This window comes from Dama dama, unplaced genomic scaffold (assembly GCF_033118175.1).
Source record: "Dama dama isolate Ldn47 unplaced genomic scaffold, ASM3311817v1 ptg000064l, whole genome shotgun sequence".
NCBI lineage: Eukaryota > Metazoa > Chordata > Mammalia > Artiodactyla > Cervidae > Dama > Dama dama.
In genome coordinates this window covers 742542-878177 of record NW_026870889.1, presented here as the reverse complement: position 1 = coordinate 878177, position 135636 = coordinate 742542, and positions in this window count along the sequence as shown.

The following is a 135636-nucleotide window of genomic DNA, read 5'->3' as shown; positions in this document are numbered from 1 at the left end:
GAGGGAAGGGACCAGCAAAGGGCTGGATGCCCAAGACCTCTTTGACCCAGCAGCCTCAGGGCAGCAGGGAGAGCAAGAGGCCCAACTTGCCCCTAGGTCGGCTCTGCACCGTCCCACACAGGCAGCCAGCCCAGCAGCAGCCTGGCAGTCTCTGGCTCCCCCGAGCTCTCTGCCGGTGTAGGGGGCAGGAACAGACGTGTGCATGTCGTTCTGCCTTGGCCTGGGAGTGTGTTCCCCCTGCCTGGCCCCCAGGCTCAGGGGCAAGGGCCCGGAGAGAGCACCAGCCCGAAGCGCTTTTCTCCCGGGCCTGGGAGCATTGTGCGGGCCTGGCGGGAACAGCGGGCTGGAGTGCTTGCAACCCGGCCTTTGGAGGCAGACGGGGAGGTCTTCCAGCGGGAGAGTGCCGGTTGTGCTCAGAGGCCCCACAGGCCAGGGGCAGGACCCAGCAGTGTCCCTGCCCCTGGCAGCCTTGCCCAGACCTTCCTGGCCTCCGGGGGTACAGCCCCACCAAGGGGCAGGCTGCGGGGACTGGGTCCAGACATGGCCGGGCGCCTCCCCAGGCTCATCCCCGCTGGTGCCTTTCCCCTGGGCCTAGGCCTCGGTTGAGGCCTCCTTAGAGAGGAGGTTGCTGGAAGGGGCTGTCTCCACACGGCAAGGTGCTGGAGCTCAGAGGGCCTCGTCAGCGGGAAGGGACCAGCAAGGGGCTGGATGCCCAAGACCTCTTTGGCCCAGCAGCCTCAGGGAAGCAGGGAGAGCAAGAGGCCCAACTTGCCCCTAGGTCGGCTCTGCCCCTTCCCACACAGGCGGCCAGCCCAGCAGCTGCCTGACAGACTCTGTCTCCCCTGAGCTCTCTGCCGGTGGAGGGGGCAGGAACAGACGTGTGCATGTGGTTCTGCCTTGGCCTGGGAGTGTGTTCCCCCTGCATTGGCCCCAGGCTCAGGGGCAAGGGCCCGGTGAGAGCACCACCCCGAAGCGCTTTTCTCCCGGGCTTGGGAGCATTGTGCATGCCTGGTGGGAACAGTGGGCGAGAATGTTGGCAAACCGGCCTTTGGAGGCAGCCGGGGAGGTCTTCCAGCGGGAGAGGGCCGGATGTGCTCAGAGGCCCCACAGGCCAGGGGCAGGACCCAGCAGGTCCCTTGCCCCTGGCCAGCCTTTCCCAGACCTTCCTGGACTCCGGGGGTACTGCCCCACCAAGGGGCAGGCTGCGGGGACTGGGTACAGACATGCCCGGACGCCTCCCCAGGCTCATCCCCGCTGGTGCCTTTCCCCTGGGCCTAGGCCTTGGTTTAGGCCTCCTTGGAGAGGAGGTTGCTGGCAGGGGCTGTCTCCACACTGCAAGGTGCTGGAGCTCAGAGGGCCTCGTCAGAGGGAAGGGACCAGCAAAGGGCTGGATGCCCAAGACCTCTTTGACCCAGCAGCCTCAGGGCAGCAGGGAGAGCAAGAGGCCCAACTTGCCCCTAGGTCGGCTCTGACCCGTCCCACACAGGCAGCCAGCCCAGCAGCAGCCTGGCAGTCTCTGGCTCCCCCGAGCTTTCTGCCGGTGTAGGGGGCAGGAACAGACGTGTGCATGTCGTTCTGCCTTGGCCTGGGTGTGTGTTCCCCCTGCCTGGCCCCCAGGCTCAGGGGCAAGGGCCCGGAGAGAGCACCACCCCGAAGCGCTTTTCTCCCGGGCTTGGGAGCATTTTGCGTGCTTGGTGGGAACAGTGGGCGGGAGTGCTTGCAAACCGGCCTTTGGAGGGAGCCGGGGAGGTCTTCCAGTGGGAGAGGGCCGGTTGTGCTCAGAGGCCCCACAGGCCAGGGGCAGGACCCAGCAGGGCCCCTGCCCCTGGCCAGCCTTGCCCAGAACTTTCTGCCTCCGGGGTTACAGCCCCACCAAGGGGCAGGCTGCGGGGACTGGGTCCAGACATGCCCGGGCACCTCCCCAGTCTCATCCCCGCTGGTGCCTTTCCCCTGGGCCTAGGCCTCGGTTGAGGCCTCCTTGGAGAGGAGGTTGCTGGCAGGGGCTGTCTCCACACTGCAAGGTGCTGGAGCTCAGAGGGCCTCGTCAGCGGGAAGGGACCAGCAAGGGGCTGGATGCCCAAGACCTCTTTGGCCCAGCAGCCTCAGGGCAGCAGGGAGAGCAAGAGGCCCAACTTGCCCCTAGGTCGGCTCTGCCCCTTCCCACACAGGCGGCCAGCCCAGCAGCTGCCTGACAGACTCTGGCTCTGCCGAGCTCTCTGCCGGTGCAGGGGGCAGATCAGACGTGTGCATGTGGTTCTGCCTTGGCCTGGGAGTGTGTTCCCCCTGCCTTGCCCCCAGGCTCAGGGGCAAGGGCCCGGAGAGAGCACCACCCTGAAGCGCTTTTCTCCCAGTCTTGGGAGCATTGTGCACGCCTGCTGGGAACAGTGGGAGGGAGCGCTGGCAAACCGGCCTTTGGAGGCAGCCGGGGAGGTCTTCCAGTGGGAGAGGGCCAGTTGTGCTCAGAGGACCCACAGGCCAGGGGCAGGACGCAGCAGGGCCCGTGCCCCTGGCCAGCCTTGCACAGACCTTCCTGGCCTCCGGGGGTACTACCCCACCAAGGGGCAGACTGCGGGGACTGGGTCCAGACATGCTCGGCGCCTCCCCTGGCTCATCCCCGCTGGTGCCTTTCCCCTGGGCCTAGGCCTCGGTTGAGGCCTCCTTGGAGAGGAGGTTGCTGGCAGGAACTGTCTCCACACTGCAAGGTGCTGGAGCTCAGAGGGCCTCGTCAGAGGGAAGGGACCAGTAAGGGGCTGGATGCCCAAGACGTCTTTGGCCCAGCAGCCTCAGGGCAGCAGGGAGAGCAAGAGGCCCAACTTTCCCCTAGGGCGGCTCTGCCCCTTCCCACACAGGCGGCCAACCCAGCAGCTGCCTGACAGACTCTGGCTCCCTCAAGCTCTCTGGCAGTGCAGGGGACAGGAACAGACGTGGGCATGTGGTTCTGCCGTGGCCTGGGAGTGTGTTCCCCCTGCCTTGCCCCCAGGCTCAGGGGCAAGGGCCCGGAGAGAGCACCACCCCGAAGCGCTTTTCTCCCGGGCTTGGGAGCATTGTGCGAGCCTGGCGTGAACAGCGGGCGGGAGTGTTTGCAAACAGGACTTTGGAGGCAGCCAGGGAGGTCTTCCAGTGGGAGAGGGCCAGTTGTGCTCAGAGGCCCCACAGGCCAGGGGCAGGACCCAGCAGGGCCCCTGCCCCTGGCCAGCATTGCCCAGACCTTCCTGGCCTCCGGGGGTACTGCCCCACCAAGGGGCAGGCTGCGGGGACTGGGTCCAGACATGTCCGTGCGCCTCCCCAGGATCATCCCCGCTGGTGCCTTTCCCCTGGGCGTAGGCCTCGGTTGAGGCCTCTTTGGAGAGGAGGTTGCTGGCAGGTGCTGTCTCCACACTGCAAGGTGCTGGAGCTCAGAGGGCTTCGTCAGAGGGAAGGGACCAGCAAAGGGCTGGATGCCCAAGACCTCTTTGACCCAGCAGCCTCAGGGCAGCAGGGAGAGCAAGAGGCCCAACTTGCCCCTAGGTCGGCTCTGCACCGTCCCACACAGGCAGCCAGCCCAGCAGCAGCCTGGCAGTCTCTGGCTCCCCCGAGCTCTCTGCCGGTGTAGGGGGCAGGAACAGACGTGTGCATGTCGTTCTGCCTTGGCCTGGGAGTGTGTTCCCCCTGCCTGGCCCCCAGGCTCAGGGGCAAGGGCCCGGAGAGAGCACCAGCCCGAAGCGCTTTTCTCCCGGGCCTGGGAGCATTGTGCGGGCCTGGCGGGAACAGCGGGCTGGAGTGCTTGCAACCCGGCCTTTGGAGGCAGACGGGGAGGTCTTCCAGCGGGAGAGTGCCGGTTGTGCTCAGAGGCCCCACAGGCCAGGGGCAGGACCCAGCAGTGTCCCTGCCCCTGGCAGCCTTGCCCAGACCTTCCTGGCCTCCGGGGGTACAGCCCCACCAAGGGGCAGGCTGCGGGGACTGGGTCCAGACATGGCCGGGCGCCTCCCCAGGCTCATCCCCGCTGGTGCCTTTCCCCTGGGCCTAGGCCTCGGTTGAGGCCTCCTTAGAGAGGAGGTTGCTGGAAGGGGCTGTCTCCACACGGCAAGGTGCTGGAGCTCAGAGGGCCTCGTCAGCGGGAAGGGACCAGCAAGGGGCTGGATGCCCAAGACCTCTTTGGCCCAGCAGCCTCAGGGAAGCAGGGAGAGCAAGAGGCCCAACTTGCCCCTAGGTCGGCTCTGCCCCTTCCCACACAGGCGGCCAGCCCAGCAGCTGCCTGACAGACTCTGTCTCCCCTGAGCTCTCTGCCGGTGGAGGGGGCAGGAACAGACGTGTGCATGTGGTTCTGCCTTGGCCTGGGAGTGTGTTCCCCCTGCATTGGCCCCAGGCTCAGGGGCAAGGGCCCGGTGAGAGCACCACCCCGAAGCGCTTTTCTCCCGGGCTTGGGAGCATTGTGCATGCCTGGTGGGAACAGTGGGCGAGAATGTTGGCAAACCGGCCTTTGGAGGCAGCCGGGGAGGTCTTCCAGCGGGAGAGGGCCGGATGTGCTCAGAGGCCCCACAGGCCAGGGGCAGGACCCAGCAGGTCCCTTGCCCCTGGCCAGCCTTTCCCAGACCTTCCTGGACTCCGGGGGTACTGCCCCACCAAGGGGCAGGCTGCGGGGACTGGGTACAGACATGCCCGGACGCCTCCCCAGGCTCATCCCCGCTGGTGCCTTTCCCCTGGGCCTAGGCCTTGGTTTAGGCCTCCTTGGAGAGGAGGTTGCTGGCAGGGGCTGTCTCCACACTGCAAGGTGCTGGAGCTCAGAGGGCCTCGTCAGAGGGAAGGGACCAGCAAAGGGCTGGATGCCCAAGACCTCTTTGACCCAGCAGCCTCAGGGCAGCAGGGAGAGCAAGAGGCCCAACTTGCCCCTAGGTCGGCTCTGACCCGTCCCACACAGGCAGCCAGCCCAGCAGCAGCCTGGCAGTCTCTGGCTCCCCCGAGCTTTCTGCCGGTGTAGGGGGCAGGAACAGACGTGTGCATGTCGTTCTGCCTTGGCCTGGGTGTGTGTTCCCCCTGCCTGGCCCCCAGGCTCAGGGGCAAGGGCCCGGAGAGAGCACCACCCCGAAGCGCTTTTCTCCCGGGCTTGGGAGCATTTTGCGTGCTTGGTGGGAACAGTGGGCGGGAGTGCTTGCAAACCGGCCTTTGGAGGGAGCCGGGGAGGTCTTCCAGTGGGAGAGGGCCGGTTGTGCTCAGAGGCCCCACAGGCCAGGGGCAGGACCCAGCAGGGCCCCTGCCCCTGGCCAGCCTTGCCCAGAACTTTCTGCCTCCGGGGTTACAGCCCCACCAAGGGGCAGGCTGCGGGGACTGGGTCCAGACATGCCCGGGCACCTCCCCAGTCTCATCCCCGCTGGTGCCTTTCCCCTGGGCCTAGGCCTCGGTTGAGGCCTCCTTGGAGAGGAGGTTGCTGGCAGGGGCTGTCTCCACACTGCAAGGTGCTGGAGCTCAGAGGGCCTCGTCAGCGGGAAGGGACCAGCAAGGGGCTGGATGCCCAAGACCTCTTTGGCCCAGCAGCCTCAGGGCAGCAGGGAGAGCAAGAGGCCCAACTTGCCCCTAGGGCGGCTCTGCCCCTTCCCACACAGGCGGCCAGCCCAGCAGCTGCCTGACAGATTCTGGCTCCCCCGAGCTCTCTGCCGGTGCAGGGGTCAGGAACAGACGTGTGCATGTGGTTCTGCCTTGGTCTGCGAGTGTGGACCCACTGCCTGGCCCCCAGGCTCAGGGGCAAGGGCCCGGAGAGAACACCACCCCGATGCGCTTTTCTCCCGGGATTGGGAGCAGTGTGCGCGGGTGGCGGGAACAGCAGGCAGGAGTGCTTGCAAACCGGCCTTTGGAGGCAGGCGCGGAGGTCTTCCAAGGGCAAGGAGTGAGCACCACCCCAAAATGCTTTTCTCCCGTGCTTGGGAGAATTGTACACGGCTGGTGGGAACAGCAGGCAGGAGTGCTTGCAAACCGGCCTTTGGAGGCAGCCGGGGAGGTCTTCCAAGGGCCCGGAGAGAACACCACCTCGAAGCGCTTTTCTCTCGGGTTTTGGAGCATTGTGTGCGGCTGGCGGGACAGCGGGAGGGAATTCTTGCAAACCGGCCTTTGGAGGCAGCCAGAGAAGTCTTCCAAGGGCCGGGAGAGAGCACCACCCCAAAGCGCTTCTCTCCCATGTTTTGGAGCATGTGCGTGGCTGGCGGGAACAGTGAGTGGGAGTGATTGCAAACCGGCCTTTGGGGGCAGCCGGGGAGGTCCTCCATGTGCACGGAGAGAACACCACCCCGAAGCGCATTTCTCCCGGTCTTGGGAGCATTGTGCGCGGCTGGCGGGAACAGCGGGCATGAGTTCTTGCAAACCGGACTTTGGAGGCAGCCGGGCAGGTCTTTCAAGGGCCCGGAGTGAGCACCACCCCAAAATGCTTTTCTCCCGGGCTAGGGAGCATTGTACGCGGCTGGCGGGAACAGCGGGCCTGAGTGCTTGCAAACCGGCCTTTTGAGGCAGCCGGGGTGGTCTTCCAAGGGCCCGGAGAGAGCACCACCCCAAAATGCTTTTCTCCCGGGCTTGGGAGCATTGTGCGCAGCTGGCGGGAACAGCGGGAATGAGTACTTGCAAACCCGCCTTTGGAGGTAGCCGGGGAGGTCTTCCAAGGGCCCGGAGAGAGCACCATCCCGAAGCACTTTTCTCCCGGGCTTGGGAGCATTGTGCGTGGCTGGCGGGAACAGCAGGAAGGAGTCCTTGCAAACCGGCCTTTGGAGGCAGCCGGGGAGGTCTTCCAAAGGCCCGGAGAGAGCACCACCCCGAAGCGCTTTTCTCCCGGGCTTGGGTGCATTGTGCACGTGTGGCGGGAACAGCAGGCAGGAGTGCTTGCAAACCGGCCTTTGGAGACAGCCGGGGAGGTCTTCCAAGGGCCCGGAGAGAACACCACCTCGAAGCGCTTTTCTCTCGGGTTTTGGAGCATTGTGTGCGGCTGGTGGAACAGCGGGAGGGAATTCTTGCAAACCGGCCTTTGGAGGCAGCCAGAGAAGTCTTCCAAGGGCCCGGAGAGAGCACCACCCCAAGCGCTTTTCTCCGGGGTTTTGGAACATTGTGTGTGGCTGGTGGGAACAGCGCGTGGGAGTGCTTGCAAACCGGCATTTGGGGGCAGCCCGGGACGTCCTCCATGGTCCCGGAGAGAACACCAACCCGAAGCGCTTTTCTCACGGTCTTGGGAGCATTGTGCGAGGCTGGCGGGAACAGCGGGCATGAGTGCTTGCAAACTGTCCTTTGGAGGCAGCCGGGGAGGTCTTCCAAGGGCCCGGACTGATCACCACCCCAAAATGCTTTTCTCCCGGGCTTGGGAGCATTGTGTGCGGCTGTCGGGAACAGCGGACATGAGTGCTCACAAACCGGCCTTTGGAGGCAGCCCGGGAGGTCTTCCAAGGGCCCAGAGAGAGCACCACCCCAAAATGCTTTTCTCCCGGGATTGGGAGCATTGTGCGTGGCTGGCGGAAGCAGCGGGAATGAGTACTTACAAACCGGCCTTTGGAGGCAGCCGGGGAGGTCTTGAAAGTGCCCGGAGAGAGCACCACCCCGAAGCGCTTTTCTCCCGGGCTTGGGAGCATTGTGCGCGGCTGGCGGGAACAGCAGGCAGGAGTGCTTGCAAACTGGCCTTTGGAGGCAGCCGGGGAGGTCTTCCAAGGGCCCGGAGTGAGCACCACCCCAAAATGCTTTTCTCCCGGGCTTGGGAGCATTGTGCGCGGCTGGTGGGAACAACGGGCATGAGTGCTTGCAAACCGGCCTTTGGAGGCAGCTGGGGAGGTCTTCCAAGGGCCCGGAGAGAGCACCACCCCGAAGCACTTTTCTCCCGGGCTTGGGAGCAGTGTGCGTGGCTGGCGGGAACAGCAGGAAGGAGTCCTTGCAAACCGGCCTTTGGAGGCAGCCGGGGAGGTCTTCCAAGGGCCTGTAGAGAGCACCACCCCGAAGCGCTTTTCTCCCGGGCATGGGAGCATTGTGTGCGGGTGGCGGGAACAGCAGGCAGGAGTGCTTGAAAACCGGCCTTTGGAGGCAGCCGGGGAGGTCTTCCAGGGCCCGGTGTGAGCACCACCCCAAAAAGCTTTTCTCCCGGGCTTGGGAGCATTGTGCGCGGCTGGTGGGAACAGCGGGCATGAGTGCTTGCAAACTGGCCATTGGAGGCAGACGGGGAGGTCTTCCAAGGGCCCGGAGAGAGCACCACCCCGAAGCGCTTTTCTCCCGTGATTGGGAGCATTGTGCGCGGCTGGCGGGAACAGCGGGCGGGAGTGCTTGCAAACCGGCCTTTGGAGGCAGCTGGGGAGGTCTTCCAAGGGCCAGGAGAGAGCACCACCCCGAAGCGCTTTTCTCCCGGGCTTGGAACATTTGCGCGGATGGCGGGAACAGCGAGTGGGAGTGCTTCCAAACCGGCCTCTGGGGGCAGCCGGGGAGGTCTTCCAAGGGCCCAGACTGATCACCACCCCAAAATGCTTTTCTCCCGGGCTTGGGAGCATTGTGCGTGGCTGGCGGAAGCAGCGGGAATGAGTACTTACAAACCTGCCTTTGGAGGCAGCCGGGGAGGTCTTGAAAGTGCCCGGAGAGAGCACCACCCTGAAGGGCTTTTCTCCCGGGCTTGGGAGCATTGTGCGCGGCTGGCGGGAACAGCAGGCAGGAGTGCTTGCAAACTGGCCTTTGGAGGCAGCCGGGGAGGTCTTCCAAGGGCCCGGAGTGAGCACCACCCCAAAATGCTTTTCTCCCGGGCTTGGGAGCACTGTGCGTGGCTGGCGGGAACAGCAGGAAGGAGTGCTTGAAAACCGTCCTTTGGAGGCAGCCGGGGAGGTCTTCCAGGGCGCGGTGTGAGCACCACCCCGAAGCGCTTTTCTCCCGGGCTTGGGAGCATTGTGCGCGGCGGGCGGGAACAGCGGGCATGAGTGCTTGCAAACCGGCCTTTGGAGGCAGCCGGGGAGGTCTTCCAAGGGCCGGGAGAGAGCACCACCCCGAAGCGCTTTTCTCCTGGGCTTGGAGCATTTGCACGGATGGCGGGAACAGCGAGTGGGAGTGCTTGCAAACCGGCCTTTGGGGGCAGCCCGGGAGGTCTTTCTTGGGCCCAGAGAGAACACCACCCCGAAGCGCTTTTCTCTCGGGTTTTGGAGCATTGTGTGCGGCTGGTGGAACAGCGGGAGGGAATTCTTGCAAACCGGCCTTTGGAGGCAGCCAGAGAAGTCTTCCAAGGGCCCGGAGAGAGCACCACCCCGAAGCGCTTTTCTCCTGGGCTTGGAGCATTTGCACGGATGGCGGGAAAAGCGAGTGGGAGTGCTTGCAAACCGGCCTTTGGAGGCAGCCGGGGAGGTCTTCCAAGGGCCCGGAGAGAACACCACCTCGAAGCGCTTTTCTCTCGGGTTTTGGAGCATTGTGTGCGGCTGGTGGAACAGCGGGAGGGAATTCTTGCAAACCGGCCTTTGGAGGCAGCCAGAGAAGTCTTCCAAGGGCCCGGAGAGAGCACCACCCCGAAGCGCTTTTCTCCGGGGTTTTGGAACATTGTGTGTGGCTGGCGGGAACAGCGAGTGGGAGTGCTTGCAAACCGGCCTTTGGGGGCAGCCGGGGACGTCCTCCATGGTCCCGGAGAGAACACCACCCCGAAGCGCTTTTCTGACGGTCTTGTGAGCATTGTGCGCGGCTGGCGGGAACAGCGGGCATGAGTGCTTGCAAACTGTCCTTTGGAGGCAGCCGGGGAGGTCTTCCAAGGGTCCGGACTGATCACCACCCCAAAATGCTTTTCTCCCGGGCTTGGGAGCATTGTGTGCGGCTGTCGGGAACAGCGGACATGAGTGCTTACAAACCGGCCTTTGGAGGCAGCCCGGGAGGTCTTCCAAGGGCCCGGAGAGAGCACCACCACAAAATGCTTTTCTCCCGGGCTTGGGAGCATTGTGCGTGCCTGGCGTGTACAGAGGGCGGGAGTGTTTGCAAACCGGCCTTTGGAGGCAGCCGGGGAGGTCTTCCAGTGGGAGAGGGCCGGTTGTGCTCAGAGGCCCCACAGGCCAGGGGCAGGACCCAGCAGGGCCCCTGCCCCTGGCCAGCCTTGCCCAGACCTTCCTGGCCTCCGGGGGTACTGCCCCACCAAGGGGCAGGCTGCGGGGACAGGGTCCAGACATGCCCGGGCGCCTCCCCTGGCTCATCCCCGCTGGTGCCTTTCCCCAGGGCCTAGGCCTCGGTTGAGGCCTCCTTGGAGAGGAGGTTGCTGGCAGGGGCTGTCTCCACACTGCAAGGTGCTGGAGCTCAGAGGGCCTCGTCAGCGGGAAGGGACCAGCAAGGGGCTGGATGCCCAAGACGTCTTTGGCCCAGCAGCCTCAGGGCAGCAGGGAGAGCAAGAGGCCCAACTTGCCCCTAGGTCGCCTCTGCCCCTTCCCACACAGGCGGCCAGCCCAGCAGCTCCCTGGCAGACTCTGGCTCCCCCGAGCTCTCTGCCGGTGCAGGGGGCAGGAACAGACGTGTGCATGTGGTTATGCCTTGGCCTGGGAGTGTGGACCCCCTGCCTGGGCCCCAGGCTCAGGGGCAAGGGCCCGGAGAGAGCACCACCCCGAAGCGCTTTTCTCCCGGGCTTGGGAGCATTGTGCGTGCTTGGTGGGAACAGTGGGCGGGAGTGCTTGCAAACCGGCCTTTGGAGGCAGCCGGGGAGGTCTTCCAGTGGGAGAGGGCCGGTTGTGCTCAGAGGCCCCACAGGACAGGGGCAGGACCTAGCAGGGCCCCGGCCCCTGGCCAGCCTTGCCCAGACTTTCCTGGCCTCCGGGGGTACTGCCCCACCAAGAGGCAGGCTGTGGAAACTGGGTCCAGATATGCCCGGGCGCCTCCCCAGGCTCATCCCCGCTGGTGCCTTTCCCCTGGGCCTAGGCCTCGGTTGAGGCCTCCTTGGAGAGGAGGTTGCTGGCAGGGGCTGTCTCCACACTGCGAGGTGCTGGAACTCAGAGGGACTCGTCAGAGGGAAGGGACCAGCAAGGGGCTGGATGCCCAAGACCTCTTTGGCCCAGCAGCCTCAGGGCAGCAGGGAGAGCAAGAGGCCCAACTTGCCCCTAGGTCGGCTCTGCCCCTTCCCACACAGGCCGCCAGCCCAGCAGCTGCCTGGCAGACTCTGGCTACCCCGAGCTCTCTGCCTGTGCAGGCGGCAGGAACAGACGTGTGCATGTGGTTCTGATTTGACCTGGGAGTGTGGAACCGCTGCCTGGCCACCAGGCTCAGGGGCAAGGGCCCGGAGAGAGCACCACCCCGAAGCGCTTTTCTCCCGGGCTTGGGAGCATTGTGCGTGCCTGGCTGGAACAGCGGGCGGGAGTGCTTGCAAACCGGCCTTTGGAGGCAGCCAGGGAGGTCTTCCAGCGGGAGAGGGCCGGTTGTGCTCAGAGGCCCCACAAGACAGGGGTAGGACCCAGCAGGGCCCCTGCCCCTGGCCAGCCTTTCCCAGACCTTCCTGGCCTCCGGGGGTACTGCCCCACCAAGGGGCAGGCTGCGGGGACTGTGTCCAGACATGCCCGGGCGCCTCCCCAGTCTCATCCCCGCTGGTGCCTTTCCCCTGGGCCTAGGCCTCGGTTAAGGCCTCCTTGGAGAGGAGGTTGCTGGCAGGGGCTGTCTCCACACTGCGAGGTGCTGGAGCTCAGAGGGACTCGTCAGAGGGAAGGGAAGAGCAAGGGGCTGGATGCCCAAGACCTCTTTGGCCCAGCAGCCTCAGGGCAGCAGGGAGAGCAAGAGGCCCAACTTGCCCCTAGGTCGGCTCTGCCCCTTCCCACACAGGCCGCCAGCCCAGCAGCTGCCTGACAGACTCTGGCTACCCCGAGCTCTCTGCCGGTGCAGGCGGTAGGAACAGACGTGTGCATGTGGTTCTGATTTCTCCTGGGAGTGTGGAACCGCTGCCTGGCCACCAGGCTCAGGGGCAAGGGCCCGGAGAGAGCACCACCCCGAAGCGCTTTTCTCCCGGGCTTGGGAGCATTGTGCATGCCTGGCGGGAACAGTGGGTGGGAGTGCTTGCAAACCGGCCTTTGGGGGCAGCCGGGGAGGTCTTCCAGCGGGAGAGGGCCGGATGTGCTCAGAGGCCCCACAGGACAGGGGCAGGACCCAGCAGGGCCCCTGCCCCTGGCCAGCCTTGCCCAGACCTTCCTGGCCTCCGGGGGTACTGCCCGACCAAGGGGCAGGCTGCGGGGACTGTGTCCAGACATGCCCGCGCGCCTCCCCAGTCTCATCCCCGCTGGTGCCTTTCCCCTGGGCCTAGGCCTCGGTTAAGGCCTCCTTGGAGAGGAGGTTGCTGGCAGGGGCTGTCTCTACACTGCAAGGTCCTGGAGCTCAGAGGGCCGCGTCAGAGGGAAGGGACCAGCAAGGGGCTGGATGCCCAAGACCTCTTTGGCCCAGCAGCCTCAGGGCAGCAGGGAGAGCAAGAGGCCCAACTTGCCCCTAGGTCCGCTCTGCCCCTTCCCACACAGGCGGCCAGCCCAGCAGCTGCCTGACAGACTCTGGCTCCCCCGAGCTCTCTGCCGGTGCTCGGGGCAGGTACAGACGTGTGCATGTGGTTCTGCCTTGGCCTGGGATTGTGTTCCCCCTGCCTGTCCCCCAGGCTCAGGGGCAAGGGCCCAGAGAGAGCACCACCCCGAAGCGCTTTTCTCCCGGGCTTGGGAGCATTGTGCGTGCCTGGCGGGAACAGCGGGCGGGAGTGCTTGCAAACCGGCCTTTGGAGGCAGCCGGGGAGGTCTTCCAGCGGGAGACGGCCGGTTGTGCTCAGAGGCCCCACAGGACAGGGGCAGGACCCAGCAGGGCCCCTGCCCCTGGCCAGCCTTGCTCAGACCTTCCTGGCCTCCGGGGATACTTCCCCACCAAGGGGCAGGCTGCGGGGACTGGGTCCAGACAGGCCCGGGTGCCTCCCCAGTCTCATCCCCGCTGGTGCCTTTGCCCTGGGCCTAGGCCTCAGTTAAGGCCTCCTTCGAGAGGAGGTGGCTGGCAGGGGCTGTCTCCACACTGCAAGGTGCTGGAGCTCAGAGGGCCTCGTCAGCGGGAAGGGACCAGCAAGGGGCTGGATGCCCAAGACCTCTTTTGCCCAGCAGCCTCAGGGCAGCAGGGAGAGGAAGAGGCCCAACTTGCCCCAAGGTCGGCTCTGCCCCTTCCCACACAGGCGGCCAGCCCAGCAGCTGCCTGACAGACTCTTGCTCCCCTGAGCTCTCTGCCGGTGCAGGGGGCAGGAACAGACGTGTGCATGTGGTTCTGCCTTGGTCTGGGAGTGTGGACCCACTGCCTGGACCCCAGGCTCAGGGGCAAGGGCCCGGAGAGAGCACCACCCCGAAGCGCTTTTCTCCCGGGCTTGGGAGCATTGTGCGTGCCTGGCGGGAACAGCGGGCGGGAGTATTGGCAAACCGGCCTTTGGAGGCAGCCGGGGAGGTCTTCCAGTGGGAGAGGGCCGGTTGTGCTCAGAGGACCCACAGGCCAGGGGCAGGACCCAGCAGGGCCCCTGCTCCTGGCCAGCCTTGCTCAGACCTTCCTGGCCTCCGGGGGTACTGCCCCACCAAGGGGCAGGCTGCGGGGACTGGGTCCAGACATGCCCGGGCGCCTCCACTGGCTCATCCCCACTGGTGCCTTTCCCCTGGGCCTAGGCCTCGGTTGAGGCCTCCTTGGAGAGGAGGTTGCTGGCAGGGGCTGTCTCCACACTGCAAGGTACTGGAGCTCAGAGGGCCTCGTCAGAGGGAAGGGACCAGCAAGGGGCTGGATGCACAAGACCTCTTTGGCCCAGCAGCCTCAGGGCCGCAGGGAGAGCAAGAGGCCCAACTTGCCCCTAGGTCGGCTCTGCCCCTTCCCACACAGGCGGCCAGCCCAGCAGCTGCCTGACAGACTCTGGCTCCCCCGAGCTCTCTGCCGGTGGAGGTGGCTGGAACAGACGTGTGCATGTGGCTCTGCCTTGACCTGGGAGTGTGGATCCCCTGCCTGGCCCCCAGGCTCAGGGGCAAGGGCCCGGAGAGAGCACCACCCCGAAGCGCTTTTCTCCCGGGCTTTGAGGCATTGTGCGCGCCTGGCGGGAACAGTGGGCGGGAGTGCTTGCAAACCGGCCTTTTGAGGCAGCCCGGGAGGTCTTCCAGTGGGAGAGGGCCGGTTGTGCTCAGAGGCCCCACAGGCCAGGGGCAGGACCCAGCAGGGCCCCTGCCCCTGGCCAGCCTTGCCCAGACCTTCCTGGCCTCCGGGGGTACTGCCCCACCAAGGGGCAGGCTGCGGAGACAGGGTCCAGACATGCCCGGGCGCCTCCCCTGGCTAATCCCCGCTGGTGCCTTTCCCCTGGGCGTAGGCCTCGGTTGAGGCCTCCTTGGAGAGGAGATTGCTGGCAGGTGCTGGCTCCACACTGCAAGGTGCTGGAGCTCAGAGGGCCTCGTCAGACGGAAGGGACCAGCAAGGGGCTGGATGCCCAAGACCTCTTTGGCCTAGCAGCCTCAGGGCAGCAGGGAGAGCAAGAGGCCCAACTTGCCCCTAGGTCGGCTCTGCCCCTTCCCACACAGGCCGCCAGCCCAGCAGCTGCCTGGCAGACTCTGGCTACCCCGAGCTCTCTGCCTGTGCAGGCGGCAGGAACAGACGTGTGCATGTGGTTCTGATTTGACCTGGGAGTGTGGAACCGCTGCCTGGCCACCAGGCTCAGGGGCAAGGGCCCGGAGAGAGCACCACCCCGAAGCGCTTTTCTCCCGGGCTTGGGAGCATTGTGCGTGCCTGGCTGGAACAGCGGGCGGGAGTGCTTGCAAACCGGCCTTTGGAGGCAGCCAGGGAGGTCTTCCAGCGGGAGAGGGCCGGTTGTGCTCAGAGGCCCCACAAGACAGGAGCAGGACCCAGCAGGGCCCCTGCCCCTGGCCAGCCTTTCCCAGACCTTCCTGGCCTCCGGGGGTACTGCCCCACCAAGGGGCAGGCTGCGGGGACTGTGTCCAGACATGCCCGGGCGCCTCCCCAGTCTCATCCCCGCTGGTGCCTTTCCCCTGGGCCTAGGCCTCGGTTAAGGCCTCCTTGGAGAGGAGGTTGCTGGCAGGGGCTGTCTCCACACTGCGAGGTGCTGGAGCTCAGAGGGACTCGTCAGAGGGAAGGGACCAGCAAGGGGCTGGATGCCCAAGACCTCTTTGGCCCAGCAGCCTCAGGGCAGCAGGGAGAGCAAGAGGCCCAACTTGCCCCTAGGTCGGCTCTGCCCCTTCCCACACAGGCCGCCAGCCCAGCAGCTGCCTGACAGACTCTGGCTACCCCGAGCTCTCTGCCGGTGCAGGCGGTAGGAACAGACGTGTGCATGTGGTTCTGATTTGGCCTAGGAGTGTGGAACCGCTGCCTGGCCACCAGGCTCAGGGGCAAGGGCCCGGAGAGAGCACCACCCCGAAGCGCTTTTCTCCCGGGATTGGGAGCATTGTGCATGCCTGGCGGGAACAGTGGGTGGGAGTGCTTGCAAACCGGCCTTTGGGGGCAGCCGGGGAGGTCTTCCAGCGGGAGAGGGCCGGATGTGCTCAGAGGCCCCACAGGACAGGGGCAGGACCCAGCAGGGCCCCTGCCCCTGGCCAGCCTTGCTCAGACCTTCCTGGCCTCCGGGGATACTTCCCCACCAAGGGGCAGGCTGCGGGGACTGGGTCCAGACAGGCCCGGGTGCCTCCCCAGTCTCATCCCCGCTGGTGCCTTTGCCCTGGGCCTAGGCCTCAGTTAAGGCCTCCTTTGAGAGGAGGTGGCTGGCAGGGGCTGTCTCCACACTGCAAGGTGCTGGAGCTCAGAGGGCCTCGTCAGCGGGAAGGGACCAGCAAGGGGCTGGATGCCCAAGACCTCTTTTGCCCAGCAGCCTCAGGGCAGCAGGGAGAGGAAGAGGCCCAACTTGCCCCAAGGTCGGCTCTGCCCCTTCCCACACAGGCGGCCAGCCCAGCAGCTGCCTGACAGACTCTTGCTCCCCTGAGCTCTCTGCCGGTGCAGGGGGCAGGAACAGACGTGTGCATGTGGTTCTGCCTTGGTCTGGGAGTGTGGACCCACTGCCTGGACCCCAGGCTCAGGGGCAAGGGCCCGGAGAGAGCACCACCCCGAAGCGCTTTTCTCCCGGGCTTGGGAGCATTGTGCGTGCCTGGCGGGAACAGCGGGCGGGAGTATTGGCAAACCGGCCTTTGGAGGCAGCCGGGGAGGTCTTCCAGTGGGAGAGGGCCGGTTGTGCTCAGAGGACCCACAGGCCAGGGGCAGGACCCAGCAGGGCCCCTGCTCCTGGCCAGCCTTGCTCAGACCTTCCTGGCCTCCGGGGGTACTGCCCCACCAAGGGGCAGGCTGCGGGGACTGGGTCCAGACATGCCCGGGCGCCTCCACTGGCTCATCCCCACTGGTGCCTTTCCCCTGGGCCTAGGCCTCGGTTGAGGCCTCCTTGGAGAGGAGGTTGCTGGCAGGGGCTGTCTCCACACTGCAAGGTACTGGAGCTCAGAGGGCCTCGTCAGAGGGAAGGGACCAGCAAGGGGCTGGATGCACAAGACCTCTTTGGCCCAGCAGCCTCAGGGCTGCAGGGAGAGCAAGAGGCCCAACTTGCCCCTAGGTCGGCTCTGCCCCTTCCCACACAGGCGGCCAGCCCAGCAGCTGCCTGACAGACTCTGGCTCCCCCGAGCTCTCTGCCGGTGGAGGTGGCTGGAACAGACGTGTGCATGTGGCTCTGCCTTGACCTGGGAGTGTGGATCCCCTGCCTGGCCCCCAGGCTCAGGGGCAAGGGCCCGGAGAGAGCACCACCCCGAAGCGCTTTTCTCCCGGGCTTTGAGGCATTGTGCGCGCCTGGCGGGAACAGTGGGCGGGAGTGCTTGCAAACCGGCCTTTTGAGGCAGCCCGGGAGGTCTTCCAGTGGGAGAGGGCCGGTTGTGCTCAGAGGCCCCACAGGCCAGGGGCAGGACCCAGCAGGGCCCCTGCCCCTGGCCAGCCTTGCCCAGACCTTCCTGGCCTTCGGGGGTACTGCCCCACCAAGGGGCAGGCTGCGGGGACAGGGTCCAGACATGCCCGGGCGCCTCCCCTGGCTAATCCCCGCTGGTGCCTTTCCCCTGGGCCTAGGCCTCGGTTGAGGCCTCCTTGGAGAGGAGATTGCTGGCAGGTGCTGGCTCCACACTGCAAGGTGCTGGAGCTCAGAGGGCCTCGTCAGAGGGAAGGGACCAGTAAGGGGCTGGATGCCCAAGACCTCTTTGGCCCAGCAGCCTCAGGGCAGCAGGGAGAGCAAGAGGCCCAACTTGCCCCTAGGTCGGCTCTGCCCCTTCCCACACAGGCCGCCAGCCCAGCAGCTGCCTGGCAGACTCTGGCTACCCCGAACTCTCTGCCTGTGCAGGCGGCAGGAACAGACGTGTGCATGCGGTTCTGATTTGACCTGGGAGTGTGGAACCGCTGCCTGGCCACCAGGCTCAGGGGCAAGGGCCCGGAGAGAGCACCACCCCGAAGCGCTTTTCTCCGGGGCTTGGGAGCATTGTGCGTGCCTGGCTGGAACAGCGGGCGGGAGTGCTTGCATACCGGCCTTTGGAGGCAGCCAGGGAGGTCTTCCAGCGGGAGAGGTCCGGTTGTGCTCAGAGGCCCCACAAGACAGGGGCAGGACCCAGCAGGGCCCCTGCCCCTGGCCAGCCTTGCCCAGACCTTCCTGGCCTCCGGGGGTACTGCTCGACCAAGGGGCAGGCTGCGGGGACTGTGTCCAGACATGCCCGCGCGCCTCCCCAGTCTCATCCCCGCTGGTGCCTTTCCCCTGGGCCTAGGCCTCGGTTAAGGCCTCCTTGGAGAGGAGGTTGCTGGCAGGGGCTGTCTCCACACTGCAAGGTCCTGGAGCTCAGAGGGCCTCGTCAGAGGGAAGGGACCAGCAAGGGGCTGGATGCCCAAGACCTCTTTGGCCCAGCAGCCTCAGGGCAGCAGGGAGAGCAAGAGGCCCAACTTGCCCCTAGGTCCGCTCTGCCCCTTCCCACACAGGTGGCCAGCCCAGCAGCTGCCTGACAGACTCTGGCTCCCCCGAGCTCTCTGCCGGTGCTCGGGGCAGGTACAGACGTGTGCATGTGGTTCTGCCTTGGCCTGGGATTGTGTTCCCCCTGCCTGTCCCCCAGGCTCAGGGGCAAGGGCCCAGAGAGAGCACCACCCCGAAGCGCTTTTCTCCCGGGCTTGGGAGCATTGTGCGTGCCTGGCGGGAACAGCGGGCGGGAGTGCTTGCAAACCGGCCTTTGGAGGCAGCCGGGGAGGTCTTCCAGCGGGAGACGGCCGGTTGTGCTCAGAGGCCCCACAGGACAGGGGCAGGACCCAGCAGGGCCCCTGCCCCTGGCCAGCCTTGCTCAGACCTTCCTGGCCTCCGGGGATACTTCCCCACCAAGGGGCAGGCTGCGGGGACTGGGTCCAGACAGGCCCGGGTGCCTCCCCAGTCTCATCCCCGCTGGTGCCTTTGCCCTGGGCCTAGGCCTCAGTTAAGGCCTCCTTCGAGAGGAGGTGGCTGGCAGGGGCTGTCTCCACACTGCAAGGTGCTGGAGCTCAGAGGGCCTCGTCAGCGGGAAGGGACCAGCAAGGGGCTGGATGCCCAAGACCTCTTTTGCCCAGCAGCCTCAGGGCAGCAGGGAGAGGAAGAGGCCCAACTTGCCCCAAGGTCGGCTCTGCCCCTTCCCACACAGGCGGCCAGCCCAGCAGCTGCCTGACAGACTCTTGCTCCCCTGAGCTCTCTGCCGGTGCAGGGGGCAGGAACAGACGTGTGCATGTGGTTCTGCCTTGGTCTGGGAGTGTGGACCCACTGCCTGGACCCCAGGCTCAGGGGCAAGGGCCCGGAGAGAGCACCACCCCGAAGCGCTTTTCTCCCGGGCTTGGGAGCATTGTGCGTGCCTGGCGGGAACAGCGGGCGGGAGTATTGGCAAACCGGCCTTTGGAGGCAGCCGGGGAGGTCTTCCAGTGGGAGAGGGCCGGTTGTGCTCAGAGGACCCACAGGCCAGGGGCAGGACCCAGCAGGGCCCCTGCTCCTGGCCAGCCTTGCTCAGACCTTCCTGGCCTCCGGGGGTACTGCCCCACCAAGGGGCAGGCTGCGGGGACTGGGTCCAGACATGCCCGGGCGCCTCCACTGGCTCATCCCCACTGGTGCCTTTCCCCTGGGCCTAGGCCTCGGTTGAGGCCTCCTTGGAGAGGAGGTTGCTGGCAGGGGCTGTCTCCACACTGCAAGGTACTGGAGCTCAGAGGGCCTCGTCAGAGGGAAGGGACCAGCAAGGGGCTGGATGCACAAGACCTCTTTGGCCCAGCAGCCTCAGGGCCGCAGGGAGAGCAAGAGGCCCAACTTGCCCCTAGGTCGGCTCTGCCCCTTCCCACACAGGCGGCCAGCCCAGCAGCTGCCTGACAGACTCTGGCTCCCCCGAGCTCTCTGCCGGTGGAGGTGGCTGGAACAGACGTGTGCATGTGGCTCTGCCTTGACCTGGGAGTGTGGATCCCCTGCCTGGCCCCCAGGCTCAGGGGCAAGGGCCCGGAGAGAGCACCACCCCGAAGCGCTTTTCTCCCGGGCTTTGAGGCATTGTGCGCGCCTGGCGGGAACAGTGGGCGGGAGTGCTTGCAAACCGGCCTTTTGAGGCAGCCCGGGAGGTCTTCCAGCGGGAGAGGGCCGGTTGTGCTCAGAGGCCCCACAGGCCAGGGGCAGGACCCAGCAGGGCCCCTGCCCCTGGCCAGCCTTGCCCAGACCTTCCTGGCCTCCGGGGGTACTGCCCCACCAAGGGGCAGGCTGCGGAGACAGGGTCCAGACATGCCCGGGCGCCTCCCCTGGCTAATCCCCGCTGGTGCCTTTCCCCTGGGAGTAGGCCTCGGTTGAGGCCTCCTTGGAGAGGAGATTGCTGGCAGGTGCTGGCTCCACACTGCAAGGTGCTGGAGCTCAGAGGGCCTCGTCAGACGGAAGGGACCAGCAAGGGGCTGGATGCCCAAGACCTCTTTGGCCCAGCAGCCTCAGGGCAGCAGGGAGAGCAAGAGGCCCAACTTGCCCCTAGGTCGGCTCTGCCCCTTCCCACACAGGCCGCCAGCCCAGCAGCTGCCTGGCAGACTCTGGCTACCCCGAGCTCTCTGCCTGTGCAGGCGGCAGGAACAGACGTGTGCATGTGGTTCTGATTTGACCTGGGAGTGTGGAACCGCTGCCTGGCCACCAGGCTCAGGGGCAAGGGCCCGGAGAGAGCACCACCCCGAAGCGCTTTTCTCCCGGGCTTGGGAGCATTGTGCGTGCCTGGCTGGAACAGCGGGCGGGAGTGCTTGCAAACCGGCCTTTGGAGGCAGCCAGGGAGGTCTTCCAGCGGGAGAGGGCCGGTTGTGCTCAGAGGCCCCACAAGACAGGGGCAGGACCCAGCAGGGCCCCTGCCCCTGGCCAGCCTTTCCCAGACTTTCCTGGCCTCCGGGGGTACTGCCCCACCAAGGGGCAGGCTGCGGGGACTGTGTCCAGACATGCCCGGGCGCCTCCCCAGTCTCATCCCCGCTGGTGCCTTTCCCCTGGGCCTAGGCCTCGGTTAAGGCCTCCTTGGAGAGGAGGTTGCTGGCAGGGGCTGTCTCCACACTGCGAGGTGCTGGAGCTCAGAGGGACTCGTCAGAGGGAAGGGACCAGCAAGGGGCTGGATGCCCAAGACCTCTTTGGCCCAGCAGCCTCAGGGCAGCAGGGAGAGCAAGAGGCCCAACTTGCCCCTAGGTCGGCTCTGCCCCTTCCCACACAGGCCGCCAGCCCAGCAGCTGCCTGACAGACTCTGGCTACCCCGAGCTCTCTGCCGGTGCAGGCGGTAGGAACAGACGTGTGCATGTGGTTCTGATTTGGCCTGGGAGTGTGGAACCGCTGCCTGGCCACCAGGCTCAGGGGCAAGGGCCCGGAGAGAGCACCACCCCGAAGCGCTTTTCTCCCGGGCTTGGGAGCATTGTGCATGCCTGGCGGGAACAGTGGGTGGGAGTGCTTGCAAACCGGCCTTTGGGGGCAGCCGGGGAGGTCTTCCAGCGGGAGAGGGCCGGATGTGCTCAGAGGCCCCACAGGACAGGGGCAGGACCCAGCAGGGCCTCTGCCCCTGGCCAGCCTTGCTCAGACCTTCCTGGCCTCCGGGGATACTTCCCCACCAAGGGGCAGGCTGCGGGGACTGGGTCCAGACAGGCCCGGGTGCCTCCCCAGTCTCATCCCCGCTGGTGCCTTTGCCCTGGGCCTAGGCCTCAGTTAAGGCCTCCTTCGAGAGGAGGTGGCTGGCAGGGGCTGTCTCCACACTGCAAGGTGCTGGAGCTCAGAGGGCCTCGTCAGCGGGAAGGGACCAGCAAGGGGCTGGATGCCCAAGACCTCTTTTGCCCAGCAGCCTCAGGGCAGCAGGGAGAGGAAGAGGCCCAACTTGCCCCAAGGTCGGCTCTGCCCCTTCCCACACAGGCGGCCAGCCCAGCAGCTGCCTGACAGACTCTTGCTCCCCTGAGCTCTCTGCCGGTGCAGGGGGCAGGAACAGACGTGTGCATGTGGTTCTGCCTTGGTCTGGGAGTGTGGACCCACTGCCTGGACCCCAGGCTCAGGGGCAAGGGCCCGGAGAGAGCACCACCCCGAAGCGCTTTTCTCCCGGGCTTGGGAGCATTGTGCGTGCCTGGCGGGAACAGCGGGCGGGAGTATTGGCAAACCGGCCTTTGGAGGCAGCCGGGGAGGTCTTCCAGTGGGAGAGGGCCGGTTGTGCTCAGAGGACCCACAGGCCAGGGGCAGGACCCAGCAGGGCCCCTGCTCCTGGCCAGCCTTGCTCAGACCTTCCTGGCCTCCGGGGGTACTGCCCCACCAAGGGGCAGGCTGCGGGGACTGGGTCCAGACATGCCCGGGCGCCTCCACTGGCTCATCCCCACTGGTGCCTTTCCCCTGGGCCTAGGCCTCGGTTGAGGCCTCCTTGGAGAGGAGGTTGCTGGCAGGGGCTGTCTCCACACTGCAAGGTACTGGAGCTCAGAGGGCCTCGTCAGAGGGAAGGGACCAGCAAGGGGCTGGATGCACAAGACCTCTTTGGCCCAGCAGCCTCAGGGCCGCAGGGAGAGCAAGAGGCCCAACTTGCCCCTAGGTCAGCTCTGCCCCTTCCCACACAGGCGGCCAGCCCAGCAGCTGCCTGACAGACTCTGGCTCCCCCGAGCTCTCTGCCGGTGGAGGTGGCTGGAACAGACGTGTGCATGTGGCTCTGCCTTGACCTGGGAGTGTGGATCCCCTGCCTGGCCCCCAGGCTCAGGGGCAAGGGCCCGGAGAGAGCACCACCCCGAAGCGCTTTTCTCCCGGGCTTTGAGGCATTGTGCGCGCCTGGCGGGAACAGTGGGCGGGAGTGCTTGCAAACCGGCCTTTTGAGGCAGCCCGGGAGGTCTTCCAGTGGGAGAGGGCCGGTTGTGCTCAGAGGCCCCACAGGCCAGGGGCAGGACCCAGCAGGGCCCCTGCCCCTGGCCAGCCTTGCCCAGACCTTCCTGGCCTTCGGGGGTACTGCCCCACCAAGGGGCAGGCTGCGGGGACAGGGTCCAGACATGCCCGGGCGCCTCCCCTGGCTAATCCCCGCTGGTGCCTTTCCCCTGGGCGTAGGCCTCGGTTGAGGCCTCCTTGGAGAGGAGATTGCTGGCAGGTGCTGGCTCCACACTGCAAGGTGCTGGAGCTCAGAGGGCCTCGTCAGAGGGAAGGGACCAGTAAGGGGCTGGATGCCCAAGACCTCTTTGGCCCAGCAGCCTCAGGGCAGCAGGGAGAGCAAGAGGCCCAACTTGCCCCTAGGTCGGCTCTGCCCCTTCCCACACAGGCCGCCAGCCCAGCAGCTGCCTGGCAGACTCTGGCTACCCCGAACTCTCTGCCTGTGCAGGCGGCAGGAACAGACGTGTGCATGCGGTTCTGATTTGACCTGGGAGTGTGGAACCGCTGCCTGGCCACCAGGCTCAGGGGCAAGGGCCCGGAGAGAGCACCACCCCGAAGCGCTTTTCTCCCGGGCTTGGGAGCATTGTGCGTGCCTGGCTGGAACAGCGGGCGGGAGTGCTTGCAAACCGGCCTTTGGAGGCAGCCAGGGAGGTCTTCCAGCGGGAGAGGTCCGGTTGTGCTCAGAGGCCCCACAAGACAGGGGCAGGACCCAGCAGGGCCCCTGCCCCTGGCCAGCCTTGCCCAGACCTTCCTGGCCTCCGGGGGTACTGCTCGACCAAGGGGCAGGCTGCGGGGACTGTGTCCAGACATGCCCGCGCGCCTCCCCAGTCTCATCCCCGCTGGTGCCTTTCCCCTGGGCCTAGGCCTCGGTTAAGGCCTCCTTGGAGAGGAGGTTGCTGGCAGGGGCTGTCTCCACACTGCAAGGTCCTGGAGCTCAGAGGGCCTCGTCAGAGGGAAGGGACCAGCAAGGGGCTGGATGCCCAAGACCTCTTTGGCCCAGCAGCCTCAGGGCAGCAGGGAGAGCAAGAGGCCCAACTTGCCCCTAGGTCCGCTCTGCCCCTTCCCACACAGGCGGCCAGCCCAGCAGCTGCCTGACAGACTCTGGCTCCCCCGAGCTCTCTGCCGGTGCTCGGGGCAGGTACAGACGTGTGCATGTGGTTCTGCCTTGGCCTGGGATTGTGTTCCCCCTGCCTGTCCCCCAGGCTCAGGGGCAAGGGCCCAGAGAGAGCACCACCCCGAAGCGCTTTTCTCCCGGGCTTGGGAGCATTGTGCGTGCCTGGCGGGAACAGCGGGCGGGAGTGCTTGCAAACCGGCCTTTGGAGGCAGCCGGGGAGGTCTTCCAGCGGGAGACGGCCGGTTGTGCTCAGAGGCCCCACAGGACAGGGGCAGGACCCAGCAGGGCCCCTGCCCCTGGCCAGCCTTGCTCAGACCTTCCTGGCCTCCGGGGATACTTCCCCACCAAGGGGCAGGCTGCGGGGACTGGGTCCAGACAGGCCCGGGTGCCTCCCCAGTCTCATCCCCGCTGGTGCCTTTGCCCTGGGCCTAGGCCTCAGTTAAGGCCTCCTTCGAGAGGAGGTGGCTGGCAGGGGCTGTCTCCACACTGCAAGGTGCTGGAGCTCAGAGGGCCTCGTCAGCGGGAAGGGACCAGCAAGGGGCTGGATGCCCAAGACCTCTTTTGCCCAGCAGCCTCAGGGCAGCAGGGAGAGGAAGAGGCCCAACTTGCCCCAAGGTCGGCTCTGCCCCTTCCCACACAGGCGGCCAGCCCAGCAGCTGCCTGACAGACTCTTGCTCCCCTGAGCTCTCTGCCGGTGCAGGGGGCAGGAACAGACGTGTGCATGTGGTTCTGCCTTGGTCTGGGAGTGTGGACCCACTGCCTGGACCCCAGGCTCAGGGGCAAGGGCCCGGAGAGAGCACCACCCCGAAGCGCTTTTCTCCCGGGCTTGGGAGCATTGTGCGTGCCTGGCGGGAACAGCGGGCGGGAGTATTGGCAAACCGGCCTTTGGAGGCAGCCGGGGAGGTCTTCCAGTGGGAGAGGGCCGGTTGTGCTCAGAGGACCCACAGGCCAGGGGCAGGACCCAGCAGGGCCCCTGCTCCTGGCCAGCCTTGCTCAGACCTTCCTGGCCTCCGGGGGTACTGCCCCACCAAGGGGCAGGCTGCGGGGACTGGGTCCAGACATGCCCGGGCGCCTCCACTGGCTCATCCCCACTGGTGCCTTTCCCCTGGGCCTAGGCCTCGGTTGAGGCCTCCTTGGAGAGGAGGTTGCTGGCAGGGGCTGTCTCCACACTGCAAGGTACTGGAGCTCAGAGGGCCTCGTCAGAGGGAAGGGACCAGCAAGGGGCTGGATGCACAAGACCTCTTTGGCCCAGCAGCCTCAGGGCCGCAGGGAGAGCAAGAGGCCCAACTTGCCCCTAGGTCGGCTCTGCCCCTTCCCACACAGGCGGCCAGCCCAGCAGCTGCCTGACAGACTCTGGCTCCCCCGAGCTCTCTGCCGGTGGAGGTGGCTGGAACAGACGTGTGCATGTGGCTCTGCCTTGACCTGGGAGTGTGGATCCCCTGCCTGGCCCCCAGGCTCAGGGGCAAGGGCCCGGAGAGAGCACCACCCCGAAGCGCTTTTCTCCCGGGCTTTGAGGCATTGTGCGCGCCTGGCGGGAACAGTGGGCGGGAGTGCTTGCAAACCGGCCTTTTGAGGCAGCCCGGGAGGTCTTCCAGTGGGAGAGGGCCGGTTGTGCTCAGAGGCCCCACAGGCCAGGGGCAGGACCCAGCAGGGCCCCTGCCCCTGGCCAGCCTTGCCCAGACCTTCCTGGCCTCCGGGGGTACTGCCCCACCAAGGGGCAGGCTGCGGAGACAGGGTCCAGACATGCCCGGGCGCCTCCCCTGGCTAATCCCCGCTGGTGCCTTTCCCCTGGGCGTAGGCCTCGGTTGAGGCCTCCTTGGAGAGGAGATTGCTGGCAGGTGCTGGCTCCACACTGCAAGGTGCTGGAGCTCAGAGGGCCTCGTCAGACGGAAGGGACCAGCAAGGGGCTGGATGCCCAAGACCTCTTTGGCCCAGCAGCCTCAGGGCAGCAGGGAGAGCAAGAGGCCCAACTTGCCCCTAGGTCGGCTCTGCCCCTTCCCACACAGGCCGCCAGCCCAGCAGCTGCCTGGCAGACTCTGGCTACCCCGAGCTCTCTGCCTGTGCAGGCGGCAGGAACAGACGTGTGCATGTGGTTCTGATTTGACCTGGGAGTGTGGAACCGCTGCCTGGCCACCAGGCTCAGGGGCAAGGGCCCGGAGAGAGCACCACCCCGAAGCGCTTTTCTCCCGGGCTTGGGAGCATTGTGCGTGCCTGGCTGGAACAGCGGGCGGGAGTGCTTGCAAACCGGCCTTTGGAGGCAGCCAGGGAGGTCTTCCAGCGGGAGAGGGCCGGTTGTGCTCAGAGGCCCCACAAGACAGGGGCAGGACCCAGCAGGGCCCCTGCCCCTGGCCAGCCTTTCCCAGACTTTCCTGGCCTCCGGGGGTACTGCCCCACCAAGGGGCAGGCTGCGGGGACTCTGTCCAGACATGCCCGGGCGCCTCCCCAGTCTCATCCCCGCTGGTGCCTTTCCCCTGGGCCTAGGCCTCGGTTAAGGCCTCCTTGGAGAGGAGGTTGCTGGCAGGGGCTGTCTCCACACTGCGAGGTGCTGGAGCTCAGAGGGACTCGTCAGAGGGAAGGGACCAGCAAGGGGCTGGATGCCCAAGACCTCTTTGGCCCAGCAGCCTCAGGGCAGCAGGGAGAGCAAGAGGCCCAACTTGCCCCTAGGTCGGCTCTGCCCCTTCCCACACAGGCCGCCAGCCCAGCAGCTGCCTGACAGACTCTGGCTACCCCGAGCTCTCTGCCGGTGCAGGCGGTAGGAACAGACGTGTGCATGTGGTTCTGATTTGGCCTGGGAGTGTGGAACCGCTGCCTGGCCACCAGGCTCAGTGGCAAGGGCCCGGAGAGAGCACCACCCCGAAGCGCTTTTCTCCCGGGCTTGGGAGCATTGTGCATGCCTGGCGGGAACAGTGGGTGGGAGTGCTTGCAAACCGGCCTTTGGGGGCAGCCGGGGAGGTCTTCCAGCGGGAGAGGGCCGGATGTGCTCAGAGGCCCCACAGGACAGGGGCAGGACCCAGCAGGGCCCCTGCCCCTGGCCAGCCTTGCTCAGACCTTCCTGGCCTCCGGGGATACTTCCCCACCAAGGGGCAGGCTGCGGGGACTGGGTCCAGACAGGCCCGGGTGCCTCCCCAGTCTCATCCCCGCTGGTGCCTTTGCCCTGGGCCTAGGCCTCAGTTAAGGCCTCCTTCGAGAGGAGGTGGCTGGCAGGGGCTGTCTCCACACTGCAAGGTGCTGGAGCTCAGAGGGCCTCGTCAGCGGGAAGGGACCAGCAAGGGGCTGGATGCCCAAGACCTCTTTTGCCCAGCAGCCTCAGGGCAGCAGGGAGAGGAAGAGGCCCAACTTGCCCCAAGGTCGGCTCTGCCCCTTCCCACACAGGCGGCCAGCCCAGCAGCTGCCTGACAGACTCTTGCTCCCCTGAGCTCTCTGCCGGTGCAGGGGGCAGGAACAGACGTGTGCATGTGGTTCTGCCTTGGTCTGGGAGTGTGGACCCACTGCCTGGACCCCAGGTTCAGGGGCAAGGGCCCGGAGAGAGCACCACCCCGAAGCGCTTTTCTCCCGGGCTTGGGAGCATTGTGCGTGCCTGGCGGGAACAGCGGGCGGGAGTATTGGCAAACCGGCCTTTGGAGGCAGCCGGGGAGGTCTTCCAGTGGGAGAGGGCCGGTTGTGCTCAGAGGACCCACAGGCCAGGGGCAGGACACAGCAGGGCCCCTGCTCCTGGCCAGCCTTGCTCAGACCTTCCTGGCCTCCGGGGGTACTGCCCCACCAAGGGGCAGGCTGCGGGGACTGGGTCCAGACATGCCCGGGCGCCTCCACTGGCTCATCCCCACTGGTGCCTTTCCCCTGGGCCTAGGCCTCGGTTGAGGCCTCCTTGGAGAGGAGGTTGCTGGCAGGGGCTGTCTCCACACTGCAAGGTACTGGAGCTCAGAGGGCCTCGTCAGAGGGAAGGGACCAGCAAGGGGCTGGATGCACAAGACCTCTTTGGCCCAGCAGCCTCAGGGCCGCAGGGAGAGCAAGAGGCCCAACTTGCCCCTAGGTCGGCTCTGCCCCTTCCCACACAGGCGGCCAGCCCAGCAGCTGCCTGACAGACTCTGGCTCCCCCGAGCTCTCTGCCGGTGGAGGTGGCTGGAACAGACGTGTGCATGTGGCTCTGCCTTGACCTGGGAGTGTGGATCCCCTGCCTGGCCCCCAGGCTCAGGGGCAAGGGCCCGGAGAGAGCACCACCCCGAAGCGCTTTTCTCCCGGGCTTTGAGGCATTGTGCGCGCCTGGCGGGAACAGTGGGCGGGAGTGCTTGCAAACCGGCCTTTTGAGGCAGCCCGGGAGGTCTTCCAGTGGGAGAGGGCCGGTTGTGCTCAGAGGCCCCACAGGCCAGGGGCAGGACCCAGCAGGGCCCCTGCCCCTGGCCAGCCTTGCCCAGACCTTCCTGGCCTTCGGGGGTACTGCCCCACCAAGGGGCAGGCTGCGGGGACAGGGTCCAGACATGCCCGGGCGCCTCCCCTGGCTAATCCCCGCTGGTGCCTTTCCCCTGGGCGTAGGCCTCGGTTGAGGCCTCCTTGGAGAGGAGATTGCTGGCAGGTGCTGGCTCCACACTGCAAGGTGCTGGAGCTCAGAGGGCCTCGTCAGAGGGAAGGGACCAGTAAGGGGCTGGATGCCCAAGACCTCTTTGGCCCAGCAGCCTCAGGGCAGCAGGGAGAGCAAGAGGCCCAACTTGCCCCTAGGTCGGCTCTGCCCCTTCCCACACAGGCCGCCAGCCCAGCAGCTGCCTGGCAGACTCTGGCTACCCCGAACTCTCTGCCTGTGCAGGCGGCAGGAACAGACGTGTGCATGCGGTTCTGATTTGACCTGGGAGTGTGGAACCGCTGCCTGGCCACCAGGCTCAGGGGCAAGGGCCCGGAGAGAGCACCACCCCGAAGCGCTTTTCTCCCGGGCTTGGGAGCATTGTGCGTGCCTGGCTGGAACAGCGGGCGGGAGTGCTTGCAAACCGGCCTTTGGAGGCAGCCAGGGAGGTCTTCCAGCGGGAGAGGTCCGGTTGTGCTCAGAGGCCCCACAAGACAGGGGCAGGACCCAGCAGGGCCCCTGCCCCTGGCCAGCCTTGCCCAGACCTTCCTGGCCTCCGGGGGTACTGCTCGACCAAGGGGCAGGCTGCGGGGACTGTGTCGAGACATGCCCGCGCGCCTCCCCAGTCTCATCCCCGCTGGTGCCTTTCCCCTGGGCCTAGGCCTCGGTTAAGGCCTCCTTGGAGAGGAGGTTGCTGGCAGGGGCTGTCTCCACACTGCAAGGTCCTGGAGCTCAGAGGGCCTCGTCAGAGGGAAGGGACCAGCAAGGGGCTGGATGCCCAAGACCTCTTTGGCCCAGCAGCCTCAGGGCAGCAGGGAGAGCAAGAGGCCCAACTTGCCCCTAGGTCCGCTCTGCCCCTTCCCACACAGGCGGCCAGCCCAGCAGCTGCCTGACAGACTCTGGCTCCCCCGAGCTCTCTGCCGGTGCTCGGGGCAGGTACAGACGTGTGCATGTGGTTCTGCCTTGGACTGGGATTGTGTTCCCCCTGCCTGTCCCCCAGGCTCAGGGGCAAGGGCCCAGAGAGAGCACCACCCCGAAGCGCTTTTCTCCCGGGCTTTGGAGCGTTGTGCGCGCCTGGCGGGAACAGTGGGCGGGAGTGCTTGCAAACCGGCCTTTGGAGGCAGCCAGGGAGGTCTTCCAGCGGGAGAGGGCCGGTTGTGCTCAGAGGCCCCACAAGACAGGGGCAGGACCCAGCAGGGCCCCTGCCCCTGGCCAGCCTTTCCCAGACCTTCCTGGCCTCCGGGGGTACTGCCCCACCAAGGGGCAGGCTGCGGGGACTGTGTCCAGACATGCCCGGGCGCCTCCCCAGTCTCATCCCCGCTGGTGCCTTTCCCCTGGGCCTAGGCCTCGGTTAAGGCCTCCTTGGAGAGGAGGTTGCTGGCAGGGGCTGTCTCCACACTGCGAGGTGCTGGAGCTCAGAGGGACTCGTCAGAGGGAAGGGACCAGCAAGGGGCTGGATGCCCAAGAACTCTTTGGCCCAGCAGCCTCAGGGCAGCAGGGAGAGCAAGAGGCCCAACTTGCCCCTAGGTCGGCTCTGCCCCTTCCCACACAGGCCGCCAGCCCAGCAGCTGCCTGACAGACTCTGGCTACCCCGAGCTCTCTGCCGGTGCAGGCGGTAGGAACAGACGTGTGCATGTGGTTCTGATTTGGCCTGGGAGTGTGGAACCGCTGCCTGGCCACCAGGCTCAGGGGCAAGGGCCCGGAGAGAGCACCACCCCGAAGCGCTTTTCTCCCGGGCTTGGGAGCATTGTGCATGCCTGGCGGGAACAGTGGGTGGGAGTGCTTGTAAACCGGCCTTTGGGGGCAGCCGGGGAGGTCCTCCAGCGGGAGAGGGCCGGATGTGCTCAGAGGCCCCACAGGACAGGGGCAGGACCCAGCAGGGCCCCTGCCCCTGGCCAGCCTTGCCCAGACCTTCCTGGCCTCCGGGGGTACTGCCCGACCAAGGGGCAGGCTGCGGGGACTGTGTCCAGACATGCCCGCGCGCCTCCCCAGTCTCATCCCCGCTGGTGCCTTTCCCCTGGGCCTAGGCCTCGGTTAAGGCCTCCTTGGAGAGGAGGTTGCTGGCAGGGGCTGTCTCTACACTGCAAGGTGCTGGAGCTCAGAGGGCCGCGTCAGAGGGAAGGGACCAGCAAGGGGCTGGATGCCCAAGACCTCTTTGGCCCAGCAGCCTCAGGGCAGCAGGGAGAGCAAGAGGCCCAACTTGCCCCTAGGTCCGCTCTGCCCCTTCCCACACAGGCGGCCAGCCCAGCAGCTGCCTGACAGACTCTGGCTCCCCCGAGCTCTCTGCCGGTGCTCGGGGCAGGTACAGACGTGTGCATGTGGTTCTGCCTTGGCCTGGGATTGTGTTCCCCCTGCCTGTCCCCCAGGCTCAGGGGCAAGGGCCCAGAGAGAGCACCACCCCGAAGCGCTTTTCTCCCGGGCTTGGGAGCATTGTGCGTGCCTGGCGGGAACAGCGGGCGGGAGTGCTTGCAAACCGGCCTTTGGAGGCAGCCGGGGAGGTCTTCCAGCGGGAGACGGCCGGTTGTGCTCAGAGGCCCCACAGGACAGGGGCAGGACCCAGCAGGGCCCCTGCCCCTGGCCAGCCTTGCTCAGACCTTCCTGGCCTCCGGGGATACTTCCCCACCAAGGGGCAGGCTGCGGGGACTGGGTCCAGACAGGCCCGGGTGCCTCCCCAGTCTCATCCCCGCTGGTGCCTTTGCCCTGGGCCTAGGCCTCAGTTAAGGCCTCCTTCGAGAGGAGGTGGCTGGCAGGGGCTGTCTCCACACTGCAAGGTGCTGGAGCTCAGAGGGCCTCGTCAGCGGGAAGGGACCAGCAAGGGGCTGGATGCCCAAGACCTCTTTTGCCCAGCAGCCTCAGGGCAGCAGGGAGAGGAAGAGGCCCAACTTGCCCCAAGGTCGGCTCTGCCCCTTCCCACACAGGCGGCCAGCCCAGCAGCTGCCTGACAGACTCTTGCTCCCCTGAGCTCTCTGCCGGTGCAGGGGGCAGGAACAGACGTGTGCATGTGGTTCTGCCTTGGTCTGGGAGTGTGGACCCACTGCCTGGACCCCAGGCTCAGGGGCAAGGGCCCGGAGAGAGCACCACCCCGAAGCGCTTTTCTCCCGGGCTTGGGAGCATTGTGCGTGCCTGGCGGGAACAGCGGGCGGGAGTATTGGCAAACCGGCCTTTGGAGGCAGCCGGGGAGGTCTTCCAGTGGGAGAGGGCCGGTTGTGCTCAGAGGACCCACAGGCCAGGGGCAGGACCCAGCAGGGCCCCTGCTCCTGGCCAGCCTTGCTCAGACCTTCCTGGCCTCCGGGGGTACTGCCCCACCAAGGGGCAGGCTGCGGGGACTGGGTCCAGACATGCCCGGGCGCCTCCACTGGCTCATCCCCACTGCTGCCTTTCCCCTGGGCCTAGGCCTCGGTTGAGGCCTCCTTGGAGAGGAGGTTGCTGGCAGGGGCTGTCTCCACACTGCAAGGTACTGGAGCTCAGAGGGCCTCGTCAGAGGGAAGGGACCAGCAAGGGGCTGGATGCACAAGACCTCTTTGGCCCAGCAGCCTCAGGGCCGCAGGGAGAGCAAGAGGCCCAACTTGCCCCTAGGTCGGCTCTGCCCCTTCCCACACAGGCGGCCAGCCCAGCAGCTGCCTGACAGACTCTGGCTCCCCCGAGCTCTCTGCCGGTGGAGGTGGCTGGAACAGACGTGTGCATGTGGCTCTGCCTTGACCTGGGAGTGTGGATCCCCTGCCTGGCCCCCAGGCTCAGGGGCAAGGGCCCGGAGAGAGCACCACCCCGAAGCGCTTTTCTCCCGGGCTTTGAGGCATTGTGCGCGCCTGGCGGGAACAGTGGGCGGGAGTGCTTGCAAACCGGCCTTTTGAGGCAGCCCGGGAGGTCTTCCAGCGGGAGAGGGCCGGTTGTGCTCAGAGGCCCCACAGGCCAGGGGCAGGACCCAGCAGGGCCCCTGCCCCTGGCCAGCCTTGCCCAGACCTTCCTGGCCTTCGGGGGTACTGCCCCACCAAGGGGCAGGCTGCGGGGACAGGGTCCAGACATGCCCGGGCGCCTCCCCTGGCTAATCCCCGCTGGTGCCTTTCCCCTGGGCGTAGGCCTCGGTTGAGGCCTCCTTGGAGAGGAGATTGCTGGCAGGTGCTGGCTCCACACTGCAAGGTGCTGGAGCTCAGAGGGCCTCGTCAGAGGGAAGGGACCAGTAAGGGGCTGGATGCCCAAGACCTCTTTGGCCCAGCAGCCTCAGGGCAGCAGGGAGAGCAAGAGGCCCAACTTGCCCCTAGGTCGGCTCTGCCCCTTCCCACACAGGCCGCCAGCCCAGCAGCTGCCTGGCAGACTCTGGCTACCCCGAACTCTCTGCCTGTGCAGGCGGCAGGAACAGACGTGTGCATGCGGTTCTGATTTGACCTGGGAGTGTGGAACCGCTGCCTGGCCACCAGGCTCAGGGGCAAGGGCCCGGAGAGAGCACCACCCCGAAGCGCTTTTCTCCCGGGCTTGGGAGCATTGTGCGTGCCTGGCTGGAACAGCGGGCGGGAGTGCTTGCAAACCGGCCTTTGGAGGCAGCCAGGGAGGTCTTCCAGCGGGAGAGGTCCGGTTGTGCTCAGAGGCCCCACAAGACAGGGGCAGGACCCAGCAGGGCCCCTGCCCCTGGCCAGCCTTGCCCAGACCTTCCTGGCCTCCGGGGGTACTGCTCGACCAAGGGGCAGGCTGCGGGGACTGTGTCCAGACATGCCCGCGCGCCTCCCCAGTCTCATCCCCGCTGGTGCCTTTCCCCTGGGCCTAGGCCTCGGTTAAGGCCTCCTTGGAGAGGAGGTTGCTGGCAGGGGCTGTCTCCACACTGCAAGGTCCTGGAGCTCAGAGGGCCTCGTCAGAGGGAAGGGACCAGCAAGGGGCTGGATGCCCAAGACCTCTTTGGCCCAGCAGCCTCAGGGCAGCAGGGAGAGCAAGAGGCCCAACTTGCCCCTAGGTCCGCTCTGCCCCTTCCCACACAGGCGGCCAGCCCAGCAGCTGCCTGACAGACTCTGGCTCCCCCGAGCTCTCTGCCGGTGCTCGGGGCAGGTACAGACGTGTGCATGTGGTTCTGCCTTGGACTGGGATTGTGTTCCCCCTGCCTGTCCCCCAGGCTCAGGGGCAAGGGCCCAGAGAGAGCACCACCCCGAAGCGCTTTTCTCCCGGGCTTTGGAGCATTGTGCGCGCCTGGCGGGAACAGTGGGCGGGAGTGCTTGCAAACCGGCCTTTGGAGGCAGCCGGGGAGGTCTTCCAGCGGGAGAGGGCCGGTTGTGCTCAGAGGCCCCACAGGCCAGGGGCAGGACCCAGCAGTGTCCCTGCCCCTGGCAGCCTTGCCCAGACCTTCCTGCCTCCGGGGGTACTGCGCCACCAAGGGGCAGACTGCCGGGACTGGGTCCAGACATGCCCGGGCGCATCGCCAGTCTCATCCCCGCTGGTGCCTTTCCCCTGGGCCTAGGCCTCGGTTGAGGCCTCCTTGGAGAGGAGGTTGCTGGCAGGGGTTGTCTCCACACTGCGAGGTGCTGGAACTCAGAGGGCCTCGTCAGAGGGAAGGGACCAGCAAAGGGCTGGATGCCCAAGACCTCTTTGACCCAGCAGCCTCAGGGCAGCAGGGAGAGCAAGAGGCCCAACTTGCCCCTAGGTCAGCTCTGCCCCTTCCCACACAGGCAGACAGCCCAGCAGCTGCCTGGCAGACTCTGGCTCCCCTGAGCTCTCTGCCGGTGCAGGGGGCAGCAACAGACGTGTGCATGTGGTTCTGACTTGGCCTGGGAGTGTGGAACCCCTGCCTGGCCCCCAGGCTCAGGGGCAAGGGCCCCGAGAGAGCACCACCCCGAAGCGGTTTTCTCCCGGGCTTGGGAGCATTGTGCGTGCCTGGCGGGAACAGCGGGCGGGAGTGCTTGCAAACCGGCCTTTGGAGGCAGCCGGGGAGGTCTTCCAGCGGGAGAGTGCCGGTTGTGCTCAGAGGCCCCACAGGACAGGGGCAGGACCCAGCAGGGCCCCTGCCCCTGGCCAGCCTTGCTCAGACCTTCCTGGCCTCCGGGGATACTGCCCCACCAAGGGGCAGGCTGCGCGGACTGGGTCCAGACAGGCCCGGGCGCCTCCCCAGTCTCATCCCCGCTGGTGCCTTTCCCCTGGGCCTAGGCCTCGGTAAAGGCCTCCTTGGAGAGGAGGTTGCTGGCAGGGGCTGTCTCCACACTGCAAGGTGCTGGAGCTCAGAGGGCCTCGTCAGAGGGAAGGGACCAGCAAGGGGCTGGATGCCCAAAACCTCTTTGGCCCAGCAGCCTCAGGGCAGCAGGGAGAGGAAGAGGCCCAACTTGCCCCTAGGTCGGCTCTGCCCCTTCCCACACAGGCGGCCAGCCCAGCAGCTGCCTGACAGACTCTTGCTCCCCTGAGCTCTCTGCCGGTGCAGGGGCAGGAACAGACGTTTGCATGTGGTTCTGCCTTCGCCTGGGAGTGTGTTCCCCCTGCATTGCCCCCAGGCTCAGGGGCAAGGGCCCGGTGAGAGCACCACCCCGAAGCGCTTTTCTCCCGGGCTTGGGAGCATTGTGCGTGCCTGGCGGGAACAGCGGGCGGGAGTATTGGCAAACCGGCCTTTGGAGGCAGCCGGGGAGGTCTTCCAGTGGGAGAGGGCCGGTTGTGCTCAGAGGACCCACAGGCCAGGGGCAGGACCCAGCAGGGCCCCTGCTCCTGGCCAGCCTTGCTCAGACCTTCCTGGCCTCCGGGGGTACTGCCCCACCAAGGGGCAGGCTGCGGGGACTGGGTCCAGACATGCCCGGGCGCCTCCACTGGCTCATCCCCACTGCTGCCTTTCCCCTGGGCCTAGGCCTCGGTTGAGGCCTCCTTGGAGAGGAGGTTGCTGGCAGGGGCTGTCTCCACACTGCAAGGTACTGGAGCTCAGAGGGCCTCGTCAGAGGGAAGGGACCAGCAAGGGGCTGGATGCACAAGACCTCTTTGGCCCAGCAGCCTCAGGGCCGCAGGGAGAGCAAGAGGCCCAACTTGCCCCTAGGTCGGCTCTGCCCCTTCCCACACAGGCGGCCAGCCCAGCAGCTGCCTGACAGACTCTGGCTCCCCCGAGCTCTCTGCCGGTGGAGGTGGCTGGAACAGACGTGTGCATGTGGCTCTGCCTTGACCTGGGAGTGTGGATCCCCTGCCTGGCCCCCAGGCTCAGGGGCAAGGGCCCGGAGAGAGCACCACCCCGAAGCGCTTTTCTCCCGGGCTTTGAGGCATTGTGCGCGCCTGGCGGGAACAGTGGGCGGGAGTGCTTGCAAACCGGCCTTTTGAGGCAGCCCGGGAGGTCTTCCAGCGGGAGAGGGCCGGTTGTGCTCAGAGGCCCCACAGGCCAGGGGCAGGACCCAGCAGGGCCCCTGCCCCTGGCCAGCCTTGCCCAGACCTTCCTGGCCTTCGGGGGTACTGCCCCACCAAGGGGCAGGCTGCGGGGACAGGGTCCAGACATGCCCGGGCGCCTCCCCTGGCTAATCCCCGCTGGTGCCTTTCCCCTGGGCGTAGGCCTCGGTTGAGGCCTCCTTGGAGAGGAGATTGCTGGCAGGTGCTGGCTCCACACTGCAAGGTGCTGGAGCTCAGAGGGCCTCGTCAGAGGGAAGGGACCAGTAAGGGGCTGGATGCCCAAGACCTCTTTGGCCCAGCAGCCTCAGGGCAGCAGGGAGAGCAAGAGGCCCAACTTCCCCCTAGGTCGGCTCTGCCCCTTCCCACACAGGCCGCCAGCCCAGCAGCTGCCTGGCAGACTCTGGCTACCCCGAACTCTCTGCCTGTGCAGGCGGCAGGAACAGACGTGTGCATGCGGTTCTGATTTGACCTGGGAGTGTGGAACCGCTGCCTGGCCACCAGGCTCAGGGGCAAGGGCCCGGAGAGAGCACCACCCCGAAGCGCTTTTCTCCCGGGCTTGGGAGCATTGTGCGTGCCTGGCTGGAACAGCGGGCGGGAGTGCTTGCAAACCGGCCTTTGGAGGCAGCCAGGGAGGTCTTCCAGCGGGAGAGGTCCGGTTGTGCTCAGAGGCCCCACAAGACAGGGGCAGGACCCAGCAGGGCCCCTGCCCCTGGCCAGCCTTGCCCAGACCTTCCTGGCCTCCGGGGGTACTGCTCGACCAAGGGGCAGGCTGCGGGGACTGTGTCCAGACATGCCCGCGCGCCTCCCCAGTCTCATCCCCGCTGGTGCCTTTCCCCTGGGCCTAGGCCTCGGTTAAGGCCTCCTTGGAGAGGAGGTTGCTGGCAGGGGCTGTCTCCACACTGCAAGGTCCTGGAGCTCAGAGGGCCTCGTCAGAGGGAAGGGACCAGCAAGGGGCTGGATGCCCAAGACCTCTTTGGCCCAGCAGCCTCAGGGCAGCAGGGAGAGCAAGAGGCCCAACTTGCCCCTAGGTCCGCTCTGCCCCTTCCCACACAGGCGGCCAGCCCAGCAGCTGCCTGACAGACTCTGGCTCCCCCGAGCTCTCTGCCGGTGCTCGGGGCAGGTACAGACGTGTGCATGTGGTTCTGCCTTGGACTGGGATTGTGTTCCCCCTGCCTGTCCCCCAGGCTCAGGGGCAAGGGCCCAGAGAGAGCACCACCCCGAAGCGCTTTTCTCCCGGGCTTTGGAGCATTGTGCGCGCCTGGCGGGAACAGTGGGCGGGAGTGCTTGCAAACCGGCCTTTGGAGGCAGCCGGGGAGGTCTTCCAGCGGGAGAGGGCCGGTTGTGCTCAGAGGCCCCACAGGCCAGGGGCAGGACCCAGCAGTGTCCCTGCCCCTGGCAGCCTTGCCCAGACATTCCTGCCTCCGGGGGTACTGCGCCACCAAGGGGCAGACTGCCGGGACTGGGTCCAGACATGCCCGGGCGCATCGCCAGTCTCATCCCCGCTGGTGCCTTTCCCCTGGGCCTAGGCCTCGGTTGAGGCCTCCTTGGAGAGGAGGTTGCTGGCAGGGGTTGTCTCCACACTGCGAGGTGCTGGAACTCAGAGGGCCTCGTCAGAGGGAAGGGACCAGCAAAGGGCTGGATGCCCAAGACCTCTTTGACCCAGCAGCCTCAGGGCAGCAGGGAGAGCAAGAGGCCCAACTTGCCCCTAGGTCAGCTCTGCCCCTTCCCACACAGGCAGACAGCCCAGCAGCTGCCTGGCAGACTCTGGCTCCCCTGAGCTCTCTGCCGGTGCAGGGGGCAGCAACAGACGTGTGCATGTGGTTCTGACTTGGCCTGGGAGTGTGGAACCCCTGCCTGGCCCCCAGGCTCAGGGGCAAGGGCCCCGAGAGAGCACCACCCCGAAGCGGTTTTCTCCCGGGCTTGGGAGCATTGTGCGTGCCTGGCGGGAACAGCGGGCGGGAGTGCTTGCAAACCGGCCTTTGGAGGCAGCCGGGGAGGTCTTCCAGCGGGAGAGTGCCGGTTGTGCTCAGAGGCCCCACAGGACAGGGGCAGGACCCAGCAGGGCCCCTGCCCCTGGCCAGCCTTGCTCAGACCTTCCTGGCCTCCGGGGATACTGCCCCACCAAGGGGCAGGCTGCGCGGACTGGGTCCAGACAGGCCCGGGCGCCTCCCCAGTCTCATCCCCGCTGGTGCCTTTCCCCTGGGCCTAGGCCTCGGTAAAGGCCTCCTTGGAGAGGAGGTTGCTGGCAGGGGCTGTCTCCACACTGCAAGGTGCTGGAGCTCAGAGGGCCTCGTCAGAGGGAAGGGACCAGCAAGGGGCTGGATGCCCAAAACCTCTTTGGCCCAGCAGCCTCAGGGCAGCAGGGAGAGGAAGAGGCCCAACTTGCCCCTAGGTCGGCTCTGCCCCTTCCCACACAGGCGGCCAGCCCAGCAGCTGCCTGACAGACTCTTGCTCCCCTGAGCTCTCTGCCGGTGCAGGGGCAGGAACAGACGTTTGCATGTGGTTCTGCCTTCGCCTGGGAGTGTGTTCCCCCTGCATTGCCCCCAGGCTCAGGGGCAAGGGCCCGGTGAGAGCACCACCCCGAAGCGCTTTTCTCCCGGGCTTGGGAGCATTGTGCGCGCATACTGGGAACAGTGGGCGGGAGCGCTTGCAAACCGGCCTTTGGAGGCAGCCGGGGAGGTCTTCCAGCGGGAGAGGGACGGTTGTGCTCAGAGGCCCCACAGGCCAGGGGCAGGACCCAGCAGGGCCCCTGCCCCAGGCCAGCCTTGCACAGACCTTCCTGGCCTCCGGGGGTACTGAACCACCAAGGGGCAGGCTGTCGAAACTGGGTCCAGATATGCCCGGGCGCCTCCCCAGGCTCTTCCCCGCTGGTGCCTTTCCACTGGGCCTAGGCCTCGGTTGAGGCCTCCTTGGAGAGGAGGTTGCTGGCAGGGGCTGTCTCCACACTGCGACGTGCTGGAACTCAGAGGGACTCGTCAGAGGGAAGGGACCAGCAAGCGGCTGGATGCCCAAGACCTCTTTGGCCCAGCAGCCTCAGGGCAGCAGGGAGAGCAAGAGGCCCAACTTGCCCCTAGGTCGGCTCTGCCCCTTCCCACACAGGCCGCCAGCCCAGCAGCTGCCTGACAGACTCTGGCTACCCCGAGCTCTCTGCCGGTGCAGGTGGCAGGAACAGACGTGTGCATGTGGTTCTGATTTGGCCTGGGAGTGTGGAACCGCTGCCTGGCCACCAGGCTCAGGGGCAAGGGCCCGGAGAGAGCACCACCCCGAAGCGCTTTTCTCCCGGGCTTGGGAGCATTGTGCGTGCCTGGCGGGAACAGCGGGCGGGAGTGCTTGCAAACCGGCCTTTGGAGGCAGCCGGGGAGGTCTTCCAGCGGGAGAGGGCCGGTTGTGCTCAGAGGCCCCACAGGCCAGGGGCAGGACCCAGCAGGGCCCCTGCCCCTGGCCAGCCTTGCCCAGACCTTCCTGTCCTCCGGGGGTACTGCCCCACCAAGGGGCAGGCTGCGGGGTCTGTGTCCAGACATGCCCGGGCGCCTCCCCAGTCTCATCCCCGCTGGTGCCTTTCCCCTGGTCCTAGGCCTCGGTTGAGGCCTCCTTGGAGAGGAGGTTGCTGGCAGGGGCTGTCTCCACACTGCGACGTGCTGGAACTCAGAGGGCCTCGTCAGAGGGAAGGGACCAGCAAGGGGCTGGATGCCCAAGACCTCTTTGGCCCAGCAGCCTCAGGGCAGCAGGGAGAGCAAGAGGCCCAACTTGCCCCTAGGTCGGCTCTGCCCCTTCCCACACAGGCGGCCAGCCCAGCAGCTGCCTGACAGACTCTGGCTCCCCCGAGCTCTCTGCCGGTGCTTGGGGCAGGAACAGACGTGTGCATGTGGTTCTGCCTTGGCCTGGGATTGTGTTCCCCCTGCCTGTCCCCCAGGCTCAGGGGCAAGGGCCCGGAGAGAGCACCACCCCGAACCGCTTTTTTCCCGGGCTTGGGAGCATTGTGCGTGCCTGGCGTGAACAGAGGGCGGGAGTGTTTGCAAACCGGCCTTTGGAGGCAGCCGGGGAGGTCTTCCAGTGGGAGAGGGCCGGTTGTGCTCAGAGGCCCCACAGGCCAGGGGCAGGACCCAGCAGGGCCCCTGGCCCTGGCCAGCCTTGCCCAGACCTTCCTGGCCTCCGGGGGTACTGCCCCACCAAGGGGCAGGCTGCGGGGACTGGGTCCAGACATGCCCGGGCGCCTCCCCAGGCTCATCCCCGCTGGTGCCTTTCCCCTGGGCCTAGGACTCGGTTGAAACCTCCTTGGAGAGGAGGTTGCTGGCAGGGGCTGTCTCCACACTGCAAGGTGCTGGAGCTCAGAGGGCCTCGTCAGCGGGAAGGGACCAGCAAGGGGCTGGATGCCCAAGACTTCTTTGGCCCAGCAGCATCAGGGCAGCAGGGAGAGCAAGAGGCCCAACTTGCCCCTAGGTCGGCTCTTCCCCTTCCCACACAAGCGGCCAGCCCAGCAGCTGCCTGACAGACTCTGGCTCCCCCGAGCTCTCTGCTGGTGCAAGGGGCAGGAACAGACGTGTTCATGTGGTTCTGCCTTGGCCTGGGAGTGTGGACCCCATGCCTGGCCCCCAGGCTCAGGGGCAAGGGCCGGGAGAGAGCACCACCCCGAAGCGCTTTTCTCCCGGGCTTGGGAGCATTGTGCGTGCCTGGCGGGAACAGCGGGTGGGAGTGCTTGCAAACCGGCCTTTGGAGGCAGCCGGGGAGGTCTTCCAGCGAGAGAGTGCCGGTTGTGCTCAGAGGCCCCACAGGCCAGGGGCAGGACCCAGCAGTGTCCCTGCCCCTGGCAGCCTTGCCCAGACCTTCCTGCCTCCGGGGGTACTGCCCACCAAGGGGCAGACTGCCGGGACTGGGTCCAGACATGCCCGGGCGCATCCCCAGGCTCATCCCCGCTGGTGCCTTTCCCCTGGGCCTAGGCCTCGGTTGAGGCCTCCTTGGAGAGTAGGTTGCTGGCAGGGGCTGTCTCCACACTGCAAGGTGCTGGAACTCAGAGGGCCTCGTCAGAGGGAAGGGACCAGCAAAGCGCTGGATGCCCAAGACCTCTTTGACCCAGCAGCCTCAGGGCAGCAGGGAGAGCAAGAGGCCCAACTTGCCCCTAGGTCGGCTCTGCCGCTTCCCACACAGGCAGACAGCCCAGCAGCTGCCTGGCAGACTCTGGCTCCCCCGAGTTCTCTGCCGGTGCAGGGGGCAGCAACAGACGTGTGCATGTGGTTCTGACTTGGCCTGGGAGTGTGGAACCCCTGCCTTGCCCCCAGGCTCAGGGGCAAGGGCCCCGAGAGAGCACCACCCCGAAGCGCTTTTCTCCCGGGCTTGGGAGCATTGTGCGTGCCTGGCGGGAACAGCGGGCGGGAGTGCTTGCAAACCGGCCTTTGGAGGCAGCCGGGGAGGTCTTCCAGCGGGAGACGGCCGGTTGTGCTCAGAGGCCCCACAGGACAGGGGCAGGACCCAGCAGGGCCCCTGCCCCTGGCCAGCCTTGCTCAGACCTTCCTGGCCTCCGGGGATACTGCCCCACCAAGGGGCAGGCTGCGGGGACTGGGTCCAGACAGGCCCGGGTACCTCCCCAGTCTCATCCCCGCTGGTGCCTTTCCCCTGGGCCTAGGCCTTGGTTGAGGCCTCCTTGGAGAGGAGGTTGCTGGCAGGGGCTGTCTCCACACTGCAAGGTGCTGGAGCTCAGAGGGCCTCGTCAGCGGGAAGGGAGCATCAAGGGGCTGGATGCCCAAGACATCTTTGGCCCAGCAGCCTCAGGGCAGCAGGGAGAGGAAGAGGCCCAACTTGCCCCTAGGTCGGCTCTGCCCCTTCCCACACAGGCGGCCAGCCCAGCAGCTGCCTGACAGACTCTGGCTCCCCCGAGCTCTCTGCCGGTGCAGGGGCCAGGAACAGCCGTGTGCATTGGTTCTGCCTTGGTCTTGGAGTGTGGACCCACTGCCTGGCCCCCAGGCTCAGGGGCAAGGGCCCGGAGAGAGCAACACCCCGAAGCGCTTTTCTCCCGGGCTTGGGAGCATTGTGCGTGCCTGGCGGGAACAGCGGGCGCGAGTGTTGGCAAACCGGCCTTTGGAGGTAGCCGGGGAGGTCTTCCAGTGGGAGAGGGCCGGTTGTGCTCAGAGGCCCCACAGGCCAGGGGCAGGACCCAGAAGGGCCCGTACCCCTGGCCAGCCTTTACCAGACCTTCCTGGCCTCCGGGGGTACTGCCCCACCAAGGGGCAGGCTGCGGGGACTGGGTCCAGACATGCTCGGGCGCCTCCCCTGGCTCATCCCCGCTGGTGCCTTTCCCCTGGGCCTAGGCCTCGGTTGAGGCCTCCTTGGAGAGGAGGTTGCTGGCAGAGGCCATCTCCACACTGCAAGGTGCTGGAGCTCAGAGGGCCTCGTCAGAGGGAAGGGACCAGTAAGGGGCTGGATGCCGAAGACATCTTTGGCCCAGCAGCCTCAGGGCAGCAGGGAGAGCAAGAGGCCCAACTTGCCCCTAGGGCGGCTCTGCCCCTTCCCACACAGGCGGCCAACCCAGCAGCTGCCTGACAGACTCTGGCTCCCCAAGCTCTCTGGCAGTGCAGGGGACAGGAACAGACGTGGGCATGTGGTTCCGCCTTGGCCTGGGAGTGTGTTCCCCCTGCCTGTCCCCCAGGCTCAGGGGCAAGGGCCCGGAGAGAGCACCACCCCGAAGCGCTTTTCTCCCGGGCTTGGGAGCATTGTGCGAGCCTGGCGTGACCAGCGGGCGGGAGTGCTTGCAAACCGGCCTTTGGAGGCAGACGTGGAGGTCTTCCAGCGGGAGAGTGCCGGTTGTGCTCAGAGGCCCCACAGGCCAGGGGCAGGACCCAGCAGTGTTCCTGCCCCTCGCAGCCTTGCCCAGACCTTCCTGGCCTCCGGGGGTACAGCCCCACCAAGGGGCAGGCTGCGGGGACTGGGTCCAGACATGGCCGGGCGCCTCCCCAGGCTCATCCCCGCTGGTGCCTTTCCCCTGGGCCTAGGCCTCGGTTGAGGCCTCCTTGGAGAGGAGGTTGCTGGCAGGGGCTGTCTCCACACTGCAAGGTGCTGGAGCTCAGAGGGCCTCGTCAGCGGGAAGGGACCAGCAAGGGGCTGGATGCCCAAGACCTCTTTGGCCCAGCAGCCTCAGGGCAGCAGGGAGAGCAAGAGGCCCAACTTGCCCCTAGGTCGGCTCTGCCCCTTCCCACACAGGCGGCCAGCCCAGCAGCTGCCTGACAGACTCTGGCTCCCCCGAGCTCTCTGCCGGTGCTCGGGGCAGGAACAGACGTGTGCATGTGGTTCTGCCTTGGCCTGGGATTGTGTTCCCCCTGCCTGTCCCCCAGGCTCAGGGGCAATGGCCCGGAGAGAGCACCACCCCGAAGCACTTTTCTCCCGGGCTTGGGAGCATTGTGCGTGCCTGGCGTGAACAGAGGGCGGGAGTGTTTGCAAACCGGCCTTTGGAGGCAGCCGGGGAGCTCCTCCAGTGGGAGAGGGCCGGTTGTGCTCAGAGGCCCCACAGGCCAGGGGCAGGACCCAGCAGGGCCCCTGCCCCTGGCCAGCCTTGCCCAGACCTTCCTGGCCTCCGGGGGTACTGCCCCACCAAGGGGCAGGCTGCGGGGCCTGGGTCCAGACATGTCCGTGTGCCTCCCCAGGATCATCCCCGCTGGTGCCTTTCCCCTGGGCGTAGGCCTCGGTTGAGGCTTCTTTGGAGAGGAGGTTGCTGGCAGGGGCTGTCTCCACACTGCAAGGTGCTGGAGCTCAGAGGGCCTCGTCAGAGGGAAGGGACCAGCAAAGGGCTGGATGCCCAAGACCTCTTTGGCCCAGCAGCCTCAGGGCAGAAGGGAGAGCAAGAGGCCCAACTTGCCCCTAGGTCGGCTCTGCCCCTTCCCACACAGGCGGCCAGCCCAGCAGCTGCCTGAGAGACTCTGGCTCCCCCCAGCTCTCTGCCGGTGCAGGGGGCAGGAACAGACGTGTGCATGTGGTTCTGCCTTGGCCTGGGTGTGTGGACCCCCTGCCTGGGCCCCAGGCTCAGGGGCAAGGGCCCGGAGAGAGCACCACCCCGAAGCGCTTTTCTCCCGGGCTTAGGAGCATTGTGCGTGCTTGGTGGGAACAGTGGGCGAGAGTGCTTGCAAACAGGCCTTTGGAAGCAGCCAGGGATGTCTTCCAGTGGGAGAGGGCCGGTTGTGCTCAGAGGCCCCACAGGCCAGGGGCAGGACCCAGCAGGGCCCCTGCCCCTGGCCAGCCTTGCCCAGACCTTCCTGCCTCCGGGGGTACAGCGCCACCAAGGGGCAGGCTGTGGGGACTGGGTCCAGACATGCCCGGGCGCCTCCCCAGTCTCATCCCCGTTGGTGCCTTTCCCCTGGGCCTAGGCCTCGGTTGAGGCCTCCTTGGAGAGGAGGTTGCTGGCAGGGGCTGTCTCCACACTGCAAGGTGCTGGAGCTCAGAGGGCCTCGTCAGAGGGAAGGGACCAGCAAGGGGCTGGATGCCCAAGACCTCTTTGGCCCAGCAGCCTCAGGGCAGCAGGGAGAGCAAGAGGCCCAACTTGCCCCTAGGTCGGCTCTGCCCCTTCCCACACAGGCGGCCAGCCCAGCAGCTGCCTGACAGACTCTGGCTCCCCTGAGCTCTCTGCCGGTGCAGGGGGCAGGAACAGACGTGTGCATGTCGTTCTGCCTTGGCCTGGGAGTGTGTTCCCCCTGCATTGCCCCCTGGCTCAGGGGCAAGGGCCCGGTGAGAGCACCACCCCGAAGCGCTTTTCTCCCGGGCTTGGGAGCATTGTGCGAGCCTGCTGGGAACAGTGGGCGGGAGCGCTTGCAAACCGGCCTTTGGAGGCAGCCGGGGAGGTCTTCCAGCGGGAGAGGGCCGGTTGTGCTCAGAGGCCCCACAGGCCAGGGGCAGGACCCAGCAGGGCCCCTGCCCCTGGCCAGCCTTGCCCAGACCTTCCTGGCCTATGGGGGTACTGAACCACCAAGGGGCAGGCTGTGGAAACTGGGTCCAGATATGCCCGGGCGCCTCCCCAGGCTCATCCCCGCTGGTGCCTTTCCCCTGGGCCTAGGCCTCGGTTGAGGCCTCCTTGGAGAGAAGGTTGCTGGCAGGGGCTGTCTCCACACTGCGAGGTGCTGGAACTCAGAGGGACTCGTCAGAGGGAAGGGACCAGCAAGGGCCTGGATGCCCAAGACCTCTTTGGCCCAGCAGCCTCAGGGCAGCAGGGAGAGCAAGAGGCCCAACTTGCCCCTAGGTCGGCTCTGCTCCTTCCCACACAGGCGGCCAGGCCAGCAGCTGCCTGACAGACTCTGGCTCCCCCGAGCTCTCTGCCGGTGCAGGGGTCAGGAACAGACGTGTGCATGTGGTTCTGCCTTGGTCTGGGAGTGTGGACCCACTGCCTGGCCCCCAGGCTCAGGGGCAAGGGCCCGGAGAGAGCAACACCCCGAAGCGCTTTTCTCCCGGGCTTGGGAGCATTGTGCGTGCCTGGCGGGAACAGCGGGCGAGAGTGTTGGCAAACCGGCCTTTGGAGGCAGCCGGGGAAGTCTTCCAGCGGGAGAGGGCCGGTTGTGCTCAGAGGCCCCACAGGCCAGGGGCAGGACCCAGCAGGGCCCCTGCCCCTGGCCAGCCTTGCCCAGACCTTCCTGGCCTCCGGGGGTACTGCCCCACCAAGGGGCAGGCTGCGGGGACTGGGTCCAGACATGCCCGGGCGCCTCCCCAGGCTCATCCCCGCTGGTGCCTTTCCCCTGGGCCTAGGCCTCGGTTGAGGCCTCCTTGGAGAGGAGGTTGCTGGCAGGGGCTGTCTCCACACTGCAAGGTGCTGGAGCTCAGAGGGCCTCGTCAGAGGGACGGGACCAGCAAGGGGCTGGATGCCCAAGACCTCTTTGGCCCAGCAGCCTCATGGCAGCAGGGAGAGCAAGAGGCCCAACTTGCCCCTAGGTCGGCTCTGCCCCTTCCCACACAGGCGGCCAGCCCAGCAGCTGCCTGACAGACTCTGGCTCCCCTGAGCTCTCTGCCGGTGCAGGGGGCAGGAACAGACGTGTGCATGTCGTTCTGCCTTGGCCTGGGAGTGTGTTCCCCCTGCATTGCCCCCTGGCTCAGGGGCAAGGGCCCGGTGAGAGCACCACCCCGAAGCGCTTTTCTCCCGGGCTTGGGAGCATTGTGCGCGCCTGCTGGGAACAGTGGGCGGGAGCGCTTGCAAACCGGCCTTTGGAGGCAGCCGGGGAGGTCTTCCAGCGGGAGAGGGCCGGTTGTGCTCAGAGGCCCCACAGGCCAGGGGCAGGACCCAGCAGGGCCCCTGCCCCTGGCCAGCCTTGCCCAGACCTTCCTGGCCTCCGGGGGTACTGAACCACCAAGGGGCAGGCTGTGGAAACTGGGTCAAGATATGCCCGGGCGCCTCCCCAGGCTCATCCCCGCTGGTGCCTTTCCCCTGGGCCTAGGCCTCGGTTGAGGCCTCCTGGGAGAGGAGGTTGCTGGCAGGGGCTGTCTCCACACTGCGAGGTGCTGGAACTCAGAGGGACTCGTCAGAGGGAAGGGACGATCAAGGGCCTGGATGCCCAAGACCTCTTTGGCCCAGCAGCCTCAGGGCAGCAGGGAGAGTAAGAGGCCCAACTTGCCCCTAGGTCGGCTCTGCCCCTTCCCACACAGGCCGACAGCCCAGCAGCTGCCTGACAGACTCTGGCTACCCCGAGCTCTCTGCCGGTGCAGGCGGCAGGAACAGACGTGTGCATGTGGTTCTGATTTGGCCTGGGAGTGTGGAACCCCTGCCTGGCCACCAGGCACAGGGGCAGGGCACGGAGAGAGCACCACCCCGAAGCCCTTTTCTCCCGGGCTTGGGAGCATTGTGCGTGCTTGGTGGGAACAGTGGGCGGGAGCGCTTGCAAACCGGCCTTTGGAGGCAGCCGGGGAGGTCTTCCAGTGGGAGAGGGCCGGTTGTGCTCAGAGGCCCCACAGGCCAGGGGCAGGACCCAGCAGGGCCCCTGCCCCTGGCCAGCCTTGCCCAGACCTTCCTGCCTCCGGGGGTACAGCGCCACCAAGGGGCAGGCTGCGGGGACTGGGTCCAGACATGCCCGGGCGCCTCCCGAGTCTCATCCCCGTTGGTGCCTTTCCCCTGGGCCTAGGCCTCGGTTGAGGCCTCCTTGGAGAGGAGGTTGCTGGCAGGGGCTGACTCCACACTGCAAGGTGCTGGAGCTCAGAGGGCCTCGTCAGAGGGAAGGGACCAGCAAGGGGCTGAATGCCCAAGACCTCTTTGGCCCAGCAGCCTCAGGGCAGCAGGGAGAGCAAGAGGCCCAACTTGCCCCTAGGTCGGCTCTGCCCCTTCCCACACAGGCGGCCAGCCCAGCAGCTGCCTGACAGACTCTGGCTCCCCTGAGCTCTCTGCCGGTGCAGGGGGCAGGAACAGACGTGTGCATGTCGTTCTGCCTTGGCCTGGGAGTGTGTTCCCCCTGCATTGCCCCCTGGCTCAGGGGCAAGGGCCCGGTGAGAGCACCACCCCGAAGCGCTTTTCTCCCGGGCTTGGGAGCATTGTGCGCGCCTGCTGGGAACAGTGGGCGGGAGCGCTTGCAAACCGGCCTTTGGAGGCAGCCGGGGAGGTCTTCCAGCGGGAGAGGGCCGGTTGTGCTCAGAGGCCCCACAGGCCAGGGGCAGGACCCAGCAGGGCCCCTGCCCCTGGCCAGCCTTGCCCAGACCTTCCTGGCCTCCGGGGGTACTGAACCACCAAGGGGCAGGCTGTGGAAACTGGGTCCAGATATGCCCGGGCGCCTCCCCAGGCTCATCCCCGCTGGTGCCTTTCCCCTGGGCCTAGGCCTCGGTTGAGGCCTCCTTGGAGAGGAGGTTGCTGGCAGGGGCTGTCTCCACACTGCAAGGTGCTGGAGCTCAGAGGGCCTCGTCAGAGGGAAGGGACCAGCAAGGGGCTGGATGCCCAAGACCTCTTTGGCCCAGCAGCCTCAGGGCAGCAGGGAGAGCAAGAGGCCCAACTTGCCCCTAGGTCAGCTCTGCCCCTTCCCACACAGGCGGCCAGCCCAGCAGCTGCCTGACAGACTCTGGCTCCCCCGAGCTCTCTGCCGGTGCAGGGGGCAGGAAAAGACGTGTGCATGTGGTTCTGCCTTGGCCTGGGTGTGTGGACCCCCTGCCTGGGCCCCAGGCTGAGGGGCAAGGGCCCGGAGAGAGCACCACCCCGAAGCGCTTTTCTCCCGGGCTTGGGCGCATTGTGCGTGCTTGGTGGGAACAGTGGGCGGGAGTGCTTGCAAACAGGCCTTTGGAAGCAGCCAGGGATGTCTTCCAGTGGGAGAGGGCCGGTTGTGCTCAGAGGCCCCACAGGCCAGGGGCAGGACCCAGCAGGGCCCCTGACCCTGGCCAGCCTTGCCCAGATCTTCCTGCCTCCGGGGGTACAGCCCCACCAAGGGGCAGGCTGCGGGGACTGGGTCCAGACATGCCCGGGCGCCTCCCCAGTCTCATCCCCGCTGGTGCCTTTCCCCTGGGCCTAGGCCTCGGTTGAGGCCTCCTTGGAGAGGAGGTTGCTGGCAGGGGTTGTCTCCACACTGCAAGGTGCTGGAGCTCAGAGGGCCTCGTCAGAGGGAAGGGACCAGCAAGGGGCTGGATGCCCAAGACCACTTTGGCCCAGCAGCCTCAGGGCAGCCGGGAGAGGAAGAGGCCCAACTTGCCCCTAGGTCGGCTCTGCTCCTTCCCACACAGGCGGCCAGCCCAGCAGCTGCCTGACAGACTCTGGCTCCCCCGAGCTCTCTGCCGGTGCAGGGGTCAGGAACAGACGTGTGCATGTGGTTCTGCCTTGGTCTGGGAGTGTGGACCCACTGCCTGGCCCCCAGGCTCAGGGGCAAGGGCCCGGAGAGAGCAACACCCCGAAGCGCTTTTCTCCCGGGCTTAGGATCATTGTGCGTGCCTGGCGGGAACAGCGGGCGGGAGTGTTGGCAAACCCGCCTTTGGAGGCAGCCGGGGAAGTCTTCCAGCGGGAGAGGGCCGGTTGTGCTCAGAGGCCCCACAGGCCAGGGGCAGGACCCAGCAGGGCCCCTGCCCCTGGCCAGCCTTGCCCAGACCTTCCTGGCCTCCGGGGGTACTGCCCCACCAAGGGGCAGGCTGCGGGGACTGGGTCCAGACATGATCGGGCGCCTCCCCTGGCTCATCCCCGCTTGTGCCTTTCCCCTGGGCCTAGGCCTCGGTTGAGGCCTCCTTGGAGAGGAGGTTGCTGGCAGGGGCTGTCTCCACACTGCAAGGTGCTGGAGCTCAGAGGGCCTCGTCAGAGGGAAGGGACCAGTAAGGGGCTGGATGCCCAAGACGTCTTTGGCCCAGCAGCCTCAGGGCAGCAGGGAGAGCAAGAGGCCCAACTTGCCCCTAGGTCGGTTCTGCCCCTTCCCACACAGGCGGCCAGCCCAGCAGCTGCCTGACAGACTCTGGCTCCCCCCAGGTCTCTGCCGGTGGAGGGGGCAGGAACAGGCGTGTGCATGTGGTTCTGCCTTGGCCTGGGATTGTGTTCCCCCTGCCTGTCCCCCAGGCTCAGGGGCAAGGGCCCGGAGAGAGCACCACCCCGAAGCGCTTTTCTCCCGGGCTTGGGAGCATTGTGCGTGCCTGGCGTGAACAGAGGGCGGGAGTGTTTGCAAACCGGCCTTTGGAGGCAGCCGGGGAGGTCTTCCAGTGGGAGAGGGCCGGTTGTGCTCAGAGGCCCCACAGGCCAGGGGCAGGACCCAGCAGGGACCCTGCCCCTGGCCAGCCTTGCCCAGACCTTCCTGGCCTCCGGGGGTACTGCCCCACCAAGGGGCAGGCTGCGGGGACTGGGTCCAGACATGTCCGTGTGCCTCCCCAGGATCATCCCCGCTGGTGCCTTTCCCCTGGGCCAAGGCCTCGGTTGAGGCCTCGTTGGAGAGGAGGTTGCTGGCAGGGGCTGTCTCCACACTGCAAGGTGCTGGAACTCAGAGGGCCTCGTCAGAGGGAAGGGACCAGCAAAGCGCTGGATGCCCAAGACCTCTTTGGCCCAGCAGCCTCAGGGCAGCAGGGAGAGCAAGAGGCCCAACTTGCCCCTAGGTCGGCTCTGCCCCTTCCCACACAGGCGGCCAGCCCAGCAGCTGCCTGGCAGACTCTGGCTCCCCCGAGTTCTCTGCCGGTGCAGGGGGCAGCAACAGACGTGTGCATGTGGTTCTGACTTGGCCTGGGAGTGTGGAACCCCTGCCTTGCCCCCAGGCTCAGGGGCAAGGGCCCCGAGAGAGCACCACCCCGAAGCGCTTTTCTCCCGGGCTTGGGAGCATTGTGCGTGCCTGGCGGGAACAGCGGGCGGGAGTGCTTGCAAACCGGCCTTTGGAGGCAGCCGGGGAGGTCTTCCAGCGGGAGACGGCCGGTTGTGCTCAGAGGCCCCACAGGACAGGGGCAGGACCCAGCAGGGCCCCTGCCCCTGGCCAGCCTTGCTCAGACCTTCCTGGCCTCCGGGGATACTGCCCCACCAAGGGGCAGGCTGCGGGGACTGGGTCCAGACAGGCCCGGGTACCTCCCCAGTCTCATCCCCGCTGGTGCCTTTCCCCTGGGCCTAGGCCTTGGTTGAGGCCTCCTTGGAGAGGAGGTTGCTGGCAGGGGCTGTCTCCACACTGCAAGGTGCTGGAGCTCAGAGGGCCTTGTCATCGGGAAGGGAGCATCAAGGGGCTGGATGCCCAAGACATCTTTGGCCCAGCAGCCTCAGGGCAGCAGGGAGAGGAAGAGGCCCAACTTGCCCCTAGGTCGGCTCTGCCCCTTCCCACACAGGCGGCCAGCCCAGCAGCTGCCTGACAGACTCTGGCTCCCCCGAGCTCTCTGCCGGTGCAGGGGCCAGGAACAGCCGTGTGCATTGGTTCTGCCTTGGTCTTGGAGTGTGGACCCACTGCCTGGCCCCCAGGCTCAGGGGCAAGGGCCCGGAGAGAGCAACACCCCGAAGCGCTTTTCTCCCGGGCTTGGGAGCATTGTGCGTGCCTGGCGGGAACAGCGGGCGCGAGTGTTGGCAAACCGGCCTTTGGAGGTAGCCGGGGAGGTCTTCCAGTGGGAGAGGGCCGGTTGTGCTCAGAGGCCCCACAGGCCAGGGGCAGGACCCAGAAGGGCCCGTACCCCTGGCCAGCCTTGCCCAGACCTTCCTGGCCTCCGGGGGTACTGCCCCACCAAGGGGCAGGCTGCGGGGACTGGGTCCAGACATGCTCGGGCGCCTCCCCTGGCTCATCCCCGCTGGTGCCTTTCCCCTGGGCCTAGGCCTCGGTTGAGGCCTCCTTGGAGAGGAGGTTGCTGGCAGAGGCCATCTCCACACTGCAAGGTGCTGGAGCTCAGAGGGCCTCGTCAGAGGGAAGGGACCAGTAAGGGGCTGGATGCCGAAGACATCTTTGGCCCAGCAGCCTCAGGGCAGCAGGGAGAGCAAGAGGCCCAACTTGCCCCTAGGGTGGCTCTGCCGCTTCCCACACAGGCGGCCAGCCCAGCAGCTGCCTGACAGACTCTGGCTCCCCCAAGCTCTCTGGCAGTGCAGGGGACAGGAACAGACGTGGGCATGTGGTTCCGCCTTGGCCTGGGAGTGTGTTCCCCCTGCCTTGCCCCCAGGCTCAGGGGCAAGGGCCCGGAGAGAGCACCACCCCGAAGCGCTTTTCTCCCGGGCTTGGGAGCATTGTGCGAGCCTGGCGTGACCAGCGGGCGGGAGTGCTTGCAAACCGGCCTTTGGAGGCAGACGTGGAGGTCTTCCAGCGGGAGAGTGCCGGTTGTGCTCAGAGGCCCCACAGGCCAGGGGCAGGACCCAGCAGTGTTCCTGCCCCTGGCAGCCTTGCCCAGACCTTCCTGGCCTCCGGGGGTACAGCCCCACCAAGGGGCAGGCTGCGGGGACTGGGTCCAGACATGGCCGGGCGCCTCCCCAGGCTCATCCCCGCTGGTGCCTTTCCCCTGGGCCTAGGCCTCGGTTGAGGCCTCCTTGGAGAGGAGGTTGCTGGCAGGGGCTGTCTCCACACTGCAAGGTGCTGGAGCTCAGAGGGCCTCGTCAGCGGGAAGGGACCAGCAAGGGGCTGGATGCCCAAGACCTCTTTGGCCCAGCAGCCTCAGGGCAGCAGGGAGAGCAAGAGGCCCAACTTGCCCCTAGGTCGGCTCTGCCCCTTCCCACACAGGCGGCCAGCCCAGCAGCTGCCTGACAGACTCTGGCTCCCCCGAGCTCTCTGCCGGTGCTCGGGGCAGGAACAGACGTGTGCATGTGGTTCTGCCTTGGCCTGGGATTGTGTTCCCCCTGCCTGTCCCCCAGGCTCAGGGGCAAGGGCCCGGAAAGAGCACCACCCCGAAGCGCTTTTCTCCCGGGCTTGGGAGCATTGTGCGTGCCTGGCGTGAACAGAGGGCGGGAGTGTTTGCAAACCGGCCTTTAGAGGCAGCCGGGGAGCTCCTCCAGTGGGAGAGGGCCGGTTGTGCTCAGAGGCCCCACAGGCCAGGGGCAGGACCCAGCAGGGCCCCTGCCACTGGCCAGCCTTGCCCAGACCTTCCTGGCCTCCGGGGGTACTGCCCCACCAAGGGGCAGGCTGCGGGGCCTGGGTCCAGACATGTCCGTGTGCCTCCCCAGGATCATCCCCGCTGGTGCCTTTCCCCTGGGCGTAGGCCTCGGTTGAGGCCTCCTTGGAGAGGAGGTTGCTGGCAGGGGCTGTCTCCACACTGCAAGGTGCTGGAGCTCAGAGGGCCTCGTCAGAGGGAAGGGACCAGCAAGGGGCTGGATTCCCAAGACCTCTTTGGCCCAGCAGCCTCAGGGCAGCAGGGAGAGCAAGAGGCCCAACTTGCCCCTAGGTCGGCTCTGCCCCTTCCCACACAGGCGGCCAGCCCAGCAGCTGCCTGACAGACTCTGGCTCCCCTGAGCTCTCTGCCGGTGCAGGGGGCAGGAACAGACGTGTGCATGTCGTTCTGCCTTGGCCTGGGAGTGTGTTCCCCGTGCATTGCCCCCTGGCTCAGGGGCAAGGGCCCGGTGAGAGCACCACCCCGAAGCGCTTTTCTCCCGGGCTTGGGAGCATTGTGCGAGCCTGCTGGGAACAGTGGGCGGGAGCGCTTGCAAACCGGCCTTTGGAGGCAGCCGGGGAGGTCTGCCAGCGGGAGAGGGCCGGTTGTGCTCAGAGGCCCCACAGGCCAGGGGCAGGACCCAGCAGGGCCCCTGCCCCTGGCCAGCCTTGCCCAGACCTTCCTGGCCTATGGGGGTACTGAACCACCAAGGGGCAGGCTGTGGAACCTGGGTCCAGATATGCCCGGGCGCCTCCCCAGGCTCATCCCCGCTGGTGCCTTTCCCCTGGGCCTAGGCCTCGGTTGAGGCCTCCTTGGAGAGAAGGTTGCTGGCAGGGGCTGTCTCCACACTGCGAGGTGCTGGAACTCAGAGGGACTCGTCAGAGGGAAGGGACGAGCAAGGGCCTGGATGCCCAAGACCTCTTTGGCCCAGCAGCCTCAGGGCAGCAGGGAGAGCAAGAGGCCCAACTTGCCCCTAGGTCGGCTCTGCTCCTTCCCACACAGGCGGCCAGGCCAGCAGCTGCCTGACAGACTCTGGCTCCCCCGAGCTCTCTGCCGGTGCAGGGGTCAGGAACAGACGTGTGCATGTGGTTCTGCCTTGGTCTGGGAGTGTGGACCCACTGCCTGGCCCCCAGGCTCAGGGGCAAGGGCCCGGAGAGAGCAACACCCCGAAGCGCTTTTCTCCCGGGCTTGGGAGCATTGTGCGTGCCTTGCGGGAACAGCGGGCGAGAGTGTTGGCAAACCGGCCTTTGGAGGCAGCCGGGGAAGTCTTCCAGCGGGAGAGGGCCGGTTGTGCTCAGAGGCCCCACAGGCCAGGGGCAGGACCCAGCAGGGCCCCTGCCCCTGGCCAGCCTTGCCCAGACCTTCCTGGCCTCCGGGGGTACTGCCCCACCAAGGGGCAGGCTGCGGGGACTGGGTCCAGACATGCCCGGGCGCCTCCCCAGGCTCATCCCCGCTGGTGCCTTTCCCCTGGGCCTAGGCCTCGGTTGAGGCCTCCTTGGAGAGGAGGTTGCTGGCAGGGGCTGTCTCCACACTGCAAGGTGCTGGAGCTCAGAGGGCCTCGTCAGAGGGACGGGACCAGCAAGGGGCTGGATGCCCAAGACCTCTTTGGCCCAGCAGCCTCAGGGCAGCAGGGAGAGCAAGAGGCCCAACTTGCCCCTAGGTCGGCTCTGCCCCTTCCCACACAGGCGGCCAGCCCAGCAGCTGCCTGACAGACTCTGGCTCCCCTGAGCTCTCTGCCGGTGCAGGGGGCAGGAACAGACGTGTGCATGTCGTTCTGCCTTGGCCTGGGATTGTGTTCCCCCTGCATTGCCCCCTGGCTCAGGGGCAAGGGCCCGGTGAGAGCACCACCCCGAAGCGCTTTTCTCCCGGGCTTGGGAGCATTGTGCGCGCCTGCTGGGAACAGTGGGCGGGAGCGCTTGCAAACCGGCCTTTGGAGGCAGCCGGGGAGGTCTTCCAGCGGGAGAGGGCCGGTTGTGCTCAGAGGCCCCACAGGCCAGGGGCAGGACCCAGCAGGGCCCCTGCCCCTGGCCAGCCTTGCCCAGACCTTCCTGGCCTCCGGGGGTACTGAACCACCAAGGGGCAGGCTGTGGAAACTGGGTCCAGATATGCCCGGGCGCCTCCCCAGGCTCATCCCCGCTGGTGCCTTTCCCCTGGGCCTAGGCCTCGGTTGAGGCCTCCTGGGAGAGGAGGTTGCTGGCAGGGGCTGTCTCCACACTGCGAGGTGCTGGAACTCAGAGGGCCTCGTCAGAGGGAAGGGACGAGCAAGGGCCTGGATGCCCAAGACGTCTTTGGCCCAGCAGCCTCAGGGCAGCAGGGAGAGCAAGAGGCCCAACTTGCCCCTAGGTCGGTTCTGCCCCTTCCCACACAGGCGGCCAGCCCAGCAGCTGCCTGACAGACTCTGGCTCCCCCCAGGTCTCTGCCGGTGGAGGGGGCAGGAACAGGCGTGTGCATGTGGTTCTGCCTTGGCCTGGGATTGTGTTCCCCCTGCCTGTCCCCCAGGCTCAGGGGCAAGGGCCCGGAGAGAGCACCACCCCGAAGCGCTTTTCTCCCGGGCTTGGGAGCATTGTGCGTGCCTGGCGTGAACAGAGGGCGGGAGTGTTTGCAAACCGGCCTTTGGAGGCAGCCGGGGAGGTCTTCCAGTGGGAGAGGGCCGGTTGTGCTCAGAGGCCCCACAGGCCAGGGGCAGGACCCAGCAGGGCCCCTGCCCCTGGCCAGCCTTGCCCAGACCTTCCTGGCCTCCGGGGGTACTGCCCCACCAAGGGGCAGGCTGCGGGGACTGGGTCCAGACATGTCCGTGTGCCTCCCCAGGATCATCCCCGCTGGTGCCTTTCCCCTGGGCCAAGGCCTCGGTTGAGGCCTCTTTGGAGAGGAGGTTGCTGGCAGGGGCTGTCTCCACACTGCAAGGTGCTGGAGCTCAGAGGGCCTCGTCAGAGGGAAGGGACCAGCAAAGGGCTGGATCCCCAAGACCTCTTTGGCCCAGCAGCCTCAGGGCAGCAGGGAGAGCAAGAGGCCCAACTTGCCCCTAGGTCGGCTCTGCCCCTTCCCACACAGGCGGCCAGCCCAGCAGCTGCCTGACAGACTCTGGCTCCCCCGAGCTCTCTGCCGGTGCAGGGGGCAGGAACAGACGTGTGCATGTGGTTCTGCCTTGGCCTGGGTGTGTGGACCCCCTGCCTGGGCCCCAGGCTCAGGGGCAAGGGCCCGGAGAGAGCACCACCCCGAAGCGCTTTTCTCCCGGGCTTAGGATCATTGTGCGTGCTTGGTGGGAACAGTGGGCGAGAGTGCTTGCAAACAGGCCTTTGGAAGCAGCCAGGGATGTCTTCCAGTGGGAGAGGGCCGGTTGTGCTCAGAGGCCCCACAGGCCAGGGGCAGGACCCAGCAGGGCCCCTGCCCCTGGCCAGCCTTGCCCAGACCTTCCTGCCTCCGGGGGTACAGCGCCACCAAGGGGCAGGCTGCGGGGACTGGTTCCAGACATGCCCGGGCGCCTCCCCAGTCTCATCCCCGTTGGTGCCTTTCCCCTGGGCCTAGGCCTCGGTTGAGGCCTCCTTGGAGAGGAGGTTGCTGGCAGGGGCTGTCTCCACACTGCAAGGTGCTGGAGCTCAGAGGGCCTCGTCAGAGGGAAGGGACCAGCAAGGGGCTGGATGCCCAAGACCTCTTTGGCCCAGCAGCCTCAGGGCAGCAGGGAGAGCAAGAGGCCCAACTTGCTCCTAGGTCGGCTCTGCCCCTTCCCACACAGGCGGCCAGCCCAGCAGCTGCCTGACAGACTCTGGCTCCCCTGAGCTCTCTGCCGGTGCAGGGGGCAGGAACAGACGTGTGCATGTCGTTCTGCCTTGGCCTGGGAGTGTGTTCCCCCTGCATTGCCCCCTGGCTCAGGGGCAAGGGCCCGGTGAGAGCACCACCCCGAAGCGCTTTTCTCCCGGGCTTGCGAGCATTGTGCGCGCCTGCTGGGAACAGTGGGCGGGAGCGCTTGCAAACCGGCCTTTGGAGGCAGCCGGGGAGGTCTTCCAGCGGGAGAGGGCCGGTTGTGCTCAGAGGCCCCACAGGCCAGGGGCAGGACCCAGCAGGGCCCCTGCCCCTGGCCAGCCTTGCCCAGACCTTCCTGGCCTACGGGGGTACTGAACCACCAAGGGGCAGGCTGTGGAAACTGGGTCCAGATATGCCCGGGCGCCTCCCCAGGCTCATCCCCGCTGGTGCCTTTCCCCAGGGCCTAGGCCTCGGTTGAGGCCTCCTTGGAGAGGAGGTTGCTGGCAGGGGCTGTCTCCACACTGCGAGGTGCTGGAACTCAGAGGGACTCGTCAGAGGGAAGGGACCAGCAAGGGCCTGGATGCCCAAGACCTCTTTGGCCCAGCAGCCTCAGGGCAGCAGGGAGAGCAAGAGGCCCAACTTGCCCCTAGGTCGGCTCTGCTCCTTCCCACACAGGCGGCCAGGCCAGCAGCTGCCTGACAGACTCTGGCTCCCCCGAGCTCTCTGCCGGTGCAGGGGTCAGGAACAGACGTGTGCATGTGGTTCTGCCTTGGTCTGGGAGTGTGGACCCACTGCCTGGCCCCCAGGCTCAGGGGCAAGGGCCCGGAGAGAGCAACACCCCGAAGCGCTTTTCTCCCGGGCTTGGGAGCATTGTGCGTGCCTGGCGGGAACAGCGGGCGAGAGTGTTGGCAAACCGGCCTTTGGAGGCAGCCGGGGAAGTCTTCCAGCGGGAGAGGGCCGGTTGTGCTCAGAGGCCCCACAGGCCAGGGGCAGGACCCAGCAGGGCCCCTGCCCCTGGCCAGCCTTGCCCAGACCTTCCTGGCCTCCGGGGGTACTGCCCCACCAAGGGGCAGGCTGCGGGGACTGGGTCCAGACATGCCCGGGCGCCTCCCCAGGCTCATCCCCGCTGGTGCCTTTCCCCTGGGCCTAGGCCTCGGTTGAGGCCTCCTTGGAGAGGAGGTTGCTGGCAGGGGCTGTCTCCACACTGCAAGGTGCTGGAGCTCAGAGGGCCTCGTCAGAGGGAAGGGACCAGCAAGGGGCTGGATGCCCAAGACCTCTTTGGCCCAGCAGCCTCAGGGCAGCAGGGAGAGCAAGAGGCCCAACTTGCCCCTAGGTCGGCTCTGCCCCTTCCCACACAGGCGGCCAGCCCAGCAGCTGCCTGACAGACTCTGGCTCCCCTGAGCTCTCTGCCGGTGCAGGGGGCAGGAATAGACGTTTGCATGTCGTTCTGCCTTGGCCTGGGTGTGTGTTCCCCCTGCATTGCCCCCTGGCTCAGGGGCAAGGGCCCGGTGAGAGCACCACCCCGAAGCGCTTTTCTCCCGGGCTTGGGAGCATTGTGTGCGCCTGCTGGGAACAGTGGGCGGGAGCGCTTGCAAACCGGCCTTTGGAGGCAGCCGGGGAGTTCTTCCAGCGGGAGAGGGCCGGTTGTGCTCAGAGGCCCCACAGGCCAGGGGCAGGACCCAGCAGGGCCCCTGCCCCTGGCCAGCCTTGCCCAGACCTTCCTGGCCTCCGGGGGTACTGAATCACCAAGGGGCAGGCTGTGGAAACTGGGTCCAGATATGCCCGGGCGCCTCCCCAGGCTCATCCCCGCTGGTGCCTTTCCCCTGGGCCTAGGCCTCGGTTGAGGCCTCCTGGGAGAGGAGGTTGCTGGCAGGGGCTGTCTCCACACTGCGAGGTGCTGGAACTCAGAGGGACTCGTCAGAGGGAAGGGACGAGCAAGGGCCTGGATGCCCAAGACCTCTTTGGCCCAGCAGCCTCAGGGCAGCAGGGAGAGTAAGAGGCCCAACTTGCCCCTAGGTCGGCTCTGCCCCTTCCCACACAGGCCGCCAGCCCAGCAGCTGCCTGACAGACTCTGGCTCCCCCGAGCTCTCTGCCGGTGCAGGCGGCAGGAACAGACGTGTGCATGTGGTTCTGATTTGGCCTGGGAGTGTGGAACCCCTGCCTGGCCACCAGGCACAGGGGCAGGGCACGGAGAGAGCACCACCCCGAAGCGCTTTTCTCCCGGGCTTGGGAGCATTGTGCGTGCCTGCTGGGAACAGTGGGCGGGAGCGCTTGCAAACCGGCCTTTGGAGGCAGCCGGGGAGGTCTTCCAGCGGGAGAGGGCCGGTTGTGCTCAGAGGGCCCACAGGCCAGGGGCAGGACCCAGCAGGGCCCCTGCCCCTGGCCAGCCTTGCCCAGACCTTCCTGGCCTCCGGGGGTACTGAACCACCAAGGGGCAGGCTGTGGAAACTGGGTCCAGATATGCCCAGGCGCCTCTCCAGGCTCATCCCCGCTGGTGCCTTTCCCCTGGGCCTAGGCCTCGGTTGAGGCCTCCTTGGAGAGGAGGTTGCTGGCAGGGGCTGTCTCCACACTGCAAGGTGCTGGAGCTCAGAGGGCCTCGTCAGAGGGAAGGGACCAGCAAGGGGCTGGATGCCCAAGACCCTTTGGCCCAGCAGCCTCAGGGCAGCAGGGAGAGCAAGAGGCCCAACTTGCCCCTAGGTCAGCTCTGCCCCTTCCCACACAGGCGGCCAGCCCAGCAGCTGCCTGACAGACTCTGGCTCCCCCGAGCTCTCTGCCGGTGCAGGGGGCAGGAACAGACGTGTGTATGTGGTTCTGCCTTGGCCTAGGTGTGTGGACCCCCTGCCTGGGCCCCAGGCTCAGGGGCAAGGGCCCGGAGAGAGCAACACCCCGAAGCGCTTTTCTCCCGGGCTTAGGAGCATTGTGCGTGCCTGGCGGGAACAGCGGGCGGGAGTGTTGGCAAACCCGCCTTTGGAGGCAGCCGGGGAAGTCTTCCACCGGGAGAGGGCCGGTTGTGCTCAGAGGCCCCACAGGCCAGGGGCAGGACCCAGCAGGGCCCCTGCCCCTGGCCAGCCTTGCCCAGACCTTCCTGGCCTCCGGGGGTACTGCCCCACCAAGGGGCAGGCTGCGGGGACTGGGTCCAGACATGCCCGGGCGCCTCCCCAGGCTCATCCCCGCTGGTGCCTTTCCCCTGGGCCTAGGCCTCGGTTGAGGCCTCCTTGGAGAGGAGGTTGCTGGCAGGGGCTGTCTCCACACTGCAAGGTGCTGGAGCTCAGAGGGCCTCGTCAGAGGGAAGGGACCAGCAAGGGGCTGGATGCCCAAGACCTCTTTGGCCCAGCAGCCTCAGGGCAGCAGGGAGAGCAAGAGGCCCAACTTGCCCCTAGGTCGGCTCTGCCCCTTCCCACACAGGCGGCCAGCCCAGCAGCTGCCTGACAGACTCTGGCTCCCCCGAGTGCTCTGCCGGTGGAGGGGGCAGGAACAGACGTGTGCATGTGGTTCTGCCTTGGCCTGGGAGTGTGGATCCCCTGCCTGGCCCCCAGGCTCAGGGGCAAGGGCCCGGAGAGAGCACCACCCCGAAGCGCTTTTCTCCCGGGCTGTGGAGGATTGTGCGCACCTGGCGGGAACAGTGGGCGGGAGTGCTTGCAAACCGGCCTTTGGAGGCAGCCAGGGAGGTCTTCCAGCGGGAGAGGGCCTGTTGTGCTCAGAGGCCCCACAGGCCAGGGGCAGGACCCAGCAGGGCCCCTGCCCCTGGCCAGCCTTGCCCAGACCTTCCTGGCCTCCGGGAGTACTGCCCCACCAAGGGGCAGGCTGCGGGACTGGGTCCAGACATGCCCGGGCGCCTCCCCAGGCTCATCCCCGCTGGTGCCTTTCCCCAGGGCCTAGGCCTCGGTTGAGGCCTCCTTGGAGAGGAGGTTGCTGGCAGGGGCTGTCTCCACACTGCAAGGTGCTGGAGCTCAGAGGGCCTCGTCAGCGGGAAGGGACCAGCAAGGGGCTGGATGCACAAGACCTCTTTGGCCTAGCAGCCTCAGGGCAGCAGGGAGAGGAAGAGGCCCAACTTGCCCCTAGGTCGGCTCTGTTCCTTCCCACACAGCCGGCCAGCCCAGCAGCTGCCTGACAGACTCTGGCTCCCCTGAGCTCTCTGCCGGTGCAGGGGGCAGGAACAGACGTGTGCATGTCGTTCTGCCTTGGCCTGGGAGTGTGTTCCCCCTGCATTGCCCCCTGGCTCAGGGGCAAGGGCCCGGTGAGAGCACCACCCCGAAGCGCTTTTCTCCCGGGCTTGGGAGCATTGTGCGCGCCTGCTGGGAACAGAGGGCGGGAGCGCTTGCAAACCGGCCTTTGGAGGCAGCCGGGGAGGTCTTCCAGCGGGAGAGGGCCGGTTGTGCTCAGAGGCCCCACAGGCCAGGGCAGGACCCAGCAGGGCCCCTGCCCCTGGCCAGCCTTGCCCAGACCTTCCTGGCCTCCGGGGGTACTGAACCACCAAGGGGCAGGCTGTGGAAACTGGGTCCAGATATGCCCGGGCGCCTCCCCAGGCTCATCCCCGCTGGTGCCTTTCCCCTGGGCCTAGGCCTCGGTTGAGGCCTCCTTGGAGAGGAGGTTGCTGGCAGGGGCTGTCTCCACACTGCAAGGTGCTGGAGCTCAGAGGGCCTCGTCAGAGGGAAGGGACCAGCAAGGGGCTGGATGCCCAAGACCTCTTTGGCCCAGCAGCCTCAGGGCAGCAGGGAGAGCAAGAGGCCCAACTTGCCCCTAGGTCAGCTCTGCCCCTTCCCACACAGGCGGCCAGCCCAGCAGCTGCCTGACAGACTCTGGCTCCCCCGAGCTCTCTGCCGGTGCAGGGGGCAGGAACAGACGTGTGCATGTGGTTCTGCCTTGGCCTGGGTGTGTGGACCCCCTGCCTGGGCCCCAGGCTGAGGGGCAAGGGCCCGGAGAGAGCACCACCCCGAAGCGCTTTTCTCCCGGGCTTGGGCGCATTGTGCGTGCTTGGTGGGAACAGTGGGCGGGAGTGCTTGCAAACAGGCCTTTGGAAGCAGCCAGGGATGTCTTCCAGTGGGAGAGGGCCGGTTGTGCTCAGAGGCCCCACAGGCCAGGGGCAGGACCCAGCAGGGCCCCTGACCCTGGCCAGCCTTGCCCAGATCTTCCTGCCTCCGGGGGTACAGCCCCACCAAGGGGCAGGCTGCGGGGACTGGGTCCAGACATGCCCGGGCGCCTCCCCAGTCTCATCCCCGCTGGTGCCTTTCCCCTGGGCCTAGGCCTCGGTTGAGGCCTCCTTGGAGAGGAGGTTGCTGGCAGGGGCTGTCTCCACACTGCAAGGTGCTGGAGCTCAGAGGGCCTCGTCAGAGGGAAGGGACCAGCAAGGGGCTGGATGCCCAAGACCTCTTTGGCCCAGCAGCCTCAGGGCAGCCGGGAGAGGAAGAGGCCCAACTTGCCCCTAGGTCGGCTCTGCTCCTTCCCACACAGGCGGCCAGCCCAGCAGCTGCCTGACAGACTCTGGCTCCCCCGAGCTCTCTGCCGGTGCAGGGGTCAGGAACAGCCGTGTGCATGTGGTTCTGCCTTGGTCTGGGAGTGTGGACCCACTGCCTGGCCCCCAGGCTCAGGGGCAAGGGCCCGGAGAGAGCAACACCCCGAAGCGCTTTTCTCCCGGGCTTAGGAGCATTGTGCGTGCCTGGCGGGAACAGCGGGCGGGAGAGTTGGCAAACCCACCTTTGGAGGCAGCCGGGGAAGTCTTCCAGCGGGAGAGGGCCGGTTGTGCTCAGAGGCCCCACAGGCCAGGGGCAGGACCCAGCAGGGCCCCTGCCCCTGGCCAGCCTTGCCCAGACCTTCCTGGCCTCCGGGGGTACTGCCCCACCAAGGGGCAGGCTGCGGGGACTGGGTCCAGACATGATCGGGCGCCTCCCCTGGCTCATCCCCGCTGGTGCCTTTCCCCTGGGCCTAGGCCTCGGTTGAGGCCTCCTTGGAGAGGAGGTTGCTGGCAGGGGCTGTCTCCACACTGCAAGGTGCTGGAGCTCAGAGGGCCTCGTCAGAGGGAAGGGACCAGTAAGGGGCTGGATGCCCAAGACGTCTTTGGCCCAGCAGCCTCAGGGCAGCAGGGAGAGCAAGAGGCCCAACTTGCCCCTAGGTCGGTTCTGCCCCTTCCCACACAGGCGGCCAGCCCAGCAGCTGCCTGACAGACTCTGGCTCCCCCCAGGTCTCTGCCGGTGGAGGGGGCAGGAACAGGCGTGTGCATGTGGTTCTGCCTTGGCCTGGGATTGTGTTCCCCCTGCCTGTCCCCCAGGCTCAGGGGCAAGGGCCCGGAGAGAGCACCACCCCGAAGCGCTTTTCTCCCGGGCTTGGGAGCATTGTGCGTGCCTGGTGGGAACAGTGGGCGGGAGTGCTTGCAAACCAGCCTTTGGAGGCAGCCGGGGAGGTCTTCCAGTGGGAGAGGGCCGGTTGTGCTCAGAGGCCCCACAGGCCAGGGGCAGGACCCAGCAGGGCCCCTGCCCCTGGCCAGCCTTGCCCAGACCTTCCTGGCCTCCGGGGGTACTGGCCCACCAAGGGGCAGGCTGCGGGGACTGGGTCCAGAGATGCCCAGGCGCCTCCCCAGGCTCATCCCCGCTGGTGCCTTTCCCCTGGGCCTAGGCCTCGGTTGAGGCCTCCTTGGAGAGGAGGTTGCTGGCAGGGGCTGTCTCCACACTGCGAGATGCTGGAGCTCAGAGGGCCTCGTCAGAGGGAAGGGACCAGCAAGGGGCTGGATGCCCAAGACCTCTTTGGCCCAGCAGCCTCAGGGCAGCAGGGAAAGCAAGAGGCCCAACTTGCCCCTAGGTCGCCTCTGCCCCTTCCCACACAGGCAGCCAGCCCAGCACCTGCCTGACAGACTCTGGCTCCCCCGAGCTCTCTGCCGGTGCAGAGGGCAGGAACAAATGTGTGCATATGGTTCTGACTTGGCCTGGGAGTGTGGACCCCCTGCCTGGCACCCAGGCACAGGGGCAAGGGCCCGGAGAGATCACCACCCCAAAATGCTTTTCCCCCCGGCTTGGGAGCATTTGCATGGCTGGCGGGAACAGCTAGTGGGAATGCTTGCAAACAGGCCTTTAGGGGCAGCCGGGGAAGTCTTCCAAGGGCCGGGAGAGAGCACCACCCCGAAGCGCTTTTTTCCGGAGTTTTGGAACATTGTGTGTGGCTGGCGGGAACAGCGAGTGGGAGTGCTTGCAAACCGGCCTTTGGGGGCAGCCGGGGACGTCCTCCATGGTCCCGGAGAGAACACCACCCCGAAGCGCTTTTCTCACGGTCTTGGGAGCATTGTGCGCGGCTGGCGGGAACAGCGGGCATGAGTGCTTGCAAACTGTCCTTTGGAGGCAGCCGGGGAGGTCTTCCAAGGGCCCGGACTGATCACCACCCCAAAATGCTTTTCTCCCGGGCTTGGGAGCATTGTGTGCGGCTGTCGGGAACAGCGGACATGAGTGCTTACAAACCGGCCTTTGGAGGCAGCCGGGGAGGTCTTCCAAGGGCCCGGAGAGAGCACCACCCCAAAATGCTTTTCTCCCGGGCTTGGGAGCATTGTGCGTGGCTGGCGGAAGCAGCGGGAATGAGTACTTACAAACCGGCCTTTGGAGGCAGCCGGGGAGGTCTTGAAAGTGCCCGGAGAGAGCACCACCCCGAAGCGCCTTTCTCCCGGGCTTCGAGCATTGTGCGCGGCTGGCGGGAACAGCAGGCAGGAGTGCTTGCAAACTGGCCTTTGGAGGCAGCCGGGGAGGTCTTCCAAGGGCCCGGAGTGAGCACCACCCCAAAATGCTTTTCTCCCGGGCTTGGGAGCATTGTGCGTGGCTGGCGGGAACAGCAGGAAGGAGTCCTTGCAAACCGGCCTTTGGAGGCAGCCGGGCAGGTCTTCCAAGGGCCTGTAGAGAGCACCACCCCGAAGCGCTTTTCTCCCGGGCTTGGGAGCATTGTGCGCGGGAGGCGGGAACAGCAGGCAGGAGTGCTTGAAAACCGTCCTTTGGAGGCAGCCGGGGAGGTCTTCCAGGGCCCGGTGTGAGCACCACCCCAAAATGCTTTTCTCCCGGGCTTGGGCGCATTGTGGGTGGCTGGTGGGAACAGCGGGCGGGAGTGCTTGCAAACCGGCCTTTGGAGGCAGCCGGGGAGGTCTTCCAAGGGCCCGGAGAGAACACCACCTCGAAGCGCTTTTCTCTCGGGTTTTGCAGCATTGTGTGCGGCTGGTGGAACAGCGGGATGGAATTCTTGCAAACCGGCCTTTGGAGGCAGCCAGAGAAGTCTTCCAAGGGCAGGGAGAGAGCACCACCCCGAAGCGCTTTTCTCCGGGGTTTTGGAACATTGTGTGTGGCTGGCGGGAACAGCGAGTGGGAGTGCTTGCAAACCGGCCTTTGGGGGCAGCCGGGGACGTCCTCCATGGTCCCGGAGAGAACACCACCCCGAAGCGCTTTTCTCACGGTCTTGGGAGCATTGTGCGCGGCTGGCGGGAACAGCGGGCATGAGTGCTTGCAAACTGTCCTTTGGAGGCAGCCGGGGAGGTCTTCTAAGGGCCCAGACTGATCACCACCCCAAAATGCTTTTCTCCCGGGCTTGGGAGCATTGTGTGCGGCTGTCGGGAACAGCGGACATGAGTGCTTACAAACCGGCCTTTGGAGGCAGCCGGGGAGGTCTTCCAAGGGCCCGGAGAGAGCACCACCCCAAAATGCTTTTCTCCCGGGCTTGGGAGCATTGTGCGTGGCTGGCGGAAGCAGCGGGAATGAGTACTTACAAACCGGTCTTTGGAGGCAGCCGGGGAGGTCTTGAAAGTGCCCGGAGAGAGCACCACCCCGAAGCGCCTTTCTCCCGGGCTTGGGAGCATTGTGCGCGGCTGGCGGGAACAGCAGGCAGGAGTGCTTGCAAACTGGCCTTTGGAGGCAGCCGGGGAGGTCTTCCAAGGGCCCGGAGTGAGCACCACCACAAAATGCTTTTCTCCCGGGCTTGGGAGCATTGTGCGTGGCTGGCGGGAACAGCAGGAAGGAGTCCTTGCAAACCGGCCTTTGGAGGCAGCCGGGGAGGTCTTCCAAGGGCCTGTAGAGAGCACCACCCCGAAGCGCTTTTCTCCCGGGCTTGGGAGCATTGTGCGCGGGTGGCGGGAACAGCAGGCAGGAGTGCTTGAAAACCGTCCTTTGGAGGCAGCCGGGGAGGTCTTCCAGGGCCTGGTGTGAGCACCACCCCAAAATGCTTTTCTCCCGGGCTTGGGCGCATTGTGCGTGGCTGGTGGGAACAGCGGGCGGGAGTGCTTGCAAACCGGCCTTTGGAGGCAGCCGGGGAAGTCTTCCAAGGGCCAGGAGAGAGCACCACCCAGAAGCGCTTTTCTCCCGGGCTTGGAACATTTGCGCGGATGGCGGGAACAGCGAGTGGGAGTGCTTCCAAACCGGCCTTTGGGGGCACCCCGGGAGGTCTTCCATGGGCACGGAGAGAACACCACCCCGAAGCGCTTTTCTCCGGGGTTTTGGAGGATTGTGCGTGGCTGGCGGGAACAGCGAGTGGGAGTGCTTGCAAACCGGCCTTTGGGGGCAGCCTGGGAGGTCTTCCAAGGGCCCGGAGAGAGCACCACCCCGAAGCACTTTTCTCCCGGTCTTGGGAGCATTGTGCGAGGCTGGCGGGAACAGCGGGCGGGAGTGCTTGCAAACGGGCCTTTGGAGGCAGCCGGGGAGGTCTTCAAAGGGCCCGGAGAGAGCACCACCCCGAAGCACTTTTCTCCCGGTCTTGGGAGCATTGTGCGAGCGTGTCGTGAACAGCGGGCGGGAGTGTTCGCAAACAGGACTTTGGAGGCAGCCGGGGAGGTCTTCCAGTGGGAGAGGGCCGGTTGTGCTCAGAGGCGCCACAGGCCAGGGGCAGGACCCAGCAGTGTCCCTGCCCCTGTCAGCCTTGCCCAGACCTTCCTGGCCTCCGGGGGTACTGCCCCACCAAGGGGCAGGCTGCGGGGACTGGGTCCAGACATGGCCGGGCGCCTCCCCAGGCTCATCCCCGCTGGTGCCTTTCCCCAGGGCCTAGGCCTCGGTTGAGGCCTCCTTGGAGAGGAGGTTGCTGGCAGGGGCTGTCTCCACACTGCAAGGTGCTAGAGCTCAGAGGGCCTCGTCAGCGGGAAGGGACCAACAAGGGGCTGGATGCACAAGACGTCTTTGGCCTAGCAGCCTCAGGGCAGCAGGGAGAGGAAGAGGCCCAACTTGCCCCTAGGTCGCCTCTACTCCTTCCCACAGAGGCGGCCAGCCCAGCAGCTGCCTGACAGACTCTGGCTCCCCCGAGCTCTCTGCCGGTGCAGGGGTCAGGAACAGACGTGTGCATGTGGTTCTGCCTTGGTCTGGGAGTGTGGACCCACTGCCTGGACCCCAGGCTCCGGGGCAAGGGCCCGGAGAGAGCAACACCCCGAAGCGCTTTTCTCCCAGGCTTGGGAGCATTGTGCGTGCCTGGCGGGAACAGCGGGCGGGAGTGTTGGCAAACCGGCCTTTAGAGTCAGCCGGGGAGGTCTTCCAGTGGGAGAGGGCCGGTTGTGCTCAGAGGCCCCACAGGCCTGGGGCAGAACCCAGCAGGGCCCCTGCCACTGGCCAGCCTTGCCCAGACCTTCCTGGCCTCCGGGGGTACTGCCCCACCAAGGGGCAGGCTGCGGGGACTGGGTCCAGACATGCCCGGGCGCCTCCCCAGGCTCATCCCCGCTGGTGCCTTTCCCCTGGGCCTAGGCCTCGGTTGAGGCCTCCTTGGAGAGGAGGTTGCTGGCAGGGGCTGTCTCCACACTGCAAGGTGCTGGAGCTCAGAGGGCCTCGTCAGAGGGAAGGGACCAGCAAAGGGCTGGATGCCCAAGACCTCTTTGGCCCAGCAGCCTCAGGGCAGCAGGGAGAGCAAGAGGCCCAACTTGCCCCTAGGTCGGTTCTGCCCCTTCCCACACAGGCGGCCAGCCCAGCAGCTGCCTGGCCGACTCTGGCTCCCCCGAGCTCTCTGCCGGTGCAGAGGGCAGGAACAAACGTGTGCATGTGGTTCTGACTTGGCCTGGGAGTGTGGATCCCCTGCCTGGCCCCCAGGCACAGGGGCAAGGGCCCGGAGAGAGCAGCACCCCAAAATGCTTTTCCCCCCGGCTTGGGAGCATTTGCATGGCTGGCGGGAACAGCTAGTGGGAATGCTTGCAAACCGGCCTTTAGGGGCAGCCGGGGAAGTCTTCCAAGGGCCGGGAGAGAGAACCACCCCAAAGCGCTTCTCTCCCATGTTTTGGAGCATGTGCGTGGCTGGCCGGAACAGTGAGTGGGCGTGATTGCAAACCGGCCTTTGGGGGTAGCCGGGGAGGTCCTGCATGGGCACGGAGAGAACACCACCCCGAAGCGCATTTCTTCCGGCCTTGTGAGCATTGTGCGCAGCTGGCGGGAACAGCGGGCATGAGTTCTTGCAAACCGGACGTTGGAGGCAGCCGGGCAGGTCTTTCAAGGGCCCGGAGTGAGCACCACGCCAAAATGCTTTTCTCCCGGTCTAGGGAGCAGTGTACGCGGCTGGCGGGAACAGCGGGCCTGAGTGCTTGCAAACCAGCCTTTTGAGGCAGCCGGGGTGGTCTTCCAAGGGCCCGGAGAGAGCACCACCCCAAAATGCTTTTCTCCCGGGCTTGGGAGCATTGTGCGCAGCTGGCGGGAACAGCGGGAATGAGTACTTGCAAACCCGCCTTTGGAGGTAGCCGGGGAGGTCTTCCAAGGGCCCGGAGAGAGCACCATCCCGAAGCACTTTTCTCCCGGGATTGGGAGCTTTGTGCGTGCCTGGCGGTAACAGCAGGAAGGAGTCCTTGCAAACCGGCCTTTGGAGGCAGCCGGGGAGGTCTTCCAAAGGCCCGGAGAGAGCACCACCTCGAAGCGCTTTTCTCTCGGGTTTTGGAGCATTGTGTGCGGCTGGTGGAACAGCGGGAGGGAATTCTTGCAAACCGGCCTTTGGAGGCAGCCAGAGAAGTCTTCCAAGGGCCCGGAGAGAGCACCACCCCGAAGCGCTTTTCTCCGGGGTTTTGGAACATTGTGTGTGGCTGGCGGGAACAGCGAGTGGGAGTGCTTGCAAACCGGCCTTTGGGGGCAGCCGGGGACCTCCTCCATGGTCCCGGAGAGAACACCACCCCGAAGCGCTTTTCTCACGGTCTTGGGAGCATTGTGCGCGGCTGGCGGGAACAGCGGGCATGAGTGCTTGCAAACTGTCCTTTGGAGGCAGCCGGGGAGGTCTTCTAAGGGCCCGGACTGATCACCACCCCAAAATGCTTTTCTCCCGGGCTTGGGAGCATTGTGTGCGGCTGTCGGGAACAGCGGACATGAGTGCTTACAAACCGGCCTTTGGAGGCAGCCGGGGAGGTCTTCCAAGGGCCCGGAGAGAGCACCACCCCAAAATGCTTTTCTCCCGGGCTTGGGAGCATTGTGCGTGGCTGGCGGAAGCAGCGGGAATGAGTACTTACAAACCGGCCTTTGGAGGCAGCCGGGGAGGTCTTGAAAGTGCCCGGAGAGAGCACCACCCCGAAGCGCTTTTCTCCTGGACTTAGGAGCATTGTGCGCGGCTGGCGGGAACAGCGGGCATGAGTGCTTGCAAACCTGCCATTGGAGGCAGCCGGGGAGGTCTTCCAAGGGCCGGGGAGAGCACCAAAACGAAGCGCTTTTCTCCCGGGCTTGGGAGCATTGTGCGTGCCTGGTGGGAACAGCGGGCGGGAGTGCTTGCAAACCAGCCTTTGGAGGCAGCCGGGGAGGTCTTCCAGCGGGAGAGGGCCGGTTGTGCTCAGAGGCCCCACAGGACAGGGGCAGGACCCAGCAGGGCCCCTGCCCCTGGCCAGCCTTGCCCAGACCTTCCTGGCCTCCGGGGGTACTGCCCCACCAAGGGGCAGGCTGCGGGGACTGGGTCCAGACATGCCCGGGCGCCTCCCCAGTCTCATCCCCGCTGGTGCTTTTCCCCTGGGCCTAGGCCTCGGTTAAGGCCTCCTTGGAGAGGAGGTTGCTGGCAGGGTCTGTCTCCACACTGCAAGGTCCTGGAGCTCAGAGGGCCTCCTCAGCGGGAAGGGACCAGCAAGGGGCTGGATGCCCAAGACCTCTTTGGCTCAGCAGACTCAGGGCAGCAGGGAGAGTAAGAGGCCCAACTTGCCCCTAGGTCGGCTCTGCCCCTTCCCACACAGGCAGCCAACCCAGCAGCTGCCTGGCAGAGTCTGGCTCCCCCGAGCTCTCTGCCGGTGAAAGGGGCAGGAACAGACGGGTGCATGTGGTTCTGCCTTGGCCTGGGAGTGTGTTCCCCCTGCATTGCCCCCAGGCTCAGGGGCAAGGGCCCGGTGAGAGCACCACCCCGAAGCACTTTTCTCCCGGGCTTGGGAGCATTGTGCGTGCCTGGCAGGAACAGCGGGCGGGAGTGATGGCAAATCGGCCTTTGGAGTCAGCCCGGGAGGTCTTCCAGCGGGAGAGTGCCGGTTGTGCTCAGAGGACCCACAGGCCAGGGGCAGGACCCAGCAGGGCCCCTGCCCCTGGCCAGCCTTGCCCAGACATACCTGGCCTCCGGGGGTACTGCCCCACCAAGGGGCAGGCTGCGGGGACTGGGTACAGCCATGCCCGGGCGCCTCCCTAGGCTCATCCTCGCTGGTGCCTTTCCCCTGGGCCTAGGCCTCGGTTGAGGCCTCCTTGGAGAGGAGGTTGCTGGCAGGGGCTGTCTCCACACTGCAAGGTGCTGGAGCTCAGAGGGCCTCGTCAGAGGGAAGGGACCAGCAAGGGGCTGGATGCCCAAGACCTCTTTGGCCCAGCAGCCTCAGGGCAGCAGGGAGAGCAAGAGGCCCAACTTGCCCCTAGGTCGGCTCTGCCCCTTCCCACACAGGCGGCCAGCCCAGCAGCTGCCTGACAGACTCTGGCTCCCCGGAGCTCTTTGCCGGTGCAGGGGGCAGGAACAGACGTGTGCATGTGGTTCTGCCTTGGCCTGGGAGTGTGTTCCCCCTGCATTGCCCCGTGGCTCAGGGGCAAGGGCCCAGTGAGAGCACCACCCCGAAGCGCTTTTCTCCCGGGCTTGGGAGCACTGTGCGTGCCTGGCGGGAACAGCGGGCGAGAGTGTTGAAAATCGGCCTTTGGAGGCAGCCGGGGAGGTCTTCCAGCGGGAGAGGGCCGGTTGTGCTCAGAGGCCCCACAGGCCAGGGGCAGGACCCAGCAGGGCCCCTGCCCCTGACCAGCCTTGCCCAGACCTTCCTGACCTCCGGGGGTACTGCCCTACGAAAGGGCAGGCGGCGGGGACTGGGTCCAGACATGCCCGGGCGCCTCCCCAGGCTCATCCCCGCTGGTGCCTTTCCCCTGGGCCTAGGCCTCGGTTGAGGCCAGCCGCCTGACAGACTCTGGCTGTCTGTCAGGCGGAGGGGAGTGTTGGAAAACCGGCCGTTGTAGGCAACCGGGGAGGTTTCCAGCGGTAGAGGGCCGCTTGTGCTCAGAGGCCCCACAGGCCAGGGGCAGGACCCAGCAGGGCCCCTGCCCCTGGCCAGCCTTGCCCAGACCTTCCTGGCCTCCGGGGGTACTGCCCCACCAAGGGGCAGGCTGCGGGGACTGGGTCCAGACATTCCCGGGCGCCTCCCCAGGATCATCGCCGCTGGTGCATTTCCCCTGGGCCTAGGCCTCGGTTGAGGCCTCCTTGGAGAGGAGGTTGCTGGCAGGGGCTGTCTCCACACTGCAAGGTGCTGGAGCTCAGAGGGCCTCGTCAGAGGGAAGGGACCAGCAAGGGGCTGGATGCCCAAGACCTTTTGGCCCAGCAGCCTCAGGGCAGCAGGGAGAGCAAGAGGCCTAACTTGCCCCTAGGTCGGCTCTGCCCCTTCCCACACAGGCCGCCAGCCCAGCAGCTGCCTGACAGACTCTGGCTTCCCCCAGCTCTCTGCCGATGGAGGGGGCAGGAACAGACGTGTGCATGTGGTTCTGCCTTGGCCTGGGAGTGTGGATCCCCTGCCTGGCCCCCAGGCTCAGGGGCAAGGGCCCGGACAGAGCACCACACCGAAGCGCTTTTCTCCCGGGCTTGGAAGCATTGTGCGTGCCTGGCGGGAACATCGGGCGGGAGTGTTGGCAAACCGGCATTTGGAGGCAGCCGGGGAGGTTTCCAGCGGGAGAGGGCCGCTTGTGCTCAGAGGCCCCACAGGCCAGGGGCAGAACCCAGCAGGGCCCCTGCCCCTGGCCAGCCTTGCCCAGACCTTCCTGGCCTCCGGGGGTACTGCCCCACCAAGGGGCAGGCTGCGGGAACTGGGTCCAGACATGCCCGGGCGCCTCCCCAGGCTCATCCCCGCTGGTGCCTTTCCCCTGGGCCTAGGCCTCGGTTGAGGCCTCCTTGGAGAGGAGGTTGCTGGCAGGGGCTGTCTCCACACTGCAAGGTGCTGGAGCTCAGAGGGCCTCGTCAGAGGGAAGGGACCAGCAAGGGGCTGGATGTCCAAGACCTCATTGGCCCAGCAGCCTCAGGGCAGCAGGGAGAGCAAGAGGCCCAACTTGCCCCTAGGTCGGCTCTGCCCCTTCCCACACAGGCGGCCAGCCCAGCACCTGCCTGACAGACTCTGGCTCCCCCGAGCCCTCTGTCGGTGCAGGGGGCAGGAACAGACGTGTGCATGTGGTTTTGCCTTAGCCTGGGAGTGTGGACCCCCTGCATGGCCCCCAGGCTCAGGGGCAAGGGCCCGGAGAGAGCACCACCCCGAATCGCTTTTCTCCCGGGCTTGGGAGCATTGTGCGCGCCTGGTGGGAACAGCGGGCGGGAGTGTTGGCAAACCGGCCTTTGGAGGCAGCCGGGGAGGTCTTCCAGCGGGAGAGGGCCGGTTGTGCTCAGAGGCCCCACAGGACAGGGGTAGGACCCAGCAGGGCCCGTGCCCCTGGCCAGCCTTGCCCAGACCTTTCTGGCCTCCGGGGGTACTGCCCCACCAAGGGGCACGCTGCGGGGACTGGGTCCAGACATGCCCGGACGCCTCCCCAGGCTCATCCCCGCTGGTGCCTTACCCCTGGGCCTAGGCCTCGGTTGAGGCCTCCTTGGAGAGGAGGTTGCTGGCAGGGGCTGTCTCCACACTGCAAGGTGCTGGAGCTCAGAGGGCCTCGTCAGAGGGAAGGGACCAGCAAGGGGCTGGATGCCCACGACCTCTTTGGCCCAGCAGCCTCAGGGAAGCAGGGAGAGCAAGAGGCCCAACTTGCCCCTAGGTCGGCTCTGCCCCTTCCCACACAGGCCGCCAGCCCAGCAGCTGCCTAACAGACTCTGGCTCCCCCGAGCTCTCTGCCGGTGCAGGGGGCAGGAACAGACGTGTGCATGTAGTTCTGATTTGGCCTGGAAGTGTGGAACCCCTGCCCGGCCCCCAGGCTCATGGGCAAGGGCCCGGAGACAGCACCACCCCGAAGCGCTTTTCTCCCGGGCTTGGGAGCATTGTGCGTGCCTGGCGGGATCAGCGGGCGGGAGTGCTTGCAAACCGGCCTTTGGAGGCAGCCGGGGAGGTCTTCCAAGGGCCAGGAGAGAGCACCACCCAGAAGCGCTTTTCTCCTGGGCTTGGAACATTTGGGCAGATGGCGGGAACAGCGAGTCGGAGTGCTTCCAAACCGGCCTTTGGGGGCACCCCGGGAGGTCTTCCATGGGCACGGAGAGAACACCACCCCGAAGCGCTTGTCTCCCGGTCTTGGGAGCATTGTGCGCGGCTGGTGGGAACAGCGAGTGGGAATGCATGCAAACCGGCCTTTGGGGGCAGCCGGGGAGGTCCTCCATGGGCCCGGAGAGAACACCACCTCGATGCGCTTTTCTCCCGGGCTTGGGAGCATTGTGCGCTGGTGGCGGGAACAGCAGGCAAGAGTGCTTGCAAACCGGCCTTTGGACACAGCCGCGGAGGTCTTCCAAGGGCCCGGAGTGAGCACCACCCCAAAATGCTTTTCTCCCGTGCTTGGGAGCATTGTGCACGGCTGGTGGCAACAGCGGGGATGAGTGCTTGCATACCGGCCATTGGAGGCAGCCGGGGAGGTCTTCCAAGGGCCCTGAGAGAGCACCAGCCCGAAGCGCTTTTCTCCGGTGATTGGGAGCATTGTGTGCGGCTGGCGGGACAGCGGGAGGGAGTTCTTGCAAACCGGCCTTTGGAGGCAGCCGGGGAAGTCTTCCAAGGGCCGGGAGAGAGCACCACCCCGAAGCGCTTTTCTCCCGGGTTTTGGTGCATTGTGCGTGGCTGGCGGGAACAGCGAGTGGGAGTGATTGCAAACCGGCCTTTGGAGGCACCCGGGGAGGTGTTGAAAGTGCCCGGAGAGAGCACCACCCCGAAGCGCTTTTCTCCCGGTCTTGGGAGCATTGTGCGAGGCTGTCGGGAACAGCGGACATGAGTGCTTGCAAACCGGCCTTTGGAGGCAGCCGGGGAGGTCTTCCAAGGGCCCGGAGAGAGCACCATCCCGAAGCACTTTTCTCCCGGAATTGGGAGCATTGTGCGCGGCTGTCGGGAACAGCGGACATGAGTGCTTGCAAACCGGCCTTTGGAGGCAGCCGGGGAGGTCTTCCAAGGGCCCGGAGAGAGCACCACCCCGAAGCGCTTTTCTCCTGGGCTTAGGAGCATTGTGCGCGGCTGGCGGGAACAGCGGGCATGAGTGCTTGCAAACCGGCCATTGGAGGCAGCCGGGGAGGTCTTCCAAGGGCCGGGGAGAGCACCACCCCAAAATGCTTTTCTCCCGGGCTTGGGAGCATTGTGCGTGGCTGGTGGGAACAGCGGGCAGGAGTGCTTGCAAACCGGCCATTGGAGGCAGCCGGGGAGGTCTTCCAGGGCCCGGTGTGAGCACCACCCCAAAATGCTTTTCTCCCGGGCTTGGGAGCATTGTGCGTGGCTGGCGGGAACAGCGGGCATGAGTGCTTGCAAACCAGCCATTGGAGGCAGCCGGGGAGGTCTTCCAGGGCCCGGTGTGAGCACCACCCCAAAATGCTTTTCTCCCGGGCTTGGGAGCATTGTGCGTGGCTGGTGGGAACAGCGGGCGGGAGTGCTTGCAAACCGGCCTTTGGAGGCAGCCAGGGAGGTCTTCCAAGGGCCAGTAGAGAGCACCACCCATAAGCGCTTTTCTCCCGGGCTTGGGAGCATTGTGCGCCTCTGGCGGGAACAGCAGGCAGGAGTGCTTGCAAACTGGCCTTTGGAGGCAGCCGGGGAGGTCTTCCAAGGGCCCGGAGTGAGCACCACCCCAAAATGCTTTTCTCCCGGGCTTGGGAGCATTGTGCGCGGCTGGTGGAAACAACGGGCATGAGTGCTTGCAAACCGGCCTTTGGAGGCAGCCGGAGACGTCTTCCAAGGGCCGGGAGAGAGCACCACCCCGAAGCACTTTTCTCCCACGCTTGGGAGCATTGTGCGTGGCTGGCGGGGAAAGCAGGAAGGAGTCCTTGCAAACCGGCCTTTGGAGGCAGCCGGGGAGGTCTTCCAAGGGCCTGTAGAGAGCACCACCCCGAAGCGCTTTTCTCCCGGGCTTGGGAGCATTGTGCGCGCCTGGCGGGAACAGCAGGCAGGAGTGCTTGCAAACCGCCCTTTGGAGGCAGCCAGGGAGGTCTTCCAGCGGGAGAGGGCCGGTTGTTCTCAGAGGCCCTACAGGTCAGGGGCAGGCCCAGCAGGGCCCCTGCCACTGGCCAGCCTTTCCCAGACCTTCCTGGCCTCCGGGGGTACTGCCCCACCAAGGGGCAAACTGCGGGGCAGGGTCCAGACATGCCCGGGCGCCTCCCCTTGCTCATCCCCGCTGGTGCCTTTCCCCTGGGCCTAGGCCTCGGTTGAGGCCTCTTTGGAGAGGAGATTGCTGGCAGGGGCTGTCTCCACACTGCAAGGTGCTGGAGCTCAGAGGGCCTCGTCAGAGGGAAGGGACCAGCAAGGGGCTGGATGCCCAAGACATCTTTGGCCCAGCAGCCTCAGGGCAGCAGGGAGAGCAAGAGGCCCAACTTGCCCCTAGGTCGGCTCTGCCCCTTCCCACACAGGCGGCCAGCCCAGCAGCTGCCTGACAGACTCTGGCTCCCCCGAACTCTCTGCCGGTGCAGGGGACAGGAACAGACGTGGGCATATGGTTCTGCCTTGGCCTGGGAGTGTGTTCCCCCTGCCTTGCCCCCTGGCTCAGCGGCAAGGGCCCGGAGAGAGCACCACTCCGAAGCGCTTGTCTACCGGGCTTGGGAGCATTGTGCGGGCCTGGCGGGAACAGCGGGCGGGAGTGTTGGCAATCCGGCTTTGGAGGCAGCCGGGCAGGTTTTCCAGCGGGAGAGGGCCGGTTGTGCTCAGAGGCCCTACAGGCCAGGGGCAGGACCCAGCAGGGCCCCTGCGACTGGCCAGCCTTTTCCAGACCTTCCTGGCCTCCGGGGGTACTGCCCCACCAAGGGGCACGCTGCGGGGACCGGGTCCAGACATGCCCGGGCGCCTCCCCAGACTCATCCCTCCTGGTGCCTTTCCCATGGGCCTAGGCCTCGGTTGAGGCCTCCTTGGAGAGGAGGTTGCTGGCAGGGGCTGTCTCCACACTGCAAGGTGCTGGAGCTCAGAGGGCCTCGTCAGAGGGAAGGGACCAGCAAGGGGCTGGATGCCCAAGACCTTTTGGCCCAGCAGCCTCAGGGCAGCAGGGAGAGCAAGAGGCCTAACTTGCCCCTAGGTCGGCTCTGCCCCTTCCCACACAGGCCGCCAGCCCAGCAGCTGCCTGACAGACTCTGGCTTCCCCCAGCTCTCTGCCGATGGAGGGGGCAGGAACAGACGTGTGCATGTGGTTCTGCCTTGGCCTGGGAGTGTGGATCCCCTGCCTGGCCCCCAGGCTCAGGGGCAAGGGCCCGGACAGAGCACCACACCGAAGCGCTTTTCTCCCGGGCTTGGAAGCATTGTGCGTGCCTGGCGGGAACATCGGGCGGGAGTGTTGGCAAACCGGCATTTGGAGGCAGCCGGGGAGGTTTCCAGCGGGAGAGGGCCGCTTGTGCTCAGAGGCCCCACAGGCCAGGGGCAGAACCCAGCAGGGCCCCTGCCCCTGGCCAGCCTTGCCCAGACCTTCCTGGCCTCCGGGGGTACTGCCCCACCAAGGGGCAGGCTGCGGGAACTGGGTCCAGACATGCCCGGGCGCCTCCCCAGGCTCATCCCCGCTGGTGCCTTTCCCCTGGGCCTAGGCCTCGGTTGAGGCCTCCTTGGAGAGGAGGTTGCTGGCAGGGGCTGTCTCCACACTGCAAGGTGCTGGAGCTCAGAGGGCCTCGTCAGAGGGAAGGGACCAGCAAGGGGCTGGATGTCCAAGACCTCATTGGCCCAGCAGCCTCAGGGCAGCAGGGAAAGCAAGAGGCCCAACTTGCCCCTAGGTCGGCTCTGCCCCTTCCCACACAGGCGGCCAGCCCAGCACCTGCCTGACAGACTCTGGCTCCCCCGAGCCCTCTGTCGGTGCAGGGGGCAGGAACAGACGTGTGCATGTGGTTTTGCCTTAGCCTGGGAGTGTGGACCCCCTGCATGGCCCCCAGGCTCAGGGGCAAGGGCCCGGAGAGAGCACCACCCCGAATCGCTTTTCTCCCGGGCTTGGGAGCATTGTGCGCGCCTGGTGGGAACAGCGGGCGGGAGTGTTGGCAAACCGGCCTTTGGAGGCAGCCGGGGAGGTCTTCCAGCGGGAGAGGGCCGGTTGTGCTCAGAGGCCCCACAGGACAGGGGTAGGACCCAGCAGGGCCCGTGCCCCTGGCCAGCCTTGCCCAGACCTTTCTGGCCTCCGGGGGTACTGCCCCACCAAGGGGCACGCTGCGGGGACTGGGTCCAGACATGCCCGGACGCCTCCCCAGGCTCATCCCCGCTGGTGCCTTACCCCTGGGCCTAGGCCTCGGTTGAGGCCTCCTTGGAGAGGAGGTTGCTGGCAGGGGCTGTCTCCACACTGCAAGGTGCTGGAGCTCAGAGGGCCTCGTCAGAGGGAAGGGACCAGCAAGGGGCTGGATGCCCACGACCTCTTTGGCCCAGCAGCCTCAGGGAAGCAGGGAGAGCAAGAGGCCCAACTTGCCCCTAGGTCGGCTCTGCCCCTTCCCACACAGGCCGCCAGCCCAGCAGCTGCCTAACAGACTCTGGCTCCCCCGAGCTCTCTGCCGGTGCAGGGGGCAGGAACAGACGTGTGCATGTAGTTCTGATTTGGCCTGGAAGTGTGGAACCCCTGCCCGGCCCCCAGGCTCATGGGCAAGGGCCCGGAGACAGCACCACCCCGAAGCGCTTTTCTCCCGGGCTTGGGAGCATTGTGCGTGCCTGGCGGGATCAGCGGGCGGGAGTGCTTGCAAACCGGCCTTTGGAGGCAGCCGGGGAGGTCTTCCAAGGGCCAGGAGAGAGCACCACCCAGAAGCGCTTTTCTCCTGGGCTTGGAACATTTGGGCAGATGGCGGGAACAGCGAGTCGGAGTGCTTCCAAACCGGCCTTTGGGGGCACCCCGGGAGGTCTTCCATGGGCACGGAGAGAACACCACCCCGAAGCGCTTGTCTCCCGGTCTTGGGAGCATTGTGCGCGGCTGGTGGGAACAGCGAGTGGGAATGCATGCAAACCGGCCTTTGGGGGCAGCCGGGGAGGTCCTCCATGGGCCCGGAGAGAACACCACCTCGATGCGCTTTTCTCCCGGGCTTGGGAGCATTGTGCGCTGGTGGCGGGAACAGCAGGCAAGAGTGCTTGCAAACCGGCCTTTGGACACAGCCGCGGAGGTCTTCCAAGGGCCCGGAGTGAGCACCACCCCAAAATGCTTTTCTCCCGTGCTTGGGAGCATTGTGCACGGCTGGTGGCAACAGCGGGGATGAGTGCTTGCATACCGGCCATTGGAGGCAGCCGGGGAGGTCTTCCAAGGGCCCTGAGAGAGCACCAGCCCGAAGCGCTTTTCTCCGGTGATTGGGAGCATTGTGTGCGGCTGGCGGGACAGCGGGAGGGAGTTCTTGCAAACCGGCCTTTGGAGGCAGCCGGGGAAGTCTTCCAAGGGCCGGGAGAGAGCACCACCCCGAAGCGCTTTTCTCCCGGGTTTTGGTGCATTGTGCGTGGCTGGCGGGAACAGCGAGTGGGAGTGATTGCAAACCGGCCTTTGGAGGCACCCGGGGAGGTGTTGAAAGTGCCCGGAGAGAGCACCACCCCGAAGCGCTTTTCTCCCGGTCTTGGGAGCATTGTGCGAGGCTGTCGGGAACAGCGGACATGAGTGCTTGCAAACCGGCCTTTGGAGGCAGCCGGGGAGGTCTTCCAAGGGCCCGGAGAGAGCACCATCCCGAAGCACTTTTCTCCCGGAATTGGGAGCATTGTGCGCGGCTGTCGGGAACAGCGGACATGAGTGCTTGCAAACCGGCCTTTGGAGGCAGCCGGGGAGGTCTTCCAAGGGCCCGGAGAGAGCACCACCCCGAAGCGCTTTTCTCCTGGGCTTAGGAGCATTGTGCGCGGCTGGCGGGAACAGCGGGCATGAGTGCTTGCAAACCGGCCATTGGAGGCAGCCGGGGAGGTCTTCCAAGGGCCGGGGAGAGCACCACCCCAAAATGCTTTTCTCCCGGGCTTGGGAGCATTGTGCGTGGCTGGTGGGAACAGCGGGCAGGAGTGCTTGCAAACCGGCCATTGGAGGCAGCCGGGGAGGTCTTCCAGGGCCCGGTGTGAGCACCACCCCAAAATGCTTTTCTCCCGGGCTTGGGAGCATTGTGCGTGGCTGGCGGGAACAGCGGGCATGAGTGCTTGCAAACCAGCCATTGGAGGCAGCCGGGGAGGTCTTCCAGGGCCCGGTGTGAGCACCACCCCAAAATGCTTTTCTCCCGGGCTTGGGAGCATTGTGCGTGGCTGGTGGGAACAGCGGGCGGGAGTGCTTGCAAACCGGCCTTTGGAGGCAGCCAGGGAGGTCTTCCAAGGGCCAGTAGAGAGCACCACCCATAAGCGCTTTTCTCCCGGGCTTGGGAGCATTGTGCGCCTCTGGCGGGAACAGCAGGCAGGAGTGCTTGCAAACTGGCCTTTGGAGGCAGCCGGGGAGGTCTTCCAAGGGCCCGGAGTGAGCACCACCCCAAAATGCTTTTCTCCCGGGCTTGGGAGCATTGTGCGCGGCTGGTGGAAACAACGGGCATGAGTGCTTGCAAACCGGCCTTTGGAGGCAGCCGGAGACGTCTTCCAAGGGCCGGGAGAGAGCACCACCCCGAAGCACTTTTCTCCCACGCTTGGGAGCATTGTGCGTGGCTGGCGGGGAAAGCAGGAAGGAGTCCTTGCAAACCGGCCTTTGGAGGCAGCCGGGGAGGTCTTCCAAGGGCCTGTAGAGAGCACCACCCCGAAGCGCTTTTCTCCCGGGCTTGGGAGCATTGTGCGCGCCTGGCGGGAACAGCAGGCAGGAGTGCTTGCAAACCGCCCTTTGGAGGCAGCCAGGGAGGTCTTCCAGCGGGAGAGGGCCGGTTGTTCTCAGAGGCCCTACAGGTCAGGGGCAGGCCCAGCAGGGCCCCTGCCACTGGCCAGCCTTTCCCAGACCTTCCTGGCCTCCGGGGGTACTGCCCCACCAAGGGGCAAACTGCGGGGCAGGGTCCAGACATGCCCGGGCGCCTCCCCTTGCTCATCCCCGCTGGTGCCTTTCCCCTGGGCCTAGGCCTCGGTTGAGGCCTCTTTGGAGAGGAGATTGCTGGCAGGGGCTGTCTCCACACTGCAAGGTGCTGGAGCTCAGAGGGCCTCGTCAGAGGGAAGGGACCAGCAAGGGGCTGGATGCCCAAGACATCTTTGGCCCAGCAGCCTCAGGGCAGCAGGGAGAGCAAGAGGCCCAACTTGCCCCTAGGTCGGCTCTGCCCCTTCCCACACAGGCGGCCAGCCCAGCAGCTGCCTGACAGACTCTGGCTCCCCCGAACTCTCTGCCGGTGCAGGGGACAGGAACAGACGTGGGCATATGGTTCTGCCTTGGCCTGGGAGTGTGTTCCCCCTGCCTTGCCCCCTGGCTCAGCGGCAAGGGCCCGGAGAGAGCACCACTCCGAAGCGCTTGTCTACCGGGCTTGGGAGCATTGTGCGGGCCTGGCGGGAACAGCAGGCGGGAGTGTTGGCAAACCGGCTTTGGAGGCAGCCGGGCAAGTCTTCCAGCGCGAGAGGGCCGGTTGTGCTCAGAGACCCCACAGGACAGGGGCAGGACCCAGCAGGGCCCCTGCCCCTGGCCAGCCTTGCCCAGACCTTCCTGGCCTCTGGGGGTACTGCCCCACCAAGGGGCAGGCTGCAGGGACTGCGTCCACACATGCCCGGGCGCCTCCCCAGGCTCATCCCCGCTGGGGCCTTTCCCCTGGGCCTAGGCCTCGGTTGAGGCCTCCTTGGAGAGGAGGTTGCTGGCAGGGTCTGTCTCCACACTGCAAGGTGCTTGAGCTCAGAGGTCCTCGTCAGAGGGAATGGACCAGCAAGGGGCTGGATGCCCAAGACCTCTTTGGCCCAGCAGCCTCAGGGCAGCAGGGAGAGCAAGAGGCCCAACTTGCCCCTAGGTCGGCTCTGCCCCTTCCCACACTGGCAGCCAGCCCAGCAGCTGCCTGGCAGTCTCTGGCTCTGCCGAGCTCTCTGCCGGTGCAGGGGGCAGGAACAGACGTGTGCATCTGGTTCTGATTTGGCCTCGGAGTGTCGAACCCCTGCCTGGCCCCCAGGCTCAGTGGAAAAGGCACGGAGAGAGCACCACCCCGAAGCGGTTTTCTCCCGGTCTTGGGAGCATTGTGCGTGCCTGGCTGGAACAGCGGGCCTGAGTGCTTGCAAACCGGCCTTTGGAGGCAGCCGGTGAGGTCTTCCAGTGGGAGATGGTCGGTTGTGCTCAGAGGCCCCACAGGCCAGGGGCAGGACCCAGCAGGGCCCCTGCCACTGACCAGCCTTGCCCAGACCTTCCTGGCCTCCGGGGGTACTGCCCCACGAAGGGGCAGGCTGCGGGGACTGGTTCCAGACATGCCCGGGCACCTCCCCAGTCTCATCCCCGCTGGTGCATTTCCAGTGGGCCTAGGCCTCGGTTGAGGCCTTCTTGGAGAGGAGGTTGCTGGCAGGGGCTTTCTCCAGACTGCAAGTTGCGGGAGCTCAGAGGGCCTCGTCAGAGGGAAGGGACCAACAAGGGGCTGGATGCCCAAGACCTCTTTGGCCCAGCAGCCTTAGGGCAGCAGGGAGAGCACGAGGACCAACTTGCCCCTGGTCGGCTCTGCCCCTTCCCACACAGGCGGCCAGCCCAGCAGCTGCCTGACAGACTCTGGTTCCCCCGAGCTCTCTGCCGGTGCAGGGGGCAGGAACAGACGTGTGCATGTGGTTCTGCCTTGGCCTGGGAGTGTGGACCACCAGCCTGGCCCCCAGGCTCAGGGGCAAGGGCCCGGAGAGAGCACCACCCCGAAGCGCTTTTCTCCCGGGCTTGGGAGCATTGTGCGCGCCTGGCGGGAACAGTGGGCGTGAGTGCTTGCAAACCGGCCTTTGGAGTCAGCCGGGGAGGTCTTCCAGTGGGAGAGGGCCGGTTGTGCTCAGAGGCCCCACAGGCCAGGGGCAGGACCCAGCAGGGCCCCTGCCCCTGGCCAGCCTTTCCCAGAATTTCCTGGCCTCCGGGGGTACTGTCCCACCAAGGGTCAGGCTGCGGGGACTGGGTCCAGACATGCCCGGGCGCCTCCCCAGGCTCATCCCCCCTGGTGCCTTTCCCCTGGGCCTAGGCCTCGGTTGAGGCCTCCTTGGAGAGGAGGTTGCTGGCAGGGGCTGTCTCCACACTGCAAGGTGCTGGAGCTCAGAGGGCCTCGTCAGAGGGAAGGGACCAGCAAGGGGCTGGATGCCCAAGACCTCTTTGGCCCAGCAGCCTCAGGGCAGCAGGGAGAGCAAGAGGCCCAACTTGCCCCTAGGTCGGCTCTGCCCCTTCCCACACAGGCGGCCAGCCCAGCAGCTGCCTGACAGACTCTGGCTCCCCCGAGCTCTCTGCGGGTTCAGGGGCAGGAACAGACGTGTGCATGTAGTTCTGCCTTGGCCTGGGAGTGTGGATCCCCTGCCTGGCCCCCAGGCTCAGGGGCAAGGGCTAGGAGAGAGCACCACCCCGAAGCGCTTTTCTCCCGGGCTTGGGAGCATTGTGCGTGCCTGGCGGGAACAGCGGGCGGGAGTGTTGGCAAACCGGCTTTGGAGGCAGCCGGGGAAGTCTTCCAGCGCGAGAGGGCCGGTTGTGCTCAGAGACCCCACAGGACAGGGGCAGGACCCAACAGGGCCCCTGCCCCTGGCCAGCCTTGCCCAGACCTTCCTGGCCTCTGGGGGTACTGCCCCACCAAGGGGCAGGCTGCAGGGACTGCGTCCACACATGCCCGGGCGCCTCCCCAGGCTCATCCCCGCTGGGGCCTTTCCCCTGGGCCTAGGCCTCGGTTGAGGCCTCCTTGGAGAGGAGGTTGCTGGCAGGGGCTGTCTCCACACTGCAAGGTGCTTGAGCTCAGAGGTCCTCGTCAGAGGGAATGGACCAGCAAGGGGCTGGATGCCCAAGACCTCTTTGGCCCAGCAGCCTCAGGGCAGCAGGGAGAGCAAGAGGCCCAACTTGCCCCTAGGTCGGCTCTGCCCCTTCCCACACTGGCAGCCAGCCCAGCAGCTGCCTGGCAGACTCTGGCTCCCCCGAGCTCTCTGCCGGTGAAGGACACAGATCAGACGTGTGCATGTGGTTCTGCCTTGGCCTGGGAGTGTGGACCCCCTGCATTGCCCCCAGGCTCAGGGGCAAGGGCCCGGAGAGAGCACCACCCCGAAGCGCTTTTCTCCCGGGCGTGGGAGCATTGTGCGCGCCTGCTGGGAACTGTGGGCGGGAGTGCTTGCAAACCGGCCTTTCGAGGCAGCCGGGGAGGTCTTCCAGTGGGAGAGGGACGGTTGTGCTCAGAGGCCCCACAGGCCAGGGGCAGGACCCAGCAGGGCCCCTGCCCCTGGCCAGCCTTGCCCAGACCTTCCTGGCCTCCGGGGGTTCTGCCCCACCAAGGGGCAGGCTGCGGGGACTGGGTCCAGACATGCCCGGGCGCCTCCCCAGGATCATCCCCGCTGGTGCCTTTCCCCTCGACCTAGGCGTCGGTTTAGGCCTCCTTGGAGAGGAGGTTGCTGGCAGGGGCTGACTCCACACTGCAAGGTGCTGGAGCTCAGAGGGCCTCGTCAGAGGGAAGGGACCAGCAAGGGGCTGGATGCCCAAGACCTCTTTGGCCCAGCAGCCTCAGGGCAGCAGGGAGAGCAAGAGGCCCAACTTGCCCCTAGGTCGGCTCTTCCCCTTCCCACACAGGCAGACAGCCCAGCAGCTGCCTGGCAGACTCTGGCTCCCCCGAGCTCTTTGCCGGTGCCGGGGGCAGGAACAGACGTGTGCATGTGGTTCTGCCTTGGCCTGGGAGTGTGTTCCCCCTGCATTGCCCCCAGGCTCAGGGGCAAGGGCCCGGTGAGAGCACCACCCCGTAGCGCTTGTCTCCCGGGCTTGGGAGCATTGTGCGTGCCTGGCGGGATCAGCGGGAGGGAGTGTTGGCAAACCGGCCTTTGGAGGCAGCCGGGGAGGTCTTCAAGCGGGAGAGGGCCGGTTGTGCTCAGAGGCCCTACAGGCCAGGGGCAGGACCCAGCAGGGCCCCTGCCCCTGGCCAGCCTTGCCCAGACCTTCCTGGCCTCCGGGGGTACTGCCCCACCAAGGGGCAGGCTGCGGGGACTGGGTCCAGACATGCCCGGGCGCCTCCCCAGGCTCATCCCTCCTGGGGCCTTTCCCCTGGGCCTAGGCCTCGGTTGAGGCCTCCTTGGAGAGGAGGTTCCTGGCAGGGGCTGTCTCCACACTGCAAGGTGCTGGAGCTCAGAGGGCCTCGTCAGAGGGAAGGGACCAGCAAGGGGCTGGATGCCCAAGACCTCTTTGGCCCAGCAGCCTCAGGGCAGCAGGGAGAGCAAGAGGCCCAACTTGCCCCTAGGTCGGCTCTGCCCCTTCCCACACAGGCCGCCAGCCCAGCAGCTGCCTGACAGACTCTGGCTCTGCCGAGCTCTCTGCCGGTGGATGGGGCAGGAACAGACGTGTGCATGTGGTTCTGCCTTGGCCTGGGAGTGTGTTCCCCCTGCATTGCCCCCAGGCTCAGGGGCAAGGGCCCGGAGAGAGCACCACCCCGAAGCGCTTTTCTCCCGGGCTTGGGAGCATTGTGCGCGCCTGGTGGGAACAGTGGGCAGGAGTGTTGGCAAACCGGCCTTTGGAGGCAGCCGGGGAGGTCTTCCAGCGGGAGAGGGCCGGTTGTTGCTCAGAGGCCCCACAGGCAAGGGGCAGGACCAAGCAGGGCCCCTGCCCTTGGCCAGCCTTGCCCAGATCTTCCTGGCCTCCGGGGGTACTGCCCCACCAAGGGGCAGGCTGCGGGGACTGGGTCCAGACATGCCCGGGCGCCTCCCCAGGCTCATCCCTCCTGGGGCCTTTCCCCTGGGCCTAGGCCTCGGTTGAGGCCTCCTTGGAGAGGAGGTTGCTGGCAGGGGCTGTCTCCACACTGCAAGGTGCTGGAGCTCAGAGGGCCTCGTCAGAGGGAAGGGACCAGCAAGGGGCTGGATGCCCAAGACCTCTTTGGCCCAGCAGCCTCAGGGCAGCAGGGAGAGCAAGAGGCCCAACTTGCCCCTAGGTCGGCTCTGCCCCTTCCCACACAGGCCGCCAGCCCAGCAGCTGCCTGACAGACTCTGGCTCTGCCGAGCTCTCTGCCGGTGGATGGGGCAGGAACAGACGTGTGCATGTGGTTCTGCCTTGGCCTGGGAGTGTGTTCCCCCTGCATTGCCCCCAGGCTCAGGGGCAAGGGCCCGGAGAGAGCACCACCCCGAAGCGCTTTTCTCCCGGGCTTGGGAGCATTGTGCGCGCCTGGTGGGAACAGTGGGCGGGAGTGTTGGCAAACCGGCCTTTGAGGCAGCCGGGGAGGTCTTCCAGCGGGAGAGGGCCGGTTGTGCTCAGAGGCCCCACAGGCAAGGGGCAGGACCAAGCAGGGCCCCTGCCCTTGGCCAGCTTTGCCCAGATCTTCCTGGCCTCCGGGGGTACTGCCCCACCAAGGGGCAGGCTGCGGGGACTGGGTCCAGACATGCCCGGGCGCCTCCCCAGGCTCATCCCTCCTGGGGCCTTTCCCCTAGGCCTAGGCCTCGGTTGAGGCCTCCATGGAGAGTAGGTTGCTGGCAGGGGCTGTCTCCACACTGCACGGTGCTGGAGCTCAGAGGGCCTCGTCAGAGGGAAGGGACCAGCAAGGGGCTGGATGCCCAAGACCTCTTTGGCCCAGCAGCCTCAGGGCAGCAGGGAGAGCAAGAGGCCCATCTTGCCCCTAGGTCGGCTCTGCTCCTTCCCACACAGGCCGCCAGCCCAGCAGCTGCCTGACAGACTCTGGCTCCCCCGAGCTCTCTGCCGGTGAAGGACACAAATCAGACGTGTGCATGTGGTTCTGCCTTGGCCTGGGAGTGTGTTCCCCCTGCATTGCCCCCAGGCTCAGGGGCAAGGGCCCAAAGAGAGCACCACCCCGAAGCGCTTGTCTCCCGGGCTTGGGAGCATTGTGCGTGCCTGGCGGGATCAGCGGGAGGGAGTGTTGGCAAACCGGCCTTTGGAGGCAGCCGGGGAGGTCTTCCAGCGGGAGAGGGCCGGTTGTGCTCAGAGGCCCTCCAGGCCAGGGGCAGGACTCAGCAGGGCCCCTGCCCCTGGCCAGCCTTGCCCAGACCTTCCTGGCCTCCGGGGGTACTGCCCCACCAAGGGGCAGGCTGCGGGGACTGGGTCCAGACATGCCCGGGCGCCTCCCCAGGCTCATCCCTCCTGGGGCCTTTCCCCTGGGCCTAGGCCTCGGTTGAGGCCTCCTTGGAGAGGAGGTTCCTGGCAGGGGCTGTCTCCACACTGCAAGGTGCTGGAGCTCAGAGGGCCTCGTCAGAGGGAAGGGACCAGCAAGGGGCTGGATGCCCAAGACTTCTTTGGCCCAGCAGCCTCAGGGCAGCAGGGAGAGCAAGAGGCCCAACTTGCCCCTAGGTCGGCTCTGCCCCTTCCCACACAGGCCGCCAGCCCAGCAGCTGCCTGACAGACTCTGGCTCTGCCGAGCTCTCTGCCGGTGGAGGGGGCAGGAACAGACGTGTGCATGTGGTTCTGACTTGGCCTGGGAGTGTGGACCCCCTGCCTAGCCCCCAGGCTCAGGGGCAAGGGCCCAGAGAGAGCACCACACCGAAGCGCTTTTCTCCCGGGCTTGGGAGCATTGTGCGTGCCTGGCGGGAACAGCGGGTCGGAGTGTTGGCAAATCGGCCTTTGGAGGCAGCCGGGGAGGTCTTCCAGCGGGAGAGGGCCGGTTGTGCTCAGAGGCCCCACCGGCCAGGGGCAGGACACAGCAGGGCCCCTTCCCCTGGCCAGGCTTGCCCAGACCTTCCTGGCCTCCGGGGGTACTGCCCCACGAAGGGGCAGGATGCGGGGACTGGGTCCAGACATGCCCGGGCGCCTCCCCAGGCTCATCCCCGCTGGTGCCTTTCCCCTGGGCCTAGGGCTCGGATGAGGCCTCCTTGGAGAGGAGGTTGCTGGCAGGGGCTGTCTCCACACTGCAAGGTGCTGGAGCTCAGAGGGCCTCGTCAGAGGGAAGGGACCAGCAAGGGGCTGGATGCCCAAGACCTCTTTGGCCCAGCAGCCTCAGGGCAGCAGGGAGAGCAAGAGACCCAACTTGCCCCTAGATCGGCTCTACCCCTTCCCACACAGGCCGCCAGCCCAGCAGCTGCCTGACAGACTCTGGCTCCCCCGAGCTCTCTGCTGGTGCAGGGGGCAGGAACAGACGTGTGCATGTGGTTCTGCCTTGGCTGGGAGTGTGTTCCCCCTGCATTGCCCCCAGGCTCAGGGGCAAGGGCCCGGTGAGAGAACCACCACGAAGCGCTTGTCTCCCAGGCTTGGGAGCATTTGCATGGCTGGCGGGAACAGCTAGTGGGAATGCTTGCAAACCGGCCTTTGGGGGCAGCCGGGGAAGTCTTCCAAGGGCCGGGAGAGAGCACCACCCCGAAGCGCTTCTCTCCCGTGTTTTGGGGCATTGTGCGTGGCTGGCGGGAACAGCGAGTGGGAGTGATTGCAAACCGGCCTTTGGGGGCAGCCGGGGTGGTCCTCCATGGGCACGGAGAAAACACCACCCCGAAGCGCATTTCTCCAGGTCTTGGGAGCATTGTGCGCGGCTGGCGGGAACAGCGGGCATGGGTTCTTGCAAACCGGACTTTGAAGGCAGCCGGGGAGGTCTTTCAAGGGCCCGGAGTGACCACCACCCCAAAATGCTTTTCTCCCGGGCTTGGGAGCATTGTGCGTGGCTGGCGGAAGCAGCGGGAATGAGTACTTACAAACGGGCCATTGGAGGCAGCCGGGGAGGTCTTGAAAGTGCCCGGAGAGAGCACCACCCCGAAGCGCTTTTCTCCCGGGTTTGGGAGCATTGTGCGCAGCTGGCGGGAACACCAGGCGGGATTGCTTGCAAACTGGCCTTTGGAGGCAGCCGGGGAGGTCTTCCAAGGGCCCGGAGTGAGCACCACCCCAAAATGCTTTTCTCCCGGGCTTGGGAGCATTGTGCGCGGCTGGTGGGAACAACGGGCATGAGTGCTTGCAAACCGGCCTTTGGAGGCAGCCGAGAAGGTCTTCCAAGGGACAGTAGAGAGCACCACCCCGAAGCGCTTTTCTCCCGGGCTTGGGAGCATTGTGCGCGGGTGGCGGGATCAGCAGGCCAGAGTGCTTGAAAACCGGCCTTTGGAGGCAGCCGGGGAGGTCTTCCAGGGCCTGGTGTGAGCACCACCCCAAAATGCTTTTCTCCCGGGCTTGGGAGCATTGTGCGCAGCTGGTGGGAACAGCGGGCATGAGAGCTTGCAAACCGGCCATTGGAGGCAGACGGGGAGGTCTTCCAAGGGCTCGGAGAGAGCACCACCCCGAAGCGCTTTTCTCCCGTGATTGGGAGCATTGTGCGCGGCTGGCGGGAACAGCGGGCGGGAGTGCTTGCAAACCGGCCTTTGCAGGCAGCCGGGGAGGTCTTCCAAGGGCCAGGAGAGAGCACCACCCCGAAGCGCTTTTCTCCCGGGCTTGGAACATTTGCCCGGATGGCGAAATCAGCGAGTGGGAGTGCTTCCAAACCGGCCTTTGGGGGCAGCCGGGGAGGTCCTCCATGGGCACGGAGAGAACACCACCCCGAAGCGCATTTCTCCCGGTCTTGGGAGCATTGTACGCGGCTGGCGGGAACAGCGGGCATGAGTGCTTGCAAACCGGCCTTTTGAGGCAGCCGGGGTGGTCTTCCATGGGCACGGAGAGAACACCACCAGGAAGCGCATTTCAACCGGTCTTGGGAGCATTGTACGTGGCTGGCGGGAACAGCGGGCGCGAGTGTTGGCAAACCGGCCTTTGGAGGCAGACGGGGAGGTCTTCCAGCGGGAGAGGGCCGGTCGTGCTCAGAGGCCCCACAGGCCAGGGGCAGGACCCAGCAGGTCCCCTGCCCCTGGCCAGCCTTGCCCAGACCTTCCTGGCCTCCGGGGGTACTGCCCCACCAAGGGGAAGGCTGCGGGGACTGGGTCCAGACATGCCCGGGCGCCTCCCCAGGCTCATCCCTGCTGGTGCCTTTCCCCTGGGCCTAGGCCTCGGTTGAGGCCTCCTTGGAGAGGAGGTTGCTGGCAGGCTCTGTCTCCACACTGCGAGGTGCTTGAGCTCAGAGGGCCTCGTCAGAGGGAAGGGACCAGCAAGGGGCTGGATGCCCAAGAACTCTTTGGCCCAGCAGCCTCAGGGCAGCAGGGAGAGCAAGAGGCCCAAATTGCCCCTAGGTCGGCTCTGCCCCTTCCCACACAGGCAGCCAGCCCAGCAGCTGCCTGACAGACTCTGGCTCCCCCGAGCTCTCTGCCGGTGCAGGTGGCAGGAACAGACGTGTGCATGTGGTTCTGACTTGGCCTGGGAGTGTGGAACCCCTGCCTGGCCCCCAGGCTCAGGGGAAAGGGCACGGAGATAGCACCACCCCGAAGCGCTTTTCTCCCGGGCTTGGGAGCATTGTGCGCGCCTAGTGGGAACAGTGGACGGGAGTGCTTGCAAACCGGACTTTGGAGGCAGCCTGGGAGGTCTTTCAAGGGCCCGGTGTGAGCACCACCCCAAAATGCTTTTCTCCCGGGCTTGGGAGCATTGTGCTTGGCTGGCGGGAACAGCAGGAAGGAGTCCTTGCAAACTGGCCTTTGGAGGCAGCCGGGGAGGTCTTCCAAGGGCCTGTAGAGAGCACCACCCCAAAGCGCTTTTCTCCTGGGCTTGGGAGCATTGTGCGCGGGTGGCGGGATCAGCAGGCCAGAGTGCTTGAAATCCGGCCTTTGGAGGCAGCTGGGGAGGTCTTCCAGGGCCCGGTGTGAGCACCACCCCAAAATGCTTTTCTCCCGGGCTTGGGAGCATTGTGCGCGGCTGGTGGGAACAGCGGGCATGAGAGCTTGCAAACTGGCCATTGGAGGCAGACGGGGAGGTCTTCCAAGGGCTCGGAGAGAGCACCACCCCGAAGCGCTTTTCTCCCGTGATTGGGAGCATTGTGCGCGGCTGGCGGGAACAGCGGGCGGGAGTGCTTGCAAACCGGCCTTTGCAGGCAGCCGGGGAGGTCTTCCAAGGGCCGGGAGAGCACCACCCCGAAGCGCTTATCTACGGGGCTTGGGACATTTGCCCGGATGGCGGAAACAGCGAGTGGGAGTGCTTCCAAACCGGCCTTTGGGGGCAGCCGGGGAGGTCTTCCAAGGGCCCGGAGAGAGCACCACCCCAAAATGCTTTTCTCTCGGGCTTGGGAGCATTGTGCGTGGCTGGCGGAAGCAGCGGGAATGAGTACTTACAAACCGGCCTTTGGAGGCAGCCGGGGAGGTCTTGAAAGTGCCCGGAGAGAACACCACCCCGAAGCGCTTTTCTCCCGGGCTTGGGAGCATTGTGCACGGCTGGCGGGAACAGCAGGCAGGAGTGCTTGCAAACTGGCCTTTGGAGGCAGCCGGGGCGGTCTTCCAAGGGCCCGGAGTGAGCACCACCCCAAAATGCTTTTCTCTCGGGCTTGGGAGCATTGTGCGCGGCTGGTGGGAACAACGGGCATGAGTGCTTGCAAACCGGCCTTTGGAGGCAGCCGGGGACGTCTTCCAAGGGCCCGGAGAGAGCACCACACCGAAGCACTTTTCTCCCGGGCTTGGGAGCATTGTGCGTGGCTGGCGGGAACAGCAGGAAGGAGTCCTTGCAAACCGGCCTTTGGAGGCAGCCGGGGAGGTCCTCCATGGGCCCGGAGAGAACACCACCCCGATGTGCTTTTCTCCCGGGCTTGGGAGCATTGTTCGCCGGTGGCGGGAACAGCAGGCAGGAGTGCTTGCAAACCGGCCTTCGGAGGCATCCGCGGAGGTCTTCCAAGGGCCGGGAGAGAGCACCACCCCGAAGCACTTTTCTCCGGGGCTTGGGAGCATTGTGCGAGCCTGGCGGAAGCAGCGGGAATGAGTACTTACAAACCGGCCTTTGGAGGCAGCCAGGGAGGGCTTGAAAGTGCCCGGAGAGAACACCACCCCGAAGTGCTTTTCTCCCGGGCTTGGGAGCATTGTGCGTGCCTTGCTCGAACAGCGGGCGGGAGTGTTGGCAAATCGGCCTTTGGAGGCAGCCGGGGAGGTCTTCCAGTGGGAGAGGGCAGGTTGTGCTCAGAGGCCCCACAGGCCAGGGGCAGGACACAGCAGGGCCCCTGCCCCTGGCCAGCCTTGCCCAGACCTTCCTGGCCTCCGTGGGTACTGCCCCACGAAGGGGCAGGCTGCGGGGACTGGGTCCAGAACTGCCCGGGCGCCTCCACTGGCTCATCCCCGCTGGTGCCTTTCCCCTGGGCCTAGGCCTCGGTTGAGGCCTCTTTGGAGAGGAGGTTGCTGGCAGGGGCTGTCTCCACACTGCAAGGTGCTGGAGCTCAGAGGGCCTCGTCAGAGGGAAGGGACCAGCAAGGGGCTGGATGCCCAAGACCTTTTGGCCCAGCAGCCTCAGGGCAGCAGGGAGAACAAGAGGCCCAACTTGCCCCTAGGTCGGCTCTGCCCCTTCCCACACAGGCAGCCAGCCCAGCAGCAACCTGGCAGTCTCTGGCTCCCCTGAGCTCTCTGCCGGTGTACGGGGCAGGAACAGAAGTGTGCATGTCGTTCTGCCTTGGCCTGGGAGTGTGGACCACCTGCCTGGCCGCCAGGCTAAGGGGAAAGGGCCCGGAGAGAACACCACCCCGAAGCGCTTTTCTCCCGGGTTTGGGAGCATTGTGCGTGCCTGGCGGGAACAGCGGGCGGGAGTGCTTGCAAACCGGCCTTTGGAGGCAGCCGGGGAGGTCTTCCAGCGGGAGAGTGCCGGTTGTGCTCAGAGGCCCCACAGGCCAGGGGCAGGACCCAGCAGTGTCCCTGCCCCTGGCAGCCTTGCCCAGACCTTCCTGGCCTCCGGGGGTACTGGGCCACCAAGGGGCAGACTGCCGGGACTGGGTCCAGACATGCCCGGGCGCATCCCCAGGCTCATCCCCGCTGGTGCCATTCCCCTGGGCCTAGGCCTCGGTTGAGGCCTCCTTGGAGAGGAGGTTGCTGGCAGGGGCTGTCTCCACACTGCAAGTGCTGGAGCTCAGAGGGCCTCGTCAGAGGGAAGGGACCAGCAAGGGGCTGGATGCCCAAGACCTCTTTGGCCCAGCAGCCTCAGGGCAGCAGGGAGAGCAAGAGGCCCAACTTGCCCCTAGGTCGGCTCTGCCCCTTCCCACACAGGGGGCCATCCCAGCACCTGCCTGACAGACTCTGGCTCCGCCCAGCTCTCTGCCGGTGGAGGGGGCAGGAACAGACGTGTGCATGTGGTTCTGCCTTGGCCTGGGAGTGTGGATCCCCTGCCTGGCCCCCAGGCTCAGGGGCAAGGGCCCGGAGAGAGCACCACCCCGAAGCGCTTTTCTCCCAGGCTTGGGAGCATTGTGCGTGCCTGGCGGGAACAGCGGGCGGGAGTGCTTGCAAACCGGCCTTTGGAGGAAGCCGGGGAGGTTTCCAGCGGGAGAGGGCCGCTTGTGCTCAGAGGCCCCACAGGCCAGGGGCAGAAGCCAGCAGGGCCCCTGCCCCTGGCCAGCCTTGCCCAGACCTTCCTGGCCTCCGGGGGTACTGCCCCACCAAGGGGCAGGCTGCGGGGACTGGGTCCAGGCATGCCCGGGCGCCTCCCTAGTCTCATGTCCGCTGGTGCCTTTCCCCTGGGCCTAGGCCTCGGTTGAGGCCTCCTTGGAGAGGAGGTTGCTGGCAGGGGCTGTCTCCACACTGCAAGGTGCTGGAGCTCAGAGGGCCTCGTCAGAGGGAAGGGACCAGCAAGGGGCTGGATGCCCAAGACCTCTTTGGCCCAGCAGCCTCAGGGCAGCAGGGAGAGCAAAAGGCCCAACTTGCCCCTAGGTCGGCTCTGCCCTTTCCCACACAGGCAGACAGCCCAGCAGCTGCCTGGGAGACTCTGGCTCCCCCGAGCTCTCTGCCGGTGCAGGGGGCAGGAACAGACGTGTGCATGTGGTTCTGACTTTTCCTGGGAGGGTGGAACCCTTGCCTGTCCCCCAGGCTCAGGGACAAGGGCCCGGAGAGAGCACCACCCCGAAGCGCTTTTCTCCCGGGCTTGGGAGCATTGTGCGTGCCTGGCGGGAAGAGCGGGCGGGAGTGCTTGCAAACCGGCCTTTGGAGGCAGCCGGGGAGGTCTTCCACCAGTTGACCGCCGGTTGTGCTCAGAGGCCCCACAGGCCAGGGGCAGGACCCAGCAGGGCCCCTGCCCCTGGCCAGCCTTGCCCAGACCTTCCTGGCCTCCGGGGGTACTGCCCCAACAAGGGGCAGGCTGCGGGGACTGGTTCCAGACATGCCCGGGCGCCTCCCCAGGCTCATCCCCGCTGGTGCCTTTCCCCTGGGCCTAGGCCTCGGTTGAGTCCTCCTTGGAGAGGAGGTTGCTCGCAGGGGCTGTCTCCACACTGCAAGGTGCTGAAGCTCAGAGGGCCTCGTCAGAGGGAAGGGACCAGCAAGGGGCTGGATGCCCAAGACCTCTTTGGTCCAACAGCCTCAGGGCAGCAGGGAGAGCAAGAGGCCCAACTTGCCCCTAGGTCGGCTCTGCCCCTTCCCACACAGGCGGCCAGCCCAGCAGCTGCCTGACAGACTCTGGCTCCCCCGAGTTCTCTGCCGGTGCAGGGGCAGGAACAGACGTGTGCATGTGGTTCTGTTGGGCCTTGGAGTGTGGATCCCCTGCCTGGCCACCAGGCTCAGGGGCAAGGGCCCGGAGAGAGCACCACCCCGAAGCGCTTTTCTCCCGGGCTTGGGAGCATTGTGCGTGCTTGGCGGGAACAGCGGGCGGGAGTGTTGGCAAATCGGCCTTTGGAGGCAGCCGGGGAGGTCTTCCAGCGGGAGAGGGCCGGTTGTGCTCAGAGGCCCCACAGGCCAGGGGCAGGACCCAGCAGGGCCCCTGCCCTTGGCAAGCCTTGCTAGATCTTCCTGGCCTCCAGGAGTACTGCCCCACCAAGGGGCAGGCTGCGGGGACTGTGTCCACACATGCACGGGCGCCTCCCCAGGCTCATCCCCGCTGGTGCCTTTCCCCTGGGCCTAGGCCTCGGTTGAGGCCTCCTTGGAGAGGAGGTTGCTGGCAGGGGCTGTCTCCACACTCCAAGGGGCTGGAGCTCAGAGGGCCTCGTCAGAGGGAAGGGACCAGCAAGGGGCTGGATGCCCAAGACCTCTTTGGCCCAGCAGCCTCAGGGCAGCAGGGAGAGCAAGAGGCCCAACTTGCCCCTAGGTCGGCTCTGCCCCTTCCCACACAGGCGGCCAGCCCAGCAGCTGCCTGACAGACTCTGGCTCCCCCGAGCTCTCTGCCGGTGCAGGGGGCAGGAACAGACGTGTGCATGTGGTTCTGCCTTGGCCTGGGAGTGTGGACCAACTGCCTGGCCCCCAGGACCAGGGGCAAGGGCCTGGAGAGAGCACCACCCCGAAGCGGTTTTCTCCCGAGCTTGGGAGCACTGTGCGTGCCTGGCGGGAACAGCGGGCGGGGGTGTTTGCAAACCGGCCTTTGGAGGCAGCCGGTGAGGTCTTCCAGCGGGAGAGGACCGGGTGTGCTCAGCGGCCCCACCGGCCAGGGGCAGGACCCAGCAGGGCCCCTGCCCCTGGCCAGCCTTGCCCAGACCTTCCTGGCCTCCGGGGGAACTGCCCCACGAAGGGGCAGGCTGCGAGGACTGGGTCCAGACATGCCCGCGCGCCTCCCTAGCCTCATCCCCGCTGGTGCCTTTCCCCTGGGCCTAGGGCTCGGTTGAGGCCTCCTTGGAGAGGAGGTTGCTGGCAGGGGCTGTCTCCACACTGCAATGTGCTGGAGCTCAGAGGGCCTCGTCAGAGGGCAGGGACCAGCAAGGGGCTGGATGCCCAAGACCTCTTTGGCCCAGCAGCCTCAGGGCAGCAGGGAGAGCAAGAGGCCCAACTTGCCCCTAGGTCGGCTCTACCCCTTCCCACGCAGGCCGCCAGCCCAGCAGCTGCCTGACAGACTCTGGCTCCCCCGAGCTCTTTGCCGGTGCAGGGGGCAGGAACAGACGTGTGCATGTGGTTCTGCCTTGGCCTGGGAGTGTGTCCCCCTGCATTGCCCCCAGGCTCAGGGGCAAGGGCCCGGTGAGAGAACGACCACGAAGCGCTTGTCTCCTGGGCTTGGGAGCATTTGCGTGGCTGGCAGGAACAGCTAGTGGGAATGCTTGCAAACCGGCCTTTGGGGGCAGCCGGGGAAGTCTTCCAAGGGCCGGGAGAGAGCACCACCCCGAAGCGCTTCTCTCCCGTGTTTTGGAGCATTGTGCGTGGCTGGCGGGAACAGCGAGTGGGAGTGATTGCAAACCGGCCTTTGGGGGCAGCCCGGGAGGTCCTCCATGGGCACGGAGAGAACACCACCCCGAAGCGCATTTCTCCAGGTCTTGGGAGCATTGTGCGCGGCTGGCGGGAACAGCGGGCATGGGTTCTTGCAAACCGGACTTTGGAGGCAGCCGGGGAGGTCTTTCAAGGGCCCGGAGTGAGCACCACCCCAAAATGCTTTTCTCCCGGGCTTGGGAACATTGTGCGTGGCTGGCAGAAGCAGCGGGAATGAGTACTTACAAACGGGCCTTTGGAGGCAGCCGGGGAGGTCTTGAAATTGCCGGGAGAGAGCACCACCCCGAAGCGCTTTTCTCCCGGGCTTGGGAGCATTGTGCGCGGCTGGCGGGAACAGCAGGCGGGAGTGCTTTCAAACTGGCCTTTGGAGGCAGCCGGGGAGGTCTTCCAAGGGCCCAGAGTGAGCACCACCCCAAAATGCTTTTCTCCCGGGCTTGGGAGCATTGTGCGCGGCTGGTGGGAACAACGGGCATGAGTGCTTGCAAACCGGCCTTTGGAGGCAGCCGGGGACGTCTTCCAAGGGCCCGGAGAGAGCACCACCCCGAAGCACTTTTCTCCCGGGCTTGGGAGCATTGTGCGTGGCTGGCGGGAACAGCAGGAAGGAGTCCTTGCAAACTGGCCTTTGGAGGCAGCCGGGGAGGTCTTCCAAGGGCCTGTAGAGAGCACCACCGCGAAGCGCTTTTCTCCCGGGCTTGGGAGCATTGTGCGCGGGTGGCGGGATCAGCAGGCCAGAGTGCTTGAAATCCGGCCTTTGGAGGCAGCTGGGGAGGTCTTCCAGGGCCCGGTGTGAGCACCACCCCAAAATGCTTTTCTCCCGGGCTTGGAAGCATTGTGCGCGGCTGGTGGGAACAGCGGGCATGAGAGCTTGTAAACTGGCCATTGGATGCAGACGGGGAGGTCTTCCAAGTGCTCGGAGAGAGCACCACCCCGAAGCGCTTTTCTCCCGTGATTGGGAGCATTGTGCGCGGCTGGCGGGAACAGCGGGCGGGAGTGCTTGCAAACCGGCCTTTGCAGGCAGCCGGGGAGGTCTTCCAAGGGCTCGGAGAGAGCACCACCCCGAAGCGCTTTTCTCCCGGGCTTGGAACATTTGCCCGGATGGCGGGAACAGCGAGTGGGAGTGCTTCCAAACCGGCCTTTGGGGGCAGCCGGGGAGGTCTTCCAAGGGCCCGGAGAGAGCACCACCCCAAAATGCTTTTCTCCCGGGCTTGGGAGCATTGTGCGTGGCTGGCGGAAGCAGCGGGAATGAGTACTTACAAACCGGCCTTTGGAGGCAGCCGGGGTCTTGAAAATGCCCGGAGAGAACACCACCCCGAAGCGCTTTTCTCCCGGGCTTGGGAGTATTGTGCGCGGCTGGCGGGAACAGCAGGCAGGAGTGCCTGCAAACTGGCCTTTGGAGGCAGCCGGGGAGGTCCTCCATGGGCACGGAGAGAACACCACCCCGAAGCGCTTTTCTCCCGGGCTTGGGAGCATTGTGCGTGGCTGGCGGGAACAGCAGGCAGGAGTGCCTGCAAACCGGCCTTTGGAGGCAGCCGGGGAGGTCCTCCATGGGCCCGGAGAGAACACCACCCCGATGCGCTTTTCTCCCGGGCATGGGAGCATTGTGCGCCGGTGGCGGGAACAGCAGGCAGGAGTGCTTGCAAACCGGCCTTTGGAGGCAGCCGCGGAGGTCTTCCAAGGGCCGGGAGAGAGCACCACCCCGAAGCGCTTTTCTCCCGGGCTTGGGAGCATTGTGCGTGCCTGGCACGAACAGCGGGCGGGAGTGTTGGCAACTCGGCCTTTGGAGGCAGCCGGGGAGGTCTTCCAGCGGGAGAGGGCCGGTTGTGCTCAGAGGCTCAACAGGCCAGGGGCAGGACCCAGCAGGGCCCCTGCCCCTGGCCAGCCTTGCCCAGACCTTCCTGGCCTCCATGGGTACTGCCCCACGAAGGGGCAGGCTGCGGGGACTGGGTCCAGAACTGCCCGGGCGCCTCCACTGGCTCATCCCCGCTGGTGCCTTTCCCCTGGGCCTAGGCCTCGGTTGAGGCCTCTTTGGAGAGGAGGTTGCTGGCAGGGGCTGTCTCCACACTGCAAGGTGCTGGAGCTCAGAGGGCCTCGTCAGAGGGAAGGGACCAGCAAGGGGCTGGATGCCCAAGACCTCTTTGGCCCAGCAGCCTCAGGGCAGCAGGGAGAGCAAGAGGCCCAACTTGCCCCTAGGTCGGCTCTGCCCCTTCCCACACAGGCGGCCAGCCCAGCAGCAGCCTGGCAGTCTCTGGCTCCCCCGAGCTCTCTGACGGTGCAGGGGGCAGGAACAGACGTGTGCATGTCGTTCTGCCTTGGCCTGGGAGTGTGGACCACCTGCCTGGCCGCCAGGCTAAGGGGAAAGGGCCCGGAGAGAGCACCACCCCGAAGCGCTTTTCTCCCGGGTTTGGGAGCATTGTGCGTGCCTGGCGGGAACAGCGGGCGGGAGTGCTTGCAAACCGGCCTTTGGAGGCAGCCGGGGAGGTCTTCCAGCGGGAGAGTGCCGGTTGTGCTCAGAGGCCCCACAGGCCAGGGGCAGGACCCAGCAGTGTCCCTGCCCCTGGCAGCCTTGCCCAGACCTTCCTGGCCTCCGGGGGTACTGGGCCACCAAGGGGCAGACTGCCGGGACTGGGTCCAGACATGCCCGGGCGCATACCCAGGCTCATCCCCGCTGGTGCCATTCCCCTGGGCCTAGGCCTCGGTTGAGGCCTCCTTGGAGAGGAGGTTGCTGGCAGGGGCTGTCTCCACACTGCAAGGTGCTGGAGCTCAGAGGGCCTCGTCAGAGGGAAGGGACCAGCAAGGGGCTGGATGCCCAAGACCTCTTTGGCCCAGCAGCCTCAGGGCAGCAGGGAGAGCAAGAGGCCCATCTTGCCCCTAGGTCGGCTCTGCCCCTTCCCACACAGGGGGCCATCCAAGCACCTGCCTGACAGACTCTGGCTCCCCCCAGCTCTCTGCCGGTGGAGGGGGCAGGAACAGACGTGTGCATGTGGTTCTGCCTTGGCCTGGGAGTGTGGATCCCCTGCCTGGCCCCCAGGCTCAGGGGCAAGGGCCCGGAGAGAGGACCACCCCGAAGCGCTTTTCTCCCAGGCTTGGGAGCATTGTGCGTGCCTGGCGGGAACAGCGGGCGGGAGTGCTTGCAAACCGGCCTTTGGAGGCAGCCGGGGAGGTTTCCAGCGGGAGAGGGCCGCTTGTGCTCAGAGGCCCCACAGGCCAGGGGCAGAAGCCAGCAGGGCCCCTGCCCCTGGCCAGCCTTGCCCAGACCTTCCTGGCCTCCGGGGGTACTGCCCCACCAAGGGGCAGGCTGCGGGGACTGGTCCAGACATGCCCGGGCGCCTCCCTAGTCTCATGTCCGCTGGTGCCTTTCCCCTGGGCCTAGGCCTCGGTTGAGGCCTCCTTGGAGAGGAGGTTGCTGGCAGGGGCTGTCTCCACACTGCAAGGTGCTGGAGCTCAGAGGGCCTCGTCAGAGGGAAGGGACCAGCAAGGGGCTGGATGCCCAAGACCTCTTTGGCCCAGCAGCCTCAGGGTAGCAGGGAGAGCAAGAGGCCCAACTTGCCCCTAGGTCGGCTCTGCCCCTTCCCACACAGGCCGAGAGACCAGCAGCTGCCTGGCAGACTGTGGCTCCCCCAAGTTCTCTGCTGGTGCAGGGGGCAGGAACAGACGTGTGCATGTGTTTCTGCCTTGGCCTGGGAGTGTGTTCCCCCTGCATTGCCCCCAGGCTCAGGGGCAAGGGCCCGGAGAGAGCACCACCCCGAAGCGCTTTTCTCCCGGGCTTGGAACATTTGCCCGGATGGCGAAATCATCGAGTGGGAGTGCTTCCAAACCGGCCTTTGTTGGCAGCCGGGGAGGTCCTCCATGGGCACGGAGAGAACACCACCCCGAAGCGCATTTCTCCCGGTCTTGGGAGCATTGTACGCGGCTGGCGGGAACAGCGGGCATGAGTGCTTGCAAACCGGCCTTTTGAGGCAGCCGGGGTGGTCTTCCATGGGCACGGAGAGAACACCACCAGGAAGCGCATTTCAACCGGTCTTGGGAGCATTGTACGTGGCTGGCGGGAACAGCGGGCGCGAGTGTTGGCAAACCGGCCTTTGGAGGCAGACGGGGAGGTCTTCCAGCGGGAGAGGGCCGGTCGTGCTCAGAGGCCCCACAGGCCAGGGGCAGGACCCAGCAGGTCCCCTGCCCCTGGCCAGCCTTGCCCAGACCTTCCTGGCCTCCGGGGGTACTGCCCCACCAAGGGGAAGGCTGCGGGGACTGGGTCCAGACATGCCCGGGCGCCTCGCCAGGCTCATCCCTGCTGGTGCCTTTCCCCTGGGCCTAGGCCTCGGTTGAGGCCTCCTTGGAGAGGAGGTTGCTGGCAGGCTCTGTCTCCACACTGCAAGGTGCTGGAGCTCAGAGGGCCTCGTCAGAGGGAAGGGACCAGCAAGGGGCTGGATGCCCAAGACCTCTTTGGCCCAGCAGCCTCAGGGCAGCAGGGAGAGCAAGAGACCCAACTTGCCCCTAGATCGGCTCTACCCCTTCCCACACAGGCCGCCAGCCCAGCAGCTGCCTGACAGACTCTGGCTCCCCCGAGCTCTCTGCTGGTGCAGGGGGCAGGAACAGACGTGTGCATGTGGTTCTGCCTTGGCTGGGAGTGTGTTCCCCCTGCATTGCCCCCAGGCTCAGGGGCAAGGGCCCGGTGAGAGAACCACCACGAAGCGCTTGTCTCCCAGGCTTGGGAGCATTTGCATGGCTGGCGGGAACAGCTAGTGGGAATGCTTGCAAACCGGCCTTTGGGGGCAGCCGGGGAAGTCTTCCAAGGGCCGGGAGAGAGCACCACCCCGAAGCGCTTCTCTCCCGTGTTTTGGGGCATTGTGCGTGGCTGGCGGGAACAGCGAGTGGGAGTGATTGCAAACCGGCCTTTGGGGGCAGCCGGGGTGGTCCTCCATGGGCACGGAGAAAACACCACCCCGAAGCGCATTTCTCCAGGTCTTGGGAGCATTGTGCGCGGCTGGCGGGAACAGCGGGCATGGGTTCTTGCAAACCGGACTTTGAAGGCAGCCGGGGAGGTCTTTCAAGGGCCCGGAGTGACCACCACCCCAAAATGCTTTTCTCCCGGGCTTGGGAGCATTGTGCGTGGCTGGCGGAAGCAGCGGGAATGAGTACTTACAAACGGGCCATTGGAGGCAGCCGGGGAGGTCTTGAAAGTGCCCGGAGAGAGCACCACCCCGAAGCGCTTTTCTCCCGGGTTTGGGAGCATTGTGCGCAGCTGGCGGGAACACCAGGCGGGATTGCTTGCAAACTGGCCTTTGGAGGCAGCCGGGGAGGTCTTCCAAGGGCCCGGAGTGAGCACCACCCCAAAATGCTTTTCTCCCGGGCTTGGGAGCATTGTGCGCGGCTGGTGGGAACAACGGGCATGAGTGCTTGCAAACCGGCCTTTGGAGGCAGCCGAGAAGGTCTTCCAAGGGACAGTAGAGAGCACCACCCCGAAGCGCTTTTCTCCCGGGCTTGGGAGCATTGTGCGCGGGTGGCGGGATCAGCAGGCCAGAGTGCTTGAAAACCGGCCTTTGGAGGCAGCCGGGGAGGTCTTCCAGGGCCTGGTGTGAGCACCACCCCAAAATGCTTTTCTCCCGGGCTTGGGAGCATTGTGCGCAGCTGGTGGGAACAGCGGGCATGAGAGCTTGCAAACCGGCCATTGGAGGCAGACGGGGAGGTCTTCCAAGGGCTCGGAGAGAGCACCACCCCGAAGCGCTTTTCTCCCGTGATTGGGAGCATTGTGCGCGGCTGGCGGGAACAGCGGGCGGGAGTGCTTGCAAACCGGCCTTTGCAGGCAGCCGGGGAGGTCTTCCAAGGGCCAGGAGAGAGCACCACCCCGAAGCGCTTTTCTCCCGGGCTTGGAACATTTGCCCGGATGGCGAAATCAGCGAGTGGGAGTGCTTCCAAACCGGCCTTTGGGGGCAGCCGGGGAGGTCCTCCATGGGCACGGAGAGAACACCACCCCGAAGCGCATTTCTCCCGGTCTTGGGAGCATTGTACGCGGCTGGCGGGAACAGCGGGCATGAGTGCTTGCAAACCGGCCTTTTGAGGCAGCCGGGGTGGTCTTCCATGGGCACGGAGAGAACACCACCAGGAAGCGCATTTCAACCGGTCTTGGGAGCATTGTACGTGGCTGGCGGGAACAGCGGGCGCGAGTGTTGGCAAACCGGCCTTTGGAGGCAGACGGGGAGGTCTTCCAGCGGGAGAGGGCCGGTCGTGCTCAGAGGCCCCACAGGCCAGGGGCAGGACCCAGCAGGTCCCCTGCCCCTGGCCAGCCTTGCCCAGACCTTCCTGGCCTCCGGGGGTACTGCCCCACCAAGGGGAAGGCTGCGGGGACTGGGTCCAGACATGCCCGGGCGCCTCCCCAGGCTCATCCCTGCTGGTGCCTTTCCCCTGGGCCTAGGCCTCGGTTGAGGCCTCCTTGGAGAGGAGGTTGCTGGCAGGCTCTGTCTCCACACTGCGAGGTGCTTGAGCTCAGAGGGCCTCGTCAGAGGGAAGGGACCAGCAAGGGGCTGGATGCCCAAGAACTCTTTGGCCCAGCAGCCTCAGGGCAGCAGGGAGAGCAAGAGGCCCAAATTGCCCCTAGGTCGGCTCTGCCCCTTCCCACACAGGCAGCCAGCCCAGCAGCTGCCTGACAGACTCTGGCTCCCCCGAGCTCTCTGCCGGTGCAGGTGGCAGGAACAGACGTGTGCATGTGGTTCTGACTTGGCCTGGGAGTGTGGAACCCCTGCCTGGCCCCCAGGCTCAGGGGAAAGGGCACGGAGATAGCACCACCCCGAAGCGCTTTTCTCCCGGGCTTGGGAGCATTGTGCGCGCCTAGTGGGAACAGTGGACGGGAGTGCTTGCAAACCGGACTTTGGAGGCAGCCGGGGAGGTCTTTCAAGGGCCCGGTGTGAGCACCACCCCAAAATGCTTTTCTCCCGGGCTTGGGAGCATTGTGCTTGGCTGGCGGGAACAGCAGGAAGGAGTCCTTGCAAACTGGCCTTTGGAGGCAGCCGGGGAGGTCTTCCAAGGGCCTGTAGAGAGCACCACCCCAAAGCGCTTTTCTCCTGGGCTTGGGAGCATTGTGCGCGGGTGGCGGGATCAGCAGGCCAGAGTGCTTGAAATCCGGCCTTTGGAGGCAGCTGGGGAGGTCTTCCAGGGCCCGGTGTGAGCACCACCCCAAAATGCTTTTCTCCCGGGCTTGGGAGCATTGTGCGCGGCTGGTGGGAACAGCGGGCATGAGAGCTTGCAAACTGGCCATTGGAGGCAGACGGGGAGGTCTTCCAAGGGCTCGGAGAGAGCACCACCCCGAAGCGCTTTTCTCCCGTGATTGGGAGCATTGTGCGCGGCTGGCGGGAACAGCGGGCGGGAGTGCTTGCAAACCGGCCTTTGCAGGCAGCCGGGGAGGTCTTCCAAGGGCCGGGAGAGCACCACCCCGAAGCGCTTATCTACGGGGCTTGGGACATTTGCCCGGATGGCGGAAACAGCGAGTGGGAGTGCTTCCAAACCGGCCTTTGGGGGCAGCCGGGGAGGTCTTCCAAGGGCCCGGAGAGAGCACCACCCCAAAATGCTTTTCTCTCGGGCTTGGGAGCATTGTGCGTGGCTGGCGGAAGCAGCGGGAATGAGTACTTACAAACCGGCCTTTGGAGGCAGCCGGGGAGGTCTTGAAAGTGCCCGGAGAGAACACCACCCCGAAGCGCTTTTCTCCCGGGCTTGGGAGCATTGTGCGCGGCTGGCGGGAACAGCAGGCAGGAGTGCTTGCAAACTGGCCTTTGGAGGCAGCCGGGGCGGTCTTCCAAGGGCCCGGAGTGAGCACCACCCCAAAATGCTTTTCTCTCGGGCTTGGGAGCATTGTGCGCGGCTGGTGGGAACAACGGGCATGAGTGCTTGCAAACCGGCCTTTGGAGGCAGCCGGGGACGTCTTCCAAGGGCCCGGAGAGAGCACCACCCCGAAGCACTTTTCTCCCGGGCTTGGGAGCATTGTGCGTGGCTGGCGGGAACAGCAGGAAGGAGTCCTTGCAAACCGGCCTTTGGAGGCAGCCGGGGAGGTCCTCCATGGGCCCGGAGAGAACACCACCCCGATGTGCTTTTCTCCCGGGCTTGGGAGCATTGTTCGCCGGTGGCGGGAACAGCAGGCAGGAGTGCTTGCAAACCGGCCTTCGGAGGCATCCGCAGAGGTCTTCCAAGGGCCGGGAGAGAGCACCACCCCGAAGCACTTTTCTCCGGGGCTTGGGAGCATTGTGCGAGCCTGGCGGAAGCAGCGGGAATGAGTACTTACAAACCGGCCTTTGGAGGCAGCCAGGGAGGGCTTGAAAGTGCCCGGAGAGAACACCACCCCGAAGTGCTTTTCTCCCGGGCTTGGGAGCATTGTGCGTGCCTTGCTCGAACAGCGGGCGGGAGTGTTGGCAAATCGGCCTTTGGAGGCAGCCGGGGAGGTCTTCCAGTGGGAGAGGGCAGGTTGTGCTCAGAGGCCCCACAGGCCAGGGGCAGGACACAGCAGGGCCCCTGCCCCTGGCCAGCCTTGCCCAGACCTTCCTGGCCTCCGTGGGTACTGCCCCACGAAGGGGCAGGCTGCGGGGACTGGGTCCAGAACTGCCCGGGCGCCTCCACTGGCTCATCCCCGCTGGTGCCTTTCCCCTGGGCCTAGGCCTCGGTTGAGGCCTCTTTGGAGAGGAGGTTGCTGGCAGGGGCTGTCTCCACACTGCAAGGTGCTGGAGCTCAGAGGGCCTCGTCAGAGGGAAGGGACCAGCAAGGGGCTGGATGCCCAAGACCTTTTGGCCCAGCAGCCTCAGGGCAGCAGGGAGAACAAGAGGCCCAACTTGCCCCTAGGTCGGCTCTGCCCCTTCCCACACAGGCAGCCAGCCCAGCAGCAACCTGGCAGTCTCTGGCTCCCCTGAGCTCTCTGCCGGTGTAGGGGGCAGGAACAGACGTGTGCATGTCGTTCTGCCTTGGCCTGGGAGTGTGGACCACCTGCCTGGCCGCCAGGCTAAGGGGAAAGGGCCCGGAGAGAACACCACCCCGAAGCGCTTTTCTCCCGGGTTTGGGAGCATTGTGCGTGCCTGGCGGGAACAGCGGGCGGGAGTGCTTGCAAACCGGCCTTTGGAGGCAGCCGGGGAGGTCTTCCAGCGGGAGAGTGCCGGTTGTGCTCAGAGGCCCCACAGGCCAGGGGCAGGACCCAGCAGTGTCCCTGCCCCTGGCAGCCTTGCCCAGACCTTCCTGGCCTCCGGGGGTACTGGGCCACCAAGGGGCAGACTGCCGGGACTGGGTCCAGACATGCCCGGGCGCATCCCCAGGCTCATCCCCGCTGGTGCCATTCCCCTGGGCCTAGGCCTCGGTTGAGGCCTCCTTGGAGAGGAGGTTGCTGGCAGGGGCTGTCTCCACACTGCAAGTGCTGGAGCTCAGAGGGCCTCGTCAGAGGGAAGGGACCAGCAAGGGGCTGGATGCCCAAGACCTCTTTGGCCCAGCAGCCTCAGGGCAGCAGGGAGAGCAAGAGGCCCAACTTGCCCCTAGGTCGGCTCTGCCCCTTCCCACACAGGGGGCCATCCCAGCACCTGCCTGACAGACTCTGGCTCCGCCCAGCTCTCTGCCGGTGGAGGGGGCAGGAACAGACGTGTGCATGTGGTTCTGCCTTGGCCTGGGAGTGTGGATCCCCTGCCTGGCCCCCAGGCTCAGGGGCAAGGGCCCGGAGAGAGCACCACCCCGAAGCGCTTTTCTCCCAGGCTTGGGAGCATTGTGCGTGCCTGGCGGGAACAGCGGGCGGGAGTGCTTGCAAACCGGCCTTTGGAGGAAGCCGGGGAGGTTTCCAGCGGGAGAGGGCCGCTTGTGCTCAGAGGCCCCACAGGCCAGGGGCAGAAGCCAGCAGGGCCCCTGCCGCTGGCCAGCCTTGCCCAGACCTTCCTGGCCTCCGGGGGTACTGCCCCACCAAGGGGCAGGCTGCGGGGACTGGGTCCAGGCATGCCCGGGCGCCTCCCTAGTCTCATGTCCGCTGGTGCCTTTCCCCTGGGCCTAGGCCTCGGTTGAGGCCTCCTTGGAGAGGAGGTTGCTGGCAGGGGCTGTCTCCACACTGCAAGGTGCTGGAGCTCAGAGGGCCTCGTCAGAGGGAAGGGACCAGCAAGGGGCTGGATGCCCAAGACCTCTTTGGCCCAGCAGCCTCAGGGCAGCAGGGAGAGCAAAAGGCCCAACTTGCCCCTAGGTCGGCTCTGCCCTTTCCCACACAGGCAGACAGCCCAGCAGCTGCCTGGGAGACTGTGGCTCCCCCGAGCTCTCTGCCGGTGCAGGGGGCAGGAACAGACGTGTGCATGTGGTTCTGACTTTTCCTGGGAGGGTGGAACCCTTGCCTGTCCCCCAGGCTCAGGGACAAGGGCCCGGAGAGAGCACCACCCCGAAGCGCTTTTCTCCCGGGCTTGGGAGCATTGTGCGTGCCTGGCGGGAAGAGCGGACGGGAGTGCTTGCAAACCGGCCTTTGGAGGCAGCCGGGGAGGTCTTCCACCAGTTGACCGCCGGTTGTGCTCAGAGGCCCCACAGGCCAGGGGCAGGACCCAGCAGGGCCCCTGCCCCTGGCCAGCCTTGCCCAGACCTTCCTGGCCTCCGGGGGTACTGCCCCAACAAGGGGCAGGCTGCGGGGACTGGGTCCAGACATGCCCGGGCGCCTCCCCAGGCTCATCCCCGCTGGTGCCTTTCCCCTGGGCCTAGGCCTCGGTTGAGTCCTCCTTGGAGAGGAGGTTGCTCGCAGGGGCTGTCTCCACACTGCAAGGTGCTGAAGCTCAGAGGGCCTCGTCAGAGGGAAGGGACCAGCAAGGGGCTGGATGCCCAAGACCTCTTTGGTCCAACAGCCTCAGGGCAGCAGGGAGAGCAAGAGGCCCAACTTGCCCCTAGGTCGGCTCTGCCCCTTCCCACACAGGCGGCCAGCCCAGCAGCTGCCTGACAGACTCTGGCTCCCCCGAGTTCTCTGCCGGTGCAGGGGCAGGAACAGACGTGTGCATGTGGTTCTGTTGGGCCTTGGAGTGTGGATCCCCTGCCTGGCCACCAGGCTCAGGGGCAAGGGCCCGGAGAGAGCACCACCCCGAAGCGCTTTTCTCCCGGGCTTGGGAGCATTGTGCGTGCTTGGCGGGAACAGCGGGCGGGAGTGTTGGCAAATCGGCCTTTGGAGGCAGCCGGGGAGGTCTTCCAGCGGGAGAGGGCCGGTTGTGCTCAGAGGCCCCACAGGCCAGGGGCAGGACCCAGCAGGGCCCCTGCCCTTGGCAAGCCTTGCTAGATCTTCCTGGCCTCCAGGAGTACTGCCCCACCAAGGGGCAGGCTGCGGGGACTGTGTCCACACATGCACGGGCGCCTCCCCAGGCTCATCCCCGCTGGTGCCTTTCCCCTGGGCCTAGGCCTCGGTTGAGGCCTCCTTGGAGAGGAGGTTGCTGGCAGGGGCTGTCTCCACACTCCAAGGGGCTGGAGCTCAGAGGGCCTCGTCAGAGGGAAGGGACCAGCAAGGGGCTGGATGCCCAAGACCTCTTTGGCCCAGCAGCCTCAGGGCAGCAGGGAGAGCAAGAGGCCCAACTTGCCCCTAGGTCGGCTCTGCCCCTTCCCACACAGGCGGCCAGCCCAGCAGCTGCCTGACAGACTCTGGCTCCCCCGAGCTCTCTGCCGGTGCAGGGGGCAGGAACAGACGTGTGCATGTGGTTCTGCCTTGGCCTGGGAGTGTGGACCAACTGCCTGGCCCCCAGGACCAGGGGCAAGGGCCTGGAGAGAGCACCACCCCGAAGCGGTTTTCTCCCGAGCTTGGGAGCACTGTGCGTGCCTGGCGGGAACAGCGGGCGGGGGTGTTTGCAAACCGGCCTTTGGAGGCAGCCGGTGAGGTCTTCCAGCGGGAGAGGACCGGGTGTGCTCAGCGGCCCCACCGGCCAGGGGCAGGACCCAGCAGGGCCCCTGCCCCTGGCCAGCCTTGCCCAGACCTTCCTGGCCTCCGGGGGAACTGCCCCACGAAGGGGCAGGCTGCGAGGACTGGGTCCAGACATGCCCGCGCGCCTCCCTAGCCTCATCCCCGCTGGTGCCTTTCCCCTGGGCCTAGGGCTCGGTTGAGGCCTCCTTGGAGAGGAGGTTGCTGGCAGGGGCTGTCTCCACACTGCAATGTGCTGGAGCTCAGAGGGCCTCGTCAGAGGGCAGGGACCAGCAAGGGGCTGGATGCCCAAGACCTCTTTGGCCCAGCAGCCTCAGGGCAGCAGGGAGAGCAAGAGGCCCAACTTGCCCCTAGGTCGGCTCTACCCCTTCCCACGCAGGCCGCCAGCCCAGCAGCTGCCTGACAGACTCTGGCTCCCCCGAGCTCTTTGCCGGTGCAGGGGGCAGGAACAGACGTGTGCATGTGGTTCTGCCTTGGCCTGGGAGTGTGTCCCCCTGCATTGCCCCCAGGCTCAGGGGCAAGGGCCCGGTGAGAGAACGACCACGAAGCGCTTGTCTCCTGGGCTTGGGAGCATTTGCGTGGCTGGCGGGAACAGCTAGTGGGAATGCTTGCAAACCGGCCTTTGGGGGCAGCCGGGGAAGTCTTCCAAGGGCCGGGAGAGAGCACCACCCCGAAGCGCTTCTCTCCCGTGTTTTGGAGCATTGTGCGTGGCTGGCGGGAACAGCGAGTGGGAGTGATTGCAAACCGGCCTTTGGGGGCAGCCCGGGAGGTCCTCCATGGGCACGGAGAGAACACCACCCCGAAGCGCATTTCTCCAGGTCTTGGGAGCATTGTGCGCGGCTGGCGGGAACAGCGGGCATGGGTTCTTGCAAACCGGACTTTGGAGGCAGCCGGGGAGGTCTTTCAAGGGCCCGGAGTGAGCACCACCCCAAAATGCTTTTCTCCCGGGCTTGGGAACATTGTGCGTGGCTGGCAGAAGCAGCGGGAATGAGTACTTACAAACGGGCCTTTGGAGGCAGCCGGGGAGGTCTTGAAATTGCCGGGAGAGAGCACCACCCCGAAGCGCTTTTCTCCCGGGCTTGGGAGCATTGTGCGCGGCTGGCGGGAACAGCAGGCGGGAGTGCTTTCAAACTGGCCTTTGGAGGCAGCCGGGGAGGTCTTCCAAGGGCCCAGAGTGAGCACCACCCCAAAATGCTTTTCTCCCGGGCTTGGGAGCATTGTGCGCGGCTGGTGGGAACAACGGGCATGAGTGCTTGCAAACCGGCCTTTGGAGGCAGCCGGGGACGTCTTCCAAGGGCCCGGAGAGAGCACCACCCCGAAGCACTTTTCTCCCGGGCTTGGGAGCATTGTGCGTGGCTGGCGGGAACAGCAGGAAGGAGTCCTTGCAAACTGGCCTTTGGAGGCAGCCGGGGAGGTCTTCCAAGGGCCTGTAGAGAGCACCACCGCGAAGCGCTTTTCTCCCGGGCTTGGGAGCATTGTGCGCGGGTGGCGGGATCAGCAGGCCAGAGTGCTTGAAATCCGGCCTTTGGAGGCAGCTGGGGAGGTCTTCCAGGGCCCGGTGTGAGCACCACCCCAAAATGCTTTTCTCCCGGGCTTGGAAGCATTGTGCGCGGCTGGTGGGAACAGCGGGCATGAGAGCTTGTAAACTGGCCATTGGATGCAGACGGGGAGGTCTTCCAAGTGCTCGGAGAGAGCACCACCCCGAAGCGCTTTTCTCCCGTGATTGGGAGCATTGTGCGCGGCTGGCGGGAACAGCGGGCGGGAGTGCTTGCAAACCGGCCTTTGCAGGCAGCCGGGGAGGTCTTCCAAGGGCTCGGAGAGAGCACCACCCCGAAGCGCTTTTCTCCCGGGCTTGGAACATTTGCCCGGATGGCGGGAACAGCGAGTGGGAGTGCTTCCAAACCGGCCTTTGGGGGCAGCCGGGGAGGTCTTCCAAGGGCCCGGAGAGAGCACCACCCCAAAATGCTTTTCTCCCGGGCTTGGGAGCATTGTGCGTGGCTGGCGGAAGCAGCGGGAATGAGTACTTACAAACCGGCCTTTGGAGGCAGCCGGGGTCTTGAAAATGCCCGGAGAGAACACCACCCCGAAGCGCTTTTCTCCCGGGCTTGGGAGTATTGTGCGCGGCTGGCGGGAACAGCAGGCAGGAGTGCCTGCAAACTGGCCTTTGGAGGCAGCCGGGGAGGTCCTCCATGGGCACGGAGAGAACACCACCCCGAAGCGCTTTTCTCCCGGGCTTGGGAGCATTGTGCGTGGCTGGCGGGAACAGCAGGCAGGAGTGCCTGCAAACCGGCCTTTGGAGGCAGCCGGGGAGGTCCTCCATGGGCCCGGAGAGAACACCACCCCGATGCGCTTTTCTCCCGGGCATGGGAGCATTGTGCGCCGGTGGCGGGAACAGCAGGCAGGAGTGCTTGCAAACCGGCCTTTGGAGGCAGCCGCGGAGGTCTTCCAAGGGCCGGGAGAGAGCACCACCCCGAAGCGCTTTTCTCCCGGGCTTGGGAGCATTGTGCGTGCCTGGCACGAACAGCGGGCGGGAGTGTTGGCAACTCGGCCTTTGGAGGCAGCCGGGGAGGTCTTCCAGCGGGAGAGGGCCGGTTGTGCTCAGAGGCTCAACAGGCCAGGGGCAGGACCCAGCAGGGCCCCTGCCCCTGGCCAGCCTTGCCCAGACCTTCCTGGCCTCCATGGGTACTGCCCCACGAAGGGGCAGGCTGCGGGGACTGGGTCCAGAACTGCCCGGGCGCCTCCACTGGCTCATCCCCGCTGGTGCCTTTCCCCTGGGCCTAGGCCTCGGTTGAGGCCTCTTTGGAGAGGAGGTTGCTGGCAGGGGCTGTCTCCACACTGCAAGGTGCTGGAGCTCAGAGGGCCTCGTCAGAGGGAAGGGACCAGCAAGGGGCTGGATGCCCAAGACCTCTTTGGCCCAGCAGCCTCAGGGCAGCAGGGAGAGCAAGAGGCCCAACTTGCCCCTAGGTCGGCTCTGCCCCTTCCCACACAGGCGGCCAGCCCAGCAGCAGCCTGGCAGTCTCTGGCTCCCCCGAGCTCTCTGACGGTGCAGGGGGCAGGAACAGACGTGTGCATGTCGTTCTGCCTTGGCCTGGGAGTGTGGACCACCTGCCTGGCCGCCAGGCTAAGGGGAAAGGGCCCGGAGAGAGCACCACCCCGAAGCGCTTTTCTCCCGGGTTTGGGAGCATTGTGCGTGCCTGGCGGGAACAGCGGGCGGGAGTGCTTGCAAACCGGCCTTTGGAGGCAGCCGGGGAGGTCTTCCAGCGGGAGAGTGCCGGTTGTGCTCAGAGGCCCCACAGGCCAGGGGCAGGACCCAGCAGTGTCCCTGCCCCTGGCAGCCTTGCCCAGACCTTCCTGGCCTCCGGGGGTACTGGGCCACCAAGGGGCAGACTGCCGGGACTGGGTCCAGACATGCCCGGGCGCATACCCAGGCTCATCCCCGCTGGTGCCATTCCCCTGGGCCTAGGCCTCGGTTGAGGCCTCCTTGGAGAGGAGGTTGCTGGCAGGGGCTGTCTCCACACTGCAAGGTGCTGGAGCTCAGAGGGCCTCGTCAGAGGGAAGGGACCAGCAAGGGGCTGGATGCCCAAGACCTCTTTGGCCCAGCAGCCTCAGGGCAGCAGGGAGAGCAAGAGGCCCATCTTGCCCCTAGGTCGGCTCTGCCCCTTCCCACACAGGGGGCCATCCAAGCACCTGCCTGACAGACTCTGGCTCCCCCCAGCTCTCTGCCGGTGGAGGGGGCAGGAACAGACGTGTGCATGTGGTTCTGCCTTGGCCTGGGAGTGTGGATCCCCTGCCTGGCCCCCAGGCTCAGGGGCAAGGGCCCGGAGAGAGGACCACCCCGAAGCGCTTTTCTCCCAGGCTTGGGAGCATTGTGCGTGCCTGGCGGGAACAGCGGGCGGGAGTGCTTGCAAACCGGCCTTTGGAGGCAGCCGGGGAGGTTTCCAGCGGGAGAGGGCCGCTTGTGCTCAGAGGCCCCACAGGCCAGGGGCAGAAGCCAGCAGGGCCCCTGCCCCTGGCCAGCCTTGCCCAGACCTTCCTGGCCTCCGGGGGTACTGCCCCACCAAGGGGCAGGCTGCGGGGACTGGTCCAGACATGCCCGGGCGCCTCCCTAGTCTCATGTCCGCTGGTGCCTTTCCCCTGGGCCTAGGCCTCGGTTGAGGCCTCCTTGGAGAGGAGGTTGCTGGCAGGGGCTGTCTCCACACTGCAAGGTGCTGGAGCTCAGAGGGCCTCGTCAGAGGGAAGGGACCAGCAAGGGGCTGGATGCCCAAGACCTCTTTGGCCCAGCAGCCTCAGGGTAGCAGGGAGAGCAAGAGGCCCAACTTGCCCCTAGGTCGGCTCTGTCCCTTCCCACACAGGCCGAGAGACCAGCAGCTGCCTGGCAGACTGTGGCTCCCCCGAGTTCTCTGCTGGTGCAGGGGGCAGGAACAGACGTGTGCATGTGTTTCTGCCTTGGCCTGGGAGTGTGTTCCCCCTGCATTGCCCCCAGGCTCAGGGGCAAGGGCCCGGAGAGAGCACCACCCCGAAGCGCTTTTCTCCCGGGCTTGGAACATTTGCCCGGATGGCGAAATCAGCGAGTGGGAGTGCTTCCAAACCGGCCTTTGTTGGCAGCCGGGGAGGTCCTCCATGGGCACGGAGAGAACACCACCCCGAAGCGCATTTCTCCCGGTCTTGGGAGCATTGTACGCGGCTGGGGGGAACAGCGGGCATGAGTGCTTGCAAACCGGCCTTTTGAGGCAGCCGGGGTGGTCTTCCATGGGCACGGAGAGAACACCACCAGGAAGCGCATTTCAACCGGTCTTGGGAGCATTGTGCGCGGCTGGCGGGAACAGCAGGCGGGAGTGCTTTCAAACTGGCCTTTGGAGGCAGCCGGGGAGGTCTTCCAAGGGCCCAGAGTGAGCACCACCCCAAAATGCTTTTCTCCCGGGCTTGGGAGCATTGTGCGCGGCTGGTGGGAACAACGGGCATGAGTGCTTGCAAACCGGCCTTTGGAGGCAGCCGGGGACGTCTTCCAAGGGCCCGGAGAGAGCACCACCCCGAAGCACTTTTCTCCCGGGCTTGGGAGCATTGTGCGTGGCTGGCGGGAACAGCAGGAAGGAGTCCTTGCAAACTGGCCTTTGGAGGCAGCCGGGGAGGTCTTCCAAGGGCCTGTAGAGAGCACCACCCCGAAGCGCGTTTCTCCAGGGCTTGGGAGCATTGTGCGCGCCTGGTGGGAACATTAGGCGGGAGTGCTTGAAAACCGGCCTTTGGAGGCAGCCGGGGACGTCCTCCAAGAGCCCGGAAAGAGCACAACCCGAAAATGCTTTTCTCCCTGAATAGGAGCATTGTGCGCGTCTGGCGGGAACAGCGGGCATGAGTGCTTGCAAACCGGCCTTTGGAGGCAGCCGGGGAGGTCTTCCAAGGGCCCGGAGAGAGCACCACCCCGAAGCGCTTTTCTACCGGGCGTGGGAGCATTGTGCGCGTCTGGCGGGAACAGCGGGCGGGAGTGCTTGCAAACCGGCCTTTGGAGGCAGCCGGGGAGGTCTTCCAAGGGCCCGGAGTGAGCACCACCCCAAAATGCTTTTCTCCCGGGCTTGGGAGCATTGTGCGCGTTTGTCGGGAACAGCGGGCATGAGTGCTTGCAAACAGGCCTTTGGAGGCAGCCGGGGAGATCTTCCAAGGGCCCGCAGTGAGCACGACCCCGAAGCGCTTTTCGCCCGGGCTTGGGAGCATTGTGCGCGGCTGGAGGGAAAAGCGGGCGGGTGTGCTTGAACCCGGCCTTTGGAGGCAGCCGGGAAGGTCTTCCAAGGACCCAGAGTGAGCACCACCCAAAATGCTTTTCTCCCGGGCTTGGGAGCATTGTGCGCGGTTGTCTGGAACAGCGGGAATGAGTACTTGCAAACCGGCCTTTGGAGGCAGCCGGGGCGGTCTTCCAGCGGGAGAGGGCAGGTTGTGCTCATGGCAGCAGGGAGAGCAAGAGGCCCAACTTGCCCCTAGGTCGGCTCTGCCCCTTTCCACACAGGCCGCCAGCCCAGCAGCTGCCTGACAGAATCTGGCTCCCCCGAGCTCTCTGCTGGTGCAGGGGGCAGGAACAGACGTGTGCATGTGGTTCTGTTTGGCCTGGGAGTGTGGACCCCCTGCTTGGCCCCCAGGCTCAGGGGCAAGGTCCCGGAGAGAACACCACCCCGAAGCGCTTTTATCCCGGGTTTGGGAGCATTGTGCGTGCCTGGCGGGAGCAGCGGGCGGGAGTGTTGGCAAACCGGCATTTGGAGGCAGCCGGGGATGTCTTCCAGCGGGAGAGGGCCGGTTGTGCTCAGAGGCCCCACAGGCCAGGGGCAGGACTCAGCAGGGCCCCTGCCCCTGGCCAGCCTTGCCAAGACCTTCCTGGCCTCCGGGGGTACTGCCCCACCAAGGGGCAGGCTGCGGGGACTGGGTCCAGACATGCCCGGGCGCCTCCCCAGGCTCATCCCCGCTGGTGCTTTTCCCCTGGGCCTAGGCCTCGGTTGAGGCCTCCTTGGAGAGGAGGTTGCTGGCAGGGGCTGTCTCCACACTGCGAGGTGCTGGAGCTCAGAGGGCCTCGTCAGAGGGAAGGGACCAGCAAGGGGCTGGATGCCCAAGACCTCTTTGGCCCAGCAGCCTCAGGGCAGCAGGGAGAGCAAGAGGCCCAACTTGCCCCTAGGTCGGCTCTGCTCCTTCCCACACAGGCCGCCAGCCCAGCAGCTACCTGACAGACTCTGGCTCCCCCGAACTCTCTGCCGGTGCAGGGGGCAGGAACAGACGTGTGCATGTGGTTCTGCCTTGGCCTGGGAGTGTGTTCCCCCTGCATTGCACCCAGGCTAAGGGGCAAGGGCCCGGAGAGAGCACCACCCCGAAGCGCATTTCTCCGGGCTTGGGAGCATTGTGCTCGCCTGGCTGGAACAGCGGGCGGGAGTTCTTGCAAACCGGCCTTTGGAGGCAGCCGGGGAAGTCTTCCAGCGGGAGAGGGACGGTTGTGCTCAGAGGCCCCACAGCCCAGGGGCAGGTCCCAGCAGGGCCCCTGCCCCTGGCCAGCCTTGCCCAGACCTTCCTGGCCTCCGGGGGTATTGCCCCACCAAGGGGCGTGCTGCGGGGACTGGGTCCAGACATGCCCGGGCGCCTCCCCAGGCTCATCCCCGCTGGTGCCTTTCCCCTGGGCCTAGGCCTCGGTTGAGGGCTCCTTGGAGAGGAGGTTGCTGCCAGGGGCTGTCTCCACACAGCAAGGTGCTGGAGCTCAGAGTTCCTCGTAAGAGGGAAGGGACCAGCAAGTGGCTGGATGCCCAAGACCTCTTTGGCCCAGCAGCCTCAGGGCAGCAGGGAGAGCAAGAGGCCCAACTTGCCCCTAGGGCGGCTATGCCCCTTCCCACACAGGCGGCCAGCCCAGCAGCTGCCTGGCAGACTCTTGCTCCCCCGAGCTCTCTGCTGGTGCAGGGGGCAGGAACAGACGTGTGCATGTGGTTCGGGCTTGGCCTGGGAGTGTGGACTCCCTGCCTGGCCCCCAGGCTCAGGGGAAAGGCCCCGGAGAGAGCACCACCCAGAAGCGCTTTTCTCCCGGTCTTGGGAGCATAGTGCTCGCCGGGAGGGAACAGCGGGCGGGAGTTCTTGCAAACCGGCCTTTGGAGGCAGCCGGGGAAGTCTTCCAGTGGGAGAGGGCCAGTTGTGCTCAGAGGCCCCACAGGCCAGCGGCAGGACCCAGCAGGGCCCCTGCCCCTGGCCAGCCTTGCCCAGACCTTCCTGGCCTCCGGGGGGTACTGGCCCACCAAGGGGCAGGCTGCGGGGACTGGGTTCAGACATGCCCGGGCGCCTCCCCAGGCTCATCCCCGCTGGTGCCTTTCCCCTGGGCCTAGGCCTCGGTTGAGGCCTCTTTGGAGAGGAGGTTGCTGGCAGGGGCTGTCTCCACACTGCAAGGTGCTGGAGCTCAGAGGGCCTCGTCAGAGGGAAGGGACCAGCAAGGGGCTGGATGCCCAAGACCTCTTTGGCCCAGCAGCCTCAGGGCAGCAGGGAGAGCAAGAGGCCCAACTTGCCCCTAGGTCGGCTCTGCCCCTTCCCACACAGGCGGCCAGCCCAGCAGCAGCCTGGCAGTCTCTGGCTCCCCCGAGCTCTCTGACGGTGCAGGGGGCAGGAACAGACGTGTGCATGTCGTTCTGCCTTGGCCTGGGAGTGTGGACCACCTGCCTGGCCGCCAGGCTAAGGGGAAAGGGCCCGGAGAGAGCACCACCCCGAAGCGCTTTTCTCCCGGGTTTGGGAGCATTGTGCGTGCCTGGCGGGAACAGCGGGCGGGAGTGCTTGCAAACCGGCCTTTGGAGGCAGCCGGGGAGGTCTTCCAGCGGGAGAGGGCCGGTCGTGCTCAGAGGCCCCACAGGCCAGGGGCAGGACCCAGCAGGTCCCCTGCCCCTGGCCAGCCTTGCCCAGACCTTCCTGGCCTCCGGGGGTACTGCCCCACCAAGGGGAAGGCTGCGGGGACAGGGTCCAGACATGCCCGGGCGCCTCGCCAGGCTCATCCCTGCTGGTGCCTTTCCCCTGGGCCTAGGCCTCGGTTGAGGCCTCCTTGGAGAGGAGGTTGCTGGCAGGCTCTGTCTCCACACTGCAAGGTGCTGGAGCTCAGAGGGCCTCGTCAGAGGGAAGGGACCAGCAAGGGGCTGGATGCCCAAGACCTCTTTGGCCCAGCAGCCTCAGGGCAGCAGGGAGAGCAAGAGGCCCAAATTGCCCCTAGGTCGGCTCTGCCCCTTCCCACACAGGCAGCCAGCCCAGCAGCTGCCTGACAGACTCTGGCTCCCCCGAGCTCTCTGCCGGTGCAGGTGGCAGGAACAGACGTGTGCATGTGGTTCTGACTTGGCCTGGGAGTGTGGAACCCCTGCCTGGCCCCCAGGCTCAGGGGAAAGGGCACGGAGATAGCACCACCCCGAAGCGCTTTTCTCCCGGGCTTGGGAGCATTGTGCGCGCCTAGTGGGAACAATGGACGGGAGTGCTTGCAAACCGGACTTTGGAGGCAGCCGGGGAGGTCTTTCAAGGGCCCGGTGTGAGCACCACCCCAAAATGCTTTTCTCCCGGGCTTGGGAGCATTGTGCTTGGCTGGCGGGAACAGCAGGAAGGAGTCCTTGCAAACTGGCCTTTGGAGGCAGCCGGGGAGGTCTTCCAAGGGCCTGTAGAGAGCACCACCCCAAAGCGCTTTTCTCCCGGGCTTGGGAGCATTGTGTGCGGGTGGCGGGATCAGCAGGCCAGAGTGCTTGAAATCCGGCCTTTGGAGGCAGCTGGGGAGGTCTTCCAGGGCCCGGTGTGAGCACCACCCCAAAATGCTTTTCTCCCGGGCTTGGGAGCATTGTGCGCGGCTGGTGGGAACAGCGGGCATGAGAGCTTGCAAACTGGCCATTGGAGGCAGACGGGGAGGTCTTCCAAGGGCTCGGAGAGAGCACCACCCCGAAGCGCTTTTCTCCCGTGATTGGGAGCATTGTGCGCGGCTGGCGGGAACAGCGGGCGGGAGTGCTTGCAAACCGGCCTTTGCAGGCAGCCGGGGAGGTCTTCCAAGGGCCGGGAGAGCACCACCCCGAAGCGCTTATCTACGGGGCTTGGGACATTTGCCCGGATGGCGGAAACAGCGAGTGGGAGTGCTTCCAAACCGGCCTTTGGGGGCAGCCGGGGAGGTCTTCCAAGGGCCCGGAGAGAGCACCACCCCAAAATGCTTTTCTCTCGGGCTTGGGAGCATTGTGCGTGGCTGGCGGAAGCAGCGGGAATGAGTACTTACAAACCGGCCTTTGGAGGCAGCCGGGGAGGTCTTGAAAGTGCCCGGAGAGAACACCACCCCGAAGCGCTTTTCTCCCGGGCTTGGGAGCATTGTGCGCGGCTGGCGGGAACAGCAGGCAGGAGTGCTTGCAAACTGGCCTTTGGAGGCAGCCGGGGCGGTCTTCCAAGGGCCCGGAGTGAGCACCACCCCAAAATGCTTTTCTCTCGGGCTTGGGAGCATTGTGCGCGGCTGGTGGGAACAACGGGCATGAGTGCTTGCAAACCGGCCTTTGGAGGCAGCCGGGGACGTCTTCCAAGGGCCCGGAGAGAGCACCACCCCGAAGCACTTTTCTCCCGGGCTTGGGAGCATTGTGCGTGGCTGGCGGGAACAGCAGGAAGGAGTCCTTGCAAACCGGCCTTTGGAGGCAGCCGGGGAGGTCCTCCATGGGCCCGGAGAGAACACCACCCCGATGCGCTTTTCTCCCGGGCTTGGGAGCATTGTTCGCCGGTGGCGGGAACAGCAGGCAGGAGTGCTTGCAAACCGGCCTTCGGAGGCATCCGCAGAGGTCTTCCAAGGGCCGGGAGAGAGCACCACCCCGAAGCACTTTTCTCCGGGGCTTGGGAGCATTGTGCGTGCCTGGCGGAAGCAGCGGGAATGAGTACTTACAAACCGGCCTTTGGTGGCAGCCAGGGAGGGCTTGAAAGTGCCCGGAGAGAACACCACCCCGAAGTGCTTTTCTCCCGGGCTTGGGAGCATTGTGCGTGCCTGGCTCGAACAGCGGGCGGGAGTGTTGGCAAATCGGCCTTTGGAGGCAGCTGGGGAGGTCTTCCAGTGGGAGAGGGCCGGTTGTGCTCAGAGGCCCCACAGGCCAGGGGCAGGACCCAGCAGGGCCCCTGCCCCTGGCCAGCCTTGCCCAGACCTTCCTGGCCTCCGTGGGTACTGCCCCACGAAGGGGCAGGCTGCGGGGACTGGGTCCAGAACTGCCCGGGCGCCTCCACTGGCTCATCCCCGCTGGTGCCTTTCCCCTGGGCCTAGGCCTCGGTTGAGGCCTCTTTGGAGAGGAGGTTGCTGGCAGGGGCTGTCTCCACACTGCAAGGTGCTGGAGCTCAGAGGGCCTCGTCAGAGGGAAGGGACCAGCAAGGGGCTGGATGCCCAAGACCTTTTGGCCCAGCAGCCTCAGGGCAGCAGGGAGAACAAGAGGCCCAACTTGCCCCTAGGTCGGCTCTGCCCCTTCCCACACAGGCAGCCAGCCCAGCAGCAACCTGGCAGTCTCTGGCTCCCCTGAGCTCTCTGCCGGTGTAGGGGGCAGGAACAGACGTGTGCATGTCGTTCTGCCTTGGCCTGGGAGTGTGGACCACCTGCCTGGCCGCCAGGCTAAGGGGAAAGGGCCCGGAGAGAACACCACCCCGAAGCGCTTTTCTCCCGGGTTTGGGAGCATTGTGCGTGCCTGGCGGAAGCAGCGGGAATGAGTACTTACAAACCGGCCTTTGGTGGCAGCCAGGGAGGGCTTGAAAGTGCCCGGAGAGAACACCACCCCGAAGTGCTTTTCTCCCGGGCTTGGGAGCATTGTGCGTGCCTGGCTCGAACAGCGGGCGGGAGTGTTGGCAAATCGGCCTTTGGAGGCAGCTGGGGAGGTCTTCCAGTGGGAGAGGGCCGGTTGTGCTCAGAGGCCCCACAGGCCAGGGGCAGGACCCAGCAGGGCCCCTGCCCCTGGCCAGCCTTGCCCAGACCTTCCTGGCCTCCGTGGGTACTGCCCCATGAAGGGGCAGGCTGCGGGGACTGGGTCCAGAACTGCCCGGGCGCCTCCACTGGCTCATCCCCGCTGGTGCCTTTCCCCTGGGCCTAGGCCTCGGTTGAGGCCTCTTTGGAGAGGAGGTTGCTGGCAGGGGCTGTCTCCACACTGCAAGGTGCTGGAGCTCAGAGGGCCTCGTCAGAGGGAAGGGACCAGCAAGGGGCTGGATGCCCAAGACCTTTTGGCCCAGCAGCCTCAGGGCAGCAGGGAGAACAAGAGGCCCAACTTGCCCCTAGGTCGGCTCTGCCCCTTCCCACACAGGCAGCCAGCCCAGCAGCAACCTGGCAGTCTCTGGCTCCCCTGAGCTCTCTGCCGGTATAGGGGGCAGGAACAGACGTGTGCATGTCGTTCTGCCTTGGCCTGGGAGTGTGGACCACCTGCCTGGCCGCCAGGCTAAGGGGAAAGGGCCCGGAGAGAACACCACCCCGAAGCGCTTTTCTCCCGGGTTTGGGAGCATTGTGCGTGCCTGGCGGGAACAGCGGGCGGGAGTGCTTGCAAACCGGCCTTTGGAGGCAGCCGGGGAGGTCTTCCAGCGGGAGAGTGCCGGTTGTGCTCAGAGGCCCCACAGGCCAGGGGCAGGACCCAGCAGTGTCCCTGCCCCTGGCAGCCTTGCCCAGACCTTCCTGGCCTCCGGGGGTACTGGGCCACCAAGGGGCAGACTGCCGGGACTGGGTCCAGACATGCCCGGGCGCATACCCAGGCTCATCCCCGCTGGTGCCATTCCCCTGGGCCTAGGCCTCGGTTGAGGCCTCCTTGGAGAGGAGGTTGCTGGCAGGGGCTGTCTCCACACTGCAAGGTGCTGGAGCTCAGAGGGCCTCGTCAGAGGGAAGGGACCAGCAAGGGGCTGGATGCCCAAGACCTCTTTGGCCCAGCAGCCTCAGGGCAGCAGGGAGAGCAAGAGGCCCAACTTGCCCCTAGGTCGGCTCTGCCCCTTCCCACACAGGGGGCCATCCCAGCACCTGCCTGACAGACTCTGGCTCCCCCCAGCTCTCTGCCGGTGGAGGGGGCAGGAGCAGACGTGTGCATGTGGTTCTGCCTTGGCCTGGGAGTGTGGATCCCCTGCCTGGCCCCCAGGCTCAGGGGCAAGGGCCCGGAGAGAGCACCACCCCGAAGCGCTTTTCTCCCAGGCTTGGGAGCATTGTGCGTGCCTGGCGGGAACAGCGGGCGGGAGTGCTTGCAAACCGGCCTTTGGAGGCAGCCGGGGAGGTTTCCAGCGGGAGAGGGCCGCTTGTGCTCAGAGGCCCCACAGGCCAGGGGCAGAAGCCAGCCGGGCCCCTGCCCCTGGCCAGCCTTGCCCAGACCTTCCTGGCCTCCGGGGGTACTGCCCCACCAAGGGGCAGGCTGCGGGGACTGGGTCCAGGCATGCCCGGGCGCCTCCCTAGTCTCATGTCCGCTGGTGCCTTTCCCCTGGGCCTAGGCCTCGGTTGAGGCCTCCTTGGAGAGGAGGTTGCTGGCAGGGGCTGTCTCCACACTGCAAGGTGCTGGAGCTCAGAGGGCCTCGTCAGAGGGAAGGGACCAGCAAGGGGCTGGATGCCCAAGACCTCTTTGGCCCAGCAGCCTCAGGGCAGCAGGGAGAGCAAGAGGCCCAACTTGCCCCTAGGTCGGCTCTGCCCCTTCCCACACAGGCAGACAGCCCAGCAGCTGCCTGGGAGACTCTGGCTCCCCCGAGCTCTCTGCCGGTGCAGGGGGCAGGAACAGACGTGTGCATGAGGTTCTGACTTTTCCTGGGAGCGTGGAACCCTTGCCTGTCCCCCAGGCTAAGGGACAAGGGCCCGGAGAGAGCACCACCCCGAAGCGCTTTTCTCCCGGGCTTGGGAGCATTGTGCGTGCCTGGCGGGAACAGCGGACGGGAGTGCTTGCAAACCGGCCTTTGGAGGCAGCCGGGGAGGTCTTCCAGCAGTTGACCGCCGGTTGTGCTCAGAGGCCCCACAGGCCAGGGGCAGGACCCATAAGGGCCCCTGCCCCTGGCCAGCCTTGCCCAGACCTTCCTGGCCTCCGGGGGTACTGCCCCACCAAGGGGCAGGCTGCGGGAACTGGGTCCAGACATGCCCGGGCGCCTCCCCAGGCTCATCCCCGCTGGTGCCTTTCCCCTGGGCCTAGGCCTCGGTTGAGTCCTCCTTGGAGAGGAGGTTGCTCGCAGGGGCTGTCTCCACACTGCAAGGTGCTGGAGCTCAGAGGGCCTCGTCAGAGGGAAGGGACCAGCAAGGGGCTGGATGCCCACGACCTCTTTGGTCCAACAGCCTCAGGGCAGCAGGGAGAGCAAGAGGCCCAACTTGCCCCTAGGTCGGCTCTGCCCCTTCCCACACAGGCGGCCAGCCCAGCAGCTGCCTGACAGACTCTGGCTCCCCCGAGTTCTCTGCCGGTGCAGGGGCAGGAACAGACGTGTGCATGTGGTTCTGTTTGGCCTGGGAGTGTGGATCCCCTGCCTGGCCACCAGGCTCAGGGGCAAGGGCCCGGAGAGAGCACCACCACGAAGCGATTTTCTCCCGGGCTTGGGAGCATTGTGCGTGCTTGGCGGGAACAGCGGGCGGGAGTGTTGGCAATTCGGTCTTTGGAGGCAGCCGGGGAGGTCTTCCAGCGGGAGAGGGCCGGTTGTGCTCAGAGGCCCCACAGGCCAGGGGCAGGACCCAGCAGGGCCCCTGCCCTTGGCAAGCCTTGCTAGATCTTCCTGGCCTCCAGGAGTACTGCCCCACCAAGGGGCAGGCTGCGGGGACTGTGTCCACACATGCACGGGCGCCTCCCCAGGCTCATCCCCGCTGGTGCCTTTCCCCTGGGCCTAGGCCTCGGTTGAGGCCTCCTTGGAGAGGAGGTTGCTGGCAAGGGCTGTCCCCACACTCCAAGGGGCTGGAGCTAAGAGGGCCTCGTCAGAGGGAAGGGACCAGCAAGGGGCTGGATGCCCAAGACCTCTTTGGCCCAGCAGCCTCAGGGCAGCAGGGAGAGCAAGAGGCCCAACTTGCCCCTAGGTCGGCTCTGCCCCTTCCCACACAGGCGGCCAGCCCAGCAGCTGCCTGAGAGACTCTGGCTCCCCCGAGCTCTCTGTCGGTGCAGGGGGCAGGAACAGACGTGTGCATGTGGTTCTGCCTTGGCCTGGGAGTGTGGACCAACTGCCTGGCCCCCAGGACCAGGGGCAAGGGCCTGGAGAGAGCACCACCCCGAAGCGGTTTTCTCCCGAGCTTGGGAGTACTGTGCGTGCCTGGCGGGAACAGCGGGCGGGAGTGTTTGCAAACCGGCCTTTGGAGGCAGACGGGGAGGTCTTCCAGCGGGAGAGGGCCGGGTGTGCTCAGAGGCCCCACCGGCCAGGGGCAGGACCCAGCAGGGCCCCTGCCCCTGGCCAGCCTTGCCCAGACCTTCCTGGCCTCCGGGGGAACTGCCCCACGAAGGGGCAGGCTGCGAGGACTGGGTCCAGACATGCCCGCGCGCCTCCCTAGCCTCATCCCCGCTGGTGCCTTTCCCCTGGGCCTAGGGCTCGGTTGAGGCCTCCTTGGAGAGGAGGTTGCTGGCAGGGGCTGTCTCCACACTGCAAGGTGCTGGAGCTCAGAGGGCCTTGTCAGAGGGCAGGGACCAGCAAGGGGCTGGATGCCCAAGACCTCTTTGGCCCAGCAGCCTCAGGGCAGCAGGGAGAGCAAGAGGCCCAACTTGCCCCTAGGTCGGCTCTGCCCCTTCCCACACAGGGGGCCATCCCAGCACCTGCCTGACAGACTCTGGCTCCCCCCAGCTCTCTGCCGGTGGAGGGGGCAGGAACAGACGTGTGCATGTGGTTCTGCCTTGGCCTGGGAGTGTGGATCCCCTGCCTGGCCCCCAGGCTCAGGGGCAAGGGCCCGGAGAGAGCACCACCCCGAAGCGCTTTTCTCCCAGGCTTGGGAGCATTGTGCGTGCCTGGCGGGAACAGCGGGCGGGAGTGCTTGCAAACCGGCCTTTGGAGGCAGCCGGGGAGGTTTCCAGCGGGAGAGGGCCGCTTGTGCTCAGAGGCCCCACAGGCCAGGGGCAGGACCCAGCAGGGCCCCTGCCCCTGGCCAGCCTTGCCCAGACCTTCCTGGCCTCCGGGGGTACTGCCCCACCAAGGGGCAGGCTGCGGGGACTGGGTCCAGGCATGCCCGGGCGCCTCCCTAGTCTCATGTCCGCTGGTGCCTTTCCCCTGGGCCTAGGCCTCGGTTGAGGCCTCCTTGGAGAGGAGGTTGCTGGCAGGGGCTGTCTCCACACTGCAAGGTGCTGGAGCTCAGAGGGCCTCGTCAGAGGGAAGGGACCAGCAAGGGGCTGGATGCCCAAGACCTCTTTGGCCCAGCAGCCTCAGGGCAGCAGGGAGAGCAAGAGGCCCAACTTGCCCCTAGGTCGGCTCTGCCCCTTCCCACACAGGCAGACAGCCCAGCAGCTGCCTGGGAGACTCTGGCTCCCCCGAGCTCTCTGCCGGTGCAGGGGGCAGGAACAGACGTGTGCATGAGGTTCTGACTTTTCCTGGGAGCGTGGAACCCTTGCCTGTCCCCCAGGCTCAGGGACAAGGGCCCGGAGAGAGCACCACCCCGAAGCGCTTTTCTCCCGGGCTTGGGAGCATTGTGCGTGCCTGGCGGGAACAGCGGACGGGAGTGCTTGCAAACCGGCCTTTGGAGGCAGCCGGGGAGGTCTTCCACCAGTTGACCGCCGGTTGTGCTCAGAGGCCCCACAGGCCAGGGGCAGGACCCATAAGGGCCCCTGCCCCTGGCCAGCCTTGCCCAGACCTTCCTGGCCTCCGGGGGTACTGCCCCACCAAGGGGCAGGCTGCGGGAACTGGGTCCAGACATGCCCGGGCGCCTCCCCAGGCTCATCCCCGCTGGTGCCTTTCCCCTGGGCCTAGGCCTCGGTTGAGTCCTCCTTGGAGAGGAGGTTGCTCGCAGGGGCTGTCTCCACACTGCAAGGTGCTGGAGCTCAGAGGGCCTCGTCAGAGGGAAGGGACCAGCAAGGGGCTGGATGCCCACGACCTCTTTGGTCCAACAGCCTCAGGGCAGCAGGGAGAGCAAGAGGCCCAACTTGCCCCTAGGTCGGCTCTGCCCCTTCCCACACAGGCGGCCAGCCCAGCAGCTGCCTGACAGACTCTGGCTCCCCCGAGTTCTCTGCCGGTGCAGGGGCAGGAACAGACGTGTGCATGTGGTTCTGTTTGGCCTGGGAGTGTGGATCCCCTGCCTGGCCACCAGGCTCAGGGGCAAGGGCCCGGAGAGAGCACCACCACGAAACGCTTTTCTCCCGGGCTTGGGAGCATTGTGCGTGCTTGGCGGGAACAGCGGGCGGGAGTGTTGGCAAATCGGCCTTTGGAGGCAGCCGGGGAGGTCTTCCAGCGGGAGAGGGCCGGTTGTGCTCAGAGGCCCCACAGGCCAGGGGCAGGACCCAGCAGGGCCCCTGCCCTTGGCAAGCCTTGCTAGATCTTCCTGGCCTCCAGGAGTACTGCCCCACCAAGGGGCAGGCTGCGGGGACTGTGTCCACACATGCACGGGCGCCTCCCCAGGCTCATCCCCGCTGGTGCCTTTCCCCTGGGCCTAGGCCTCGGTTGAGGCCTCCTTGGAGAGGAGGTTGCTGGCAAGGGCTGTCTCCACACTCCAAGGGGCTGGAGCTCAGAGGGCCTCGTCAGAGGGAAGGGACCAGCAAGGGGCTGGATGCCCAAGACCTCTTTGGCCCAGCAGCCTCAGGGCAGCAGGGAGAGCAAGAGGCCCAACTTGCCCCTAGGTCGGCTCTGCCCCTTCCCACACAGGCGGCCAGCCCAGCAGCTGCCTGACAGACTCTGGCTCCCCCGAGCTCTCTGTCGGTGCAGGGGGCAGGAACAGACGTGTGCATGTGGTTCTGCCTTGGCCTGGGAGTGTGGACCAACTGCCTGGCCCCCAGAACCAGGGGCAAGGGCCTGGAGAGAGCACCACCCCGAAGCGGTTTTCTCCCGAGCTTGGGAGCACTGTGCGTGCCTGGCGGGAACAGCGGGCGGGATTGTTTGCAAACCGGCCTTTGGAGGCAGACGGGGAGGTCTTCCAGCGGGAGAGGGCCGGGTGTGCTCAGAGGCCCCACCGGCCAGGGGCAGGACCCAGCAGGGCCCCTGCCCCTGGCCAGCCTTGCCCAGACCTTCCTGGCCTCCGGGGGAACTGCCCCACGAAGGGGCAGTCTGCGAGGACTGGGTCCAGACATGCCCGCGCGCCTCCCTAGCCTCATCCCCGCTGGTGCCTTTCCCCTGGGCCTAGGGCTCGGTTGAGGCCTCCTTGGAGAGGAGGTTGCTGGCAGGGGCTGTCTCCACACTGCAAGGTGCTGGAGCTCAGAGGGCCTTGTCAGAGGGCAGGGACCAGCAAGGGGCTGGATGCCCAAGACCTCTTTGGCCCAGCTGCCTCAGGGCAGCAGGGAGAGCAAGAGGCCCAACTTGCCCCTAGGTCGGCTCTACCCCTTCCCACGCAGGCCGCCAGCCCAGCAGCTGCCTGACAGACTCTGGCTCCCCCGAGCTCTTTGCCGGTGCAGGGGGCAGGAACAGACGTGTGCATGTGGTTCTGCCTTGGCCTGGGAGTGTGTCCCCCTGCATTGCCCCCAGGCTCAGGGGCAAGGGCCCGGTGAGAGAACGACCACGAAGCGCTTGTCTCCTGGGCTTGGGAGCATTTGCGTGGCTGGCGGGAACAGCTAGTGGGAATGCTTGCAAACCGGCCTTTGGGGGCAGCCGGGGAAGTCTTCCAAGGGCCGGGTGAGAGCACCACCCCGAAGCGCTTCTCTCCCGTGTTTTGGAGCATTGTGCGTGGCTGGCGGGAACAGCGAGTGGGAGTGATTGCAAACCGGCCTTTGGGGGCAGCCGGGGAGGTCCTCCATGGGCACGGAGAGAACACCACCCCGAAGCGCATTTCTCCAGGTCTTGGGAGCATTGTGCGCGGCTGGCGGGAACAGCGGGCATGGGTTCTTGCAAACCGGACTTTGGAGGCAGCCGGGGAGGTCTTTCAAGGGCCCGGAGTGAGCACCACCCCAAAATGCTTTTCTCCCGGGCTTGGGAACATTGTGCGTGGCTGGCAGAAGCAGCGGGAATGAGTAATTACAAACGGGCCTTTGGAGGCAGCCGGGGAGGTCTTGAAATTGCCGGGAGAGAGCACCACCCCGAAGCGCTTTTCTCCCGGGCTTGGGAGCATTGTGCGCGGCTGGCGGGAACAGCAGGCGGGAGTGCTTTCAAACTGGCCTTTGGAGGCAGCCGGGGAGGTCTTCCAAGGGCCCGGAGTGAGCACCACCCCAAAATGCTTTTCTCCCGGGCTTGGGAGCATTGTGCGCGGCTGGTGGGAACAACGGGCATGAGTGCTTGCAAACCGGCCTTTGGAGGCAGCCGGGGACGTCTTCCAAGGGCCCGGAGAGAGCACCACCCCGAAGCACTTTTCTCCCGGGCTTGGGAGCATTGTGCGTGGCTGGCGGGAACAGCAGGAAGGAGTCCTTGCAAACTGGCCTTTGGAGGCAGCCGGGGAGGTCTTCCAAGGGCCTGTAGAGAGCACCACCGCGAAGCGCTTTTCTCCCGGGCTTGGGAGCATTGTGCGCGGGTGGCGGGATCAGCAGGCCAGAGTGCTTGAAATCCGGCCTTTGGAGGCAGCTGGGGAGGTCTTCCAGGGCCCGGTGTGAGCACCACCCCAAAATGCTTTTCTCCCGGGCTTGGAAGCATTGTGCGTGGCTGGTGGGAACAGCGGGCATGAGAGCTTGTAAACTGGCCATTGGAGGCAGACGGGGAGGTCTTCCAAGGGCTCGGAGAGAGCACCACCCCGAAGCGCTTTTCTCCCGTGATTGGGAGCATTGTGCGCGGCTGGCGGGAACAGCGGGCGGGAGTGCTTGCAAACCGGCCTTTGAAGGCAGCCGGGGAGGTCTTCCAAGGGCTCGGAGAGAGCACCACCCCGAAGCGCTTTTCTCCCGGGCTTGGAACATTTGCCCGGATGGCGGGAACAGCGAGTGGGAGTGCTTCCAAACCGGCCTTTGGGGGCAGCCGGGGAGGTCTTCCAAGGGCCCGGAGAGAGCACCACCCCAAAATGCTTTTCTCCCGGGCTTGGGAGCATTGTGCGTGGCTGGCGGAAGCAGCGGGAATGAGTACTTACAAACCGGCCTTTGGAGGCAGCCGGGGTCTTGAAAATGCCCGGAGAGAACACCACCCCGAAGCGCTTTTCTCCCGGGCTTGGGAGTATTGTGCGCGGCTGGCGGGAACAGCAGGCAGGAGTGCCTGCAAACTGGCCTTTGGAGGCAGCCGGGGAGGTCCTCCATTGGCACGGAGAGAACACCACCCCGAAGCGCTTTTCTCCCGGGCTTGGGAGCATTGTGCGTGGCTGGCGGGAACAGCAGGCAGGAGTGCCTGCAAACCGGCCTTTGGAGGCAGCCGGGGAGGTCCTCCATGGGCCCGGAGAGAACACCACCCCGATGCGCTTTTCTCCCGGGCTTGGGAGCATTGTGCGCCGGTGGCGGGAACAGCAGGCAGGAGTGCTTGCAAACCGGCCTTTGGAGGCAGCCGCGGAGGTCTTCCAAGGGCCGGGAGAGAGCACCACCCCGAAGCGCTTTTCTCCCGGGCTTGGGAGCATTGTGCGCGGCTGGCGGGAACAGCAGGCGGGAGTGCTTTCAAACTGGCCTTTGGAGGCAGCCGGGGAGGTCTTCCAAGGGCCCGGAGTGAGCACCACCCCATAATGCTTTTCTCCCGGGCTTGGGAGCATTGTGCGCGGCTGGTGGGAACAACGGGCATGAGTGCTTGCAAACCGGCCTTTGGAGGCAGCCGGGGACGTCTTCCAAGGGCCCGGAGAGAGCACCACCCCGAAGCACTTTTCTCCCGGGCTTGGGAGCATTGTGCGTGGCTGGCGGGAACAGCAGGAAGGAGTCCTTGCAAACTGGCCTTTGTAGGCAGCCGGGGAGGTCTTCCAAGGGCCTGTAGAGAGCACCACCGCGAAGCGCTTTTCTCCCGGGCTTGGGAGCATTGTGCGCGGGTGGCGGGATCAGCAGGCCAGAGTGCTTGAAATCCGGCCTTTGGAGGCAGCTGGGGAGGTCTTCCAAGGGCCCGGAGTGAGCACCACCCCAAAATGCTTTTCTCCCGGGCTTGGGAGCATTGTGCGTGGCTGGCGGAAGCAGCGGGAATGAGTACTTACAAACGGGCCTTTGGAGGCAGCCGGGGTCTTGAAAATGCCTGGAGAGAGCACCACCGCGAAGCGCTTTTCTCCCGGGCTTGGGAGCATTGTGCGCGGCTAGTGGGAACAGCGGGCATGAGAGCTTGTAAACTGGCCATTGGAGGCAGACGGGGAGGTCTTCCAAGGGCTCGGAGAGAGCACCACCCCGAAGCGCTTTTCTCCCGTGATTGGGAGCATTGTGCGCGGCTGGCGGGAACAGCGGGCGGGAGTGCTTGCAAACCGGCCTTTGAAGGCAGCCGGGGAGGTCTTCCAAGGGCTCGGAGAGAGCACCACCCCGAAGCGCTTTTCTCCCGGGCTTGGAACATTTGCCCGGATGGCGGGAACAGCGAGTGGGAGTGCTTCCAAACCGGCCTTTGGGGGCAGCCGGGGAGGTCTTCCAAGGGCCCGGAGAGAGCACCACCCCAAAATGCTTTTCTCCCGGGCTTGGGAGCATTGTGCGTGGCTGGCGGAAGCAGCGGGAATGAGTACTTACAAACCGGCCTTTGGAGGCAGCCGGGGTCTTGAAAATGCCCGGAGAGAACACCACCCCGAAGCGCTTTTCTCCCGGGCTTGGGAGCATTGTGCGCGGCTGGCGGGAACAGCAGGCAGGAGTGCCTGCAAACTGGCCTTTGGAGGCAGCCGGGGAGGTCCTCCATGGGCCCGGAGAGAACACCACCCCGATGCGCTTTTCTCCCGGGCTTGGGAGCATTGTGCGCCGGTGGCGGGAACAGCAGGCAGGAGTGCTTGCAAACCGGCCTTTGGAGGCAGCCGCGGAGGTCTTCCAAGGGCCGGGAGAGAGCACCACCCCGAAGCGCTTTTCTCCCGGGCTTGGGAGCATTGTGCGCGGCTGGCGGGAACAGCAGGCGGGAGTGCTTTCAAACTGGCCTTTGGAGGCAGCCGGGGAGGTCTTCCAAGGGCCCGGAGTGAGCACCACCCCATAATGCTTTTCTCCCGGGCTTGGGAGCATTGTGCGCGGCTGGTGGGAACAACGGGCATGAGTGCTTGCAAACCGGCCTTTGGAGGCAGCCGGGGACGTCTTCCAAGGGCCCGGAGAGAGCACCACCCCGAAGCACTTTTCTCCCGGGCTTGGGAGCATTGTGCGTGGCTGGCGGGAACAGCAGGAAGGAGTCCTTGCAAACTGGCCTTTGTAGGCAGCCGGGGAGGTCTTCCAAGGCCCTGTAGAGAGCACCACCGCGAAGCGCTTTTCTCCCGGGCTTGGGAGCATTGTGCGCGGGTGGCGGGATCAGCAGGCCAGAGTGCTTGAAATCCGGCCTTTGGAGGCAGCTGGGGAGGTCTTCCAAGGGCCCGGAGTGAGCACCACCCCAAAATGCTTTTCTCCCGGGCTTGGGAGCATTGTGCGTGGCTGGCGGAAGCAGCGGGAATGAGTACTTACAAACGGGCCTTTGGAGGCAGCCGGGGTCTTGAAAATGCCTGGAGAGAACACCACCGCGAAGCGCTTTTCTCCCGGGCTTGGGAGCATTGTGCGCGGCTGGTGGGAACAGCGGGCATGAGAGCTTGTAAACTGGCCATTGGAGGCAGACGGGGAGGTCTTCCAAGGGCTCGGAGAGAGCACCACCCCGAAGCGCTTTTCTCCCGTGATTGGGAGCATTGTGCGCGGCTGGCGGGAACAGCGGGCGGGAGTGCTTGCAAACCGGCCTTTGAAGGCAGCCGGGGAGGTCTTCCAAGGGCTCGGAGAGAGCACCACCCCGAAGCGCTTTTCTCCCGGGCTTGGAACATTTGCCCGGATGGCGGGAACAGCGAGTGGGAGTGCTTCCAAACCGGCCTTTGGGGGCAGCCGGGGAGGTCTTCCAAGGGCCCGGAGAGAGCACCACCCCAAAATGCTTTTCTCCCGGGCTTGGGAGCATTGTGCGTGGCTGGCGGAAGCAGCGGGAATGAGTACTTACAAACCGGCCTTTGGAGGCAGCCGGGGTCTTGAAAATGCCCGGAGAGAACACCACCCCGAAGCGCTTTTCTCCCGGGCTTGGGAGCATTGTGCGCGGCTGGCGGGAACAGCAGGCAGGAGTGCCTGCAAACTGGCCTTTGGAGGCAGCCGGGGAGGTCCTCCATGGGCCCGGAGAGAACACCACCCCGAAGCGCTTTTCTCCCGGGCTTGGGAGCATTGTGCGTGGCTGGCGGGAACAGCAGGAAGGAGTCCTTGCAAACCGGCCTTTGGAGGCAGCCGGGGAGGTCCTCCATGGGCCCGGAGAGAACACCACCCCGATGCGCTTTTCTCCCGGGCTTGGGAGCATTGTGCGCCGGTGGCGGGAACAGCAGGCAGGAGTGCTTGCAAACCGGCCTTTGGAGGCAGCCGCGGAGGTCTTCCAAGGGCCAGGAGAGAGCACCACCCCGAAGCGCTTTTCTCCCGGGCTTGGGAGCATTGTGCGTGCCTGGCACGAACAGCGGGCGGGAGTGTTGGCAACTCGGCCTTTGGAGGCAGCCGGGGAGGTCTTCCAGCGGGAGAGGGCCGGTTGTGCTCAGAGGCTCAACAGGCCAGGGGCAGGACCCAGCAGGGCCTCTGCCCCTGGCCAGCCTTGCCCAGACCTTCCTGGCCTCCGTGGGTACTGCCCCACGAAGGGGCAGGCTGCGGGGACTGGGTCCAGAACTGCCCGGGCGCCTCCACTGGCTCATCCCCGCTGGTGCCTTTCCCCTGGGCCTAGGCCTCGGTTGAGGCCTCTTTGGAGAGGAGGTTGCTGGCAGGGGCTGTCTGCACACTGCAAGGTGCTGGAGCTCAGAGGGCCTCGTCAGAGGGAAGGGACCAGCAAGGGGCTGGATGCCCAAGACCTCTTTGGCCCAGCAGCCTCAGGGCAGCAGGGAGAGCAAGAGCCCCAACTTGCCCGTAGGTCGGCTCTGCCCCTTCCCACACAGGCAGCCAGCCCAGCAGCAGCCTGGCAGTCTCTGGCTCCCCCGAGCTCTCTGCCGGTGCAGGGGGCAGGAACAGACGTGTGCATGTCGTTCTGCCTTGGCCTGGGAGTGTGGACTCCCTGCCTGGCCCCCAGGCTCAGGGGAAAGGGCCCGGAGAGAGCACCACCCCGAAGCGCTTTTCTCCCGGGCTTGGGAGCATTGTGCGTGCCTGGCGGGAACAGCGGGCGGGAGTGCTTGCAAACCGGCCTTTGGAGGCAGCCGGGGAGGTCTTCCAGCGGGAGAGTGCCGGTTGTGCTCAGAGGCCCCACAGGCCAGGGGCAGGACCCAGCAGTGTCCCTGCCCCTGGCAGCCTTGCCCAGACCTTCCTGGCCTCCGGGGGTACTGCGCCACCAAGGGGCAGACTGCCGGGACTGGGTCCAGACATGCCCGGGCGCATCCCCAGGCTGATCCCCGCTGGTGCCTTTCCCCTGAGCCTAGGCCTCGGTTGAGGCCTCCTTGGAGAGGAGTTTGATGGCAGGGGCTGTCTCCACACTGCAAGGTGCTGGAGCTCAGAGGGCCTCGTCAGAGGGAAGGGACCAGCAAGGGGCTGGATGCCCAAGACCTCTTTGGCCCAGCAGCCTCAGGGCAGCAGGGAGAGCAAGAGGCCGAACTTGCCCCTAGGTCGGCTCTGCCCCTTCCCACACAGGCGGCCAGCCCAGCAGCTGCCTGACAGACTCTGGCTCCCCACAGCTCTCTGCCGGTGGAGGGGGCAGGAACAGACGTGTGCATGTGGTTCTGCCTTGGCCCGGGAGTGTGGATCCCCTGCCTGGCCCCCAGGCTCAGGGGCAAGGGCCCGGAGAGAGCACCACGCCGAAGCGCTTTTTTCCCTGGCTTGGGAGCATTGTGCGTGCCTGGCGGGAACAGCGGGCGGGAGTGCTTACAAACCGGCCTTTGGAGGCAGCCGGGGAGTTTTCCAGCGGGAGAGGGCCGCTTGTGCTCAGAGGCCCCACAGGCCAGGGGCAGAAGCCAGCAGGGCCCCTGCCCCTGGCCAGCCTTGCCCAGACCTTCCTGGCCTCCGGGGGTACTGCCCCACCAAGGGGCAGGCTGCGGGGACTGAGTCCAGACATGCCCGGGTGCCTCCCCAGGCTCATCTCCGCTGGTGCCTTTCCCCTGGGCCTAGGCCTCGGTTGAGGCCTCCTTGGAGAGGAGGATGCTGGCAGGGGCTGTCTCCACACTGCAAGGTGCTGGAGCTCAGAGGGCCTCGTCAGAGGGAAGGGACAAGCAAGGGGCTGGATGCCCAAGACTTCTTTGGCCCAGCAGCCTCAGGGCAGCAGGGAGAGCAAGAGGCCCAACTTGCCCCTAGGTCGGCTCTGCCCCTTCCCACACAGGCAGACAGCCCAGCAGCTGCCTGGCAGACTCTGGCTCCCCCGAGCTGTCTGCCGATGCAGGGGCAGGAACAGACGTGTGCATGTGGTTCTGACTTTTCCTGGGAGTGTGGAACCCCTGCCTGTCCCCCAGGCTCAGGGGCAAGGGCCCGGAGAGAGCACCACCCCGAAGCGCGTTTCTCCAGGGCTTGGGAGCATTGTGCGCGCCTGGTGGGAACATTAGGCGGGAGTGCTTGAAAACCGGCCTTTGGAGGCAGCCGGGGACGTCCTCCAAGAGCCCGGAAAGAGCACAACCCGAAAATGCTTTTCTCCCTGAATGGGAGCATTGTGCGCGTCTGGCGGGAACAGCGGGCATGAGTGCTTGCAAACCGGCCTTTGGAGGCAGCCGGGGAGGTCTTCCAAGGGCCCGGAGAGAGCACCACCCCGAAGCGCTTTTCTACCGGGCGTGGGAGCATTGTGCGCGTCTGGCGGGAACAGCGGGCGGGAGTGCTTGCAAACCGGCCTTTGGAGGCAGCCGGGGAGGTCTTCCAAGGGCCCGGAGTGAGCACCACCCCAAAATGCTTTTCTCCCGGGCTTGGGAGCATTGTGCGCGTTTGTCGGGAACAGCGGGCATGAGTGCTTGCAAACAGGCCTTTGGAGGCAGCCGGGGAGATCTTCCAAGGGCCCGCAGTGAGCACGACCCCGAAGCGCTTTTCGCCCGGGCTTGGGAGCATTGTGCGCGGCTGGAGGGAAAAGCGGGCGGGTGTGCTTGAACCCGGCCTTTGGAGGCAGCCGGGAAGGTCTTCCAAGGACCCAGAGTGAGCACCACCCAAAATGCTTTTCTCCCGGGCTTGGGAGCATTGTGCGCGGTTGTCTGGAACAGCGGGAATGAGTACTTGCAAACCGGCCTTTGGAGGCAGCCGGGGCGGTCTTCCAGCGGGAGAGGGCAGGTTGTGCTCATGGCAGCAGGGAGAGCAAGAGGCCCAACTTGCCCCTAGGTCGGCTCTGCCCCTTTCCACACAGGCCGCCAGCCCAGCAGCTGCCTGACAGAATCTGGCTCCCCCGAGCTCTCTGCTGGTGCAGGGGGCAGGAACAGACGTGTGCATGTGGTTCTGTTTGGCCTGGGAGTGTGGACCCCCTGCTTGGCCCCCAGGCTCAGGGGCAAGGTCCCGGAGAGAACACCACCCCGAAGCGCTTTTATCCCGGGTTTGGGAGCATTGTGCGTGCCTGGCGGGAGCAGCGGGCGGGAGTGTTGGCAAACCGGCATTTGGAGGCAGCCGGGGATGTCTTCCAGCGGGAGAGGGCCGGTTGTGCTCAGAGGCCCCACAGGCCAGGGGCAGGACTCAGCAGGGCCCCTGCCCCTGGCCAGCCTTGCCAAGACCTTCCTGGCCTCCGGGGGTACTGCCCCACCAAGGGGCAGGCTGCGGGGACTGGGTCCAGACATGCCCGGGCGCCTCCCCAGGCTCATCCCCGCTGGTGCTTTTCCCCTGGGCCTAGGCCTCGGTTGAGGCCTCCTTGGAGAGGAGGTTGCTGGCAGGGGCTGTCTCCACACTGCGAGGTGCTGGAGCTCAGAGGGCCTCGTCAGAGGGAAGGGACCAGCAAGGGGCTGGATGCCCAAGACCTCTTTGGCCCAGCAGCCTCAGGGCAGCAGGGAGAGCAAGAGGCCCAACTTGCCCCTAGGTCGGCTCTGCTCCTTCCCACACAGGCCGCCAGCCCAGCAGCTACCTGACAGACTCTGGCTCCCCCGAACTCTCTGCCGGTGCAGGGGGCAGGAACAGACGTGTGCATGTGGTTCTGCCTTGGCCTGGGAGTGTGTTCCCCCTGCATTGCACCCAGGCTAAGGGGCAAGGGCCCGGAGAGAGCACCACCCCGAAGCGCATTTCTCCGGGCTTGGGAGCATTGTGCTCGCCTGGCTGGAACAGCGGGCGGGAGTTCTTGCAAACCGGCCTTTGGAGGCAGCCGGGGAAGTCTTCCAGCGGGAGAGGGACGGTTGTGCTCAGAGGCCCCACAGCCCAGGGGCAGGTCCCAGCAGGGCCCCTGCCCCTGGCCAGCCTTGCCCAGACCTTCCTGGCCTCCGGGGGTATTGCCCCACCAAGGGGCGTGCTGCGGGGACTGGGTCCAGACATGCCCGGGCGCCTCCCCAGGCTCATCCCCGCTGGTGCCTTTCCCCTGGGCCTAGGCCTCGGTTGAGGGCTCCTTGGAGAGGAGGTTGCTGCCAGGGGCTGTCTCCACACAGCAAGGTGCTGGAGCTCAGAGTTCCTCGTAAGAGGGAAGGGACCAGCAAGTGGCTGGATGCCCAAGACCTCTTTGGCCCAGCAGCCTCAGGGCAGCAGGGAGAGCAAGAGGCCCAACTTGCCCCTAGGGCGGCTATGCCCCTTCCCACACAGGCGGCCAGCCCAGCAGCTGCCTGGCAGACTCTTGCTCCCCCGAGCTCTCTGCTGGTGCAGGGGGCAGGAACAGACGTGTGCATGTGGTTCGGGCTTGGCCTGGGAGTGTGGACTCCCTGCCTGGCCCCCAGGCTCAGGGGAAAGGCCCCGGAGAGAGCACCACCCAGAAGCGCTTTTCTCCCGGTCTTGGGAGCATAGTGCTCGCCGGGAGGGAACAGCGGGCGGGAGTTCTTGCAAACCGGCCTTTGGAGGCAGCCGGGGAAGTCTTCCAGTGGGAGAGGGCCAGTTGTGCTCAGAGGCCCCACAGGCCAGCGGCAGGACCCAGCAGGGCCCCTGCCCCTGGCCAGCCTTGCCCAGACCTTCCTGGCCTCCGGGGGGTACTGGCCCACCAAGGGGCAGGCTGCGGGGACTGGGTTCAGACATGCCCGGGCGCCTCCCCAGGCTCATCCCCGCTGGTGCCTTTCCCCTGGGCCTAGGCCTCGGTTGAGGCCTCTTTGGAGAGGAGGTTGCTGGCAGGGGCTGTCTCCACACTGCAAGGTGCTGGAGCTCAGAGGGCCTCGTCAGAGGGAAGGGACCAGCAAGGGGCTGGATGCCCAAGACCTCTTTGGCCCAGCAGCCTCAGGGCAGCAGGGAGAGCAAGAGGCCCAACTTGCCCCTAGGTCGGCTCTGCCCCTTCCCACACAGGCGGCCAGCCCAGCAGCAGCCTGGCAGTCTCTGGCTCCCCCGAGCTCTCTGACGGTGCAGGGGGCAGGAACAGACGTGTGCATGTCGTTCTGCCTTGGCCTGGGAGTGTGGACCACCTGCCTGGCCGCCAGGCTAAGGGGAAAGGGCCCGGAGAGAGCACCACCCCGAAGCGCTTTTCTCCCGGGTTTGGGAGCATTGTGCGTGCCTGGCGGGAACAGCGGGCGGGAGTGCTTGCAAACCGGCCTTTGGAGGCAGCCGGGGAGGTCTTCCAGCGGGAGAGGGCCGGTCGTGCTCAGAGGCCCCACAGGCCAGGGGCAGGACCCAGCAGGTCCCCTGCCCCTGGCCAGCCTTGCCCAGACCTTCCTGGCCTCCGGGGGTACTGCCCCACCAAGGGGAAGGCTGCGGGGACAGGGTCCAGACATGCCCGGGCGCCTCGCCAGGCTCATCCCTGCTGGTGCCTTTCCCCTGGGCCTAGGCCTCGGTTGAGGCCTCCTTGGAGAGGAGGTTGCTGGCAGGCTCTGTCTCCACACTGCAAGGTGCTGGAGCTCAGAGGGCCTCGTCAGAGGGAAGGGACCAGCAAGGGGCTGGATGCCCAAGACCTCTTTGGCCCAGCAGCCTCAGGGCAGCAGGGAGAGCAAGAGGCCCAAATTGCCCCTAGGTCGGCTCTGCCCCTTCCCACACAGGCAGCCAGCCCAGCAGCTGCCTGACAGACTCTGGCTCCCCCGAGCTCTCTGCCGGTGCAGGTGGCAGGAACAGACGTGTGCATGTGGTTCTGACTTGGCCTGGGAGTGTGGAACCCCTGCCTGGCCCCCAGGCTCAGGGGAAAGGGCACGGAGATAGCACCACCCCGAAGCGCTTTTCTCCCGGGCTTGGGAGCATTGTGCGCGCCTAGTGGGAACAATGGACGGGAGTGCTTGCAAACCGGACTTTGGAGGCAGCCGGGGAGGTCTTTCAAGGGCCCGGTGTGAGCACCACCCCAAAATGCTTTTCTCCCGGGCTTGGGAGCATTGTGCTTGGCTGGCGGGAACAGCAGGAAGGAGTCCTTGCAAACTGGCCTTTGGAGGCAGCCGGGGAGGTCTTCCAAGGGCCTGTAGAGAGCACCACCCCAAAGCGCTTTTCTCCCGGGCTTGGGAGCATTGTGTGCGGGTGGCGGGATCAGCAGGCCAGAGTGCTTGAAATCCGGCCTTTGGAGGCAGCTGGGGAGGTCTTCCAGGGCCCGGTGTGAGCACCACCCCAAAATGCTTTTCTCCCGGGCTTGGGAGCATTGTGCGCGGCTGGTGGGAACAGCGGGCATGAGAGCTTGCAAACTGGCCATTGGAGGCAGACGGGGAGGTCTTCCAAGGGCTCGGAGAGAGCACCACCCCGAAGCGCTTTTCTCCCGTGATTGGGAGCATTGTGCGCGGCTGGCGGGAACAGCGGGCGGGAGTGCTTGCAAACCGGCCTTTGCAGGCAGCCGGGGAGGTCTTCCAAGGGCCGGGAGAGCACCACCCCGAAGCGCTTATCTACGGGGCTTGGGACATTTGCCCGGATGGCGGAAACAGCGAGTGGGAGTGCTTCCAAACCGGCCTTTGGGGGCAGCCGGGGAGGTCTTCCAAGGGCCCGGAGAGAGCACCACCCCAAAATGCTTTTCTCTCGGGCTTGGGAGCATTGTGCGTGGCTGGCGGAAGCAGCGGGAATGAGTACTTACAAACCGGCCTTTGGAGGCAGCCGGGGAGGTCTTGAAAGTGCCCGGAGAGAACACCACCCCGAAGCGCTTTTCTCCCGGGCTTGGGAGCATTGTGCGCGGCTGGCGGGAACAGCAGGCAGGAGTGCTTGCAAACTGGCCTTTGGAGGCA